A 144,179-nucleotide genomic window follows, 5' to 3' on the forward strand; every position below is an offset into this window, starting at 1 on the left:
TTATACAGATAGCGGTGTAGATATCTCCATCTTAATACAGATGGCGGTGTAGATATTTATATGTTCATTCAGATGGCGGTGCAGATATTTCCAAGTTCATACAGATGGCGGTGTAGATATTTCCATGTTCATACAGATAGCGGTGTAGTTATTTCCATGTGTAAAGAGATAGCTGTGTAGATATTTCCATGTATATACAGATAGCTGTGTAGACATTTCCATTTACATGCAGATAGCGGTGTATATATTTCCATGTTCAAACAGTTAGCGGTGCAGATATTTCCATGTTTATAAAGATAGCAGTGTAGATAATTCCATGTTTATACAGATAGCGGTGAAGGTGTATGCATGTTTACACAGATAGCGGTGTATATATTTCCATGTTCATCCAGATGGCTGTGTAGATATATCCTTGTTCATACAGATGGCGGTGAGGGTATTTCCATGTTCATACAGATAGCGGTGTATGTATTTCCGTGTTCATACAGATAGCGGTGTAGACATTTTCATGTTCATCCAGATGGCTGTGTAGATATTTCCATGTTCATACAGATAGCGGTGTAGATATTTCCATGTTCATACAGATAGCGGTGTAGATATTTCCATGTTCATCCAGATGGCTGTGTAGGTATATCGATGTTCATACAGATGGCAGTGAAGATATTTCCATGTTTATACAGATAGCGGTGTAGAGATTTCCATGTTCCTACAGATAACCGTGTAGATATTGCCATGTTCATACCGATAGCGGTGCTGATACTTCCATGTTTATACAGGTAGCTGTGTACTTATTTCTGTGTTTATACAGATAGCGGTGTAGATATTTCCATGTATATACAGATAGCGGTGTAGATATTTCCATGTTTATACAGATAGCGGTGTAGATATCTCCTTCTTCATACAGATGGCGGTGTAGATATTTATATGTTCGTACAGATAGCGGTGCAGATATGTCCATGTTCATACAGATGGCGGTGTAGATATTTCCATGTTTATAGAGATAGCGGTGTAGTTATTTCCATGTGTAAAGAGATAGGTGTGTAGATATTTCCATGTATATGCAGATAGCTGTGTAGATATTTCCATTTTCATGCAGATAGCGGTGTAGATATTTCCATGTTCAAACAGATAGCGGTGTAGATATTTCCATGTTCATCCAGATGGCTGTGTAGATATATCCATGTTCATACAGATGGCAGTGAAGATATTTCCATGTTCATACAGATAGCGGTGTAGATATTTCCATGTTCATACAGATAGCGGTGCTGATATTTCCTTGTTCATCCAGATGGCTGTGTAGATATTTCCATGTTCATAGAGATGGCGGTGAAGATATTTCCATGTTCATACAGATATCGGTGTAGATATTTCCATGTTCATACAGATAGCGGTGTAGATATTTCCATGTTCATACAGATAGCGGTGCTGATATTTCCATGTTTATACAGGTAGCGGTGTAGGTATTTCCATGTTTATACAGATAGCAGTGTAGATATTTCCATGTTTATATAGGTAGCGGTGTAGATATTTCCATGTTTATACAAATAGCGGTGTAGATATCTTCATCTTAATACAGATGGCGGTGTAGATATTTATATGTTCATACAGATGTCGGTGCAGATATTTCCATGTTCATACTCATGGCGGTGTAGATATTTCCATGTTTATAGAGATAGCGGTGTACTTAATTCTATGTGTAAAGAGATAGCTTTGTAGATATTTAAGTGTATGTGCAGACAGCTGTGTAGATATTTCCATTTTCATGCAGATAGCGGTGTAGATATTTCCATTTTCAAACAGATAGCGGTGTAGATATTTCCATGTTCATACAGATAGCGGTGTAGATATTTCCATGTTTATACAGATAGCGGTGAAGATGTATGCATGTTTACACAGATAGCGGTGTAGATATTTCCAAGTTCATACAGAAAACGGTGTAGATATTTCCATGTTTATACAGATAGCGGTGAAGATGTATGCATGTTTACACAGATAGCGGTGTAGATAATTCCATGTTCATCCAGATGGCTGTGTAGATATTTCCACGTTCATCCAGATGGCTGTGTAGATATATCCATGTTCATACAGACGGCGGTGAAGATATTTCCATGTTCAGGCAGATGGCGCTGTAGATATTTCCATGTTCATACCGATAGCGGTGCTGATATTTCCATGTTCATACAGGTAACTGTGTAGATATTTCCATGTTTATACAGATAGTGTTGGAGATATTTCCTTGTTTATACACATAGCGGTGTAGATATTTCCATGTTTATACTGATAGCGGTGTAGATATCTGCATCTTAATACAGGTGTCGGTGTAGATATTTATATGTTCATACAGATGGCGGTGCAGATATTTCCATGTTCATACAGATGGCGGTGTAGATATTACCATGTTTTTAGAGATAGCCGTGTAGTTATTTCCATGTGTAAAGAGATAGCTGTATAGATATTTCCATGTATATGCAGATAGCTGTGTAGATATTTCCATTTTCATGCAGATAGCGGTGTAGATATTTCCATGCTCAAACAGATAGCGGTGTAGATATTTCCATGTTCATACAGATAGCGGTGTAGATATTTCCATGTTCATACAGATAGCGGTGTAGATATTTCCATGTTCATACAGATAGCGGTGTATGTATTTCCATGTTCATACAGAGAGCGGTGTAGATATTTCCATTTTCATGCAGATAGCGGTTTAGATATTTCCGTGTTCAGTTAGCGCTGTAGATATTTCCATGTTCATAAAGATAGCGGTGTAGATATTTCCATGTTTATACAGATAGCGGTGAAGATGTATGCATGTTTACACAGATAGCGGTGTAGATATTTCCATGTTCATCCAGATGGCTGTGTAGATATATCCATGTTCATACAGATGGCGGTGAAGATATTTCCATGTTCATACAGATAGCGGTGTAGATATTTCCATGTTCATACAGATAGCGGTGTGGATATTTCCATGTTTATACAGATAGCGGTGAAGATGTATGCATGTTTACACAGATAGCGGTGTAGATATTTCCATGTTCATACAGATAGCGGTGTTGATATTTCCATGTTCATCCAGACGGCTGTGTAGACATATCCATTTTCATACAGATGGCGGTGAAGATATTTCCATGCTTATACAGAAGCTGTGTAGATATATCCATGTTGATACAGATGGCGGTGAAGATTTTTCCATGTTCATACAGATGGCGGTGTAGATATTTCCATGTGTAAAGAGATAGCTGTGTAGATATTTCCATGTATATGCAGATAGCTGTGTACACATTTCCATTTTCATGCAGATAGCGGTGAATATATTTCCCTGTTCAAACAGTTAGCGGTGTAGATATTTCCATGTTCATAAAGATAGCAGTGTAGATATTTCAATGTTCATACAGATAGCAGTGTAGTTATTTCCATGTGTAAAGGGATAGCTGTGTAGATATTTCCATGTATATGCAGATAGCTGTGTAGACGTTTCCATTTACATGCAGATAGCGGTGTATATATTTCCCTGTTCAAACAGTTAGCGGTGCAGATATTTCCATGTTCATAAAGATAGCAGTGTAGATAATTCCATGTTTATACAGATAGCGGTGAAGATGTATGCATGTTTACACAGATAACGGTGTATATATTTCCATGTTCATCCAGATGGCTGAGTAGATATATTCATGTTCATACAGATAGCGGTGTAGATATTTCCATGTTCATACAGATAGCGGTGCAGATATTTCCATGTTCATCCAGATGGCTGTGTAGATATATCCAAGTTCATACAGATGGCGGTGAAGATATTTCCATGTTCATACAGATAGCGGTGTAGATATTTCCATGTTCATACAGACAGCGGTGTAGATATTTCCATGTTCATACAGATAGCGGTGTATGTATTTCCATGTTCATACAGATAGCAGTGTAGATATTTCCATGTTCATCCAGATGGCTGTGTAGACATATCCATGTTCATACAGATAGAGGTGTAGATATTTCCATGTTCATCCAGATGGCTGTGTAGCTATTTCCATGTTCATACAGATAGTGGTGCAGATATTTCCATGTTCATACAGATAGCGGTGTAGATATTTCCATGTTCATAGAGATCGCCGTGTAGATATTGCCATGTTCATACCGATAGCGGTGCTGATACTTCCATGTTTATACAGGTAGCGGTGTACATATTTCCGTGTTTATACAGGTAGCGGTGTAGATATTTCCATGTTCATACAGATAGCGGTGTAGATATTTCCATGTTTATACAGATAGCGGTGTAGATATCTCCTTCTTAATACAGATGGCGGTGTAGATATTTATATGTTCATACAGATGGCGGTGCAGATATTTCCATGTTCATACAGATGGTGGTGTAGATATTTCCATATTTATAGAGATAGCGGTGTAGTTATTTCCATGTGCAAAGAGATAGCTGTGTAGATATTTCCATGTATATACAGAAAGCTGTGTAGATAATTCCATTTCCATGCAGATAGCGGTGTAGATATTTCCATGTTCAAACAGATAGCGGTGTAGATATTTCCATGTTCATACAGATAGCGGTGTGGATATTTCCATGTTTATACAGATAGCGGTGAAGATGTATGCATGTTTACACAGATAACGGTGTAGATATTTCCATGTTCATACAGATAGCGGTGTAGATATTTCCATGTTCATCCAGACGGCTGTGAAGACATATCCATGTTCATACAGATGGCGGTGAAGATATTTCCATGCTTATACAGAAGCTGTGTAGATATATCCATGTTGATACAGATGGCGGTGAAGATTTTTCCATGTTCATACAGAGGGCGGTATAGATATTTCCATGTCCATACAGATAGCGGTGCTGATATTTCCATGTTTATACAGGTAGCAGTGTCGATATTTCCATGTTTATACAGATAGCGGTGTAGATATTTCCATGTTTATACACATAGCGGTGTAGATATTTCCATGTTTATACAGATAGGGGTGTAGGTATCTCCATCTTAATACAGATTTCGGTGTAGAGATTTATATGTTCATACAGATGGCGGTGCAGATATTTCCATGTTCATACAGATGGCGGTGAAGATATTTCCATGTTCATACAGATGGCGGTGTAGATACTTCCATGTTCATACTGATAGCGGTGCTGATATTTCCATGTTTATACAGGTAGCGGTGTAGATATTTCCATGTTTATACAGATAGCGGTGTAGATATTTCCATGATTATACACATAGCGGTGTAGATATTTCCATGTTTATACACATAGCAGTGTAGATATCTCCATCTTAATACAGATGGCGGTGTAGACATTTATATGTTCATTCAGATGGCGGTGCAGATATTTCCATGTTGATACAGATGGCGGTGTAGATATTTCCATGTTCATACAGATAGCGGTGTAGTAATTTCCATGTGTAAAGAGATAGCTGTGTAGATATTTCCATGTATATGCAGATAGCTGTGTAGACATTTCCATTTTCATGCAGATAGCGGTGTATATATTTCCCTGTTCAAACAGTTAGCGGTGTAGATATTGCCATGTTCATAAAGATAGCAGTGTAGATATTTCCTTGTTTATACAGATAGCGGTGAAGATGTATGCATGTTTACACAGATATTGGAGTAGAAATTTCCATGTTCATCCAGATGGCTGTGTAGATATATCCATGTTCATACAGATAGCGGTGTAGATATTTCCATGTTCATACAGATAGCGGTGCAGATATTTCCATGTTCATCCAGATGGCTGTGTAGATATATGCATGTTCATACAGATGGCGGTGAAGATATTTCCATGTTCATACAGATAGCGGTGTAGATATTTCCATGTTCATAAAGATAGCGGTGTAGATATTTCCATGTTCATACAGATAGCGGTGTATATATTTCCATGTTCATACAGATAGCGGTGTAGATATTTCCATGTTCATCCAGATGGCTGTGTAGATATATCCATGTTCATACAGATAGCGCTGAAGATATTTCCATGTTCATCCAGAAGGCTGTGTAGCTATCTCCATGTTCATACAGATGGCGGTGTAGTTTTTCCATGTTCATAGGGATGGCGGTGTAGATATTTCCACATTTATAGAGATAGCGGTGTAGTTATTTCCATGTTCCTGGAGATAGCGGTGTAGATATTTCCATGTATATACAGATAGCTTTGTACATATTTCCATGTTCAGACAGATAGCGGTGTCGATATTTCCAAGTTCATACGGATGGCGGTGTAGCTATTTCCTTGTTCATGCAGATGGCGTTGTAGATATTTCCATGTTTATAGAGATAGCGGTGAAGATGTATGCATGTTTACACAGATAGCGGTGTAGATATTTCCAAGTTCATACAGAAAACGGTGTAGATATTTCCATGTTTATACAGATAGCGGTGAAGATGTATGCATGTTTACACAGATAGCGGTGTAGATAATTCCATGTTCATCCAGATGGCTGTGTAGATATTTCCACGTTCATCCAGATGGCTGTGTAGATATATCCATGTTCATACAGACGGCGGTGAAGATATTTCCATGTTCAGGCAGATGGCGCTGTAGATATTTCCATGTTCATACCGATAGCGGTGCTGATATTTCCATGTTCATACAGGTAACTGTGTAGATATTTCCATGTTTATACAGATAGTGTTGGAGATATTTCCATGTTTATACACATAGCGGTGTAGATATTTCCATGTTTATACTGATAGCGGTGTAGATATCTGCATCTTAATACAGGTGTCGGTGTAGATATTTATATGTTCATACAGATGGCGGTGCAGATATTTCCATGTTCATACAGATGGCGGTGTAGATATTACCATGTTTTTAGAGATAGCCGTGTAGTTATTTCCATGTGTAAAGAGATAGCTGTATAGATATTTCCATGTATATGCAGATAGCTGTGTAGATATTTCCATTTTCATGCAGATAGCGGTGTAGATATTTCCATGCTCAAACAGATAGCGGTGTAGATATTTCCATGTTCATACAGATAGCGGTGTAGATATTTCCATGTTCATACAGATAGCGGTGTAGATATTTCCATGTTCATACAGATAGCGGTGTATGTATTTCCATGTTCATACAGAGAGCGGTGTAGATATTTCCATTTTCATGCAGATAGCGGTTTAGATATTTCCGTGTTCAGTTAGCGCTGTAGATATTTCCATGTTCATAAAGATAGCGGTGTAGATATTTCCATGTTTATACAGATAGCGGTGAAGATGTATGCATGTTTACACAGATAGCGGTGTAGATATTTCCATGTTCATCCAGATGGCTGTGTAGATATATCCATGTTCATACAGATGGCGGTGAAGATATTTCCATGTTCATACAGATAGCGGTGTAGATATTTCCATGTTCATACAGATAGCGGTGTGGATATTTCCATGTTTATACAGATAGCGGTGAAGATGTATGCATGTTTACACAGATAGCGGTGTAGATATTTCCATGTTCATACAGATAGCGGTGTTGATATTTCCATGTTCATCCAGACGGCTGTGTAGACATATCCATTTTCATACAGATGGCGGTGAAGATATTTCCATGCTTATACAGAAGCTGTGTAGATATATCCATGTTGATACAGATGGCGGTGAAGATTTTTCCATGTTCATACAGATGGCGGTGTAGATATTTCCATGTGTAAAGAGATAGCTGTGTAGATATTTCCATGTATATGCAGATAGCTGTGTACACATTTCCATTTTCATGCAGATAGCGGTGAATATATTTCCCTGTTCAAACAGTTAGCGGTGTAGATATTTCCATGTTCATAAAGATAGCAGTGTAGATATTTCAATGTTCATACAGATAGCAGTGTAGTTATTTCCATGTGTAAAGGGATAGCTGTGTAGATATTTCCATGTATATGCAGATAGCTGTGTAGACGTTTCCATTTACATGCAGATAGCGGTGTATATATTTCCCTGTTCAAACAGTTAGCGGTGCAGATATTTCCATGTTCATAAAGATAGCAGTGTAGATAATTCCATGTTTATACAGATAGCGGTGAAGATGTATGCATGTTTACACAGATAACGGTGTATATATTTCCATGTTCATCCAGATGGCTGAGTAGATATATTCATGTTCATACAGATAGCGGTGTAGATATTTCCATGTTCATACAGATAGCGGTGCAGATATTTCCATGTTCATCCAGATGGCTGTGTAGATATATCCAAGTTCATACAGATGGCGGTGAAGATATTTCCATGTTCATACAGATAGCGGTGTAGATATTTCCATGTTCATACAGACAGCGGTGTAGATATTTCCATGTTCATACAGATAGCGGTGTATGTATTTCCATGTTCATACAGATAGCAGTGTAGATATTTCCATGTTCATCCAGATGGCTGTGTAGACATATCCATGTTCATACAGATAGAGGTGTAGATATTTCCATGTTCATCCAGATGGCTGTGTAGCTATTTCCATGTTCATACAGATAGTGGTGCAGATATTTCCATGTTCATACAGATAGCGGTGTAGATATTTCCATGTTCATAGAGATCGCCGTGTAGATATTGCCATGTTCATACCGATAGCGGTGCTGATACTTCCATGTTTATACAGGTAGCGGTGTACATATTTCCGTGTTTATACAGGTAGCGGTGTAGATATTTCCATGTTCATACAGATAGCGGTGTAGATATTTCCATGTTTATACAGATAGCGGTGTAGATATCTCCTTCTTAATACAGATGGCGGTGTAGATATTTATATGTTCATACAGATGGCGGTGCAGATATTTCCATGTTCATACAGATGGTGGTGTAGATATTTCCATATTTATAGAGATAGCGGTGTAGTTATTTCCATGTGCAAAGAGATAGCTGTGTAGATATTTCCATGTATATACAGAAAGCTGTGTAGATAATTCCATTTCCATGCAGATAGCGGTGTAGATATTTCCCTGTTCAAACAGATAGCGGTGTAGATATTTCCATGTTCATACAGATAGCGGTGTGGATATTTCCATGTTTATACAGATAGCGGTGAAGATGTATGCATGTTTACACAGATAACGGTGTAGATATTTCCATGTTCATACAGATAGCGGTGTAGATATTTCCATGTTCATCCAGACGGCTGTGAAGACATATCCATGTTCGTACAGATGGCGGTGAAGATATTTCCATGCTTATACAGAAGCTGTGTAGATATATCCATGTTGATACAGATGGCGGTGAAGATTTTTCCATGTTCATACAGATGGCGGTATAGATATTTCCATGTCCATACAGATAGCGGTGCTGATATTTCCATGTTTATACAGGTAGCAGTGTCGATATTTCCATGTTTATACAGATAGCGGTGTAGATATTTCCATGTTTATACACATAGCGGTGTAGATATTTCCATGTTTATACAGATAGCGGTGTAGGTATCTCCATCTTAATACAGATTTCGGTGTAGAGATTTATATGTTCATACAGATGGCGGTGCAGATATTTCCATTTTCATACAGATGGCGGTGAAGATATTTCCATGTTCATACAGATGGCGGTGTAGATACTTCCATGTTCATACTGATAGCGGTGCTGATATTTCCATGTTTATACAGGTAGCGGTGTAGATATTTCCATGTTTATACAGATAGCGGTGTAGATATTTCCATGATTATACACATAGCGGTGTAGATATTTCCATGTTTATACACATAGCAGTGTAGATATCTCCATCTTAATACAGATGGCGGTGTAGACATTTATATGTTCATTCAGATGGCGGTGCAGATATTTCCATGTTGATACAGATGGCGGTGTAGATATTTCCATGTTCATACAGATAGCGGTGTAGTAATTTCCATGTGTAAAGAGATAGCTGTGTAGATATTTCCATGTATATGCAGATAGCTGTGTAGACATTTCCATTTTCATGCAGATAGCGGTGTATATATTTCCCTGTTCAAACAGTTAGCGGTGTAGATATTGCCATGTTCATAAAGATAGCAGTGTAGATATTTCCTTGTTTATACAGATAGCGGTGAAGATGTATGCATGTTTACACAGATATTGGAGTAGATATTTCCATGTTCATCCAGATGGCTGTGTAGATATATCCATGTTCATACAGATAGCGGTGTAGATATTTCCATGTTCATACAGATAGCGGTGCAGATATTTCCATGTTCATCCAGATGGCTGTGTAGATATATGCATGTTCATACAGATGGCGGTGAAGATATTTCCATGTTCATACAGATAGCGGTGTAGATATTTCCATGTTCATAAAGATAGCGGTGTAGATATTTCCATGTTCATACAGATAGCGGTGTATATATTTCCATGTTCATACAGATAGCGGTGTAGATATTTCCATGTTCATCCAGATGGCTGTGTAGATATATCCATGTTCATACAGATAGCGCTGAAGATATTTCCATGTTCATCCAGAAGGCTGTGTAGCTATCTCCATGTTCATACAGATGGCGGTGTAGTTTTTCCATGTTCATAGGGATGGCGGTGTAGATATTTCCACATTTATAGAGATAGCGGTGTAGTTATTTCCATGTTCCTGGAGATAGCGGTGTAGATATTTCCATGTATATACAGATAGCTTTGTACATATTTCCATGTTCAGACAGATAGCGGTGTCGATATTTCCAAGTTCATACGGATGGCGGTGTAGCTATTTCCTTGTTCATGCAGATGGCGTTGTAGATATTTCCATGTTTATAGAGATAGTGCTGTAGATATTTCCATGTTTATAGAGATAGCGTTGTAGATATTTCCATGTTTATACTGACAGCGGTATAGCTATTTCGATGTTTCTACAGATGGTGGTGTAGATATTTCCAAGTTTATAGAGATAGCCCTATAGACATTTCCATGTTTACCCAGATAGCATTGTAAATATTTACATGTTTATAGAGATTGCGGTGTAGTTATTTCCATGTTTATACAGATAGCGGTGTAGATATCTCCATCTTAATACGGATGGCGGTGTAGATATTTATATGTTCATACAGATGGCGGTGCAGATATTTCCATGTTCATACAGATGGCGGTGTAGATATTTCCATGTTCATACAGATAGAGGTGTAGATATTGCCATGCTTATACAGATTGCGGTGAATATGTATGCATGTTTACACAGATAGCGGTGAAGATATTTCCATGTTCATGGAGATAGCGGTAAAGATATTTCCATGTTCATCCAGATGGCTGTGTAGATATATCCATGTTCATACAGATAGCGGTGTAGATATTTCCATGTTCATCCAGATGGCTGTGTAGATATATCCATGTTCATACAGATGGCGGTGAAGATATTTCCATGTTCATACAGATAGCGGTGTAGATATTTCCACGTTCATACAGATAGCGGTGTAGTTATTTCCATGTTCATACAGATAGCAGTGTATGTATTTCCATGTTCATACAGATAGCGGTGTAGATATTTCCATGTTCATCCAAATGGATGTGTAGATATATCCATGTTCATACAGATAGCGGTGTAGATATTTCCATGTTCATCCAGATGGCTGTGTAGATATATCCATGTTCATACAGATAGCGGTGTAGATATTTCCATGTTCATCCAGATGGCTGTGTAGACATTTCCATGTTCATACAGATAGTGGTGTAGATATTTCCATGTTCATACAGATAGCGGTGTAGATATTTCCATGTTCATACAGATAGCCGTGTAGATATTGCCATGTTCATACCGATAGCGGTGCTGATACTTCCATGTTTATACAGGTAGCGGTGTACATATTTCCGTGTTTATACAGGTAGCGGTGTAGATATTTCCATGTTCATACAGATAGCTGTGTAGATATTTCCATTTTCATGCAGATAGCGGTGTAGATATTTCCATGTTCAAACAGATAGCGGTGTAGATATTTCCATGTTCATACAGATAGCGGTGTGGATATTTTCATGTTTATACAGATAGCGGTGAAGATGTATGCATGTTTACACAGATAGCGGTGTAGATATTTCCATGTTCATACAGATAGCGGTGTAGATATTTCCATGTTCATCCAGACGGCTGTGTAGACATATCCATGTTCATACAGATGGCGGTGAAGATATTTTCATGTTCATACAGATGGCTGTGTAGATATATCCATGTTCATACAGATGGCGGTGAAGATTTTTCCATGTTCACACAGATGGCGGTGTAGATATTTCCATGTTCATACAGATAGCGGTGCTGATATTTCCATGTTTATAAAGGTAGCAGTGTAGATATTTCCATGTTTATACAGATAGCGGTGTAGATATTTCCATGTTTATACACATAGCGGTGTAGATATTTCCATGTTTATACAGATAGCGGTGTAGATATCTCCATCTTAATACAGATGGCGGTGTAGATATTTATATGTTCATACAGATGGCGGTGCAGACATTTCCATGTTCAAACAGATGGCGGTGAAGATATTTCCATGTTCATACAGATGGCGGTGTAGATACTTCCATGTTCATACTGATAGCGGTGCTGATATTTCCAGGTTTATACAGGTAGCGGTGTAGATATTTCCATGTTTATACAGATAGCGGTGTAGATATTTCCATGTTTATACACATAGCGGTGTAGATATTTCCATGTTTATACAGATAGCAGTGTAGATATCTCCATCTTAATACAGATGGCGGTGTAGATATTTATATGTTCATTCAGATGGCGGTGCAGATATTTCCATGTTCATACAGATGGCGGTGTAGATATTTCCATGTTCATACAGATAGCGGTGTAGTTATTTCCATGTGTAAAGAGATAGCTGTGTAGATATTTCCATGTATATGCAGAAAGCTGTGTAGACATTTCCATTTTCATGCAGATAGCGGTGTATATATTTCCCTGTTCAAACAGTTAGCGGTGTCGATATTTCCATGTTCATAAAGATAGCAGTGTAGATATTTCCATGTTTAGACAGATAGGGGTGAAGATGTATGCATGTTTACACAGATAGCGGTGTAGATATTTCCATGTTCATCCATATGGCTCTGTAGATATATCCATGTTCATACAGATAGCGGTGTAGATATTTCCATGTTCATACAGATAGCGGTGCAGATATTTCCATGTTCATCCAGATGGCTGTGTAGATATATCCATGTTCATACAGATGGCGGTGAAGATATTTCCATGTTCATACAGATAGCGGTGTAGATATTTCCATGTTCATACAGATAACGGTGTAGATATTTCCGTGTTCATACAGATAGCGGTGTAGATATTTCCATGTTCATACAGATGGCTGTGTAGATATATCCATGTTCATACAGATAGCGGTGTAGATATTTCCATGTTCATCCAGATGGCTGTGTAGCTATTTCCATGTTCATACAGATAGCCGTGTAGATATTGCCATGTTCATACCGATAACGGTGCTGATACTTCCATGTTAATACAGGTAGCGGTGTACATATTTCCGTGTTTATACAGCTAGCGGTGTAGATATTTCCATGTTCATACAGATTGCGGTGTAGATATTTCCATGTTTATACAGATAGCGGTGTAGATATCTCCTTCTTAATACAGATAGCGGTGTAGATATTTATATGTTCATACAGATGGCGGTGCAGATATTTCCATGTTCATACAGATGGTGGTGTAGATATTTCCATGTTCATACAGATAGCAGTGTGGATATTTCCATGTTTATACAGATAGCGGTGAAGATGTATGCATGTTTACACAGATAGCGGAGTAGATATTTCCATGTTCATAGAGATAGCGGTGTAGATATTTCCATGTTCATCCAGACGGCTGTGTAGACATATCCATGTTCATACAGATGGCTGTGAAGATATTTCCATTTTCATACAGATGGCTGTGTAGATATATCCATGTTCATACAGATGGCGGTGAAGATTTTTCCATGTTCATACAGCTGGCGGTGTAGATATTTCAATGTTCATACAGATAGCAGTGCTGATATTTCCATGTTTATACAGGTAGCAGTGTAGATATTTCCATGTTTATACAGATAGCGGTGTAGATATTTCCATGTTTATACACATAGCGGTGTAGATATTTCCATGTTTATACTGATAGCGGTGTAGATATCTCCATCTTAATACAGATGGCGGTGTAGATATTTATATGTTCATACAGATGGCGCTGCAGATATTTTCATGTTCATACAGATGGCGGTGAAGATATTTCCACGTTCATACAGATGGCGGTGTAGATATTACCATGTTTATAGAGATAGCGGTGTAGTTATTTCCATGTGTAAAGAGATAGCTGTGTAGATATTTCCATGTATATGCAGATAGCTGTGTAGATATTTCCATTCTCATGCAGATAGCGGTGTAGATATTTCCATGTTCAAACAGAGAGCAGTGTAGATATTTCCATGTTTATAATGATAGCGGTGAAGATGTATGCATGTTTGCACAGATAGCGGTGTAGATATTTCCATGTTCATACAGATAGCGGTGTAGATATTTCCATGTTCATCCAGATGGCTGTGTAGATATATCCATGTTCATACAGTTGGCAGTGAGGATATTTCCATGTTCATACAGGTATCAGCGTAGATATTTCCATGTTCATACAGATAGCGGTGTAGATATTTCCATGTCTATACAGGTAGTGGTGTAGGTATTTCCATGTTTATACAGATAGCGGTGTAGATATTTCCATGTTTATACAGATAGCGGTGTAGACATCTTCATCTTAATACAGATGGCGGTGTAGATATTTATATGTTCATACAGATGGCGGTGCAGATATTTCCATGTTCATACAGATGGCCGTGTAGATATTTCCATGTTTATAGAGATAGCGGTGTAGTTATTTCCATGTGTAAAGAGATAGCTGTGTAGATATTTCCATGTATGTGCAGATAGCTGTGTAGATATTTCCATTTTCATGCAGATAGCGGTGTAGATATTTCCATTTTCAAACAGATAGCGGTGTAGATATTTCCATATTCATACAGATAGCGGTGTAGTTATTTCCATGTTTATACAGATAGCGGTGAAGATGTATGCATGTTTGCACAGATAGCGGTGTAGATATTTCCATGTTCATACAGAAAAAGGTGTAGATATTTCCATGTTTATACAGATAGCGGTGAAGATGTATGCATGTTTACACAGATAGCGGTGTAGATAATTCCATGTTCATCCACATGGCTGTGTAGATATATCCATGTTCATACAGATAGTGGTGTAGATATTTCCATGTTCATACAGATAGCGGTGCGGATATTTCCTTGTTCATCCAGATGGCTGTGTAGATATATCCTTGTTCATACAGATGGCGGTGAGGGTATTTCCATGTTCATACAGATAGCGGTGTATGTATTTCCGTGTTCATACAGATAGCGGTGTAGACATTTTCATGTTCATCCAGATGGCTGTGTAGATATTTCCATGTTCATTCAGATAGCGGTGTAGATATTTCCATGTTCATACAGATAGCGGTGTAGATATTTCCATGTTCATCCAGATGGCTGTGTAGGTATATCGATGTTCATACAGATGGCGGTGAAGATATTTCCATGTTTATACAGATAGCGGTGTAGATATTTCCATGTTCATACAGATAACCGTGTAGATATTGCCATGTTCATACCGATAGCGGTGCTGATACTTCCATGTTTATACAGGTACCTGTGTACTTATTTCCGTGTTTATACAGATAGCGGTGTAGATATTTCCATGTATATACAGATAGCGGTGTAGGTATTTCCATGTTTATACAGATAGCGGTGTAGATATCTCCTTCTTCATACAGATGGCGGTGTAGATATTTATATGTTCATACAGATAGCGGTGCAGATATGTCCATGTTCATACAGATGGAGGTGTAGATATTTCCATGTTTATAGAGATAGCGGTGTAGTTATTTCCATGTGTAAAGAGATAGGTGTGTAGATATTTCTATGTATATGCAGATAGCTGTGTAGATATTTCCATGTTCAAACAGATAGCGGTGTAGATATTTCCATGTTCATCCAGATGGCTGTGTAGATATATCCATGTTCATACAGATGGCAGTGAAGATATTTCCATGTTCATACAGATAGCGGTGTAGATATTTCCATGTTCATACAGATTGCGGTGCTGATATTTCCTTGTTCATCCAGATGGCTGTGTAGATATTTCCATGTTCATAGAGATGGCAGTGAAGATATTTCCATGTTCATAGAGATATCGGTGTAGATATTTCCATGTTCATACAGATAGCGGTGTAGATATTTCCATGTTCATACAGATAGCGGTGCTGATATTTCCATGTTTATACAGGTAGCGGTGTAGGTATTTCCATGTTTATACAGATAGCGGTGTAGATATTTCCATGTTTATACAGGTAGCGGTGTAGATATTTCCATGTTTATACAAATAGCGGTGTAGATATCTTCATCTTAATACAGATGGCGGTGTAGATATTTATATGTTCATACAGATGTCGGTGCAGATATTTCCATGTTCATACTGATGGCGGTGTAGATATTTCCATGTTTATAGACATAGCGGTGTACTTATTTCCATGTGTAAAGAGATAGCTTTGTAGATATTTCCGTGTATGTGCAGACAGCTGTGTAGATATTTCCATATTCATGCAGATAGCGGTGTAGATATTTCCATTTTCAAACAGATAGCGGTGTAGATATTTCCATGTTCATACAGATAGCGGTGTAGATATTTCCATGTTTATACAGAGAGCGGTGAAGATGTATGCATGTTTACACAGATAGCGGTGTAGATATTTCCATGTTCATACAGAAAACGGTGTAGATATTTCCATGTTTATACAGATAGCGGTGAAGATGTATGCATGTTTACACAGATAGCGGTGTAGATAATTCCATGTTCATCCAGATGGCTGTGTAGATATTTCCACGTTCATCCAGATGGCTGTGTAGTTATATCCATGTTCATACAGATGGCGGTGAAGATATTTCCATGTTCATGCAGATGGCGGTGTAGATATTTCCATGTTCATACCGATAGCGGTGCTGATATTTCCATGTTCATACAGGCAACTGTGTAGATATTTCAATGTTTATACAGATAGTGTTGGAGATATTTCCATGTTTATACACATAGCGGTGTTGATATTTCCATGTTTATACTGATAGCGGTGTAGATATCTCCATCTTAATACAGGTGGCGGTGTAGATATTTATATGTTCATACAGATGGCGGTGCAGATATTTCCATGTTCATACAGATGGCGGTGTAGATATTACCATGTTTATAGAGATAGCGGTGTAGTTATTTCCATGTGTAAAGAGATAGCTGTATAGATATTTCCATGTATATGCAGATAGCTGTGTAGATATTTCCATTTTCATGCAGATAGCGGTGTAGATATTTCCATGTTCAAACAGATAGCGGTGTTGATATTTCCATGTTCATACAGATAGCGGTGTAGATATTTCCATGTTCATACAGATAGCGGTGTAGATATTTCCATGTTCATACAGATAGCGGTGTATGTATTTCCATGTTCATACAGAGAGCGGTGTAGATATTTCCATTTTCATGCAGATAGCGGTGTAGATATTTCCGTGTTCAAACAGTTAGCGCTGTAGATATTTCCATGTTCATAAAGATAGCGGTGTAGATATTTCCATCTTTATACAGATAGCGGTGAAGATGTATGCATGTTTACACAGATAGCGGTGTAGATATTTCCATGTTCATCCAGATGGCTGTGTAGATATATCCATGTTCATACAGATAGCGGTGCATGTATTTCCATGTTCATACAGATAGTGGTGTAGATATTTCCGTGTTCTTCCAGATGTCTGTGTAGATATTTCCAAGTTCATACAGATAGCGGTGTAGATATTTCCATGTTCATCCAGATGGCTGTGTAGCTATTTCCATGTTCATACAGATATTGGTGTAGCTATTTCCATGTTCATACAGATAGTGGTGTAGCTATTTCCATGTTCATACAGATAGCGGTGAAGACATTTCCATATTCATCCAGATGGCTGTGTAGATATTTCCATGTTCATACAGATAGCGGTGTAGATATTTCCATGTTCATACAGATAGCGGTGTAGATATTTCCATGTTCATACAGATAGCCGTGTTGATATTGCCATGTTCATACCGATAGCGGTGCTGATACTTCCATGTTTATACAGGTAGCGGTGTACATATTTCCGTGTTTATACAGATAGCGGTGTAGATATTTCCATGTTTATACACATAGCGGTGTAGATATTTCCATGTTTATACTGATAGCGGTGTAGTTATATCCATCTTAATACAGATGGCGGTGTAGATATTTATATGTTCATACAGGTGGCGGTGCAGTTATTTCCATGTTCATACAGATGGCGGTGTAGATATTACCATGTTTATAGAGATAGCGGTGTAGTTATTTCCATGTGTAAAGAGATAGCTGTATAGATATTTCCATGTATATTCAAATAGCTTTGTAGATATTTCCATTTTCATGCAGATAGCTGTATAGATATTTCCATGTTGAAACAGTTAGCGGTGTAGATATTTCCATGTTCATAAAGATAGCGGTGTAGATATTTCCATGTTTATACAGATAGCGGTGAAGATGTATGCATGTTGACACAGATAGCGGTGTAGATATTTCCATGTTGATCCAAATGGCTGTGTAGATATATCCATGTTCATACAGATGGCGGTGAAGATATTTCCATGTTCATACAGATAGCGGTGTAGATATTTCCATGTTCATACAGATAGCGGTGTAGATATTTCCATGTTCATACACACAGCGGTGTATGTATCTCCATGTTCATACAGATAGTGGTGTAGATATTTCCATGTTTATACAGGTAGCGGTGTAGATATTTCCATGTTCATACAGATAGCGGTGTAGATATTTCCATGATCATAAAGATAGCGGTGTAGATATTTCCATGTTCATACAGATAGCGGTGTAGATATTTCCATGTTCATACAGACAGCGGTGTATGTATCTCCATGTTCATACAGATAGTGGTGTAGATATTTCCATGTTTATACAGGTAGCGGTGTAGATATTTCCATGTTCATACAGATAGCGGTGTAGATATTTCCATGTTCATAAAGATAGCGGTGCAGATATTTCCATGTTCATCCAGATAGCGGTGAAGATATTTCCATGTTCATCCAGATGGCTGTGTAGATATATCCATGTTCATAAAGATGGCGGTGAAGATATTTCCATGTTCATACAGATAGCGGTGTAGATATTTCCATGTTCATAGAGATAGCGGTGTAGATATTTCCATGTTCATAGAGATAGCGGTGTATGTATTTCCATGTTCATACAGATAGCGGTGTAGACATTTCCATATTCATCCAGATGGCTGTGTAGATATTTCCATGTTCATACAGATAGCAGTGTAGATATTTCCATGTTCATACAGATAGCGGTGTAGATATTTCCATGTTCATACAGATAGCCGTGTTGATATTGCCATGTTCATACCGATAGCGGTGCTGATACTTCCATGTTTATACAGGTAGCCGTGTACATATTTCCGTGTTTATACAGATAGCGGTGTAGATATTTCCATGTTCATACAGATGGCGGTGTAGATATTTCCATGTTTATAGAGATGGCGGTGTAGTTATTTCCATGTGTAAAGAGATAGCTGTGTAGATATTTCCATGTATATGCAGATAGCTGTGTAGATATTTCCGTTTTCATGCAGATAGCGGTGTAGATATTTCCATGTTCACACAGATAGCCGTGTATATATTGCCATGTTCATACCGATAGCGGTGCTGATACTTCCATGTTTATACAGGTAGCGGTGTACATATTTCCGTGTTTATACAGATAGCGGTGTAGATATTTACATGTTCATACAGATGGCGGTGTAGATATTTCCATGTTTATAGAGATAGCGGTGTAGTTATTTCCATGTGTAAAGAGATAGCTGTGTAGATATTTCCATGTATATGCAGATAGCTGTGTAGATATTTCCATTTTCATGCAGATAGCGGTGTAGATATTTCCATGTTCAAACAAATAGCGGTATAGATATTTCCATGTTCGTACAGATAGCGGTGTAGATTTTCCATGTTTATACTGATAGCGGTGAAGATGTATGCATGTTTACACAGATAGCGGTGTAGATATTTCCATGTTCATACAGATAGCGGTGTAGATATTTCCATGTTTATCCAGATGGCTTTGTAGACATATCCATGTTCATACAGATGGCGGTGAAGATATTTCCATGTTCATACAGATAGCGGTGTAGATATTTCCATGTTCATACAGATAGCGGTGTAGATATTTCCATGTTCATACAGAAAACGGTGTAGATATTTCCATTTTTATACAGATAGCGGTGAAGATGTATGCATGTTTACACAGATAGCGGTGTAGATAATTCCATGTTCATCCAGATGGCTGTGTAGATATTTCCACGTTCATCCAGATGGCTGTGTAGATATATCCATGTTCATACAGATGGCGGTGAAGATATTTCCATGTTCATGCAGATGGCGGTGTAGATATTTCCATGTTCATACCGATAGCGGTGCTGATATTTCCATGTTCATACAGGTAACTGTGTAGATATTTCCATGTTTATACAGATAGTGATGTAGATATTTCCATGTTTATACACATAGCGGTGTAGATATTTCCATGTTTATACTGATAGCGGTGTAGATATCTCCATCTTAATACAGGTGGCGGTGTAGATATTTATATGTTCATACAGATGGCGGTGCAGATATTTCCATGTTCATACAGATGGCGGTGTAGATATTACCATGTTTATAGAGATAGCGGTGTAGTTATTTCCATGTGTAAAGAGATAGCTGTATAGATATTTCCATGTATATGCAGATAGCTGTGTAGATATTTCCATTTTCATGCAGATAGTGGTGTAGATATTTCCATGTTCAAACAGATAGCGGTGTAGATATTTCCATGTTCATACAGATAGCGGTGTAGATATTTCCATGTTCATACAGATAGCGGGTGTAGATATTTCCATGTTCATGCAGATAGCGGTTTATGTATTTCCATGTTCATACAGAGAGCGGTGAAGATGTATGCATGTTTACACAGATAGTGGTGTAGATATTTCCATGTTCATCCAGATGGCTGTGTAGATATATCCATGTTCATACAGATGGCGGTGAAGATATTTCCATGTTCATACAGATAGCGGTGTAGATATTTCCATGTTCATACAGATAGCGGTGTAGATATTTCCATGTTCATACAGACAGCGTTGTACGTATCTCCATGTTCATACAGATAGCGGTGTAGATATTTCCATGTTCATCCAGATGGCTGTGTTGATATTTCCATGTTCATACAGATAGCGGTGTAGATATTTCCGTGTTCATACATATAGTGGTGCAGATATTTCCATGTTCATCCAGATAGCGGTGCAGATATTTCCATGTTCATCCAGATGGCTGTGTAGATATATCCAAGTTCATACAGATGGCAGTGAAGATATTTCCATGTACATACAGATGGCGGTGTAGATATTTCCATGTTTATACAGATAGCGGTGTAGATATTTCCATGTTCATACAGATAGCGGTGTTTGTATTTCCATGTTCATACAGATAGCCGTGTAGATATTGCCATGTTCATACCGATAGCGGTGCTGATACTTCCAAGTTTATACAGGTAGCGGTGTACATATTTCCATGTTTATACAGATAGCGGTGTAGATATTTCCATGTTCATACAGATGGCGGTGTAGATATTTCCATGTTTATAGAGATAGCGGTGTAGTTATTTCCATGTGTAAAGAGATAGCTGTGTAGATATTTCCATGTATATGCAGATAGCTGTGTAGATATTTCCATTTTCATGCAGATAGCGTTGTAGATATTTCCATGTTCATAGAGATAGCGGTGTATGTATTTCCATGTTCATACAGATAGCGGTGAAGACATTTCCATATTCATCCAGATGGCTGTGTAGATATTTCCATGTTCATACAGATAGCGGTGTAGATATTTCCATGTTCATACAGATAGCGGTGTAGATATTTCCATGTTCATACAGATAGCCGTGTTGATATTGCCATGTTCATACCGATAGCGGTGCTGATACTTCCATGTTTATACAGGTAGCGGTGTACATATTTCCGTGTTTATACAGATAGCGGTGTAGATATTTCCATGTTTATACACATAGCGGTGTAGATATTTCCATGTTTATACTGATAGCGGTGTAGTTATATCCATCTTAATACAGATGGCGGTGTAGATATTTATATGTTCATACAGGTGGCGGTGCAGTTATTTCCATGTTCATACAGATGGCGGTGTAGATATTACCATGTTTATAGAGATAGCGGTGTAGTTATTTCCATGTGTAAAGAGATAGCTGTATAGATATTTCCATGTATATGCAAATAGCTGTGTAGATATTTCCATTTTCATGCAGATAGCTGTATAGATATTTCCATGTTGAAACAGTTAGCGGTGTAGATATTTCCATGTTCATAAAGATAGCGGTGTAGATATTTCCATGTTTATACAGATAGCGGTGAAGATGTATGCATGTTGACACAGATAGCGGTGTAGATATTTCCATGTTGATCCAGATGGCTGTGTAGATATATCCATGTTCATACAGATGGCGGTGAAGATATTTCCATGTTCATACAGATAGCGGTGTAGATATTTCCATGTTCATACAGATAGCGGTGTAGATATTTCCATGTTCATACAGACAGCGGTGTATGTATCTCCATATTCATACAGATAGTGGTGTAGATATTTCCATGTTTATACAGGTAGCGGTGTAGATATTTCCATGTTCATACAGATAGCGGTGTAGATATTTCCATGTTCATAAAGATAGCGGTGTAGATATTTCCATGTTCATACAGATAGCGGTGTAGATATTTCCATGTTCATACAGACAGCGGTGTATATCTCCATGTTCATACAGATAGTGGTGTAGATATTTCCATGTTTATACAGGTAGCGGTGTAGATATTTCCATGTTCATACAGATAGCGGTGTAGATATTTCCATGTTCATAAAGATAGCGGTGCAGATATTTCCATGTTCATCCAGATAGCGGTGAAGATATTTCCATGTTCATCCAGATGGCTGTGTAGATATATCCATGTTCATAAAGATGGCGGTGAAGATATTTCCATATTCATACAGATAGCGGTTTAGATATTTCCATGTTCATACAGATAGCGGTGTATATATTTCCATGTTCAAAGAGATAGCGGTGTATGTATTTCCATGTTCATACAGATAGCGGTGTAGACATTTCCATATTCATCCAAATGGCTGTGTAGATATTTCCATGTTCATACAGATAGCAGTGTAGATATTTCCATGTTCATACAGATAGCGGTGTAGATATTTCCATGTTCATACAGATAGCCGTGTTGATATTGCCATGTTCATACCGATAGCGGTGCTGATACTTCCATGTTTATACAGGTAGCGGTGTACATATTTCCGTGTTTATACAGATAGCAGTGTAGATATTTACATGTTCATACATATGGCGGTGTAGATATTTCCATGTTTATAGAGATAGCGGTGTAGTTATTTCCATGTGTAAAGAGATAGCTGTGTAGATATTTCCATGTATATGCAGATAGCTGTGTAGATATTTCCATTTTCATGCAGATAGCGGTGTAGATATTTCCATGTTCAAACAAATAGCGGTATAGATATTTCCATGTTCGTACAGATAGCGGTGTAGATTTTCCATGTTTATACTGATAGCGGTGAAGATGTATGCATGTTTACACAGATAGCGGTGTAGATATTTCCATGTTCATACAGATAGCGGTGTAGATATTTCCATGTTCATCCAGATGGCTTTGTAGACATATCCATGTTCATACAGATGGCGGTGAAGATATTTCCATGTTCATACAGATAGCGGTGTAGATATTTCCATGTTCATACAGATAGCGGTGTAGATATTTCCATGTTCATACAGAAAACGGTGTAGATATTTCCATGTTTATACAGATAGCGGTGAAGATGTATGCATGTTTACACAGATAGCGGTGTAGATAATTCCATGTTCATCCAGATGGCTTTGTAGATATTTCCACGTTCATCCAGATGGCTGTGTAGATATATCCATGTTCATACAGATGGCGGTGAAGATATTTCCATGTTCATGCAGATGGCGGTGTAGATATTTCCATGTTCATACCGATAGCGGTGCTGATATTTCCATGTTCATACAGGTAACTGTGTAGATATTTCCATGTTTATACAGATAGTGATGTAGATATTTCCATGTTTATACACATAGCGGTGTAGATATTTCCATGTTTATACTGATAGCGGTGTAGATATCTCCATCTTAATACAGGTGGCGGTGTAGATATTTATATGTTCATACAGATGGCGGTGCAGATATTTCCATGTTCATACAGATGGCGGTGTAGATATTACCATGTTTATAGAGATAGCGGTGTAGTTATTTCCATGTGTAAAGAGATAGCTGTATAGATATTTCCATGTATATGCAGATAGCTGTGTAGATATTTCCATTTTCATGCAGATAGTGGTGTAGATATTTCCATGTTCAAACAGATAGCGGTGTAGATATTTCCATGTTCATACAGATAGCGGTGTAGATATTTCCATGTTCATACAGATAGCGGTGTAGATATTTCCATGTTCATGCAGATAGCGGTTTATGTATTTCCATGTTCATACAGAGAGCGGTGAAGATGTATGCATGTTTACACAGATAGTGGTGTAGATATTTCCATGTTCATCCAGATGGCTGTGTAGATATATCCATGTTCATACAGATGGCGGTGAAGATATTTCCATGTTCATACAGATAGCGGTGTAGATATTTCCATGTTCATACAGATAGCGGTGTAGATATTTCCATGTTCATACAGACAGCGGTGTACGTATCTCCATGTTCATACAGATAGCGGTGTAGATATTTCCGTGTTCATACATATAGTGGTGCAGATATTTCCATGTTCATCCAGATAGCGGTGCAGATATTTCCATGTTCATCCAGATGGCTGTGTAGATATATCCAAGTTCATACAGATGGCAGTGAACATATTTCCATGTACATACAGATGGCGGTGTAGATATTTCCATGTTCATACAGATAGCGGTGTAGATATTTCCATGTTCATACAGATAGCGGTGTTTGTATTTCCATGTTCATACAGATAGCCGTGTAGATATTGCCATGTTCATACCGATAGCGGTGCTGATACTTCCAAGTTTATACAGGTAGCGGTGTACATATTTCCGTGTTTATACAGATAGCGGTGTAGATATTTCCATGTTCATACAGATGGCGGTGTAGATATTTCCATGTTTATAGAGATAGCGGTGTAGTTATTTCCATGTGTAAAGAGATAGCTGTGTAGATATTTCCATGTATATGCAGATAGCTGTGTAGATATTTCCATTTTCATGCAGATAGCGGTGTAGATATTTCCATGTTCATAGAGATAGCGGTGTATGTATTTCCATGTTCATACAGATAGCGGTGAAGACATTTCCATATTCATCCAGATGGCTGTGTAGATATTTCCATGTTCATACAGATAGCGGTGTAGATATTTCCATGTTCATACAGATAGCGGTGTAGATATTTCCATGTTCATACAGATAGCCGTGTTGATATTGCCATGTTCATACCGATAGCGGTGCTGATACTTCCATGTTTATACAGGTAGCGGTGTACATATTTCCGTGTTTATACAGATAGCGGTGTAGATATTTCCATGTTTATACACATAGCGGTGTAGATATTTCCATGTTTATACTGATAGCGGTGTAGTTATATCCATCTTAATACAGATGGCGGTGTAGATATTTATATGTTCATACAGGTGGCGGTGCAGTTATTTCCATGTTCATACAGATGGCGGTGTAGATATTACCATGTTTATAGAGATAGCGGTGTAGTTATTTCCATGTGTAAAGAGATAGCTGTATAGATATTTCCATGTATATGCAAATAGCTGTGTAGATATTTCCATTTTCATGCAGATAGCTGTATAGATATTTCCATGTTGAAACAGTTAGCGGTGTAGATATTTCCATGTTCATAAAGATAGCGGTGTAGATATTTCCATGTTTATACAGATAGCGGTGAAGATGTATGCATGTTGACACAGATAGCGGTGTAGATATTTCCATGTTGATCCAGATGGCTGTGTAGATATATCCATGTTCATACAGATGGCGGTGAAGATATTTCCATGTTCATACAGATAGCGGTGTAGATATTTCCATGTTCATACAGATAGCGGTGTAGATATTTCCATGTTCAAACAGACAGCGGTGTATGTATCTCCATGTTCATACAGATAGTGGTGTAGATATTTCCATGTTTATACAGGTAGCGGTGTAGATATTTCCATGTTCATACAGATAGCGGTGTAGATATTTCCATGTTCATAAAGATAGCGGTGTAGATATTTCCATGTTCATACAGATAGCGGTGTAGATATTTCCATGTTCATACAGACAGCGGTGTATGTATCTCCATGTTCATACAGATAGTGGTGTAGATATTTCCATGTTTATACAGGTAGCGGTGTAGATATTTCCATGTTCATACAGATAGCGGTGTAGATATTTCCATGTTCATAAAGATAACGGTGCAGATATTTCCATGTTCATCCAGATAGCGGTGAAGATATTTCCATGTTCATAAAGATGGCGGTGAAGATATTTCCATGTTCATACAGATAGCAGTGTAGATATTTCCATGTTTATAAAGATAGCGGTGAAGATGTATGCATGTTTACACAGATAGTGGTGTAGATATTTCCATGTTCATACAGATAGCGGTGTAGATATTTCCATGTTCATACAGATGGCTTTGTAGACATATCCATGTTCATACAGATGGCGGTGAAGATATTTCCATGTTCATACAGATAGCGGTGTAGATATTTCCATGTTCATACAGATGGCTGTGTAGCTATTTCCATGTTCATACAGATAGTGATGTCGATATTTCCATGTTCATACAGATAGCGGTGTAGATATTTCCATGTTCCTACAGATTGCGGTGCTGATATTTCCATGTTTATACAGGTAGCGGTGTAGATATTTCCATGATTATACAGATAGCAGTGTAGATATTTCGGTGTTTATACAGATAGCGGTGTAGATATTTCCATGTTTATACAGATAGCGGTGTAGATATCTCCATCTTAATACAGATGGTGGTGTAGATATTTATATGTTCATACAGATGGCGGTGCAGATATTTCCATGTTCATACAGATTGCGGTGTAGATATTACCATGTTTATAGAGATAGCGGTGTAGTTATTTCCTTGTGTAAAGAGATAGCTTTATAGATATTTCCCTGTATATGCAGATAGCTGTGTAGATATTTCCATTTTCATGCAGATAGCGGTGTAGTTATTTCCATGTTCAAACAGATAGCGGTGTAGATATTTCCATGTTCATCCATATAGCGGTGTAGATATTCCATGTTCATCCAGATGGCTGTGTAGCTATTTCCATGTTCATACAGATAGTGGTGTAGATGTTTCCATATTCATACAGATAGCGGTGTAGATATTTCCATGTTCATACAGATTGCGGTGCTGATATTTCCATATTTATACAGGTAGCAGTGTAGATATTTCCATGTTTATACAGATAGCGGTGTAGGTATTTCCATGTTCATACAGATAGCGGTGTAGATATTTCCATGTTTATACAGATAGCGGTGTACATATCTCCATCTTAATACAGATGGTGGTGTAGTTATTTATATGTTCATACAGATGGCGGTGCAGATATTTCCATGTTCATACAGATGGCGGTGTAGATATTTCCATGTTTATAGAGATAGCGGTGTACTTATTTCCATGTGTAAAGAGATAGCTGTATAGATATTTCCATGTATATGCAGATAGCTGTGTAGATATTTCCATTTTCATGCAGATAGCGTTGTAGATATTTCCATGTTCAAACAGATAGCGGTGTAGATATTTCCATGTTCATACAGATGGCAGTGTAGATATTTCCATGTTTATAAAGATAGCGGTGAAGATGTATGCATGTTTACACTTATAGCGGTGTAGATATTTCCATGTTCATGCAGATAGCGGTTTAGATATTTCCATGTTCATCCAGATGGCTTTGTAGACATATCCATGTTCATGCAGATGGCGGTGAAGATATTTCCATGTTCATACAGATAGCGGTGTAGATATTTCCATGTTCATACAGATAGCGGTGTAGACATTTCCATGTTCATACAGATGGCTGTGTAGATATATCCATGCTCATACAGATGGCGGTGAAGATATTTCCATGTTCATACAGATGGCGGTGTAGATATTTCCATGTTCATACCGTTAGCGGTGCCGATATTTCCATGTTCATACAGGTAGCTGTGTAGATATTTCCATGCTCATACATATAGCGGTGTAGATATTTCCATGTTTATACAGATAGCGGTGCTGATATTTCCATGTTTATGCAGATAGCGGTGTAGATATCTCCATCTTAATACAGATGGCGGTGTAGATATTTATATGTTCATACAGATGGCGGTGCAGATATTTCCATGTTCATACAGATGACGGTGTAGATATTTCCATGTTCATACAGATAGCGGTGTAGTTATTTCCATGTGTAAAGAGATAGCTGTGTAGATATTTCCATGTATATGCAGATAGCTGTGTAGATATTTCCATTTTCATGCTTATAGTGGTGTACATATTTCCCTGTTCAAACAGTTAGTGGTGTAGATATTTCCATGTTCATAGAGATAGCGGTGTAGATATTTCCATGTTTATACAGACAGCGGTGAAGATGTATGCATGTTTACACAGATAGCGGTGTAGATATTTCCATGTTCATCCAGATGGCTGTGTAGATATATCCATGTTCATACAGATAGCGGTGTAGATATTTCCATGTTCATACAGATAGCGGTGCAGATATTTCCATGTTCATCCAGATGGCTGTGTAGATATATCCATGTTCATACAGATGGCGGTGAATATATTTCCATGTTCATACAGATAGCGGTGTAGATATTTCCATGCTCATACATATAGCGGTTTAGATATTTCCATGTTCATACAGATAGCGGTGTATGTATTTCCATGTTCATACAGATAGCGGTGTAGATATTTCCATTTTCATGCAGATAGCGGTGTACATATTTCCCTGTTCAAACAGTTAGCGGTGTAGATATTTCCATGTTCATAAAGACAGCGGTGTATATATTTCCATGTTTATACAGATAGCGGTGAAGATGTATGCATGTTTACACAGATTGCGGTGTAGATATTTCCATGTATATACAGATAGCGGTGTAGGTATTTCCATGTTTATACAGATAGCGGTGTAGATATCTCCTTCTTCATACAGATGGCGGTGTAGATATTTATATGTTCATACAGATAGCGGTGCAGATATGTCCATGTTCATACAGATGGCGGTGTAGATATTTCCATGTTTATAGAGATAGCAGTGTAGTTATTTCCATGTGTAAAGAGATAGCTGTGTAGATATTTCCATGTATATGCAGATAGCTGTGTAGATATTTCCATTTTCATGCAGATAGCGGTGTAGATATTTCCATGTTCAAACAGATAGCGGTGTAGATATTTCCATGTTCATCCAGATGGCTGTGTAGATATATCCGTTTTCATACAGATTGCGGTGAAGATATTTCCATGTTCATACAGATAGCGGTTTAGATATTTCCATGTTCATACAGATAGCGGTGCTGATATTTCCTTGTTCATCCAGATGGCTGTGTAGATATTTCCATGTTCATAGAGATGGCGGTGAAGATATCTCCATGTTCATACAGATATCGGTGTAGATATTTCGATGTTCATACAGATAGCGGTGTAGATATTTCCATGTTCATAGAGATAGCGGTGCTGATATTTCCATGTTTATACAGGTAGCGGTGTAGGTATTTCCATGTTTATACAGATAGCGGTGTAGATATTTCCATGTTTATACAGGTAGCGATGTAGATATTTCCATGCTTATACATATAGCGGTGTAGATATCTTCATCTTAATTCAGATGGCGGTGTAGATATTTATATGTTCATACAGATGACGGTGCAGATATTTCCATGTTCATACTGATGGCGGTGTAGATATTTCCATGTTTATAGAGATAGCGGTGTACTTATTTCCATGTGTAAAGAGATATCTTTGTAGATATTTCCATGTATGTGCAGATAGCTGTGTAGATATTTCCATTTTCATGCAGATAGCTGTGTAGATATTTCCATTTTCAAACAGATAGCGGTGTAGATATTTCCATGTTCATACAGATAGCGGTGTAGATATTTCCATGTTTATACAGATAGCGGTGAAGATATATGCATGTTTACCCAGATAGCGGTTTAGATATTTCCATGTTCATACAGAAAACGGTGTAGATATTTCCATGTTTATACAGATAGCGGTGAAGATGTATGCATGTTTACACAGATAGCGGTGTAGATAATTCCATGTTCATCCAGATGGCTGTGTAGATATTTCCACGTTCATCCAGATGGCTGTGTAGATATATCCATGTTCATACAGATGGTGGTGAAGATATTTCCATGTTCATACAGATAGCGGTGTAGATATTTCCATGTTTTTACAGGTAGCGGTGTACATATTTCCATATTTATACAGATAGCGGTGTAGATATTTCCATGTTTATACAGAAAGCGGTGTAGATATTTCCATGTTTATACAGATAGTGGTGTAGATATTTCCATGTTTATACAGATAGCAGTGCAGATATTTCTGTGTTTATACAGATAGCCGTGTAGATATTTCCATCATCATTCAGCTGGCGGTGTAGATATTTCCAAGCTGATACAGATGGCGGTGTAGATATTTCCAAGTTTATAGAGATGGCGTACAGATATTTCCATGTTCTCACCGACGGCGCTGTGAATATTTCCATATTTATAGAGATGACGGTGTAGATATTTCCATGTTTATACACTTATCGCTGTAGATATTTCCATGTTTATTCAGATAGCAGTGTTGATATTTCCATGTTTATACAAATAGCGGTGTAGATATTTCCATGTTTATAGAGATAGTGGTGTAGATATTTCCATGTTTATAGAGATAGTGGTGTAGATATTTCCATGATTATAGAGATTGCGGTGTAGTTATTTCCATGTTTATAGAGATAGCAGTGTAGAAATTTCCGTGTTTCACAGAAAGCAGTGTAGATATTTCCATGTTTATACAGATAGCGGTGTAGATATTTCCATGTTTATACAGATGGCAGTGTAGATATTTCCATGTTTATAGAGATTGCGGTGTAGATATTTCCTTGTTTATACAGATAGCAGTGTAAATATTTCGATGTTTATAGAGATAGGTTTGTAGGTATTTCCATGTTCATACAGATAGCGGTGTAGATATTTCCATGTTCATACAGATGTCGGTGTAGATATTTCCATGTTCACACAGATGTCTGTGTAGTTATTTCCATGTTCATACAGATGACGTTGTTGATATTTCCATGTTCATACCGAGGGCGGTGTAGATATTTCCATGTTTATAGAGATGGCGGTGTAGGTATTTCCAAGTTTATACAGATGGCAGTGTAGATATTTCCATGTTCATACAGATAGCATTGTAGATATTTCCATGTTTATGGAGATATCGGTGTAGATATTTGCATGTTTATACAGATAGCGGTGTAGATATTTCCATGATTACACAGATAGCGGTGTAGATATTTCCATGTTTATATAGATAGCGGTGTAGATATTTACTTGTTTATACAGATAGCGGTGAAGATATTTCCATGTTTATACAGACAGCGGTGTAGATATTTCCATGTTTATACAGAGAGCATTGTAGATATTTCCATGTTTATAGAGTTAGCGGTGTAGATATTTCCCTGTTTTACAGATAGCAGAGTAGATATTTCCATGTTTATACAGATAGCAGTGTAGACATTTCCATGTTTATACCGATAACGGTGTAGATATTTCTGTGTTTATACATATAACGGTGTAGATATTTCCATGATCATACAGATGGCGGTGTGGATATTTCCATTTTGATACAGACTGGGTGTAGATATTTTCATGTTTATACAGATGACGGTGTAGATATTTACATGTTTATAGACATGGCGGTGTAGATATTTCCATGTTTTTACACATAGCAGTGGCGATATTTCCATGTTTATGGAGATATCGGTGTAGGTATTTCCATGTTTATAGAGAGATCATTGTAGATATTTCCATGTTTATACAGATAGCGGTGTAGATATTTCCCTGTTTTACAGATAGCAGTGTAGATATTTCCATGTTTATAGAGATAGCGGTGTAGATATTTCCATGTACATACAGATAGCGGTATAGATATTCCCATGTTTATTCAGATGGCAATGTAGATATTTACATGTTTATAGGGATGGCGGTGTAGATATTTCCTTGTATTGACAGATAGCTGTGTAGATATTTCCATTTTTATACAGATAGCGCTGAAGATATTTCCATGATTATACAGATAGTGGTGTAGATATTTCCATGTTTATACAGATAGCGGTGTAGATATTTCCATGTTTATACAGATAGCGGTGTAGATATTTCCATGTTTATACAGATAGCGGTGTAGATATTTCCATGTTTATGGAGATGGCATTATAGTTATTTACTTGTTTATACAGATGGTGGTGTCGATATTTCCATGTTCATACAGATAGCGGTGTAGATATTTCCATATTTATACACATGGCGGTGTAGATATTTCCATGTGCATACAGATGCCGGTTTAGATATTTCAATGTTTATAGAGATGACGGTGTAGATATTTCCATGTTTATACAGATGGCGGTGTAGATATTTCCATGTTTGTACCCATAGCGGTGTAGATATTTCCATGTTTATACACATAGCGGTATAGATATTTCTATGTTTACAGAGATATTGGTGTAGATATTTCCATGTTTATAGAGATAGTCGTGTAGATATTTCCATGTTTATAGAGATAGCGGTGTCGATAATTCCCTGTTTCACAGACAGCAGTGTAGATATTGCCATGTTTATTCAGATAGCGGTGTAGATATATCCATGTTTATAGAGATAGCGGTGTAATTATTTCCATGTTTATAGAGATTGCGGTGGAGATATTTCCATGTTTATAGAGATGGCGGTGTAGATATTTCCATGTTTATACAGATGGCGGTGTAGGTATTTCCATGTTTATACAGATAGCGGTGTAGGTATTTCCATGCTTATACAGATAGCGGTGTAGATATTTCCATGTTTATAGAGATGGCGCTGTAGATATTTCCTTGTTTATACACATAGCAGTGTAGATATTTCCATGTTTAAAGAGATGGCGGTGTAGATTTTTCCATGTTTGTACAGGTAGCGGTGAAGATATTTCCATATTTATACAGGTAGCGGTACAGATATGTGAATTCATTAAACCTCTTTTTCTTTATAAATTACCCAGTCTTGGGTATGTCTTTATCAGCAGCTTGAAAATTGACTAATACTCTCACTGTCCATGAATGATACTCTGTTAGCCCATTTGCATTGTTATAAAGAAATACCTGAGGCTGGGTTATTTATAAAGAAATGCGGTTTATTTGGCTCCTTGTTGTGAAGGCTGTACATGAAGCATAGTACTGGCACCTGCTTCCAGGGAGGGCATCAGGAACCTTCCAATCATGGTGGAAGGTGAAGGGAAACCAGCATATCACATGGTGAGAGCGGAAGCAAGAGAGACAGGGAAGAGGTGTCAGTCTCTTTTAAACAACCAGATATCGCATGAACTCACAGGGTAAGAACTCATTCATTACCAAGAGGACAGCACCAAGCCATTCAGGAGGCATCTATCTCCAACATTGGGGATCACATTTTAACGTGAGATTTGAAGGGGACAAACATCCAAACTATGTCAGATACCAAAGCTGACAATGCTTAGGATCTTTAGCTGTTCCAGGTTCTGGGAAAAGGGAGAGAGTTAGCTTCCCTCGTCTATGCTGTGCTACTCCATATTATATTAGTAATTATTGTTCTCTAAAGGTTTTTGAAAGCAAATAAACAAATGCAAGGCAAAATATACGAAATGCAAGGCAAAACATACGAAATGCAAGGCAAATGCATTAAAAACTTTTGAGTGTTAATATATAGATTTTATTTTATCTTTTTAATTTCTTTTGCTTAACCAAATAGATTATGTAGTTTTGATTAACTGGCCATGAAATAGCTCTGCCTACATAGAATTTCCCATGAATAATTGGTTGTGGAGACTTTTATGTGTAACCCAAATCCTCCCTCAAAACTGAAGTTTGCCCAGCTATTGGGAGTGTTGGCAAATCATGCCTCTCAGCTGATTCTCTCTAGAATTTATTCTCAGGAGATCTAATTAATAACTTGTCAAGCTGATGTCCATCCTTGGGGACAACTCGTATCTGAAGAATGGCCAGTGAAAGGTATTAAAACTCCATACTCCTGCCTCAATTTAGGGCAACTCTGAAGGGTCACCCCAGCTTCTCAGCTCCCCCTTGAGATTAGCTGAGGTATTTGTTGTGACTGCCTCACATCTCAACTCCCTTTGTCCAATTCAGCTTTTTAGCCACAGTTGTTGGCTCCTAGGATTTTACCCAGTTAAATGTTCTCTACACAAATCTCTATCTCAAATCTGCTTTACAGGGAATGTGGCCTCAGACAGGTTTTCATTAGGTTCTGGACGTAACTCTCATTAGTCATTGATATGATTCGGCTGTGTCTCCACCCGAATCTCACCTTGATTGTAATTATCCCCGCATGTCAAGGATGGAGTCAGGTGGAGATCATTGAATCATAGGGGCGTGTTCCCCCTACTGTTCTCCTGGTAGCGAATAAGTCTCACGAGATCTGATGCTTTTAAAATGGGAGTTTCCCTACACAAGCTTTCTTCTCTGCTACCATTTAAGATGTGCCTTTGCTTCTTTTTTGCCTTCTGCCGTGACTGTGAGGCCTCCCCAGCCATGTGGAATTGTGAGTTCATTAAACCTCTTTCCTTTCTAAATTACCCGGTCTTGGGTATGACTTTATTAGCAGCATGAGAACAAACTAGTGCAGTCTGTTCTATAAGCCCAAGTCGGATCACAGAGTCCCGCTTTCTGTTTTTTTTTTCTAGCCCATATTTCTACTAAAACTTGACTCATATAGACTTAAAACAAAATAATTAAGCATGGCTAGTAATTATTTAATATTTTATACGTGTCAGGTACTGTATTTTGTAACTTATCTTTTAATAATCTTTCCAAATCTCTAAAAGGAGAATTCTGCTCTTTTATAGAGAAAATAAGGATGGCTCAATCTTTTGATTTTTATTACAAGCTTTATTTTGTATAACATATAATAAACTAAAAATATTGAAAGTTTAGAAACCATCAGCACACAGTCGAGGTGATGGAAATATACTTCACCTCCAGTTTCCTGATGCCTCTTTATAATACATTTCTCTGGCCCCTCATTCCTGGCCCTTAAAAACCACCAAACTGCTTTCTGTCACTGGACAGTAATTTATACAGTCAAAAAATGTATATAAATAAAATTTTACACTATGCACTTTTTTGTCTGACATTTTATGTTTTTTTCTCTGCATGTTTTACCTCTAGAGTCTGCCTTGTTTCACTTAGTATAGTTATTTTGAGATTCATTCATGTTATAGTATGTATCCATAATTAATTCGGATAAAGCAAGTTAATTCATTAATGTATTGATTGATATTTAGACTGTTTCTAGTTTGGGCTATTATGAATACATGTGCTATGAACATTTGTGTTGATATCATTATATGAACACCTACTTTTATCTCTCTTGGGTAAATACCCAGGAGTGCAATGGCTGAGTCTTACGGCAGAAGTATGTTTAACTTTTTAAGGGACTCTTAAACTGTTTTTCAAAGGTTACACTTTTTTGTATTCCCATCAGCAGTGTATGAGAGTTTCAGCTTCTCCACATCCAAGCCAGTGCTTGGCTATTATCAGTCATGCTAATCTTAGCTATTTAAAAATAGATAGTGGCGTCTCATTTTGGTTTTAATTTGCATTGCCCTAAGCATTAATTATGTTGAGCATATGTGCTTATTTACCAAACAAATGTCTACTTTGAAATGTCTGTTCCAGTCTTTCACCCAAGTTTTAAATGGGGTTGTTTGTTTTTCATTATTAAATTTTGAGCTTTTAAAATATATTTTTGATGCAAGCCTTTCATCAGATATATGAATTGCAAATATTTTCTCCCAGCCTGCAGCTTGTCTTTTCAGTCTCTTAATAGATTCTTTTGAAGAGCAGATTCTTTTTTTTAAATTTGATGAGTTCTTCTTATCAATATATTATTATATAAATCATGCTGTGGGGTCATATCAAAGAAAGCTTTGCCTGACTCAAAGTCCCAAATGTTTTCACATCTTCCCTCTCCTCTCCTTTGGGAACTGAGATTACACGTAAATTCAGTTACTTGAAATTTACTGTCTACTATTGCTCTGTTCATGTTTTTTAAAAGTTTATTTTCTCTCTATATTTTATTTTGAGAGGTGTCTATCTTTTCTTCTTTAATGACTAACGTGCTATCAGCCTACCATGTAGCTGGGACTACAGCCGCATGCTACTATGCCCCGCTAATTTTTGTATTTTTAGTAGAGATGGGATTTCACCATATTGGTCAGGCTGGTCCTGAACTCCTGACTTCGTGATCCACCTGCCTCGGCCTCACAAAATGCTGAGATTACAGGCGTGAGCCACTGCGCCCAGCCTCCTTTAGTGTATCTTGCATGTCTCTATTTTAGAACATATAGAATACTGTTTCAATAAGCATTTGAATGTTCTTAACTGATAACTCTGGCACCTTGATTTACTCTGGATCAGTTCTGACTCAGTGATTTTTCTCCTTATTATGAGCCACGTTCTTCTGTCTTTTGTTGTTACTGTTGTGTCTCTGCTAAACTGTGTCTGGATGTCAGATATGGTGACTTTTATCTTATTGAGTGCTGGAAGTATATATAAATATTCTTGATCTTTGTATTGGTATGTATTTAAGTTTAGTTGGAAAGAGTTTGACTCTTTTTGGTCTTGCTTTAAAAATTCATTAGGTGGGATCAGACCAGTTCTCATTTTAGAGCTAATCACTCCCAACTAGTGAGGCAAGATCCTTCTGGGTATCCCTGGGAATCTTGAGGTGTTCCTGGTTTGGCTGATAAAATAAGCACTATTACTGGACCTTGGTGAGCATGTGTACTGTTACTTTTCATCTTATCTGGGTGTTGTTTCCCCAACCGTAGGTACTTTTCTCTAGGCCTGTCCTAACAATTACTTAGCTATGTACTTTAGGGGGACCCTTTGCAGAGCTCTGGAGTTCTCTTTCTGTGCAGCCCCTTCTTCTCGGAAACCTTGTCCTGAGAGCTCATGTCAACATGGTTTCTGTGGACTCTCAGCTCTGTCCCCTCAGCTCAGGGAGAACGATGGGCTCCTCTTGGGCTTTTCTCCTGGAGTAGTGGGCTGGAAAACTTTCTCCAGGCATAAATTAGGGCAGTTGATAGGCTCACCTTGTTTGAGACTGACTTTACAGGGTCTTGCAAACTTTTGTGGCATACATTTTGGCCATTTTTTTCGTTGTTTCAGGAGGGAGAGAAAGTCTAGTTCTTGTTACTCCATCATGGTCATTGCAGAAGTCAACCTAACTGATATTTATCAATACAGTCTGTTGCTACACATTGAACTTGCTTAAGATAATTTTTAGATGGCACAGAACTTTCTGTCCATTGAATGAGACTCTCTGCTTATTTTGCAAGTGCTCATTTGTATGGAGACATTTGTATGGAGAAACTTCAAAAAGTTTGTGGAAAAATGAAGTTAAAAGATAAACATTGAAAATGTGATCTTCGGTTTTCATCCCTAAAGAACTGATGGTCCTGGGAACTTAACAATGTCAATGCAGTCTCTTATACATTATTAACTTAAGAAAAATGGGTGCCCTTTCCACATTTGTTGAGATTGGGAAACAAAAAGAAGTCAGAAGGAGCCAAATCAGAGCTGTAAGGTGGATGCCTGACAATTTCCCATTGAGACTCTCACAAAATTGCCTTTGCTTGATGACAGGAATGAGCAGAAACATTGTGGTGTTAGAGGACTGTCTGCTAAAGCTTTCCCAGGTATTTTGCCCTAAAACTTTGGCTAACTTATTCAAAACACTCTCATGATATGCAGATATTATTGTTCTTTGACCTTCCACAAAGTCAACAAGCAAAATGCCTGGAATGTCCCCAAAAAACTGTTGCCGTGACCTTTGCTCTTGAGTGATCCCCTTTAGCTTTGACTGGACCACTTCCACCTTTGGTAGCCATTGCTTTGATTGTGTTTTGCCCTCAGGATCATACTGGGAAAGCCATGTTTTATCTTCTGTTACAATTCTTCAAAGAAATCCTTCAGGATCTTGACCCTGGTTCTTTAAAATTTCCATTGAGAGCTCTCCTCTTGTCTGCAGCTGATCTGAGCACAACACTTTTGGCACCCATGCAGTGGAAAGTTGGTTCAACTTTAATTTTTTAGTCAGAACTGTGTAAGCTGAACCAATTAAGATGTCTACGATGTTGGCTATTGTTTGTGCTGTTGATTATCAGTCCTCTTCAATTAGGGCACAAACAAGATTAATTTTTTTCCTTGCAAATTGATATGGATGATCTGTCCCTGTGGACTTCATCTTCCACATCATCTCGTTTCTTCTTTAAAAAAGCTGTCCGCTTGTGAACTACTGATTTCTTTGGTGCATTGTCCCCTCAAGCTTCTTGTAAAGCATCAGTGATTTCACCATTCTTTCACTCAAGCTTCATCATAATCTAATGTTTGTTCTTGCTTCAATTTTAGCAGAATTTACATTGCTCTGCTAGGGGCTCTTTTCAAACTAATGTCTACTCCTTCTTACTGTCTCAAACTAGATCCTGTTCAAACATGCTATAATAAATTAGTATGAGTTTATTTTGCTGCCAAAATTGAAACCTTTGCATAGTTTTTTTCATAATATACATTTTCCATGAACTTTTTAAGGCCTCTCATGTATCCACAGGTAGAGTGCCTTACCTATTCTGACTTCAGTCAATTATTCAAGACCTTTCCTTGTCAGTGATACATTAGAAAGGTAGAGTATTGAAAAATAAGAGTAGCTTCTGCTGATTAAGAAATACTATATCTTTTTCTACTTCTTTCTTTTTTTTTTTTTTTTCTTTTTTTTTTTTTTTTTGAGACAGCATCTTTCTCTGTCACCCAGGCTGGAGTGCAGTGGTGTGATCTCAGCTCACTGCAACCTCTGCCTCCCAGGGTCAAGTGATTCTCCTGCCTCAGCCTCCCGAGTAGCTGGGACTATAGGTGCCTGCCACCACACCCAGCTAATTTTTGTATTTTTAGTGGAGACAAGGTTTTACCATATTGGCCAGGCTGGTCTTGAACTCCTGACCTTGTGATCTGCCTGATTCGGCCTCCCAAAGCGCTGGGATTACAGTCATGAGCCACCGTACCTAGCTTTCTACTTCTTTCTTATTATTTTCCTCCTCTCTCATTCCTATATTCTCTCCTTTCTCCTACTTTCCTCCCCACTCCCTGTTTCCTTCCTTTCATCTTTCCTATTTTCAGGACTTAATATTTCTTGAACCTCCGATGTTATCATAGTATGTTATTTGTTTAATTTTCACATAACAATAATAGTTTAAATACAAATAATATTTATTTTCATCCCCATGTTATCAGTATAACAGTAAAGATGTGGAGAGGCCAGCTGGGCATGGTGGCTCAAGCCTGTAATCCCAGCACATTGGGAGGCCGAGGTGGGTGGATCACGAGGTCAGGAGATCGAGACCATCCTGGCTAACATGGTGAAACCCCATCTCTACTAAAAAATAGAAAAAATTAGCTGGGCGTGGTGGCACGTGCCTGTAGTCCCAGCTACTCGGGAGGCTGAGGCAGGAGAATAGTGTGAACCCGGGAGGCAGAACTTGCAGTGAGCCAAGATCACGCCACTGCACTCCACCCTGGGTGACAGAGCGAGACTCTGTCTCAAAAAATAAATAAATAAATAAACGAAAATAAAATTAAAAAAATGATGTGGAGAGGCCAAACCAATGGCTCTTATATCCACGTTCTTTCTTCTAAATGATTTCACCTTAGTTTTGGTCTGCATCTCTAACCATAGCTAGTTGCAGCAGGACTTCTATCTGGCCTTGCTGCTCTCATTTTTGGACCTCCTCACTGAAATCAAATTGATCTTTCTAAAATGCAAACCTGGTCTTAGTATTTTATTACTTAAAACCCATTGGTGGCTTTCCATGATTTATGGAATAAAGTCAAAATTCCTGTTTTTGCCCATGTTTCTGTGTGCCTCTCATCCCTACATTTACTGATTCCTGTGTGCCATAAATTGCCAGTTGTCCAGAGTTCATTCTCTTTTTGTACTTGGGAGGACTTCTGCATCCTGCAACTTTTCCCCTGAAACGTGCTTGGAAAATACCTACTCATTTTTTTCAGATTCAGGTTAGCTTTTTACTTCAGTTTCTTTTCCTGAAGCTTATACTGACTGCTCCATATGGCTTTGGGGATTAGCTACTCATTCCTTTGTGCCCTTTGTAGATACACATTTATCATGGAGTCTTTTTTTTTTTTTTTTTTTTTGAGACAGAGTCTCACTCTGTCACCAGGCTGGAGTGCAGTGGTGTGATCTCAGCTCACTGCAACCTTTACCTTCCAGGTTCAACTGATTCTCTTGCCTCAGCCTCCCAAGTAACTACAGGCATGCACCACCGTGCCCAGCTAATTTTTGTATTTTTAGTAGAGACGGGGTTTCACTATGTTGGCCAGGATGGTCTCGATCTCTTGACCTCGTGATCTGCCCACGTTGGCCTCCCAAAGTGCTGGGATTACAGGCATGAACCACCGCTCCCAATCAGTCATGCAGTCTTTATACTTACTTGTTTACTTGCCTGTGAGCTCACTGAATGCAGGGACTATTTCCTTGTTGCTCTAGCACCTACACCAGTACCTGGTATCCAGAAGCTGTATGCTAAATGTTTGTTCAGTGGCTGTTTGACTGAATGATTGTACTCCTAATTAGTAGATAGAAAGCCATGAACTTCCCAGTTCATCATTCTTTGTGCTCAATTCTGGTTTCTTTATTGTGTTCAAAAGAGTTCCTTAGTGACATAAAACTATGGAGCTAGTATGTCAGCTCATTTAAGCAATGATTGGTTTATGTATATAAGAGACTTCAATAATTATATATTTTTATTTCAGTTTCAATAAATGATCAATTGATTAATTTTCTCTGTTTTGGCTTATTGTTCACATTTAATATCAAATAAAAGTGTTTTACTTAAAATTATTCATGCCAATTATGACAGTTAGGTGAATATTACTTTGATTTACATTCCAGTAGTAGTTTTGGTTGAACCCTGAATATGCTAAGACGTCCCTTTTCTTTTTTCTTATGAACAGGCTACTGTGTTTACATATATTATTAAAATCTTCTTTGAAAATACGAAGAATGTTACATTTCTTATATTTAGTTCTCTGTGCTTCAGAATTCCTGTGATACTTGCACTTAAGTCCTTCTGAGCAGTTGATGTTGATATTTATGTGGTTAATTTCATGAAACGTGGTGGTTTTCATTTCTATCATTAATTTATACAGGAGATAGACTGTTTTCCAGGTGTAAGCTCAGTCATATAATTAGAAAATTTATAAGCAGAAAGGAGTTATTTGGTCTAACCCATTTATTCTACAGATAGAGAAATTAGAGTCCAGAAACTCTGTCTTCTTTAAAGTCTTACAGGTATTTAAGAAAAAAGAATAGACTTGAGGTTTCTGTGCTCTGAACCCAGTGATCTTGACACTGTAACGATCTTCATCCATATTATTCACAGAAGTAAATATAATCACATATTAAATAAGAAACAAAAATACTAAGGAGATATTATACTGAAAAATGAAATAATATTATCTTAATTATTTTGATCAGATTCAATCTATAGCAGCTTGAAGGCTAATAATTCCAATGATTCTCTGAATAAACCATTTTTCTAATAAGATTACAGGTTTTAGTAATCTAATTATTTTGACTGATGCAAATGTTACCCCGCCAGTCTGAAAAATGTGTTTATTTATATGTCATAAAGAATAATTTATTCCAAAAAGGCTAATTTTCAAAATATATGTATCTTCTGAAACTGTATCTATTTTTTCCCCACGTTTTCTAAATATATTTTAGAGGGCATTTGTAGATTTTCATGGTGCTGAAAAATTAAGGTATAATGGTCTCATGAAGGAGAATAATGTCATTTAGACATTGTAATTTTGGAGGATCACAATACTTTTTGGAATGTGGTTGTTGCAGCATTGGTCATTTATACTAATTATATAATAACATACTATACTAATGCAATAATATACCATATGAAATTATTCAGTGGTAAATTTGTCTTAAATCCTCTAGAATACTGCAAAGAAATAGTTTATATAAGAAAGAGTACCATAGCAGATGTGAACACAATATTTCCTATTTTTTTCTTCTTTTTTATTTTTTTGAAGACAAGTTCTCACTCTGTTGCCCAGACTGGAGTTCAGTGCCATGTTCATAGTTCACTGCAACCTCAAACTCCCAAGCTCAAGTGATCCTCTTGATTCAGCCTCTGAAGTAGCTGTGCCTATAGGTGTGCACCACCACACCGGCTAAGTTTTAAAATTTTTTATAGATATGTTGCCCAAGTTGGTCTCAAATTCTTGAGCTCAAGAGATCTTCTCACCTTGGCCTCCCAGAGTGTTGGGATTACAGGCATGAGCCACCATACTCAGCCAATATTTCTTTTGTAAAAGACATTTTCTAACATACTTCTCATTTTAACTAACATAATATTCAAAGTGTAGATCTGAGAAAGAGATAGTGCCTGCAGATCTGGGATCCTACATGCTAATATTATGGGATGCATTCAGATTTGATCAGCAGATATTCCATTTATTCTAGAACACCACCAGCAGAAGAATGTAATTACGTCTATCACTAAAACTTTGTGTCAATACAGACTACTGTATTTGTTATCATAGATGGTCCTTGGATGGCAGCCTTCAGCAATTTTAAACCTAGACAGGTGATGTACTTTTTCTTCTTGGATAATTTTCATGGATTTATCTAATTTGGTTGTAACTAATGTGTTTAATATGGCTTGCTTGTTTTTTAAAAAGTTGTTCAGTATCCTTAGAACTCAGTGCTGATTTCTTTTTCTAGCAGGCCTTTTATATAGGACATCTCACTTTCTCCTGGCTCTCTACTACTAGCATGAGGTCTCTGAAAAATCAAGACAGCAAAATAATTTGTTATAGAACAGCCTATGTAGAGGGACAGGGGAGGAGTCATATTCCAAGAGGGAAAGACCTTTGAGCCAGGCTCAATTTGTAGAGGCTGTTGAATGAAAATGAGAGAGAGAGAATGCACACTTTATTGCACTATTAAAGCAAAATTCTGACAATAACTTCTAAAAATGATTCCACTCTTATACACTGAGAATATGACAGACCTTCCAAAAGTATAATTTCTTATATGAACGTCCAGGTATATAAGGAAAAATAACTATTTCATACCAATATCTCCAGCCGCCTTTATTGTTGGTTCACCACATAGGTTTTTATCAGAATCGCAGAACATTAATTTTTTAAAGTAGCTACCATTACAACTAGCTTGAGAAGAACTTTCTTTTTAATAATTCGACCCAGATGCATTCTAGATACTCCAGTGTTACGAATCGATGGCTTCATGAGGAGCCGCTGTTGACTCATGCTATCTCTGGACACACTGACAGGAAACGTTTTCTTACACCTGTTTTCCTCCTGCTTTTCCTTGGTAGGACTTAGTGCCTTGGCATAGTTCAGTATCAATGGCAGTCATAGAGAAGTGTTACAGAAACCCAGCTTATTCCAACTTGTGAATTATTTGGCACCCAGGAACCAGGTCTTACAATCTTCAACCCACTTTTTCCTAACATGGCCCCTTTTCTGAAATGTTTATTTATATATGATGTAGGCCTGGGGAAAGGACATGGACTTTCAAAGAAAATATTCTCCAATAGATCTCTCAACTCCAGAGAACCTTCTGACTAAATCTGAAAGAATTCCACTGTGCTCTGATAACATCCTTTAATAATGAAGGAAAAGATATTTTTCCCCCAGGAGGATTTTGTAGTGAAAGAGATGGCATAATTTTCTTAAAAAATGTTGTTTATAATCTCATTTGTTTTTTCATTTGTGGGGTGTGTCTTAAATCCTAAATGGTACATCCTTTTTAAAATACTTCTAGTAATAAAATGTTTCTGAAGTTATGTTGTAAGTATCATTGGACTATGTTTAATAATGTTAAGTTGATCCCACTTCCCCTGAAATTATATACATAAATGCTGAAAGTATAAATTTACATATACAACTTCATGGAACATTTTTCTTCCAAGTGTGCATTTGCTAGAATTTGCATTGAAAGGTTTTGGAAGGAGCCTGTTGGTATGAATCCTGTGTGAGCAACACTCAGATTTGTTGCATACTGAACAGCATGCTAAATCTCACTTCACAATCTTAGATTTCTCATCTACCATCTTGAGCTGAATTTAAAATGTAACTGCAGTTTATTATGTCACCTGTTCGTCAAACACTGATGCAAAGCTTAGTTTTCAGTGTGAAGAACCCATGACTAGAGAAGGGAAGAAGAAAGGGTCAAGCAGACCTCATTAAAGAGTGTATGGGCAAGAAAACACATCAGATGTCTTGATAGGTTTTTTAAAGTCCTGTTAGACTTGTCATGATTTCCAAAACACTAAATGCCATCTAGTATTTTGGACCCTCCAAAATTACAGTAGAATATTATTATGGGTCATCTTAATTGGAAATATACAGGGAAATCCTGATGATTAATGTAGACTAGTGATAGCTCTCACACATTTATATAACCTATGTTGAAAAGAAAGAAGAAAGTCAGGAAGGAAAGAAGGAAAAAGAGCGGAGAGAGAGGAACAAGAAAACACGTGGATTTGTGGAAATGAAAATTTTTAAATTACTAATTTGCAAGAATGGGTAAGAAAAATACCGAGTATGAACATAAATGCTTTCAATTCCGTTTGTCTCTTAATCCTTCTCAGTCCGTGGCCAGTTTTGAAACTTGGTGTAACTTCCTTCCTTTATTCCTCCCTCCCTTGCTCCCTCCATCCCTTCTTGCCAGCCTCCTTCCCTTCCTCTCTCCTTGAGTTTCCTTCTTCTTTCTTGTTCCCTCCCTCCCTCCCTCTCTCTTTTTTCCCCTTAGTTTCCCCAGAAGCACATATACCAGCCATTTGAATGCTTTCTGCTCATAGATACTGCCAAGCCCCCTCACCCAGACTGCTGACTAGATTTGGTAGAATGGAGTGAGAAACATAGACTTTGTGTCTGTGGCGGCCACCTCTGATGTTGCAGACTTTTGCCGTGATTATGCACTCCAGCCGAGGGACGCTAGAGAGGTTGAAATTTCAACTGTGGGATTTGCCATTTTGGAATTTGCAGAAATGTACTGGATATGCTAACAGCAGCCTGGCTAGCCTCCACTTCACAAGGAAGTATTTAAATATACACGTGTAATATGAAGAAAATTGCATTAGATCATAAGGGATGAATTATTTTGTAAATGACTATACCATCAAATACCATACCTGATATCAATCATCTTCATCAGACAGTATCTGTGTATGTAAGTAGATAAACAAAAAAGCAGGAGTTTATTTCTCTCTAATGTATCCTCGACTCTCTAGCAGTGACCTCTGAAATGTCTCTTCTGATCCAGACTTGTTTGAATCATGTGCAACATTTTAGATTTGTCTTTTCTCTGCAAGTTTTTTTTCATTAAGTACCATAACATATTGAACCAAATAGTTTTGCTTGCTTTCTATTGATGACACATGATTTTGGCTTTTATCTTCAGTGGAAAATCAATGTGTCACACGGAGTTCACTAAGAAAAAGGTATGGGGCCTCTTTGTAATTCTTTGTCAGATGATTGCTTTATCTTGATTTATGCCTTCAAACTTTTTCCCATTCAGCAGAAAATATTGTGTCGCTATCTGTGAGAGCAAAGCGATCTATACCAATTTATGCTCTAAGTGTAGCCTCCTTCCAGAACTGCTTATGGAACATATCAACTCACTATAGATTAGGGACATAATGGATTCTTCTTTCTTAAAAGTGGCAGATTGACAATTTTAGTTCATATACAAGCTTTTATATTAACATTAAAACAATATTTCTATGTAAAGTAAAATATTGTAGTTGATTATTATTTGAGGGCCTCCCAGAATTTCAAGGTCTGAAAATAAATTCAGTGTTCCTGGTGGTAACAAAATTGCCCCTACTTCCTTGTATCAGGACTGCCATTTGGAACTGCTGGGGAAGCTCTTTTCAGAAATTATTTTCAAAACAGCATTGTTGCCTTTTGCCAAACTGAAATCTGGTTGTAAACTTTTGAAAACTAGTTCCTTGGAATGGAATTCAAGTTGTCTTCTAAGCAATTTTTTTTAACTCAAACATACATTCTATCTTGCTTTATTATGTCGCTATTTGTGTAGGAAACATATTTCTATTTTTACCATTTTCAATTTATTTACATTTACATTTACATTTGTGTGTATATATATATACACACATACATACACTTTAAGTTCTGGGATACATTTGCAGAACTTGCAGTTTTGTGAAATAGGTATACATGTGCTGTCGTGGTTTGCTGCACCCATCAACTCGTCATCTACATTAAGTATTTCTCCTAATGCTATCCCTCCTCTTTCCTTCCTACCCACTGACAGGCCCCAGTGTGTGATGTTCCCCTCCCTGTGTCTATGTGTTCTCATTGTTCAACTCCCACTTATGAGTGAGAACATGTGGTGTTTGGTTTTCTGTTCTTGTGATAGTTTGCTGAGAATGATGGTTTCCAGCTTCATCCATGTCCCTGCAAAAGACATTAATCCATCCTTTTTTATAGCTGCATGGTATTCCATGGTGTATATGTGCCACATATTCTTTATCCAGTCTATCATTGATGGGCATTTGGGTTGGTTCCTAGTCTTTGCTCTTGTGAATAGTGCTGCAATAAACATATGTGTGAATGTGTCTTTATAGTAGAATGATTTATAATCCTTTGGATGTGTACCTAGTAATGAGACTGTTAGGTCAAATGATATTTCTAGTTCTGGATCCTTGAGGAATTGCTACACTGTCTTCCACAATGGTTGAACTAATTTACACTCCCACCAACAGTGTAAAAGCATTCCTATTTCTCCACATCCTCTCTAGCACCTGTTGTTTCCTGACTTTTTAATGATTGCCATTCTAACTGGCGCGAGATGGTATCTCATTGGACCAGGGGTGATGAGCTTTTTTTTTTTTTTTCTTCGAGACAGCCTCACTCTGTCACCCAGGGTGGAGTGCAGTGGCACAATTTCGGCTCACTGCAACCTCCACCTAATGGGTTCAAGCAATTCTCCTGTCTTAGCCTCTTGAGTAGCTGGGATTACAGATATATACCACCACGCCTGGCTAAAGTTTTTTTGTGTGTTTTTGGTAGAGACAGAGTTTCACCATAGTGGCCAGGCAAGTCTCAAACTCCTGACCTTGTGATCCACTCGCCTTGGCCTCCCAAAGTGATGGGATTACAGGCGTGAGCCACCACGCCCAGCCTATGATGAGCTTTTTCTCATGTGTTTATTGGCCGCATAAATGTCTTCTTTTGAGAAGTGTCTGTTCATATCCTTTTCCCACTTTTTGATGGGGTTGTTTTTTTCTTGTAAATTTGTTTAAGTTCCTTGTAGATTCTGGATATTAGCCCTTTGTTAGATGGATAGATTGCAAAAATTTTCTCCCACTCTGTAGGTTGTGTGTTCACTCCGATGATAGTGTCTTTTGCTGTGCAGAAGCTATCTTTAGTTTAATTAGATCCCATTTCTCAATTTTGGCTTTTGTTGCCACTGCTTTTGGTGTTTTAGTCGTGAAGTCTTTGCCTATGCCTATATTCTGAATGGTATTGGCTAGGTTGTCTTCTAGAGTTTTTATGGTTTTAGATCTTATGTTTAAGTCTTTAATCCATCTTGAGTTAATTATTTTATAAGGTGTAAGGAAGGGGTCCACTTTCAGCTTTCTTCATTTGGCTAGCCAGTTTTCCCATCACCATTTATTAAATAGTCAATCTTTCCCCATTGTTTGTTTTCGTCAGGTGTGTCAGAGATATGTTGTATATTTCATGGTACAATGCCTTCTGTCAATGGGGAAAAATAACAAGCATATATGGGATGAATGAAGTCTGCTATGGTTAAGGTTGAGAATATTTACTGATCCTTGAGTTCAGTCTCCAGGAATGTTGGAAATAGAGAATGGAGATAATGGAGATAAAGAAAAGTTCTGAAAATGACACTTCCCATAGTGTCAAAATTGTGATCTATTGCAGAATTCTGTGATACATCAAAATCTCTGTTTATACTGAGGTTTGTTATTGTGTATGAGCATATCTTTATCAGGTGTAGGCTATTTCTATACTTTCATGTCTTTAAATCAATGTTTCTATTCACATATGTATATGTGCAAATAGAAGCATGTTAATATTATATATATATTTTCTGTCATTACCATGATTGCTATGATTATCATTAGCATGTATTATTAGTGTGACCGAAGTATCATCAGTATCAGTTTCTTTCTCACTGCAGTGCTCCTGTAATGCTTCATTTCTACAGAGCCAACCTACACCCACCGTTTCCCTGACTATAACTTTACCTAAAGTATAAGCCCTTATAAAGCCATGAAAGCCTACCAAGAATTGTCAAAGAAGCTAGGCAGCAGCCAGGCTCTGCCTTAGGAAAAGATTTTACTTTTTATTATCATGTGCAGTACTTAACTACTTGTTTTGACCTCTAAGATTTTGCTCTCCTATATTTCTATCCCCTGGCTTTCTGATATTTCATGTGATTATATTTGAAATTTTAACCTTGCTTTTCTTTTTGGAATCTCTGATATCTCTGCTGCCACAGGTAATGACAGGTTCCTCTCTAACTGTTGGTGTTATCCCTGGTCAGATTATTACTGATGACAGAAGTAGATGTTTTACGTGGATTCTCTCGATATCAGAAACAAATACAGATATCACAACTCAAAAATGACAGACTGATAACCATTATGAACTTAGATGCAACATTCTTAATACAATATTAGCAAATTGAGTCTAGGAATATTTAAAAATGATAATGTGTTTTAACCAAGTGGGGTTTATCTCAAGTTGGTTTCAACAACTGAAAATCTACCATGCTGACAGAAAAAAGAAAAATCACGTGACACTCTCAATAGATGCAAAAAAGGAATTTACAAAATGTAACACATTTTTTAAATTAAAAACTCCCAGCAAACTGAGGATAGAAAAGTACATTTTCAAACTGATTATGTGTTTACAAAAAATCTATAGCAAACATCTTACTTAAAATGGTGAAAGCCTTAATACTTTCTACATAAGATTATGAAAAATGCAATGATGTCCTCTCTCCCTAGTTCTTTAAAGTATTGCATTCAATATTAAATAAGTGGAAATATATACCAAGTTCATTGATAAATATTTAATACTTATGAGATGATAATTCTCCTGAAATTGATCTCTAGATTCAGTGGAATTCCCATGAAACCTTATAGGTCCTTTTGGATAAATTACAAAACTGATTCTAAAACAGGGAGAAAGAAAGAAGGGAAGGAAGGAGGAATGGACAGAAAGAAGAAAGAAATAAAGAGAAAAGAAAAGAAAATAAGAAATAAGTGACACCCAAGTTGGGAAGAAAGAAAAATACTATTCTCACGTGATGTAAACATATACACAGAAAATCCTTAGGCATCTGCAGAAGTGTGCTAGAGGTATGAAGTGAATTTAACAAAGTTGTAGGATGAAAGATCAATAAATAAAATCAATTGTGTTTCTATACACAATCAACACCAATTAGAAAATAAAATTATGTAAGCAATTTAACTTATAATAGCCTCAAAAATAATAAAATAATTCAGAATAAATTTAATAAAAGGTATGCTGATCCAAAATTTCTAAATCACTAATACGAGAGATTGAATAGGTAGAAATATGTATCAAGTTCATTGGTAAATATACATGTCATACTTATTAGATGATAATTCTTCTGAAACTGATCTCCAGATTTGGCACAATCCCAGTCAAACCTATAGGCCTTTTTGGAGAAATTACAAAGCTGATTCTAATTTTTTTTTTTAAATGCAGAAGTCCTAGAATAGCCAGAGCATGTTTTAGAAAGAAGAATAAAGTTGGAAAACTTTCCAAATTTCAAGACATATTGTAAAGCTACACTAAACAGTACAGTAAACTTACTGGCATGAAGAAGACATATATATCAGTGAAACAGAATAAATAATTTAGAAATATATCCTGCCTTACATGGCCAAAGTTGCCAAAATATTTCCATAAGGAAATCAATGTCTTTATAAAGATGGTACTATTAAAATTGGATATTAAATGGAGAATATGAACTTCAGAATTACCTCACACCATATCCTCAAATTAACTCAACATGTATTTTATACATAATGTAAATATAAAAAGTATAAAGCTTACTGAATAGGAAAAATTTTTAATAATCTTACTATAGCTAAAAATTTTTTAGATAAGAAAAGGATGGATGAAAATGGAAAAAAATAGTAAGTTGGACTTCATGAAATTAAGACTTTTGCAACTTAAAACATAGCATCAAAAAATGAAAAGGCAAACCACAGATTGGGACAGAATAATTTTAAATATGTCTGATAAAGAACTTTCATCTAGAATGTACACATAACTAAAAAACTAAATAACAAAACACAAATAACTCATTTAACAAAATATTTTGACCTAAATGGGCCAAATATTTGTACAGATATTTTAATTTAAAAAGAGATGGTGTCCAATACACAAATGAAAAGATACTTAACATTACCCGTCATCAGGGAAATTCAAGTTAAAACCACATTGAGGTACCACTGTACACCCACTGGAGTGGCTGACACGAGCAGAACTGACCATACCACATGATGTGAAGAATTGCTATTCACACCTGGCTAGTGGGACTTCAAAATGGTACAGACATTTTGGAAAGCAGTTTGGCAGTTTCTTTTAATGTTAAACTTAGTACTGTTCATATAGCCAAATAATTCCACTGCGACTCAAAATAAATAAAAACATATCCGTACCAAGCCTCATCCTTGAAGTTCATAGCAGATGTGTCCATCAACTTGTAAATGGATAAACCAGTTGTAGATGGAGTACCACTCAACAATAAAAAGGAGCAAACTGATACAACAGCAATATAAATGAATATCAAAAGCATTATGCTCAGTGAAAGAAGCTAGACATGAAAGACACCAATGTATCATTCCACTAATAGGATACTCTAGAAAATGCAAACTGTAGAAACAGAAGCAGATTAGTGGTTGCCTGTGTTCAGGAATGGAGAAAAGATCAAATGCAAAACAGCAAAAGAAAACGTTTTGTGATGATGCAGATTTTCTGTATCTTGATCATGATTGTGGTCAAATGATGATATTCATCTGCCATAACCCATTAAATTGCACATTGAAAAGGGTGAATTTTACTGTGTGTACATTATACTTAAATGGAGCTGTAAATATGTTTGGAACTTATCTGTGAACATTAGTTGCAGAGCAGGAGTTACTTTTATAGAGTGGAAATCTGCTGAGTGCCAACTTGAGAAGGGTTGAAAAAAATTAGAACCTTCTTCCAACACATTTCAGTTAGAACACTCTTAGGATGTCGTTACAGCTGCGCTCTATATTGGTGTCTCTGATGAAATCACATGTCTGACGATCTCAGCATGCCTTTAATCAACAGAATATACACGTGTTTTCTTTTATTACTATAAAGGATATACCAAACAACTTTTTCAAGACTTTACTTCAAAAAGGCACGTAGTTTTGCAACATTTTTGGTAAGTCTTTAATTATTTCAAAATGAAAAATTGAAAATAAAATGCAATTATTTACTCAGGCCCCCCAAAAAAAGGTCTGTACGGGGAATGCATGTGGTGTGTGTGTGTGTGTGTGTGTGTAAGTGTGTGATTTGAAGAATTGAAAAAATTTTAGTGGGGTTTTGTAGCATCACTTTGATAGCATCCTGTAATTTTGTATTGTGTTTGAAATAAAAATAAAGTGAATACACTGATAAAAGAATTTGAAAAGAATTTGCATTATTGCCTAAATTATGTGTGGTTTCCACAGTGGCATGAATCGAGCATCTTTAACCTACATAACAATATATCAGAAGTATTAGGTAAAAAATAAGTAAACTAGTATAACAAAGTTAAATATTTCTAAAGTAAAATTATAGCTTTATTTTTTTTCCTGAAATGTTTTGAGGAGATATTTACACCCAAAGATATTATCACTGATCAATGAAACTTTTTAAGAATTTGCTTGTGTCCCACCAATATTTGATTACATAGTGCTTCTGTGAGTTCCATTTCATTAATTTAGCTTTGACAGGAGAGAAGGCAATGGCTCTGCAGCCTCTCTCGGTGTGGCATGATCCTGGTTCCGCTGGCTGATCTCTATTAGAACCATGGCCTTAATCATGCCTTTCATGCTTCTAACTTGATTTGCATTTGTTGTGTGATCCAAATTTATTCTCTCGTTTAGTCGCTTCCACCCATAGAAAAGCAGGTCTTTTTCATTTCTCCTTCACCATTGCCCCCATTTTTTCTTTTTGTCCTCCCATGATGAAAAACAAGACAGAAAACAAACTATAACAACAACAGACACCTTTTGTCTGTGGTCACCAATGCGTTGTAGCACTAAACTTTGTTAAAAATCTCTAGATCTGACCTCTATATCTGCTGTTCCCAGAGTTTTTCAATGTGTTCTCTAGACTGCTGTGACCCACTGACAGAAAGTCTAGCTATATTTAATTGAAAGTTATTACTGTCTGATATGGTTTGGCTGTGTCCCCACTGAAATCTCATCTTGCACTGTAGCTCCCATAATTCACATGTTGTGGGAGGGACCCAGTGAGAGGTAAGTGGATCATGGGGGCAGTTTTCCCCACACTGTTCTAGTGGTAGTGAATAAGTCTCATGAGATCTGATGGTTTTATAAGGGGAAACCCCTTTCGCCTTTCACTTGGTTCTCATTTGCTGTTTGCCTGCTGCCATGTAAGATGCGCCTTTCGCCTTCTGCCATAACTGTGAGGCCTCCTCAGCCATGTGGAACTGTGAATTCATTAAACCTCTTTTTCTTTATAAATGACCCAGTCTTGGGTATGTCTTTATCAGCAGCATGAAAATTGACTAATACACTCACTGTCCATGAATGATACTCTGTTAGCCCATTTGCATTGTTATAAAGAAATACCTGAGGCTGGGTAATTTATAAAGAAATGCGGTTTATTTGGCTCCTTGTTGTGAAGGCTGTACATGAAGCATAGTACTGGCACCTGCTTCCAGGGAGGGCCTCAGGAACCTTCCAATCATGGTGGAAGGTGAAGGGAAACCAGCATATCACATGGTGAGAGCGGAAGCAAGAGAGACAGGGAAGAGGTGTCAGTCTCTTTTAAACAACCAGATATCGCATGAACTCACAGGGTAAGAACTCATTCATTACCAAGAGGACAGCACCAAGCCATTCAGGAGGCATCTATCTCCAACATTGGGGATCACATTTTAACGTGAGATTTGAAGGGGACAAACATCCAAACTATGTCAGATACCAAAGCTGACAATGCTTAGGATCTTTAGCTGTTCCAGGTTCTGGGAAAAGGGAGAGAGTTAGCTTCCCTCGTCTATGCTGTGCTACTCCATATTATATTAGTAATTATTGTTCTCTAAAGGTTCTTAAAAGCAAATAAACAAATGCAAGGCAAAACATATAAAAGGCAAGGCAAAACATACGAAATGCAAGGCAAATGCATTAAAAAACTTTTGAGTGTTAATACATAGATTTTATTTTATCTTTTTAATTTCTTTTGCTTAACCAAATAGATTATGTAGTTTTGATTAACTGGCCATGAAATAGCTCTGCCTACATAGAATTTCCCATGAATAATTGGTTGTGGAGACTTTTGTGTGTGACCCAAATCCTCCCTCAAAACTGAAGTTTGCCCAGCTATTGGGAGTGTTGGCAAATCATGCCTCTCAGCTGATTCTCTCTAGAATTTATTCTCAGGAGATCTAATTAATAACTTGTCAAGCTGATGTCCATCCTTGGGGACAACTCTTATCTGAAGAATGGCCAGTGAAAGGTATTAAAACTCCATACTCCTGCCTCAATTTAGGGCAACTCTGAAGGGTCGCCCCAGCTTCTCAGCTCCCCCTTGAGATTAGCTGAGGTATTTGTTGTGACTGCCTCACATCTCAACTCCCTTTATCCAATTCAGCTTTTTCGCCACAGTTGTTGGTTCCTAGGATTTTACCCAGTTAAATGTTCTCTACACAAATCTCTATCTCAAATCTGCTTTACAGGGAATGTGGCCTCAGACAGGTTTTCATTAGGTTCTGGACGTAACTCTCATTAGTCATTGATATGATTCGGCTGTGTCTCCATCCGAATCTCACCTTGATTGTAATTATCCCCGCATGTCAAGGATGGAGTCAGGTGGAGATCATTGAATCATAGGGGCGGGTTCCCCCTACTGTTCTCCTGGTAGCGAATAAGTCTCACGAGATCTGATGCTTTTAAAATGGGAGCTTCCCTACACAAGCTTTCTTCTCTGCTACCATTTAAGATGTGCCTTTGCTTCTTTTTTGCCTTCTGCCGTGACTGTGAGGCCTCCCCAGCCATGTGGAATTGTGAGTTCCTTAAACCTCTTTCCTTTCTAAATTACCCGGTCTTGGGTATGACTTTATTAGCAGCATGAGAACAAACTAGTGCAGTCTGTTCTATAAGCCCAAGTCGGATCACAGAGTCCCGCTTTCTGTTTTTTTTTTTCTAGCCCATATTTCTACTAAAACTTGACTCATATAGACTTAAAACAAAATAATTAAGCATGGCTAGTATTTATTTATTATTTTATACGTGTCAGGTACTGTATTTTGTAACTTATCTTTTAATAATCTTTCCAAATCTCTAAAAGGAGAACTCTGCTCTTTTATAGAGAAAATAAGGATGGCTCTGAAAATGTTAGCATTAGGGGAAGTAGGGTGAGGGACATAGGGGGCACTTTGTGTTATTTGTGCATTTTGCTATCAATCTAAAATCAGGTCAAAATAAAAATTAAAAAAATGGGTAGTAGAAGCAGGTTGTTAAGATTTTCAGTGTGACTCTAGAATTTTTTTGTTTGTTGTTTGTTTTGGAGTGTAGTGGTAAGATCTCTGCTCACTGCAACCTCCACTTCCCAGGCTCAAGCAATTCTCCTGCCTCAGTCTCCCAAGTAGCTGGGATTATAGGTGCCCGCCACCACACCCAGCTAAGTTTTCTATTTTTTTTTTTTAGTAGAGATGGGGTTTCAGCATGTTGGCCAGTCCAGTCTCCTACTCCTGACTTCAAGTCATCCGCCCGCCTCAGCCTCCCGAAGTGCTGGGATTATAGGCATGAGCTCCCACTCCTGGCCCAAAGTTCATATTTTAACTACTAACCTAAATTATTTTAAAAACAAAAGCCTCCTTGGACTCAAACCAGGTCAGAGTGACATGATCATGTGCCTGTTTTGTGCAGGGTGAAGTGAGATTATTATCTAGGAAATAGCTGAAATGTCTTGTTGTGGGCATACATATTTCATATAAATTCTAAGCTTCATATTAGCACTTAGATTATAATTATCTAAAGAATAGAGCACAATTTCATATAATTTTCAGTGTATCAGGTGAATCAAAAGTGTACATACAAGCATGCAGATGAATTTCAGTGAATATAGTGGTGACAATGCTCAACAGAATATATGTCCCCCACCCAACCCTGCTTCTTGCTCTTTCACTGTCCTAAAGATAGAACAAAATGGTTCAGGCATCCAGCTTGTCCCCTCCACACTTCACACTTTTACTTAATAGCAGCTTATCTTTAACACTTTGTCATCTTTAAGATGTTGCTAATTCTTTCTGGTAGATCCCAGGACTGAGGATGAGGAAGAATGATTTTATTTAAATAAAGTTGCTTAATAAAAAACAATTTTTTTAGTTTTAAAATATTTTCATTATTTTATAAAATTTTTGTGGGTACATAGGAGGTTTATATATTTGTGGGGTACATGAGATGTTTTGATACAGGCATGCAGTGTGAAATAATCACGTCATGAGGAATGGGCTTTCCATCCCCTCAAGCATTTATCCTCTGAGTTAAAAACTATTCAATTGGCTGGGCACGGTGGCTCACGCCTGTAGTCCCAGCTCTTTGGGAGGCCGAGGTTGGCGGATCGCCTGAGGTCAGGAGTTTGAGACCAGCCTGGCCAACATGATGAAACCCCATCTCTACTAAAAATACAAAAATTAGCCGGGTGTGGTGGCGAGTGCCTGTCATCCCAGCTACTCGGGAGGCTGAGACAGGAGAATCATTTGAACCTGGGAGGTGGAGGTTACAGTGAGCCGAGATCATGCCATTGTACTCCAGCCTGAGTGACAAGAGTGAAACTCCATGTCAAAAACAAACAAAAATCAATTACATTCTTTAAGTTATTAAAATTAAACATTGTAAATGATTTTTTTTCCCAAAGCTTTTTCAAAGAAAAAAAAGTAGAAACAAAGACACTTTCTACTGATTTCCAATATGGTGACTCTGTATTTCTAGCATGTGTTAAGGTGAAAAATTGATTTTATGTTTAATACAAAACATAGCATAATGTAATGAAAAGCAAGATTGTAATGATAAAGGAAAATAACACTAGTGCTAATTTTTTTCAATTTGAAGCATTGGATTAAAATGAATTAGGTTATATTCCAACATGTTTATATTGAATTTCTTTTTTCTCCAATTGGTTTCTTTTTATTAATGGGTGAGTGTTGCATTTGTATAAGGTTTCCCTATTATATTCAATTGTTTTGAGATGCTTTTAATTTGAAGTTTTTATGTTTTCTTTTTGATGTATACATGTTATGCTTTTATGCTGAATTTGATAATTGGTGCTGTATATGCAAAGCAAATGTAATTTCCCAGCTTTTATTTTTTAAAGCCCTGGGAAGCAACATAATAAAGTAGAAATAGTATCAAGACAGGAGTTAGAATACCTGGATTCTAAAATTTAAATTAAATTAGGATCTAGTGACATTATAGGTGTTCCTTGATCTTCTGATGACCTGATTCCTCAAAAGAAAAATAAAATAATCTATAAATTGTTTCTAATTCTAAAACTCTATAAATCCTATTTTTAAAATTATAATTAGTTGAACTCTATAAGGTCACAAAAATCCCTATTAAGAAACTAAAATAAAATTTTATCATATCTTAAAAATACTCTGATCTTTTTTTATATGCTGACATGAATTCTAATTATTTTTGAGCCCCTAAAAAACATTTAAGATCACAGTTTATGTTTTGTTATTGACTTTCAGATAATTAACATTTTACTGATAGATATGAACAAATCTACTCTAACAGAGATAGTCATTAGTTTATTTCTCTCTTTTCAGTATCAATAAAAAGTATCGATTTACCAATAACAATGAATTAATTGCCTGAAATAAATGAAACGTAAGCAGCAAAAGTGAACTTTTTAGTATAACTCTTCTTGTAAACATTGACTTGGTTCAAAGGGAGCTTATCTTTAAAAAAAAAAAGCGCTAATTCATGTCTATTGGTATAGATATAATCTTTTTTTCCTTGAAAATAGATCCTACTATACTCCAGACACTATGCCACTAGGTGCAGATATTAACACAAATAGCAGGTGATCATTGTCCTCATGGAGTTTATTTTAAAGAGAACAAAGTGAGACAAAGGCACACAAGCAAAGAACTACAATACAAAGGGGATGGCATCTGACTCAGCATGGAGGTGTCACGGAAGGTGTTGTTTTGCTTAGGTTTTGAAGTGTGGGTAGGAGATGGCCCATGTTGAGAGTGGGAACTGGGAATTAAAAAGATGAGGAGGTCTCTGCAAATCTACATGGATGGGAAGTAGCATGCTGATGTGGGAAACAACTAAAAAGTTCCAGAATGCATGGTTTATAAAGCGTGAGTCAGAGAGGGCTAGACCAGTAGCCAGATCAAGGATATCTCAGATGTTATAGTCATGAATTAGTGCATTGACCTGCAGGCCATGGGAGTCACTGAAGGTTTCAGTCAGGTAAGTGAGCTGATCAGAACAGTCCTTTAGATAGGCCGCTCTTTTGGCTGTAATGGGGACACGTTTGAAGTAGGGCTATAGCTAAAAATATACAGACACTTCCTCTTGTCTACAGCCCTGCTGGCATCTGTTGTATTTTGACTTTTTAATAATAGCCATTCCAACCGGTATGAAATGGTATCTCATTGTGTTTTGATTTGCATTTTTCTGATGATTAGTGATTCTAAGCATTTTTTTTTTCGTGTATTTGTTGGCCATTTGTATGTGTTCTTTTGAGAAGTGTTTGTTCATGTCCTTTGCCCATTTTTTAATTGGGTTATTTTTTTTTCTAATTGATTTAAGTTCCCTGTAGATTCTGGATACTAAAAAACAAACAAAAACCAGAAGTAAATAAATTCTCAGGACACACACACCCACACCCACACCCACAGAGAGAGAGAGAGAGAGAGAGAGAGCGCGCCTAGGTAAGAGGCCACCAACCACCAGGGTCTAAACTGGGAACACTTTCTAGTACAGAATGAATGGAAAGGATTCATGAAATATCTAGAAAGTAACGTTAATGAGATTTACATGTATGGAGTGAATGAGGAGAAACAGGGATCATTCAGGATTCTGGTGGGAATAACAGGGGGAGCCATTAGTTGAAATTTTGAAGTGGGAGAAGGAGAGGGAGTTTTAGGGAGAAAGATGAGTTGTTTTTTTAGGTATTTCAAACCCTTGAAGCTTCTATGGGACATCGAAGTGGAAATAACAGTCTGTGGGTTGGGACAATAAAGAAAGAAATTGGTTGAAGACTAGGGGAAGAGTATAGAGCAAAGAAATATTTAAGATAATAAACATATAGAGATAGCTGAAAATGTGGGACTGGATTACAAAGGAAGAATGATTTAGTTATGAAGCCCAAGGGCTGACAGGAATGGGTGACTAGTCGAGGAGTTCATATGCATCTGTTATTGTATGAATAAAAAAAATTATCTGTTCCTTCCTAAAGATATCTTCAACCTGTTTTTGGATACATATGGGCACTGCTTTTCACTCTCTTAGCCCCATTTCTTATTTTAGCCTCTGCTGTAGCGATCAGTTCTGCACAGGCTTTGACCCAGGCTTTGACTAGTTGGTGCAGGTGTGATATGACACTTACCTGGAATGGCCCACAGTTTGTGGCTGCTCTTACTTAAGCAGGTGGGATGCTCATGTAGGTGTAACCTAGCAGCTTGGTAGAGTTTATGCCCATGGGGCAACCTGTGACCACTCAAAAATAAAGCCCTTTCCTCCTCCCAGATTGAGGAGTCTTGCATTATGTAATAAAACTCCTTAGAAGGCCTATTAGGTTCCAATACAGCATTAGGCAACTTGATAAGGTATCCCATCATCAGCCTTCCTTTCTTCCCTCATTCCTCTGCCTCTCACTCTTTCTTCCTAAGTTAACTTCTTAGATAAAATGCCAACTTTCTATATTTTGTCTCACATCAGGGAAAATAATTGTATACCCCATTTCAAAAGCACATAAAAAGGTTACTGTATAGAAAATTTGTCTTTAAGAGATTAAGCTGTAATTTTCCAAATACTTTAAAATTTTATTTCAGATACGTTTTTCATTTTTATAAGCTTCATCTAAAAGCAGAGTTCACCTAAGAATATACCTAAGAGCATATTACATAGAATATATTTTATATTTCAGTAGTTTAGCTAGGATTCTTTCAAAATTGAGAGGATCTACAAATATTTCTAACACATTAGTTTTCAGTCTTAAGGCTGAGTCAAGAACAAAGCTCCTAAACTTTGCATTGGTGATTGAGAACATTTTAAAATTGTTATTTAATTCATTAATTTATTTTTAAAAAAATTTCACATTGTAATTATATAGATTTATAGGATACAATTTGATGTTTCAATGAATATGTATGTTGTCTAATGATCCAATAAGGATAGTTAGTGTATTAATTACCTCATGCATTCATCATTTCTTTTTAATAAGAAATTTCAAAATCCTTTCTTCTAGATACTTTGTAATATACAATACTTTACTTTTAACTATAGTCACCCTGTTTTGCAAAGAACACTACAACTTATTCTTCCTATATAATTGTGATTTCATAACTGTTAACCAATCTATCTCCATTTTGCCCTCCCCACTTCTTCCTCACTGTTTGGTAACCACTATTCTACTATACTTCTCTATTAACATTTTTTTTTTTAAGATTCCACATATGAGCGAGATCATGCGGTATTTGCTTTCTGTGTCTGGCTTATTTCACTTAACATTGTATCCTACAGGGTCATCCATGTTGTTGCAACTGGCAGAATTTCATTCTTTTTTTATGGCTGAATAGTATTTCATTGTGTGTGTGTCCATATATATATATATATATATAATTTTATGTATAATTATAATTACACATAAAATTATATATAATTATAATTAATTTTATACATAATTATAATTACACATAAAATTATATATAATTATAATTATAATTATATATAATTATATATAATAATAATATATATTATATGTAATATATAATATACATAACATACATAATGTATATTATATATAATATACATAAAGTATATTATATACATTATACATTATATATATTATAATATACATAATATGTATTATATATAAAATATACATAATATGTATTATATATAAAATATACATAATATATAATGTATATTATACATATAATGTATATTATATATTATTAATATATTAATATCAATATTAATTATTATTAATTATTATTAATTATTATTAATTATTAATTAATAATTATTATTTATTATTAATATTATTAATATTAATATATAATATATTAATATTAATAATATATTATACATAATATATTATATATAATATACATAATATGTATTATATATAATATACATAATATATATTATATATATATAATTCACTTGTTTGTTTTTATACACATAGGTTGATTCCATATCTGATTATTAGAAATAGTGCTACAGTAAACATAAGAGTGCAGATATTTTTCAAACACAATGATTTCATTTCCTATGGATATATACCCAGTAGTGGGATTGCTGGGTTATGTGATCGAATGATTGTTTTTTTTTTTATTTTTTATTTTTTAGCGAACTTCCATAAAGTTTTGCTTAATGGTTGTACTAGTTTACAACCCCATCAACAGTGCGTAAGTGTTCCGTTTTCTCCACTTCCTTGCCAACTCTTGTTATCTTTTACCTTTTTGCTAATAGCCATTCTAATGGGTGAACTGGTATCTCATTGCGGTTTTGATTTGCATTTCCCTGATGGTTAGTGATGTTGAACATGATTTTATTATATATTCGTCTTGACCCTTTCTATATTTTCTCTTGTGGCATTTCTTTTAGTTTATTTTGTCCTTTTTTTTTTTTTTTTTTGCGAAGGAGTCTTGCTCTGTTGCCCAAGCTGGAGTGCAGTGGTGCAATCGGGGCTCACGGCAACCTCCATCTCCCTGGTTCAAGCAATTCCCCTGCCTCAGCCTGCTGAGTAGCTGGGGTTACAGGCACACGCCATCATGTTTGGCTAAATTTTTGTATTTTTAGTAGAGAAATGATTTCACCATATTGGTCAGGCTGGTCTCAAACTCCTGACCTCAGGCAATCCGCCTGCCTCAGCCTCCCAGTTTTGCCCATTTTTAAATAAGTTATTTATGTTTTTGCTGTTGAGTTGTTTAAGTTTGTTATATAATCTGGGCATTAACTCCTTAGCAGATGTATAGTTTGCAAATGTTGTATCCCATTCTGTAAGTTGTTTTTTCACTCTGTTAAGTTTCCTTTGCTGTGCAAAAGCATTTTAGTTTGATGAAACCCCATTTATCTCTTTTTGCTTTTGTTGCCTGTGCTTTTGACGTCTCATTTAAAAAATCCTTGTAGAACCCAAAGTTATAGAGAATTTCCCACATGTTATCTTCTAGTAGTTTTTCATAGTTTTCAATCTTACCTTTAGGTCTTTAATCGCATTTGAGTTGATTTTTGTATAAGGTAAAAGATAGGGGTCTAATTTCATTATCCCACATGTAGATATCCAATCTTCTCAGTACCATTTAATGAAGAGACTGTCTTTACCCCTGTGTGTGCTCTTGACTCCTTTTTTGAAAATCAGTTGACTTTAGGTATGAGAATTTATTTCTGAGCTGTATATTCTCTTCCATTGGTCTATGTGTTTGCTTTATGGCAGTGCCATGCTGTTTTGCTTACTATGGCTTTGTAGTATATTTTGAAGTCAGGTAGTGTGGTGCCTCCAGCTTTGTTATTTTTGCACAGGATTGCTTTGGTTATTTGGGGTCTTTTCTGGTTTCATACAAATTTTAGGGTATTTTTTTCTATTTCTGTGAAGAATTTCATTGGTATTTTGATAGGGATTGCATTGAATCTGTAGGACATTTTGTTAGTATGGTCATTTCAATAGTATCAGTTCTTCCATTCCATGAGTATATAGTGTCCATTTTTTGTGGATCGTAAATTTTTCCATCAGTGTGTTATAGTTTTCATTGTAGAGATCTTTCACGACCTTGATTAAATTTATCTGCAGATTTCTTGGTAGCTATTGTAAATGGAATTCCTTTCTTGATGACTTTTTCAGATAGTTCACTATTAGTGTATAGAAACACCACTGAATTTTCTGTGTTGATTTTGTATACTACAACTTTACTGAATTTATTTATGATTTCTAGTAGTTTTTGGTCAAGTCTTTAGGGTTCTCACTCTATATAAGTATATATAGAAAGAACCCTAAAGAGAGAGAGATCATATATATCTATATGATCATATATATAGATGTATACATATGTATGTGAGATCACATTTTCTACAAACAGAAACAATCTGACTTCCTTCTTTCCAGTTTGGATCCCTCTTATTTATTTCTTTTGTCTAATTGCTCTGGCTCTGACCTCCAGTACTATGCTAAATAGAAGTGGTAGAAGTTGACATCCTTGTCTTCCTCCATATCATAGAGGAAAAGCATTTAACTATTCACCATAAATAGATGTTAGCTGTGGGTTTGTCACCTATGGCCTTTACTGCGTTGAGGTACACTCCTATACCTACTTTCTTGACAGTTTTTATCATAAAGGAATGTTGACTTTTGTCAAGTGTTCTTTTTGCATCTGTTGAAATGATCACATGGTTTTTGTTCTTCTTTCTATTGTGGTGGTGTATCATATTTACTGATTTGTGCATGTTAAGCCATCCTTTCATCCCTGGGATGAACCCCACTTGATTATAGTGAATACTCTTTTTAGTGTGCTGTCGAAGTCAGTTCACTTGTATCTTGTTGAGAATTTTTGTATCTATGTTCTTCAGGAATATTGGCCTGTTATTTTCATTTTGTGCGTGTCTTTGTCTGGTTTTAGAATCAGGATGTTGCGAGCCTCATAAGATGAGTATGGAAGTATTCCTTCCTCATTACTTTTGTGGAAAAGTTTGTGGAGAATTGGTAGTTATTCTTTAACTGTTTGGTAGAATTCAGCAGTGAAGACATCAGGTCCTGGGTGTTGGTTGTTGTTGTTGTTGTTTTGATGGAAGATGTTTTATTATTGATTCAATTTCCAAACTCATTATTGATGTGTTCAGATGTTATATTTCCTCACAATTTAATCTGGGTAGTTGTATGTGTGCAGAAATTTATTCATTTTATTCTACATTATCAAATTTGTTGGCATATAGTTATGAGTAATGTCTTACAATCCCTTCTATTTCTGTGGTGTATCAGTTGTAATGTCTCCTTTTTCATCTTTTATTTATTTGAATTTTCTCTCCTTTTGTCTTAGTTTAGCTAAAGGTTTGTCAGTTTTACCTTTACACTTTGTCTTATTTATCTTTTGAAATATTTTTTAGTGTCTGTTTCATTTATATCTGCTGTGAGCTTTATTATTTCCTTCCTTCTACCAATTTTGGGTTTAGTTTGTTTTTGATGTTCTAGTTACTTGAAGTGTATAATTTTGCTTTGTGATTTGAAAATCTTTCTTCTTTTTTGGTGTAGGCTTTTATTGCTATAAATTTCCCTCTTAGAACTGCTTTTGCTACGTTCCATAGGTTTGGGTATGTTGGATTTTCATTCTTACTTGTCTCAGTGACTTTTGAAATTTTCCTATTAATGTCTTAATGAGACCTCTTGATTTCTTGGGTGCGTGCTATTTAATTTCCATGTTTTTATAAAATTTCCAAGGGCTTTCCTGTTGTTGATTTCTGACTTTATATCCCTGTAATCAGAAAAGATACTTCATATGATATCTGTCTTCTTAAGTTTGTTAAGACTTATTATGTGTCATAATGTATGATTGGTCCTAGAGAATGTTTGGTGTACAGTTGAGAATAATTTGTATTCTGCAGCTGTTGGATGATGTATTAGTCTGTTTTCATACTGCTGATAAAGACATACCCGAGACTGGGTAATTTACAGAGAAAAAGAGGTTTAGTGGACTCATAGTTCCACGTGGCTGGGGAGGTCTCCCAATCATGATGGAAGGCGAAAGACACATCTTACATGGTAGCAAACAAAATAGAATTGAGAACCAAGTGAAAGGGTTCCCCCTTATAAAACCATCAGATCTTGTTAGACGTATTCACTACCACAAGAACAGTATGGGGGAACCGCCCCCATGATTCAATTATCTCCCACTGGTTCCCTCCCACAACATGTATGAATTATGGGAGCTATAATCAAGATGAGATTTGGGTGGGGATATACAGCCAAACCATATCAGGTGAGATCTTCTTTACCTGCTAGGTCCATTTGGTCTATGGTATAGTTTGAGTCTGTCATTTTTTGGTTGATTTTCTCTTCATAGAATCTGTCCATTTTTAAAGTGGAGTGTTGAAATTTCCTACTAATATTGTATTGCAGTCTATCTCTACCTTTAAATCTAATATTTGCTTTATATATCTGGTTGTTCTGGTGTTGGGTACATATATAGTTACACCTAAGTAATATATATGTTATGTCCTCGTATTGAATTGGGCCTTTTATCTTTTCATTATACAGTGACATTCTTTTTTTATATAGTTTTTTTATTTAAAGCCTTTTAAAATATGACATGACTGTGGCTACTCCTGCTTGCTTTTCATTTGTTTGCATAAAATATATTTTTCCATCTCTTCACTTTCAGTCTATTTGTCTTTAATAGTGAGGTAAGTATCATGTAGGCAGCATATAGGTGGGTTTTGCTATCTGAATCCATTCATCCACTTTATATCTTTTAAGTAGAGTTTAATCCACTTCTATTCAAGTTTATTATTGATAAATTAGGACTTCCTTCTACCATTTCATTAGTTGTTTTTTAGATTACTTGTTCACTTCTTCCTTTCTTATTGTTTATCCCTCTAGTTTGGTGGTTTTCTGTGGTGCTAAGCTTTGTTTCTTTTCCCTTTTTTGGTGTGTGTGTGTGTATCTGCTGTAATTTCTTTCTTTCTGGTTAGTGAAACTAACATACAGAGTCCTGTATTTGTAACAGACTATTTTACACTGATAACAACTTAACTTCTGTCACATAAAAATACTCTTGACTTCTCCCCCCCACACACATAATTTATATTTTTGTTACCTTACATTGCATCTTTATGAATGGTAGACTCCATGGAACATAGGATCTATGTCACAACTAAATCAATTATTTAATGGCAGCATTAAAGCAGCCCAAAGAATGTGAAAAACTGGTGTGGGTGTATTTAACTTTTTAAAAACTATGTTTCATAATGTTTTCATTAAAAAGTCTTTATCAGTTTGCTAATGCCTAATTTTTACAACCAGCCACCATAGATTTTACAGGATAAATATATTATTTCAGTGGTAATTGAAGCAGAATTTTTGTTGCTCTTCTTACCCTTAGAGATTGTGTATTATCCTCAGACGTAATTCTTTGATTTTTTTTCTTTTCATGTTGTTACACATAGTTACCAACAATCAACGTGAGAATAACCTTTGAATATTTTCAAGCATTAAGATTTGTTTATACAGCTGCACAATTAGACAACCAACACTCTTGGGTCTTTACCTCTCAGCATACACCTGATTATTAACTTAAAGGTATGATGGGAAAAGTATCAATTTTTGTTGGTCACCTAGATTTGGAAATATGTAATAACTATAAGCTTGGGTCTGCTTCTTCAGAAGCCTAGGAATTGGAGTGATGGTTCTCTGAAGAGGCTGGAAACAAAGTATGTGTTTCCAGAAGGCTTAATAGAATATGTTGAGACATAGGCCATTAACACAAAAGTGAAAGAAATGCAAAAAATGTATGAAAGTAAGGATTTGAGAAGGGAAATTTTATTTTTAAGTCTAAGATTCCTATGAATTATATGAAAATAAATGTCCTATCCTTAAAATTAGCCAAAGGAAGCACTTTACTTATCAATATGATATGACTTTTCATACTCTTATCTAAAGATATCCTAAACTAAGATCCAGTTTTCTAAGTAAAGACGTTTTAATCATGCTTTAAAGCATGTTAGATGATTCCTACCACATCACATCATGTTGTTTACATGTATGATTTAAACTGCATTTATTCTTCAACTCACTGGTTCCTTAGGCTTCTTATCTTTCCTTGCACGCTTAGATAATTTATGTTAAATTGATTTTTAGAAGTTTAGTTGCTGGGCGTAGTGGCTGTCGCCTGTAAACCCAGTACTTTGGGAATTCAAGGCAGGTGGATTGCTTGAGTCTTGGAGTTTGAGGCCTGCCTGGGAAAGATGACAAACCCCATTGGTACAAAAATAAAAATATTAGCTGGATATGGTGGCACATGCCTGTGGTCCCAGCTACTCCAAGGCTGAGGTGGGAGGATGGCTTGAGTCCGAGAGGCAGAGGTGTGAGCCAAGATCATGCCCTGCTCTTCAGCCTGGGCAACCAAGACAGACCCTGTTTCAAAAAAAAAAATCTAGTGAGATTTGATTTCTATTTCTATGTGATTCAAAACTAGGAGAGCTTCAAGGCTAATGACTATTAAAAAATGGCCATTGCTACTTGCATTTTCTATGAAGCCAGCATACACAGCAACGTGCAACCTAAAAACCAAGCTATTTAATAAGTAGCTTAGATTTCAGGTTTGATTGTCTTTGAGGTTTGACTATTGCAGAGATCAATTGCCAGAAAAAATATAGACTAATTCTGTATTTGGTCCTTTTATCATATGAAACATCCCATCGTTGGGTATAAATTAAGAGCAAATACGGATGTTTATACCGATAGCGGTGCAGATATTTCCATGTTTATACAGATAGCGGTGTAGATATTTCCATGTTCATACAGATAATGGTGTAGATATTTCCATGTTCATACAGATAGCGGTGTAGCTATTTCCATGTTCATACAGATAGCGGTGTAGATATTTCCATGTTCAACCAGATGGCTGTGTAGATATATCCATGTTCATACAGATGTCGGTGAAGATATTTCCATGCTCATACAGATAGCGGTGTAGATATTTTCATGTTCATACAGATAGTGGTGTAGATATTTCCATGTTCATACAGATAGAGGGGCCGATATTTCCATGTTCATACAGATAGCAGTGCTGATATTTCCATGTTTATACAGGTAGCGGTGTAGATATTTCCATGTTTATACAGATAGCGGTGTAGATATTTCCATGTTTATACAGATAGCGGTGTAGATATTTCCATGTTTATACAGATAGCGGTGCAGATTTCTCCATCTTAATACAGATGGCGGTGCAGATATTTATATGTTCATACAGATGGCCGTGCAGATATTTCCATGTTCATACAGATGGCGGTGTAGATATTTCCATGTTCATACAGATAGCGGTGTAGTTATTTCCATGTGTAAAGAGATAGCTGTGAAGATATTTCCATGTATATGCAGATAGCTGTGAAGATATTTCCATTTTAATGCAGATAGCGGTGTAGATATTTCCATGTTTATACAGATAGCGGTGAAGATGTATGCATGTTTACACAGATAGCGGTGTAGATATTTCCATCTTCATACAGATAGCGGTGTAGATATTTCCATGTTCATCCAGATGGCTGTGTAGATATATCCATGTTCATACTGACGGCGGTGAAGATATTTCCATGTTCATACAGATAGCGGTGTAGATCTTTCCATGTTCATACAGATAGCGGTGTAGATATTTCCATGTTCATACAGATAGAGGTGTAGCTATTTCCATGTTCATACAGATAGCGGTGTAGATATTTCCATGTTCATCCAGATGGCTGTGAAGATATATCCATGTTCATACAGGTGGCGGTGAAGATATTTCCATGTTCATACAGATAGTGGTGTAGATATTTCCATGTTCATACAGATAGCGGTGTAGATACCTCCATCTTAATACAGATGGTGGTGTAGATATTTGTATGTTAATACAGATGGCGTTGCAGATATTTCCATGTTCATACAGATGGCGGTATAGATATTTCCATGTTTATAGAGATAGCGGTGTAGTTATTTCCATGTGTAAAGAGATAGCTTTGTAGATATTTCCATGTACATGCAGATAGCTGTGTAGATATTTCCATTTTCATGCAGATAGCGGTGTAGATATTTCCATGTTCAAACAGATAGCGGTGTAGATATTTCCAGGTTCATACAGATAGCGCTGTAGATATTTCCATGTTTATACAGATAGCGGTGAAGATGTATGCAAGTTTACACAGATAGCGGTGTAGATAATTAGATGTTCATACAGATAGGGGTGTAGATATTTCCATGTTCATCCAGATGGCTGTGTAGATATATCCATGTTCATACAGATGGCGGTGAAGATATTTCCATGTTCATACAGATAGCGGTGTAGATATTTCCATGTTCATACAGATAGCGGTGTAGATATTTCCATGTTCATACAGATAGCGGTGTAGCTATTTCCATGTTCATACATATAGCGGTGTAGATATTTCCATGTTCATCCAAATGGCTGTGTAGATATATCCATGTTCATACAGATGGCGGTGAAGATATTTCCATGTTCATACAGATAGTGGTGTAGATATTTCCATGTTCATACAGATAGTGGTGTAGATATTTCCATGTTCATACAGATAGCGGTGTAGCTATTTCCATGTTCACACAGATAGCGGTGTAGATATTTCCATGTTCATCCAGATGGCTGTGTAGATATTTCCATGTTCATACAGATAGCGGTGCTTATATTTCCATGTTTATACAGGTAGCAGTGTAGATATTTCCATGTTTATACAGATAGCGCTGTAGATATTTCCATGTTTATACAGATAGCGGTGAAGATGTATGCATGTTTACACAGATAGCGGTGTAGATATTTCCATGTTCATACAGATAGCGGTGTAGATATTTCCATTTTCATCCAGATGGCTGTGTAGATATATCCATCTTCATACAGATGGCGGTGAAGATATTTCCATGTTCATACAGATAGCGGTGTAGATATTTCCATGTTCATACAGATAGCGGTGTAGATATTTCCATGTTCATACAGATAGCGGTGTAGCTATTTCCATGTTCATACAGATAGCGGTGTAGATATTTCCATGTTCAAACAGATAGCGGTGTAGATATTTCCATGTTCATACAGATAGCGGTGCTGATATTTCCATGTTTATACAGGTAGCGGTGTAGATATTTCCATGTTTATACAGATAGCGGTGTAGATATTTCCATGTTTATACAGATAGCAGTGTAGATATCTCCATCTTAATACAGATGGCAGTGTAGATATTTATATGTTCATACAAATGGCCGTGCAGATATTTCCATGTTCATACAGATGGCGGTGTAGATATTTCCATGTTCATACAGATAGCGGTGTAGTTATTTCCATGTGCAAAGAGATAGCTGTGTAGATATTTCCATGTATATGCAGATATCAGTGTAGATATTTCCATTTTCATGCAGATAGCGGTGTAGATATTTCCATGTTCAAACAGATAGCGGTGTAGATATTTCCATGTTCATACAGATAGCGCTGCAGATATTTCCATGTTTATACTGATAGCGGTGAAGATGTATGCAAGTTTACACAGATAGCGGTGTAGATATTTCCATGTTCATACAGATAGGGGTGTAGATATTTCCATGTTCATCCAGATGGCTGTGTAGATATATCCAAGTTCATACAGATGGCGGTGAAGATATTTCCATGTTCATACAGATATCGGTGTAGATATTTCCATGTTCATACGGATAGCGGTGTAGCTATTTCCATGTTCATACAGATAGCGGTGTAGCTATTTCCATGTTCATACATATAGCGGTGTAGATATTTCCATGTTCATCCAAATGGCTGTGTAGATATATCCATGTTCATACAGATGGCGGTGAAGATATTTCCATGTTCATACAGATAGCGGTGTAGATATTTCCATGTTCATACAGATAGTGGTGTAGATATTTCCATGTTCATACAGATAGCGGTGTAGCTATTTCCATGTTCATACAGATAGCGGTGTAGATATTTCCATGTTCATCCAGATGGCTGTGTAAATATTTCCATATTCATACAGATAGCGGTGCTGATATTTCCATGTTTATACAGGTAGCAGTGTAGATATTTCCATGTTTATACAGATAGCGCTGTAGATATTTCCATGTTTATACAGATAGCGGTGAAGATGTATGCATGTTTACCCAGATAGAGGTGTAGATATTTCCATGTTCATACAGATAGCGGTGTAGATATTTCCATGTTCATACAGATAGCGGTGTAGATATTTCCATGTTCATACAGATAGCGGTGTAGATATTTCCATGTTCATACAGATAGCGGTGCTGATATTTCAATGTTTATACAGGTAGCGGTGTAGATATTTCCATGTTTATACAGATAGTGGTGTAGATATTTCCATGTTTATACAGATAGCGGTGTAGATATTTCCATGTTTATACAGATAGCGGTGTAGATATCTTCATCTTAATACAGATGGCGGTGTAGATATTTATATGTTCATACAGATGGCGATGCAGATATTTCCATGTTCATACAGATGACGGTGTAAATATTTCCATGTTTATAGAGACAGCGGTGTAGTCATTTCCATGTATAAAGAAATAGCTTTGTAGATATTTCCATGTATATGCAGATAGCTGTTTAGATATATCCATTTTCATGCAGATAGCGGTGTAGATATTTCCATGTTCAAACAGATAGCTGTGTAGATATTACCATGTTCATACAGATAGCGGTGTAGATATTTCCATGTGTATACAGATAGCGGTGAAGATGTATGCATGTTTACACAGATAGCGGTGTAGATATTTCCATGTTCATGCAGATAGCGGTGTAGGTATTTCCATGTTCATCCAGATGGCTGTGTAGATATATCCATGTTCATACAGATGGCGGTGTAGATATTTCCATGTTCATACAGATAGCGGTGTAGATATTTCCATGTTCATACAGATAGCGGTGTAGATATTTCCATGTTCATACAGATAGCGGTGTAGCTATTTCCATGTTCATACAGATAGCGGTGTAGATATTTCCATGTTCAAACAGATAGCGGTGTAGATATTTCCATGTTCATACAGATAGCGGTGCTGATATTTCCATGTTTATACAGGTAGCGGTGTAGATATTTCCATGTTTATACAGATAGCGGTGTAGATATTTACATGTTTATACAGATAGCGGTGTAGATATCTCCATCTTAATACAGATGGCAGTGAAGATATTTATATGTTCATACAAATGGCCGTGCAGATATTTCCAGGTTCATGCAGATGGCGGTGTAGATATTTCCATGTTCATACAGATAGCGGTGTAGTTATTTCCATGTGCAAAGAGATAGCTGTGTAGATATTTCCATGTATATGCAGATAGCAGTGTAGATATTTCCATTTTCATGCAGATAGCGGTGTAGATATTTCCATGTTCAAACAGATAGCGGTGTAGATATTTCCATGTTCATACAGATAGCGCTGTAGATATTTCCATGTTTATACAGATAGCGGTGAAGATGTATGCAAGTTTACACAGATAGCGGTGTAGATATTTCCATGTTCATCCAGATGGCTGTGTAGATATATCCATGTTCATACAGATGGCGGTGAAGATATTTCCATGTTCATACAGATAGCGGTGTAGATATTTCCATGTTCATACAGATAGCGGTGTAGATATTTCCATGTTCATACAGATAGCGGTGAAGCTATTTCCATGTTCATACATATAGCGGTGTAGATATTTCCATGTTCATCCAAATGGCTGTGTAGATAAATCCATGTTCATACAGATGGCGGTGAAGATATTTCCATGTTCAGACAAATAGCGGTGTAGATATTTCCATGTTCATACAGATAGTGGTGTAGATATTTCCATGTTCATACAGATAGCGGTGTAGCTATTTCCATGTTCATCCAGATAGCGGTGTAGACATTTCCATGTTCATACTGATAGCGGTGTAGCTATTTCCATATTCATACTGATAGTGATGTAGATATTTCCTTGTTCATCCAGATGGCTGTGTAGATATTTCCATGTTCATACAGTTAGCGGTGCTGATATTTCCATGTTTATACAGGTAGCGGTGTAGATATTCCCATGTTTATACAGATAGCGGTGTAGATATTTCCATGTTTATACAGATAGAGGTGAAGATGTATGCATGTTTACACAGTTAGCGGTGCAGATCTTTCCATGTTCATACAGATATCGGTGTAGATATTTCCATGTTCATCCAGATGGCTGTGTAGATATATCCATGTTCATTCAGATGGCGGTGAAGATATTTCCATGTTCATACAGATAGCGGTGTAGATATTTCCATGTTCATACAGATAGCTGTGTAGATATTTCCATGTTCATACAGACAGCCGTGTAGATATTTCCATGTTCATACAGATAGTGGTGTAGATATTTCCATGTTCATACAGATAGCGGTGTAGCTATTTCCATGTTCTTACAGATAGCGGTGTAGATATTTCCATGTTCATAGAGATAGCGGTGCAGATATTTCCATGTTCATACAGATAGTGGTGCTGATATTTCCATGTTTATACAGGTAGCGGTGTAGATATTTCCATGTTTATACAGATAGCGGTGTAGATATTTCCATGTTTATACAGATAGCGGTGTAGATATTTTCATGTTTATACAGATAGCGGTGTAGGTATCTCCATCTTAATACAGATGGCGGTGTAGATATTTATATGTTCATACAGATGGCGGTGCAGATATTTCCATGTTCATACAGATGGCGGTGTAGATATTTCCATGTTTATAGAGACTGCGGTGTAGATATTTCCATGTGTAAAGAAATATCTTTGTAAATATTTCCATGTATATGCAGATAGCTGTGTAGATATTTCCATTTTCATGCAGATAGCGGTGTAGATATTTCCATGTTAAAACAGATAGCTGTGTAGATATTTCCATGTTCATACAGATAGCGGTGTAGATATTTTCATGTTTATACAGATAGCGGTGAAGATGTATGCATGTTAAAACAGATAGCGGTGTAGATATTTCCAAGTTCATACAGATAGCGGTGTAGATATTTCCATGTTCATCCAGATGGCTGTGTAGATATATCCATGTTCATACAGATGGCGGTGAAGATATTTCCATGTTCATGCAGACAGCGGTGTAGATTTTTCCATGTTCATACAGATAGCGGTGTAGACATTTCCATGTTCATACTGATAGCGGTGTAGCTATTTCCATGTTCATACAGATAGCGGTGTAGATATTTCCATGTTCATCCAGATGGCTGTGTAGATATGTCCATGTTCATACAGATGGCGGTGAAGATATTTCCATGTTTATACAGATGGCGGTGTAGATATTTCCATGTTCATACAGATGGCAGTGTAGATATTTCCATGTTCATACAGACAGCGGTGCTGTTATTTCCATGTTCATCCAGATGGCTATGTAGATATATCCATGTTCATACAGATGGCGGTGAAGATATTTCCATGTTCATACAGATATCGCTGTAGATATTTCCATGTTCATAGAGATAGCGGTGTAGATATTTCCATGTTCATACAGATAGCGGTGCTGATATTTCCATGTTTTTTCAGGTAGCGGTGTTGATATTTCCAAGGTTATACAGATAGCGGTGCAGATATTTCCATGTTTATACAGATAGCGGTGTAGATATTTTCATGTTTATACAGATAGCGGTTTAGATATCTGCATCTTAATACTGATGGCGGTGTAGATATTTATATGTCCATACAGATGGCGGTGCAGATATTTCCATACTCATTCAGATGGCGGTGTAGATATTTCCATGTTTATAGAGATTGCGGTGTAGATATTTCCATGTGTAAAGAAATAGCTTTGTAGATATTTCCATGTACATGCAGAGAGCTGTGTAGATATTTCCATTTTCATGCAGATAGCGGTGTAGATATTTCCATGTTCAAACAGATAGCTGTGTAGATATTTCCATGTTCATACAGATAGCGGTGTAGGTATTTCCATGTTTATACAGATAGCGGTGAAGATGTATGCATGTTAACACAGATAGCGGTGTAGATATTTCCATGTTCATACAGATAGCGGTGTAGATATTTCCATATTCATCCAGATGGCTGTGTAGATATATCCATGTTCATACAGATGGCGGTGAAGATATTTCCATTTTCATACAGATAGCGGTGTAGATATTTCCATGTTCATACAGATAGCGGTGTAGATATTTCCATGTTCATACAGATAGCGGTGTAGCTATTTCCATGTTCATACAGATAGCGGTGTAGATATTTCCATGTTCATCCAGATGGGTGGGTAGATAAATCCATGTTCATACAGATGGCGGTGAAGATATTTCCATGTTCATACAGATAGCGGTGTAGTTATTTCCATGTTTATACAGATATCGGTGTAGATGTTTCCATGTTCATACAGATAGCGGAGTAGATATCTCCATCTTAATACAGATGGCGGTGTAGATATTTATATGATCATACAGATGGCGGTGGAGATATTTCCATGTTCATACAGATGGCGGTGTAGATATTTCCATGTTATAGAGGTAGTGGTGTAGTTATTTCCATGTGTAAAGAGATAGCTGTATAGATATTTCCATGTATATGCAGATAGCTTTGTAGATATTTCCATTTTCATGCAGATAGCGGTGTAGATATTTCCATGATCAAACAGATAGCGGTGTAGATATTTCCATGTTCATACAGATAGCAGTGTAGATATTTCCATGTTTAAACAGATCGTGGTGAAGATGTATACATGTTTACCGAGATAGTGGTGTAGATATTTCCATGCTCATACAGATAGCGGTGTAGATATTTCCGTGTTCATCCAGATGGCTGTGTAGATATATCCATGTTCATACAGATGGCGGTGAAGATATTTCCATGTTCATACAGATAGCGGTGTAGATATTTCCATGTTCATACAGATAGCGGTGTAGATATTTCCATGTTCATACAGACAGCGGTGCTGATATTTCCATGTTTATACAGGTAGCGGTGTAGATATTTCCATGTTTATACAGATAGCGGTGAAGATGTATGCATGTTTACACAGATAGTGGTGTAGATATTTCCATGTTCATACAGATAGTGGTGTAGATATTTCCATGTTTATACAGATAGCGGTGAAGATATATGCATGTTTGCACAGATAGCGGTGTAGATATTTCCATTTTCATACAGATAGCGGTGTAGATATTTCCATGTTCATCCAGAAGGCTGTGTAGATATTTCCATGTTCATACAGATAGCGGTGCTGATAGTTCCATATTTATACAGGTAGCCGTGTAGATATTTCCATGTTTATACAGATAGCGGTGTAGATATTTCCATGTTTATACAGATAGCGGTGTAGATATTTCCATGTTTATACAGATTGTGGTGTAGATATCTCCATCTTAATACAGATGGCGGTGTAGATATTTATATGTTCATACAGATGGTGGTGCAGATATTTCCATGTTCATACAGATGGCGGTGTAGATATTTCCATGTTTATAGAGATAGCGGTGTAGTTATTTCCATGTGTAAAGAAATAGCTTTGTAGATATTTCCGTGTATATGCAGATAGCTGAGTAGATATTTCCATTTTCATGCAGATAGCGGTGTAGATATTTCCATGTTCAAACAGATAGCGGTGTAGATATTTCCATGTTCATTCAGGTAGCGGTGTAGATATTTCCATGTTCATCCAGATGGCTGTGTAGATATTTCCATGTTCATACAGATAGGGGGGCTGATATTTCCATGTTCATACAGATAGCGGTGCTGATATTTCCATGTTTATACAGGTAGCGGTGTAGATATTTCCAGGTTTATACAGATAGCGGTGTAGACATTTCCATGTTTATACAGATAGCGGTGTAGATATTTACATGTTTATACAGATAGCGGTGTAGATATCTCTATCTTAATACAGATGGCGGTGTAGATATTTGTATGTTCATACAGACGGCCATGCAGATATTTCCATGTTCATACAGATGGCGGTGTAGATATATCCATGATCATACAGATAGCGGTGTAGTTATTTCCATGTGTAAAGAGATAGCTGTGTAGATATTTCCATGTATATGCAGATAGCTGTGTAGATATTTCCATTTTCATGCAGATAGCGGTTTAGATATTTCCATGTTCAAACAGATAGCGGTATAGATATTTCCATGTTCATAAAGATAGCTTTGTAGATATATCCATGTTTATACAGATAGCGGCGAAGATGTATGCATGTTTACACAGATAGCGGTGTAGATATTTCCATGTTCATACAGATAGCGGTGTAGATATTTCCATGTTCATCCAGATGGCTGTGTAGATATATCCATGTTCATACAGATAGGGGTGTAGATATTTCCATTTTCATGCAGATAGTGCTGTAGATATTTCCATGTTCATACAGATAGCGGTGCAGCTATTTCCATGTTCATACAGATAGCGATGTAGATATTTCCATGTTCGTACAGATAGCGGTGTAGATATTTCCATGTTCATACAGATAGCGGTGCTGATATTTCCATGTTTATACAGGTAGCGGTGCAGATATTTCCATGTTTATACAGATAGTGGTGTAGATATTTCCATGTTTATAAAGATATCGGTGTAGATATTTCCAGGTTTATACAGATAGCGGTGTAGATAACTCCATCTTAATACAGATGGCGGTGTAGTTATTTATATGTTCATACAGATGGCGGTGCAGATATTTCCATGTTCATACAGATGGCGGTGTAGATATTTGCATGTTCTTACAGATGTCGGTATAGCTATTTCCATGTTCATGGAGATAGCGTTGTAGATATTTCCATGTTAATCCAGATGGCTGTGTAGAGATATCCATGTTCACACAGATGGCTGTGAAGATATTTCCATGTTCATACAGATAGCGGTGTAGATATTTCCATGTTCATACAGATAGTGGTGTAGATATTTCCATGTTCATACAGATAGCGGTGCTGATATTTCCATGTTTATACAGGTAGCGGTGTAGATATTTCCAGGTTTATACAGATAGCGGTGTAGACATTTCCATGTTTATACAGATAGCGGTGTAGATATTTCCATGTTTATACAGATAGCGGTGTAGATATCTCTATCTTAATACAGATGGCGGTGTAGATATTTATATGTTCATACAGACGGCCATGCAGATATTTCCATGTTCATACAGATGGCGGTGTAGATATATCCATGTTCATACAGATAGCGGTGTAGTTATTTCCATGTGTAAAGAGATAGCTGTGTAGATATTTCCATGTATATGCAGATAGCTGTGTAGATATTTCCATTTTCATGCAGATAGCGGTTTAGATATTTCCATGTTCAAACAGATAGCGGTGTAGGTATTTCCATGTTCATACAGATAGCTTTGTAGATATATCCATGTTTATACAGATAGCGGCGAAGATGTATGCATGTTTACACAGATACCGGTGTAGATATTTCCTTGTTTATACAGATAGCGGTGTAGATATTTCCATGTTCATCCAGATGGCTGTGTAGATATATCCATGTTCATACAGATAGCGGTGTAGATATTTCCATGTTCATACAGATAGTGCTGTAGATATTTCCATGTGCATACAGATAGCGGTGCAGCTATTTCCATGTTCATACAGATAGCGGTGTAGATATTTCCATGTTCGTACAGATAGCGGTGCAGATATTTCCATGTTCATACAGATAGCGGTGCTTATATTTCCATGTTTATACAGATAGCGGTGTAGATATTTCCATGTTTATACAGATAGCGGTGTAGATATTTCCATGTTTATAGAGATAGCGGTGTAGATATTTCCAAGTTTATACAGATAGCGGTGTAGATATCTCCATCTTAATACAGATTGCGGTGTAGATATGTATATGTTCATACAGATGGCGGTGCAGATATTTCCATGTTCATACAGATGGCGGTGTTGATATTTCCATGTTTATAGAGATAGTGGTGTAGTTATTTCCATGTGTAAAGAGATAGCTTTGTAGATATTTCCATGTATATGCAGATAGCTGTGTAGATATTTCCATTTTCATGCAGATAGTGGTGTAGATATTTCCATGTTCAAACAGATAGCGGTGTAGATATTTCCATGTTCATACAGATAGTGGTGTAGATATTTCCATGTTCATACAGATGGCGGTCTAGATATTTGCATGTTCATACAGATGGCGGTATAGCTATTTCCATGTTCATGGAGATAGCATTGTAGATATTTCCATGTTAATCCAGATGGCTGTGTAGAGATATCCATGTTCATACAGATGGCGGTGAAGATATTTCCATGTTCATACAGATAGTGGTGTAGATATTTCCATGTTCATACAGATAGAGGGGCTGATATTTCCATGTTCATACAGATAGCGGTGCTAATATTTCCATGTTTATATAGGTAGCGGTGTAGATATTTCCAAGTTTATACAGATAGCGGTGTAGACATTTTCATGTTTATACAGATACCGGTGTAGATATTTTCATGTTTATACAGATATCGGTGTAGATATCTCCATCTTAATACAGATGGCCGTTTAGATATTTATATGTTTATACAGATGGCCGTGCAGATATTTCCATGTTCATACAGATGGCGGTGTAGATGTTTCCATGTTCATCCATATGGCTGTGTAGATATATACATGTTCATACAGATGGCGGTGAAGATATTTCCATGTTCATACAGATAGCGGTGTAGATATTTCCATGTTCATACGGATACCGGTGTAGATATTTCCATGTTCATACAGATAGTGGTGTAGTTATTTCCATGTTCATACAGATGGCGGTGTAGATATTTCCATGTTCATACAGATAGCCGTGTAGTTATTTCCATGTGTGAAGTGATAGCTGTGTAGATATTTCCATGTATATGCAGATAGCTGTGAAGATATTTCCATTTTCATGCAGACAGCGGTTTAGGTATTTCCATGTTCATACAGATAGCGGTGTAGATATTTCCATGTTCAAACAGATAGCGGTGTAGATATTTCCATGTTCATACAGATAGCGGTGCTTATATTTCCATGTTTATACAGGTAGCGGTGTAGATATTTCCATGTTTATACAGATAGCGGTGTAGATATTTCCATGTTCATACAGATAGCGGTGTAGATATTTCCATGTTCATACGGATGGCGGTGTAGATATTTCCATGTGCAAAGAGATAGCTGTGTAGATATTTCCATGTATATGCAGAAAGCTGTGTAGATATTTCCATTTTCATGCAGATAGCCGTTTAGATATTTCCATGTTCAAACAGATAGCGGTGTAGATATTTCCATGTTCATACAGATAGTGGTGTAGATATTTCCATATTTATACAGATAGCGGTGAAGATGTATGCATGTTTACACAGAAAGTGGTGTAGATATTTCCATGTTCATACAGATAGCGGTGCTGATATTTCCATGTTTATACAGGTAGCGGTGTAGATATTTCCAGGTTTATACAGATAGCGGTGTAGATATCTCTATCTTAATACAGATGGCAGTGTAGATATTTATATGTTCATACAGACGGCCATGCAGATATTTCCATGTTCATACAGATGGCGGTGTAGTTATTTCCATGTGTAAAGAGATAGCTGTGTTGATATTTCCATGTATATGCAGATAGCTGTGTAGATATTTCCATTTTCATGCAGATAGCGGTGTAGATATTTCCATGTTCATCCAGATGGCTGTGTAGATATATCCATGTTCATACAGATAGGGGTGTAGATATTTCCATTTTCATGCAGATAGTGCTGTAGATATTTCCATGTTCATACAGATAGCGGTGCAGCTATTTCCGTGTTCATACAGGTAGCGATGTAGATATTTCCATGTTCGTACAGATAGCGGTTTAGATATTTCCATGTTCATACAGATAGCGGTGCTGATATTTCCATGTTTATACAGGTAGCGGTGCAGATATTTCCATGTTTATACAGATAGCGGTGTAGATATTTCCATGCTTATAAAGATAGCGGTGTAGATATTTCCAGGTTTATACAGATAGCGGTGTAGATATCTCCATCTTAATACAGATGGCGGTGTAGTTATTTATATGTTCATACAGATGGCGGTGCAGATATTTCCATGTTTATACAGATGGCTGTGTAGATATTTGCATGTTCAAACAGATGGCGGTATAGCTATTTCCATGTTCATGGAGATAGCGTTGCAGATATTTCCATGTTAATCTAGACGGCTGTGTAGAGATATCCATGTTCATACAGATGGCGGTGAAGATATTTCCATGTTCTTACAGATAGCGGTGTAGATATTTCCATGTTCATACAGATAGTGGTGTAGATATTTCCATGTTCATACAGATAGGGGGGCTGATATTTCCATGTTCATACAGATAGCGGTGCTGATATTTCCATGTTTATACAGGTAGCGGTGTAGATATTTCCAGGTTTATACAGATAGCGGTGTAGACATTTCCATGTTTATACAGATAGCGGTGTAGATATTTCCATGTTTATACAGATAGCGGTGTAGATATCTCTATCTTAATACAGATGGCGGTGTAGATATTTATATGTTCATACAGACGGCCATGCAGATATTTCCATGTTCATACAGATGGCGGTGTAGTTATATCCATGTTCAAACAGATAGCGGTGTAGTTATTTCCATGTGTAAAGAGATAGCTGTGTAGATATTTCCATGTATATGCAGTTAGCTGTGTAGTTATTTCCATTTTCATGCAGATAGCGGTTTAGATATTTCCATCTTCAATCAGATAGCGGTGTAGATATTTCCATGTTCATACAGAAAGCTTTGTAGATATATCCATGTTTATACAGATAGCGGCGAAGATGTATGCATGTTTACACAGATAGCGGTGTAGATATTTCCATGTTTATTTAGATAGCGGTGTAGATATTTCCATGTTCATCCAGATGACTGTGTAGATATATCCATGTTCATACAGATAGCGGTGTAGATATTTCCATGTTCATACAGATAGCGCTGTAGATATTTCCATGTTCATACAGATAGCGGTGCAGCTATTTCCATGTTCATACAGATAGCGGTGTAGATAATTCCATGTTCATACAGATAGCGGTGTAGATATTTCCATGTTCATACAGATAGCGGTGCTTATATTTCCATGTTTATACAGATAGCGGTGTAGATATTTCCATGTTTATACAGATAGCGGTGTAGATATTTCCATGTTTATGGAGATAGCGGTGTAGATATTTCCAAGTTTATACAGATAGCGGTGAAGATATCTCCATCTTAATACAGATTGCGGTGTAGATATTTATATGTTCATACAGATGGCGGTGCAGATATTTCCATGTTCATGCAGATGGCGGTGTTGATATTTCCATGTTTATAGAGATAGTGGTGTAGTTATTTCCATGTGAAAAGAGATAGCTTTGTAGATATTTCCATGTATATTCAGATAGCTGTGTAGATATTTCCATTTTCATGCAGATAGCGGTGTAGATATTTCCATGTTCAAACAGATAGTGGTGTAGATATTTCCATGTTCATACAGATAGCGGTGTAGCTATTTCCATGTTCATACAGAAAGCGGTGTAGATAGTTCCATGTTCATCCAGATGGCTGAGTAGATATATCCATGTTCATACAGATGGCGGTGAAGATATTTCCATGTTCATACAGATAGCGGTGTAGATATTTCCATGTTCATACAGATAGTGGTGTAGATATTTCCATGTTCATACAGATAGAGGGGCTGATATTTCCATGTTCATACAGATAGCGGTGCTGATATTTCCATGTTTATACAGGTAGCGGTGTAGATATTTCCAAGTTTATACAGATAGCGGTGTAGACATTTCCATGTTTATACAGATACCGGTGTAGATATTTTCATGTTTATACAGATAGCGGTGTAGATATCTCCATCTTAATACAGATGGCCGTTTAGATATTTATATGTTCATACAGATGGCCGTGCAGATATTTCCATGTTCATACAGATGGCGGTGTAGATATTTCCATGTTCATCCATATGGCTGTGTAGATATATCCATGTTCATAGAGATGGCGGTGAAGATATTTCCATGTTCATACAGATAGCGGTGTAGATATGTCCAAGTTCATACGGATACCGGTGTAGATATTTCCATGTTCATACAGATAGTGGTGTAGTTATTTCCATGTTCATACAGATGGCGGTGTAGATATTTCCATGTTCATACAGATAGCCGTGTAGATATTTCCATGTGTGAAGAGATAGCTGTGAAGATATTTCCATGTATATGCAGATAGCTGCGAAGATATTTCCATTTTCATGCAGACAGCGGTGTAGCTTTTTCCATGTTCATACAGATAGCGTTGTAGATATTTCCATGTTCAAACAGATAGCGGTGTAGATATTTCCATGTTCATACTGATAGCGGTGCTTATATTTCCATGTTTATACAGGTAGCGGTGTAGATATTTCCATGTTTATACAGATAGCGGTGTAGATATTTCCATGTTTATACAGATAGCGGTGTAGATATTTCCATGTTCATCCAGATGGCTGTGTAGATATATCCTTGTTCCTACAGACGGCGGTGAAGATAATTCCATGTTCATACAGTTAGCGGTGTAGATATTTCCATGTTCATACAGATAGTGGTGTAGATATTTCCATGTTCATACAGATAGAGGGGCTGATATTTCCATGTTCATGCAGATAGCGGTGCTGATATTTCCATGTTTATACAGGTAGCGGAGTAGATATTTCCATGTTTATACAGATAGCTGTGTAGATATTTCCATGTTTATACACACAGCTGTGTAGATATCTCCATCTTAATACAGATGGCAGTGTAGATATTTATATGTTCATACAGATGGCCGTGCAGATATTTCCATGTTCATACAGATGGCGGTGTAGATATTTCCATGTTCATACAGATAGCGGTGTAGTTATTTCCATGTGCAAAGAGATAGCTATGTAGATATTTCCATGTGTATGCAGATAGCTGTGTAGATATTTCCATTTTCATGCAGATAGCGGTTTAGAGATTTCCATCTTCAAACAGATAGCGGTGTAGATATTTCCATGTTCATACAGATAGCAGTGTAGATATTTCCATGTTTATACATATAGCGGTGAAGATGTATGCATGTTTACACAGATAGCGGTGTAGATATTTCCATGTTCATACAGATAGCGGTGTAGATATTTCCATATTCATCCAGATGGCTGTGTTGATATATCCATGTTCATACAGATAGCGGTGTAGATATTTCCATGTTCATACAGATAGCGGTGTAGATATTTCCATGTTCATACAGATAGCGGTGTATCTATTTCTATGTTCATACAGATAGCGGTGTAGATATTTCCATGTTCGTACAGATAGCGGTGTAGATATTTCCATGTTCATACAGATAGCGGTGCTGATATTTCCATGTTTATAAAGTCAGCGGTGTGGATATTTCCATGTTTATACAGATAGCGGTGTGGATATTTCCATGTTTATGCAGATAGCGGTGTAGATATTTCCAGGTTTATACAGATAGCGGTGTAGATATCTCCATCTTAATACGGATGGCGGTGTAGATATTTATATGTTCACACCGATGGCGGTGCAGATATTTCCATGTTCATACAGATGGCGGTGTAGCTATTTCCATGTTCATACAGATAGCGGTGTAGCTATGTCCATGTTCATGAAGATAGCGGTGTAGATATTTCCATGTTCATCCATATGGCTGTGTAGATATATCCATGTTCATACAGATGGCGGTGAAGATATTTCCATGTTCATACAGATAGCGGTGTAGATATTTCCATGTTCATACAGATAGCGGTGTAGATATTTCCATGTTCATCCAGATGGCTGTGTAGATATATCCATGTTCATACAGATGGCGATGAAGATATTTCCATGTACATACAGATAGCGGTGTAGATATTTCCATGTTCATACAGATAGCTGTGTAGATATTTCCATGTTCATACAGATAGTGGTGTAGATATTTCCATGTTCATACAGATGGCGGTGTAGATATTTATATGTTCATACAGACGGCGGTGCAGATATTTCCATGTTCATACAGATGTCAGTGTAGATATTTCCATGTTTTTAGAGATAGTGGTGTAGTTATTTCCATGTGTAAAGAGATAGCTTTGTAGATATTTCCATGTATATGCAGATAGCTGTGTAGATATTTCCATTTTCATGCAGATAGCGGTGTAGATATTTCCATGTTCAAACAGATTGCGGTGTAGATATTTCCATGTTCATACAGATATTGGTGTAGATATTTCCATGTTCAAACAGATAGCGGTGTAGCTATTTCCATGTTCATACAGATAGCGGTGTAGATATTTCCATGTTCACCCAGATGGCTGTGTAGATATCTCCATCTTAATACAGATGGCGGTGAAGATATTTCCATGTTCATACAGACAGCGGTGTATATATTTCCATGTTCATACAGATAGTGGTGTAGATATTTCCATGTTCATACAGATAGAGGGGGTGATATTTCCATTTTCATACAGATAGCGGTGCTGATATTTCCATGTTTATACAGGTAGCGGTGTAGATATTTCCAAGTTTATACAGATAGCGGTGTAGACATTTCCATGTTTATACAGATAGTGGTGTAGATATTTCCATGTTTATACAGATAGTGGTGTAGATATCTCCATCTTAATACAGATGGCGGTGTAGATATTTATATGTTCATACAGAAGGCCGTGCAGATATTTCCATGTTCATACAGATGGCGGTGTAGATATATCCATGCTCATACCGATATCGGTGTAGTTATTTCCATGTGTAAAGAGATAGCTGTGTAGATATTTCCATGTATATGCAGATAGCGGTTTAGATATTTCCATGTCCAAACAGATAGCGGTGTAGATATATCCATGTTTATACAGATAGCGGTGAAGATGTATGCATGTTTACACAGATAGCGGTGTAGATATTTCCATGTTCATACAGATAGCGGTGTAGATATTTCCATGTTCATCCAGATGGCTGTGTAGATGTATCCATGTTCATACAGATAGGGGTGTAGATATTTCCATGTTCATACAGATAGTGCTGTAGATATTTCCATGTTCATACAGATAGCGGTGCAGCTATTTCCATGTTCATACAGATAGCGCTGTAGATATTTCCATGTTCGTACAGATAGCGCTGTTGATATTTCCATGTTCATACAGATAGCGGTGCTGATATTTCCATGTTTATACAGGTAGCGATGCAGATATTTCCATGTTTATACAGATAACGGTGTAGATATTTCCGTGTTTATACAGATAGCGGTGTAGATATTTCCAGGTTTATACAGATAGCGGTGTAGATGTCTCCATCTTAATACAGATGGCGGTCTAGTTATTTATATGTTCATACAGATGGCGGTGCAGATATTTCCATGTTCATACAGATGGCGGTGTAGATATTTGCATGTTCATACAGATGGCGGTATAGCTATTTCCATGTTCATGGAGATAGCGTTGTAGATATTTCCATGTTAATCCAGATGGCTGTGTAGAGATATCCATGTTCATACAGATGGCGGTGAAGATATTTCCATGTTCATACAGATAGCGGTGTAGATATTTCCATGTTCATACAGATAGTGGTGTAGACATTTCCATGTTCATACAGATAGTGGGGCTGATATTTCCATGTTCATACAGATAGCGGTGCTGATATTTCCATGCTTATACAGGTAGCGATGTAGATATTTCCAGGTTTATACAGATAGCGGTGTAGACATTTCCATGTTTATACAGATAGCGGTTTAGATATTTCCATGTTTATACAGATAGCGGTTTAGATATCTCTATCTTAATACAGATGGCGGTGTAGATATTTATATGTTCATACAGATGGCCATGCAGATATTTCCATGTTCATACAGATGGCGGTGTAGATATATCCATGTTCATACAGATAGCGGTGTAGTTATTTCCATGTGTAAAGAGATAGCTGTGTAGATATTTCCATGTATATGCAGATAGCTTTGTAGATATTTCCATTTTCATGCAGATAGCGGTTTAGATATTTCCATGTTCAAACAGATAGCGGTGTAGATATTTCCATGTTCATACAGAAAGCTTTGTAGATATATCCATGTTTATACAGATAGCGGCGAAGATGTATGCATGTTTACACAGATAGCGGTGTAGATATTTCCATGTTTATTCAGATAGCGGTGTAGATATTTCCATGTTCATCCAGATGGCTGTGTAGATATATCCATGTTCATACAGATAGAGGGGCTGATATTTCCATGTTCATACAGATAGCGGTGCTGATATTTCCATGTTTATGCAGGTAGCGGTGTAGATATTTCCAAGTTTATACATATAGCGGTGTAGACATTTCCATGTTTATACAGATACCGGTGTAGATATTTTCATGTTTATACAGATAGCGGTGTAGATATCTCCATCTTTATACAGATGGCGGTTTAGATATTTATATGTTCATACAGATGGCCGTGCAGGTATTTCCATGTTCATACAGATGGCTGTGTAGATATTTCCATGTTCATCCATATGGCTGTGTAGATATATCCATGTTCATACAGATGGCGGTGAAGATATTTCCATGTTTATACAGATAGCGGTGTAGATATTTCCATGTTCATACAGATAGCGGTGTAGATATTTCCATGTTCATACAGATAGTGGTGTAGATATTTCCATGTTTATACAGATGGCGGTGTAGATATTTCCATGTTCATACAGATAGCCGTGTAGTTATTTCCATGTGTGAAGAGATAGCTGTGTAGATATTTCCATGTATATGCAGATAGCTGTGAAGATATTTCCATTTTCATGCAGATTGCGGTTTATATATTTCCATGTTCAAACAGATAGCGGTGTAGATATTTCCATGTTCATACAGATAGCGGTGTAGATATTTCCATGTTTATACAGATAGCGGTGAAGATGTATGCATGTTTACACAGATAGCGGTGTAGATATTTCCATGTTCATACAGATAGCGGTGTAGATATTTCCATGTTCATCCAGATGGCTGTGTAGATATATCCATGTTCATACAGATAGCGGTGTAGATATTTCCATGTTCATTCAGATAGCGGTGTAGTTATTTCCATGTGTAAAGAGATATCTGTGTAGATATTTCCATGTATATGCAGATAGCTGTGTAGATATTTCCATTTTCAGGCAGATAGCGATTTAGATATTTCCATGTTCAAACAGATAGCGGTGTAGATATTTCCATGTTCATACAGATAACGGTGTAGATATTTCCATGTTCATACAGATAGTGGTGTAGATATTTCCATGTTCATACAGATGGCGGTGTAGATATTTCCATGTTCATACAGAGAGCGATGTAGTTATTTCCATGTGCAAAGAGATAGCTGTGTAGATATTTCCATTTTCATGCAGATAGCGGTTTAGATAATTCCATGTTCAAACAGATAGCGGTGTAGACATATCCATGTTTATACAGATAGCGGTGAACATGTATGCATGTTTACACAGATAGCAGTGTAGATATTTCCATGTTCATACAGATAGCAGTGTAGCTATTTCCATGTTCATACAGATAGCGGTGTAGATATTTCCATGTTCGTACAGATAGCGGTGTAGATATTTCCATGTTCAAACAGATAGCGGTGCTGATATTTCCATGTTTATACAGGTAGCGATGCAGATATTTCCATGTTTATACAGATAGCGGTGTAGATATTTCCATGTTTATACAGATAGCGGTGTAGATGTTTCCAGGTTTATACAGATAGCGGTGTAGATATCTCCAACTTAATACAGGTGGCGGTGTAGTTATTTATATGTTCATACAGATGGCGGTGCAGATATTTCCATGTTCATACAGATGGCGGTGTGGATATTTGCATGTTCATACAGATGGCGGTGTAGCTGTTTCCATGTTCATGGAGATAGCGGTGTAGATATTTCCATGTTCATCCAGATGGCTGTGTGGAGATATCCATGTTCATGCAGATGGCGGTGAAGATATTTCCATGTTCATACAGAGAGTGGTGTAGATATTTCCATGTTCATACAGATAGTGGTGTAGATATTTCCATGTTCATACAGATAGGGGGGCTGATATTTCCATCTTCATACAGATAGCGGTGCTGATATTTCCATGTTTATACAGGTAGCGGTGTAGCTATTTCCAAGTTTATACAGATAGCGGTGTAGATATCTCCATCTTAATACAGATGGCGGTGTAGATATTTATATGTTCATACAGATGGCGGTGCAGACATTTCCATGTTCATACAGATGGCGGTGTAGATATTTCCATGTTTATAGAGATAGTGGTTTAGTTTTTTCCATGTGTAAAGAGATAGCTTTGTAGATATTTCCATGTATATGTAGATAGCTGTGTAGATATTTCCATTTTCATGCAGATAGCGGTGTAGATATTTCCATGTTCAAACAGATAGCGGTGTAGGTATTTCCATGTTCATACAGATAGTGGTGTAGATATTTCCATGTTCATACAGATAGCGGTGTAGCTATATCCATGTTCATACAGATAGCGGGGTAGATATTTCCATGTTCATCCAGATGGCTGTGTTGATATCTCCATCTTAATACAGATGGCGGTGAAGATATTTCCATGTTCATACAGATAGCGGTGTAGATATTTCCATGTTCATACAGATAGTGGTGTAGATATTTCCATGTTCATACAGATAGAGGGGTTGATATTCCCATGTTCATACAGATAGCGGTGCTGATATTTTCATGTTTATACAGGTAGCGGTGTAGATATTTCCAAGTTTATACAGGTAGCGGTGTAGACATTTCCATGTTTATACAGATAGCGGTGTAGATATTTCTATGTTTATACAGATAGTGGTGTAGATATTTCCATCTTTATACAGATGGCGGTGTAGATATTTATATGTTCATACAGAAGGCCGTGCAGATATTTCCATGTTCATACAGATGGCGGTGTAGATATTTCCATGTTCATACCGATAGCGGTGCAGTTATTTCCATGTGTAAAGAGATAGCTGTGTAGATATTTCCATGTATATGCAGATAGCTGTGTAGATATTTCCATTTTCATGCAGATAGCGGTTTAGATATTTCCATGTTCAAACAGATAGCGGTGTAGACATATACATGTTTATACAGATAGCGGTGAACATGTATGCATGTTTACACAGATAGCGGTGTAGATATTTCCATGTTCATACAGATAGCGGTGTAGATATTTCCATGTTCATTCAGATGGCTGTGTAGATATATCCATGTTCATACAGATAGGGGTGTAGATATTTCCATGTTCATACAGATAGTGCTGTAGATATTTCCATGTTCATACAGATAGCGGTGCAGCTATTTCCATGTTCATACAGATAGCGGTGTAGATATTTCCATGTTCGTACAGATAGCGGTGTTGATATTTCCATGTTCATACAGATAGCGGTGCTGATATTTCCATGTTTATACAGGTAGCGGTGCACATATTTCCATGTTTATACAGATAGCGGTGTAGATATTTCCATGTTTATAAAGATAGCGGTGTAGATATTTCCAGCTTTATACAGATAGCGGTGTATATATCTCCATCTTAATACAGATGGAGGTGTAGTTATTTATATGTTCATACAGATGGCGGTGCAGATATTTCCATGTTCATACAGATGGCGGTGTAGATATTTGCATGTTCATACAGATGGCGGTATAGCTATTTCCATGTTCTTGGAGATAGCATTGTAGATATTTCCATGTTAATCCAGATGGCTGTGTAGATATATCCATGTTCATACAGATGGCGGTGAAGATATTTCCATGTTCATACAGATAGCGGTGTAGATATTTCCATGTTCATACAGATACTGGTGTAGATATTTCCATGTTCATACAGATAGAGGGGCTGATATTTCCATGTTCATACAGATAGCGGTGCTGATATTTCCATGTTTATACAGGGAGCGCTGTAGATATTTCCAAGTTTATACAGATAGCGGTGTAGACATTTCCATGTTTATACAGATAACGGTGTAGATATTTTCATGTTTATACAGATAGCGGTGTAGATATCTCCATCTTAATACAGATGGCGGTTTAGATATTTATATGTTCATACAGATGGCCGTGCAGATATTTCCATGTTCATACAGATGGCGGTGTAGATATTTCCATGTTCATCCATATGGCTGTGTAGATATATCCATGTTCATACAGATGGCGGTGAAGATATTTCCATGTTCATACAGATAGCGGTGTAGATATTTCCATGTTCATACGGATACCGGTGTAGATATTTCCATGTTCATACAGATAGTGGTGTAGTTATTTCCATGTTCATACAGATGGCGGTGTAGATATTTCCATGTTCATACAGATAGCCGTGAAGTTATTTCCATGTGTAAAGAGATAGCTGTGTACATATTTCCATGTATATGCAGATTGCTATGAAGATATTTCCATTTTCATGCAGACAGCGGTGTACCTATTTCCATGTTCATACAGATAGCGGTGTAGATATTTCCATGTTCAAACAGATAGCGGTGTTGATATTTCCATGTTCATACAGATATCTTTGTAGATATATCCATGTTTATACAGATAGCGGCGAAGATGTATGCATGTTTACACAGATAGCGGTGTAGATATTTCCATGTTTATACAGATAGCGGTGTTGCTATTTCCATGTTCATCCAGATGGCTGTGTAGATATATCCATGTTCATAGAGATAGCGGTGTAGATATTTCCATGTTCATACAGATAGTGCTGTAGATATTTCCATGTTCATACAGATAGCGGTGCAGCTATTTCCATGTTCATACAGATAGCGGTGTAGATATTTCCATGTTCGTACAGATAGCGTTGTAGATATTTCCATGTTCATACAGATAGCGGTGGTTATATTTCCATGTTTATACAGATAGCGGTGTAGATATTTCCATGTTTATACAGATAGCGGTGTTGATATTTCCATGTTTATAGAGATAGTGGTGTAGATATTTCCAAGTTTATACAGATAGCGGTGTAGATATCTCCATCTTAATACAGATTGCGGTGTAGATATTTATATGTTCATACAGATGGCGGTGCAGATATTTCCATGTTCATACAGATGGCGGTGTTGATATTTCCATATTTATAGAGATACTGGTGTAGTTATTTCCATGTGTAAAGAGATAGCTTTGTAGATATTTCCAAGTATATGCAGATAGCTGTGTAGATATTTCCATTTTCATGCAGATAGCGGTGTAGATATTTCCATGTTCAAACAGATAGCGGTGTAGATATTTCCATGTTCATACAGATAGTGGTGTAGATATTTCCATGTTCATACAGATGGCGGTGTAGATATTTGCATGTTCATACAGATGGCGGTATAGCTATTTCCATGTTCATGGAGATAGCGTTGTAGATATTTCCATGTTAATCCAGATGGCTGTGTAGAGATATCCATGTTCATACAGATGGCATTGAAGATATTTAAATGTTCATACAGATAGCGGTGTAGATATTTCCATGTTCATACAGGTAGTAGTGTAGATATTTCCATGTTCATACAGATTGGGGGGCTGATATTTCCATGTCCATACAGATAGCGGTGCTGATATTTCCATGTTTATACAGGTAGCGGTGTAGATATTTCCAGGTTTATACAGATAGCGGTGTAGACATTTCCATGTTTATACAGATAGCGGTGTAGATATTTCCATGTTTATACAGATAGCGGTGTAGATATCTCTATCTTAATACAGATGGCGGTGTAGATATTTATATGTTCATACAGACGGTCATGCAGATATTTCCATGTTCATACAGATGGCGGTGTAGATATATCCATGTTCATACAGATAGCGGTGTAGTTATTTCCATGTGTAAAGAGATAGCTGTGTAGATATTTCCATGTATATGCAGATAGCTGTGTAGATATTTCCATTTTCATGCAGACAGCGGTTTTGATATTTCCATGTTCAAACAGATAGCGGTGTAGATATTTCCATGTTCATACAGATAGCTTTGTAGATATATCCATGTTTATACAGATAGCGGCGAAGATGTATGCATGTTTACACAGATAGCGGTGTAGATATTTCCATGTTTCTACAGATAGCGGTGTAGATATTTCCATGTTCATCCAGATGGCTGTGTAGATATATCCATGTTCATACAGATAGGGGTGTAGATATTTCCATGTTCAAACAGATAGAGGTGTAGATATTTCCATGTATATGCAGATAGCTGTGTAGATATTTCCATTTTCATGCCGATAGCGGTGTAGATATTTCCATGTTCAAACAGATAGCGGTGTAGATATTTCCATGTTCTTACAGATATTGGTGTAGATATTTCCATGTTCATACAGATAGCGGTGTAGCTATTTCCATGTTCATACAGATAGCGGTGTAGATATTTCCATGTTCATCCAGATGGCTTTGTAGATATCTCCATCTTAATACAGATGGCGGTGAAGTTATTTCCATGTTCATACAGATAGCGGTGTATATATTTCCATGTTCATACAGATAGTGGTGTAGATATTTCCATGTTCATACAGATAGAGGGGGTGATATTTCCATGTTCATACAGATAGCGGTGCTGATATTTCCATGTTTCTACAGGTAGCGGTGTAGATATTTCCAAGTTTATACAGATAGCGGTGAAGACATTTCCATGTTTATACAGATAGCGGTGTAGATATTTCCATGTTTATACAGATAGCGGTGTAGATATCTCCATCTTAATACTGATGGCGGTGTAGATATTTATATGTTCATACAGAAGGCCGTGCAGACATTTCCATATTCATACAGATGGCGGTGTAGATATTTCCATGTTCATACCGATAGCGGTGTAGTTATTTCCATGTGTAAAGAGATAGCTGTGTAGATATTTCCATGTGTATGCAGATAGCTGTGTAGATATTTCCATTTTCATGCAGATAGCAGTTTAGATATTTCCATGTTCAAACAGATAGCGGTGTAGATATATCCATGTTTATACAGATAGCGTTGAAGATGTATGCATGTTTACACAGATAGCGGTGTAGATATTTCCATTTTCATACAGATAGCGGTGTAGATATTTCCATGTTCATCCAGATGGCTGTGTAGATATATCCATGTTCATACAGATAGGGGTGTAGATATTTCCATGTTCATACAGATAGTGCTGTAGATATTTCCATGTTCATACAGATAGCGGTGTAGATATTTCCATGTTCGTACAGATAGCGGTGTTGATATTTCCATGTTCATACAGATAGCGGTGCTGATATTTCCATGTTTATACAGGTAGCGGTGCAGATATTTCCATGTTTATACAGATAACGGTGTAGATATTTCCATGTTTATACAGATAGCGGTGTAGATATTTCCAGGTTTATAAAGATAGCGGTGTAGATGTCTCCATGTTAATACAGACGGCGGTGTAGTTATTTATATGTTCATACAGATGGCGGTGCAGATATTTCCATGTTCATGCAGATGGCGGTGTAGATATTTGCATGTTCATACAGATGGCGGTATAGCTATTTCCATGTTCATGGAGATAGCGTTGTAGATATTTCCATGTTAATCCAGATGGCTGTGTAGAGATATCCATGTTCATACAGATGGCGGTGAAGATATTTCCATGTTCATACAGATAGCGGTGTAGATATTTCCATTTTCATACAGATAGTGGTGTAGACATTTCCATGTTCATACAGATAGTGGGGCTGATATTTCCATGTTCATACAGATAGCGGTGCTGATATTTCCATGTTTATACAGGTAGCGGTGTAGATATTTCCAGGTTTATACAGATAGCGGTGTAGACATTTCCATGTTTATACAGATAGCGGTGTAGATATTTCCATGTTTATACAGATAGCGGTGTAGATATCTCTATCTTAATACAGATGGCGGTGTAGATATTTATATGTTCATACAGATGGCCATGCAGATATTTAGATGTTCATACAGATGGCGGTGTAGATATATCCATGTTCATACAGATAGCGGTGTAGTTATTTCCATGTGTAAAGAGATAGCTGTGTAGATATTTCCATGTATATGCAGATAGCTGTGTAGATATTTCCATTTTCATGCAGATAGCGGTTTAGATATTTCCATGTTCAAACAAATAGCGGTGTAGATATTTCCATGTTCATACAGAAAGCTTTGTAGATATATCCATGTTTATACAGATAGCGGCGAAGATGTATGAATGTTTACACAGATAGCGGTGTAGATATTTCCATGTTTATTCAGATAGCGGTGTAGATATTTCCATGTTCATCCAGATGGCTGTGTAGATATATCCATGTTCATACCGATAGCGGTGTAGATATTTCCATGTTCATACAGATCCTGCTGTAGACACTTCCATGTTCATACAGATAGCGGTGCAGCTATTTCCATGTTCATACAGATAGCGGTGTAGATATTTCCATGTTCGTACAGATAGCGGTGTAGATATTTCAATGTTCATACAGATAGCGGTGCTTATATTTCCATGTTTATACAGATAGCGGTGTAGATATTTCCATGTTTATATAGATAGCGGTGTAGATATTTCCATGTTTATAGAGATAGCGGTGTAGATATTTCCAAGTTTATACAGATAGTGGTGTAGATATCTCCATCTTAATACAGATGGCGGTGTAGATATTTATATGTTCATACAGATGTCGGTGCAGATATTTCCATGTTCATACAGATTGCGGTGTTGATATTTCCATGTTTATAGGGATAGTGGGTTAGTTATTTACATGTGTAAAGAGATAGCTTTGTAGATATTTCCATGTATATTCAGATAGCTGTGTAGATATTTCCATTTTCATGCAGATAGCGGTGTAGATATTACCATGTTCAAACAGATAGCGGTGTAGATATTTCCATGTTCATACAGATAGTGGTGTAGATATTTCCGTGTTCATACAGATAGCGGTGTAGCTATTTCCATGTTCATACAGAAAGCGGTGTAGATATTTCCATGTTCATCCAGATGGCTGTGTAGATACATCCATGTTCATACAGATGGCGGTGAAGATATTTCCATGTTCATACAGATAGCGGTGTAGATATTTCCATGTTCATACAGATAGTGGTGTAGATATTTCCATGTATATACAGATAGAGGGGCTGATATTTCCATGTTCATACAGATAGCGGTGCTGATATTTCCATGTTTATACAGGTAGCGGTGTAGATATTTCCAAGTTTATACAGATAGCGGTGTAGACATTTCAATGTTTATACAGATAGCGTTGTAGATATTTTCATGTTTATACAGATAGCGGTGTAGATATCTCCATCTTAATACAGATGGCGGTTTAGATATTTATATGTTCATACAGACGGCCGTGCAGATATTTCCATGTTCATACAGATGGCGGTGTAGATATTTCCTAGTTCATCCATATGGCTGTGTAGATATATCCATGTTCATACAGATGGCGGTGAAGATATTTCCATGTTCATACAGATAGCGGTGTAGATATTTCCATGTTCATACGGATACCGGTGTAGCTATTTCCATGTTCATACAGATAGTGGTGTAGTTATTTCCATGTTCATACAGATGGCGGTGCAGATATTTCCATGTTCATACAGATAGCCGTGTAGTTATTTCCATGTGTGAAGAGATAGCTGTGTAGATATTTCCATGTATATGCAGATAGCTGTGAAGATATTTCCATTTTCATGCAGACAGCGGTGTAGCTATTTCCATTTTCATACAGATAGCGGTGTAGATATTTCCATGTTCATCCAGATGGCTGTGTAGAGATATCCATGTTCATACAGATGGCGGTGAAGATATTTCCATGTTCATAAAAATAGCGGTGTAGATATTTCCATGTTCATACAGATAGCGGTGCAGCTATTTCCATGTTCATATAGATAGCGGTGTAGATATTTCCATGTTCGTACAGATAGCGGTGTAGATATTTCCATCTTCATACAGATAGCGGTGCTTATAATTCCATGTTTATACAGATAGCGGTGTAGATATTTCCATGTTTATACAGATAGCGCTGTAGATATTTCCATGTTTATAGAGATAGCGGTGTAGATATTTCCAAGTTTATACAGATAGCGGTGTAGGTATCTCCATCTTAATACAGATGGCTTTGTAGATATTTATATGTTCATACTGATGGCGGTGCAGATATTTCCATGTTCATACAGATGGCGGTGTTGATATTTCCATGTTTATAGAGATAGTGGTGTAGTTATTTCCATGTGTAAAGGGATAGCTTTGTAGATATTTCCATGTATATGCAGATAGCTGCGTAGATATTTCCATTTTCATGCAGATAGCGGTGAAGATATTTCCATGTTCAAACAGATAGCGGTGTAGCTATTTCCATGTTCATACAGATAGCGGTGTAGATATTTCCATGTTCATCCAGATGACTTTGTAGATATATCCATGTTCATACAGATGGCGGTGAAGATATTTCCATGTTTATACAGATAGCGGTGTAGATATTTCCATGTTCATACTTATAGTGGTGTAGATATTTCCATGTTCATACAGTTAGAGGGGCTGATATTTCCATGTTCATACAGATAGCGGTGCTGATATTTCCATGTTTATGCAGGTAGCGGTGTAGATATTTCCAAGTTTATACAGATAGCGGTGTAGACATTTCCATGTTTATACAGATACCGGTGTAGATATTTTCATGTTTATACAGATAGCGGTGTAGATATCTCCATCTTAATACAGATTGCGGTGTCGATATTTATATGTTCATACAGATGGCGGTGCAGATATTTCCATGTTCATACAGATGGCGGTGTTGATATTTCCATGTTTATAGAGATAGTGGTGTAGTTATTTCCATGTGTAAAGAGATAGCTTTGTAGATATTTCCCTGTATATGCAGATAGCTGTGTAGATATTTCCATTTTCATGCAGATAGCGGTGTAGATATTTCCATGTTCAAACAGATAGCGGTGTAGATATTTCCATGTTCATACAGATAGTGGTGTAGATATTTCCATGTTCATACAGATGGCGGTGTAGACATTTGCATGTTCATACAGATGGCGGTATAGCTATTTCCATGTTCATGGAGATAGCGTTGTAGATATTTCCATGTTAATCCAGATGGCTGTGTAGAGATATCCATGTTCATACAGATGGCGGTGAAGATATTTCCATGTTCATACAGATAGCGGTGTAGATATTTCCATGTTCATACAGATAGTGGTGTAGATATTTCCATGTTCATACAGATAGGGGGGCTGATATTTCCATGTTCATACAGATAGCGGTGCTGATATTTCCATGTTTATACAGGTAGCGGTGTTGATATTTCCAGGTTTATACAGATAGCGGTGTAGACATTTCCATGTTTATACAGATAGCGGTGTAGATATTTCTATGTTTAAACAGATAGCGGTGTAGATATCTCTATCTTAATACAGATGTCGGTGTGGATATTTATATGTTCATACAGACGGCCATGCAGATATTTCCATGTTCATACAGATGGCGGTGTAGATATATCCATGTTCATACAGATAGCGGTGTAGTTATTTCCATGTGTAAAGAGATAGCTGTGTAGATATTCCCATGTATATGCAGATAGCTGTGTAGATATTTGCATTTTCATGCAGATAGCGGTTTAGATATTTCCATGTTCAAACAGGTAGCGGTGTAGATATTTCCATGTTCATACAGATAGCTTTGTAGATATATCCATGTTTATACAGATAGCGGCGAAGATGTATGCATGTTTACACAGATAGCGGTGTAGATATTTCCATGTTTATACAGATAGCGGTGTAGATATTTCCATGTTCATCCAGATAGCTGTGTAGATATATCCATGTTCATACAGATAGCGGTGTAGATATTTCCATGTTCATACAGATATTGCTGTAGATATTTCCATGTTCATACAGATAGCGGTGTAGATATTTCCATGTTTATACAGATAGTAGTGTAGATATTTCCATGTTCATACAGATTGGGGGGCTGATATTTCCATGTCCATACAGATAGCGGTGCTGATATGTCCATGTTTATACAGGTAGCGGTGTAGATATTTCCAGGTTTATACAGATAGCGGTGTAGACATTTCCATGTTTATACAGATAGCGGTGTAGATATTTCCATGTTTATGCAGATAGCGGTGTAGATATCTCTATCTTAATACAGATGGCGGTGTAGATATTTATATGTTCATACAGACGGTCATGCAGATATTTCCATGTTCATACAGATGGCGGTGTAGATATATCCATGTTCATACAGATAGCGGTGTAGTTATTTCCATGTGTAAAGAGATAGCTGTGTAGATATTTCCATGTATATGCAGATAGCTGTGTAGATATTTCCATTTTCATGCAGACAGCGGTTTTGATATTTCCATGTTCAAACAGATAGCGGTGTAGATATTTCCATGTTCATACAGATAGCTTTGTAGATATATCCATGTTTATACAGATAGCGGCGAAGATGTATGCATGTTTACACAGATAGCGGTGTAGATATTTCCATGTTTATACAGATAGCGGTGTAGATATTTCCATGTTCATCCAGATGGCTGTGTAGATATATCCATGTTCATACAGATATGGGTGTAGATATTTCCATGTTCAAACAGATAGAGGTGTAGATATTTCCATGTTCAAACAGATAGAGGTGTAGATATTTCCATGTTCATACAGATAGCGGTGTAGATATTTCCATGTTCATACAGATAGCGGTGTATATATTTCCATGTTCATACAGATAGCGGTGTAGATATTTCCATGTTCATACAGATAGCGGTGTAGATATTTCCATGTTTATCCAGATGGCTGTGTAGATATATCCATGTTCATACAGATAGGGGTGTAGATATTTCCATTTTCATGCAGATAGTGCTGAAGATATTTCCATGTTCATACAGATAGCGGTGCAGCTATTTCCGTGTTCATACAGATAGCGATGTAGATATTTCCATGTTCGTACAGATAGCGGTGTAGATATTTCCATGTTCATACAGATAGCGGTGCTGATATTTCCATGTTTATACAGGTAGCGGTGCAGATATTTCCATGTTTATACAGATTGCGGTGTAGATATTTCCAGGTTTATACAGATAGCGGTGTAGATATCTCCATCTTAATACAGATGGCGGTGTAGTTATTTATATGTTCATACAGATGGCGGTGCAGATATTTCCATGTTCATACAGATGGCGGTGTAGATATTTGCATGTTCATACAGATGGCGGTATAGCTATTTCCATGTTCATGGAGATAGCGTTGTAGATATTTCCATGTTAATCCAGATGGATGTGTAGAGGTATCCATGTTCATACAGATGGCGGTGAAGATATTTCCATGTTCATACAGATAGCGGTGTAGATATTTCCATGTTCATACAGATAGCGGTGTAGATATTTCCATGTTCATACAGATAGGGGGGCTGATATTTCCATGTTCATACAGATAGCGGTGCTGATATTTCCATGTTTATACAGGTAGCGGTGTAGATATTTCCAGGTTTATAAAGATAGCGGTGTTGACATTTCCATGTTTATACAGATAGCGGTGTAGATATTTCCATGTTTATACAGATAGCGGTGTAGATATCTCTATCTTAATACAGGTGGCGGTGTAGATATATATATGTTCATACAGACGGCCATGCAGATATTTCCAGGTTCATACAGATGGCGGTGTAGATATATCCATGTTCATACAGATAGCGGTGTAGTTATTTCCATGTGTAAAGAGATAGCTGTGTAGATATTTCCATGTATATGCAGATAGCTGTGTAGATATTTCCGTTTTCATGCAGAAAGCGGTTTAGATATTTCCATGTTCAAACAGATAGCGGTATAGATATTTCCATGTTCATACAGAAAGCTTTGTAGATATATCCATGTTTATACAGATAGCGGCGAAGATGTATGCATGTTTACACAGATAGCGGTGTAGATATTTCCATGTTCATACAGATAGCGGTGTAGATATTTCCATGTTCATCCAGATGGCTGTGTAGATATATCCATGTTCATACAGATAGGGGTGTAGATATTTCCATTTTCCTGCAGATAGTGCTGTAGATATTTCCATGTTCATACAGATAGCGGTGCAGCTATTTCCATGTTCGTACAGATAGCGATGTAGATATTTCCATGTTCGTACAGATAGCGGTGTAGATATTTCCATGTTCATACAGATAGCGGTGCTGATATTTCCATGTTTATACAGGTAGCGGTGCAGATATTTCCATGTTTATACAGATAGCGGTGTAATTATTTCCATGTCTATAAAGATAGCGGTGTAGATATTTCCAGGTTTATACAGATAGCGGTGTAGATATCTCCATCTTAATACAGATGGCGGTGTAGTTATTTATATGTTCATACAGATGGCGATGCAGATATTTCCATGTTCATACAGATGGCGGTGTAGATATTTGCATGTTCATACAGATGGCGGTATAGCTATTTCCATGTTCATGGAGATAGCGTTGTAGATATTTCCATGTTAATCCAGATGGATGTGTAGAGATATCCATGTTCATACAGATGGCGGTGAAGATATTTCCATGTTCATACAGATAGCGGTGTAGATATTTCCATGTTCATACAGATAGCGGTGTAGATATTTCCATGTTCATACAGATAGGGGGGCTGATACTTCCATGTTCATACAAATAGCGGTGCTGATATTTCCATATTTATACAGGTAGCGGTGTAGATATTTCCAGGTTTATACAGATAGCGGTGTAGACATTTCCAAGTTTATACAGATAGCGGTGTAGATATTTCCATGTTTATACAGATAGTGGTTTAGATATCTCTATCTTAATACAGATGGCGGTGTAGATATTTATATGTTCATACAGACGGCCATGCAGATATTTCCATGTTCATACAGATGGCGGTGTAGATATTTCCATGTGTAAAGAGATAGCTGTGTAGATATTTCCATGTATATGCAGATAGCTGTGTAGATATTTCCATTTTCATGCAGATAGCGGTTTAGATATTTCCATGTTCAAACAGATAGCGGTGTAGATATTTCCATGTTCATACAGATAGCTTTGTAGATATATCCATGTTTATACAGATAACGGCGAAGATGTATGCATGTTTACACAGATACCGGTGTAGATATTTATATGTTCATAGAGATGGCGGTGCAGATATTTCCATGTTCTTACAGATGGCGGTGTTGATATTTCCATGTTTATAGAGATAGTGGTGTAGTTATTTCCATGTGTAAAGAGATAGCTTTGTAGATATTTCCATGTATATGCAGATAGCTGTGTAGATATTTCCATTTTCATGCAGATAGCGGTGTAGATATTTCCATGTTCAAACAGATAGCGGTGTAGATATTTCCATGTTCATACAGATAGCGGTGCTGATATTTCCATGTTTATACAGGTAGCGGTGTAGATATTTCCAGGTTTATACAGATAGCGGTGTAGACATTTCCATGTTTATACAGATAGTGGTGTAGATATTTCCATGTTTATAGAGATAGTTGTGTAGTTATTTCCATGTGTAAAGAGATAGCTTTGTAGATATTTCCATGTATATGCAGGTAGCGGTGTAGATATTTCCATGTTCATACAGATAGCGGTGTAGATATTTCCATGTTCATCCTGATGGCTGTGTAGATATATCCATGTTCATACAGATAGCGGTGTAGATATTTCCATGTTTATAAAGATAGCGGTGTAGATATTTCCAGGTTTATACAGATAGCGGTGTAGATATCTCCATCTTAATACAGATGGCGGTGTAGTTATTTATATGTTCATACAGATGGCGGTGCAGATATTTCCATGTTCATACAGATGGCGGTGTAGGTATTTGCATGTTCATACAGATGGCGGTATAGCTATTTCCATGTTCATGGAGATAGCGTTGCAGATATTTCCATGTTAATCCAGATGGCTGTGTAGAGATATCCATGTTCATACAGATGGCGGTGAAGATATTTCCATGTTCATACAGATAGCGGTGTAGATATTTCCATGTTCATACAGATAGTGGTGTAGATATTTCCATGTTCATACAGATAGGGTGGCTGATATTTCCATGTTCATACAGATAGCGGTGCTGATATTTCCAAGTTTATACAGGTAGCGGTGTAGATATTTCCAGGTTTATACAGATAGCGGTGTAGACATTTCCATGTTTATACAGATAGCGGTGTAGATATTTCCATGTTTATACAGATAACGGTGTAGATATCTCTATCTTAATACAGATGGCGGTGTAGATATTTATATGTTCATACAGACGGCCATGCAGATATTTCCATGTTCATACAGATGGCGGTGTAGATATATCCATGTTCATACAGATAGCGGTGTAGTTATTTCCATGTGTAAAGAGTTAGCTGTGTAGAAATTTCCATGTATATGCAGATAGCTGTGTAGATATTTCCATTTTCATGCAGATAGCGGTTTAATTATTTCTATGTTCAAACAGATAGTGGTGTAGATATTTCCATGTTCATACAAAAAGCTTTGTAGATATATCCATGTTTATACAGATAGCGGCGAAGATGTATGCATGTTTACACAGATAGCGGTGTAGATATTTCCATGTTTATTCAGATAGCGGTGTAGATATTTCCATGTTCATCCAGATGGCTGTGTAGATATAAACATGTTCATACAGATAGCGGTGGAGATATTTCCATGTTCATACAGATAGTGCTGTAGATATTTCCATGTTCATACAGATAGCGGTGCAGCTATTTCCATGTTCATACAGTTAGCGGTGTAGATATTTCCATGTTCGTACAGATAGCGGTGTAGATATTTCCATGTTCATACAGATAGCGGTGCTTATATTTCCATGTTTATACAGATAGCGGTGTAGATATTTCCATGTTTATACAGATAGCGGTGTAGATATTTCCATGTTTATGGAGATAGCGGTGTAGATATTTCCAAGTTTATACAGATAGCGGTGTAGATATCTCCATCTTAATACAGATTGCGGTGTAGATATTTATATGTTCATACAGATGGCGGTGCAGATATTTCCATGTTCATACAGATGGCGGTGTTGATATTTCCATGTTTATAGAGATAGTGGTGTAGTTATTTCCATGTGTAAAGAGATAGCTTTGTAGATATTTCCATGTATATTCAGATAGCTGTGTAGATATTTCCATTTTCATGCAGATAGCGGTGTAGATATTTCCATGTTCAAACAGATAGCGGTGTAGATATTTCCATGTTCATATAGATAGTGGTGTAGATATTTCCATGTTCATACAGATAGCGGTGTAGCTATTTCCATGTTCATACAGAAAGCGGTGTAGATATTTCCATGTTCATCCAGATGGCTGTGTAGAGATATCCATGTTCATACAGATGGCGGTGAAGATATTTCCATGTTCATACAGATAGCGGTGTAGATATTTCCATGTTCATACAGATAGTGGTGTAGATATTTCCATGTTCATACAGATAGAGGGGCTGATATTTCCATGTTCATACAGATAGCGGTGCTGATATTTCCATGTTTATACAGGTAGCAGTGTAGATATTTCCATGTTTATACAGATAGCTGTGTAGATATTTCCATGTTTATACAGATAGCGGTGTAGATATCTCCATCTTAATACATATGGCAGTGTAGATATTTATACGTTCATACAGATGGCCGTGCAGATATTTCCATGTTCATACAGATGGCGGTGTAGATATTTCCATGTTCATACAGATAGCGGTGTAGTTATTTCCATGTGCAAAGAGATAGCTATGTAGATATTTCCATGTGTATGCAGATAGCTGTGTAGATATTTCCATTTTCATGCAGATAGCGGTTTAGAGATTTCCATGTTCAAACAGATAGCGGTGTAGATATTTCCATGTTCATACAGATAGCGGTGAAGATGTATGCATGTTTACACAGATAGCGGTGTAGATATTTCCATGTTCATACAGATAGCGGTGTAGATATTTCCATATTCATCCAGATGGCTGTGTAGATATATCCATGTTCATACAGATAGCGGCGTAGATATTTCCATGTTCATACAGATAGCGGTGTAGATATTTCCATGTTCATACAGATAGCGGTGTATATATTTCCATGTTCGTACAGATAGCGGTGTAGATATTTCCATGTTTGTACAGATAGCGGTGCTGATATTTCCATGTTTATACAGTCAGCGGTGTGGATATTTCCATGTTTATACAGATAGCGGTGTGGATATTTCCATGTTTATGCAGATAGCGGTGTAGTTATTTCCAGGTTTATACAGATAGCGGTGTAGATATCTCCATCTTAATACGGATGGCGGTGTAGATATTTATATGTTCATACCGATGGCGGTGCAGATATTTCCATGTTCATACAGATGGCGGTGTAGCTATTTCCATGTTCATACAGATAGCGGTGTAGCTATATCCATGTTCATGAAGATAGCGGTGTAGATATTTCCATATTCATCCATATTGCTGTGTAGATATATCCATGTTCATACTGATGGCGGTGAAGATATTTCCATGTTCATACAGATAGCGGTGTAGATATTTCCATGTTCATACAGATAGCGGTGTAGATATTTCCATGTTCATCCAGATGGCTGTGTAGATATATCCATGTTCATACAGATGGCGATGAAGATATTTCCATGTACAAACAGATAGCGGTGTAGATATTTCCATGTTCATACAGATAGCGGTGTAGATATTTCCATGTTCATACAGATAGTGGTGTAGATATTTCCATGTTCATACAGATGGCGGTGTAGATATTTATATGTTCATACAGACGGCGGTGCAGATATTTCCATGTTCATACAGATGTCAGTGTAGATATTTCCATGTTTTTAGAGATAGTGGTGTAGTTATTTCCATGTGTAAAGAGATAGCTTTGTAGATATTTCCATGTATATGCAGATAGCTGTGTAGATATTTCCATTTTCATGCAGATAGCGGTGTAGATATTTCCATGTTCAAACAGATAGCGGTGTAGATATTTCCATGTTCTTACAGATATTGGTGTAGATATTTCCATGTTCATACAGATAGCGGTGTAGCTATTTCCATGTTCATACAGATAGCGGTGTAGATATTTCCATGTTCATCCAGATGGCTGTGTAGATATCTCCATCTTAATACAGATGGCGGTGAAGTTATTTCCATGTTCATACAGATAGCGGTGTATATATTTCCATGTTCATACAGATAGTGGTGTAGATATTTCCATGTTCATACAGATAGAGGGGGTGATATTTCCATGTTCATACAGATAGCGGTGCTGATATTTCCATGTTTCTACAGGTAGCGGTGTAGATATTTCCAAGTTTATACAGATAGCGGTGAAGACATTTCCATGTTTATACAGATAGCGGTGTAGATATTTCCATGTTTATACAGATAGCGGTGTAGATATCTCCATCTCAATACTGATGGCGGTGTAGATATTTATATGTTCATACAGAAGGCCGTGCAGACATTTCCATATTCATACAGATTGCGGTGTAGATATTTCCATGTTCATACCGATAGCGGTGTAGTTATTTCCATGTGTAAAGAGATAGCTGTGTAGATATTTCCATGTGTATGCAGATAGCTGTGTAGATATTTCCATTTTCATGCAGATAGCTTTTTAGATATTTCCATGTTCAAACAGATAGCGGTGTAGATATATCCATGTTTATACAGATAGCGTTGAAGATGTATGCATGTTTACACAGATAGCGGTGTAGATATTTCCATTTTCATACAGATAGCGGTGTAGATATTTCCATGTTCATCCAGATGGCTGTGTAGATATAACCATGTTCATACAGATAGGGGTGTAGATATTTCCATGTTCATACAGATAGTGCTGTAGATATTTCCATGTTCATACAGATAGCGGTGTAGATATTTCCATGTTCGTACAGATAGCGGTGTTGATATTTCCATGTTCATACAGATAGCGGTGCTGATATTTCCATGTTTATACAGGTAGCGGTGCAGATATTTCCATGTTTATACAGATAACGGTGTAGATATTTCCATGTTTATACAGATAGCGGTGTAGATATTTCCAGGTTTATAAAGATAGCGGTGTAGATGTCTCCATGTTAATACAGACGGCGGTGTAGTTATTTATATGTTCATACAGATGGCGGTGCAGATATTTCCATGTTCATGCAGATGGCGGTGTAGATATTTGCATGTTCATACAGATGGCGGTATAGCTATTTCCATGTTCATGGAGATAGCGTTGTAGATATTTCCATGTTAATCCAGATGGCTGTGTAGAGATATCCATGTTCATACAGATGGCGGTGAAGATATTTCCATGTTCATACAGATAGCGGTGTAGATATTTCCATGTTCATACAGATAGTGGTGTAGACATTTCCATGTTCATACAGATAGTGGGGCTGATATTTCCATGTTCATACAGATAGCGGTGCTGATATTTCCATGTTTATACAGGTAGCGGTGTAGATATTTCCAGGTTTATACAGATAGCGGTGTAGACATTTCCATGTTTATACAGATAGCGGTGTAGATATTTCCATGTTTATACAGATAGCGGTGTAGATATCTCTATCTTAATACAGATGGCGGTGTAGATATTTATATGTTCATACAGATGGCCATGCAGATATTTAGATGTTCATACAGATGGCGGTGTAGATATATCCATGTTCATACAGATAGCGGTGTAGTTATTTCCATGTGTAAAGAGATAGCTGTGTAGATATTTCCATGTATATGCAGATAGCTGTGTAGATATTTCCATTTTCATGCAGATAGCGGTTTAGATATTTCCATGTCCAAACAAATAGCGGTGTAGATATTTCCATGTTCATACAGAAAGCTTTGTAGATATATCCATGTTTATACAGATAGCGGCGAAGATGTATGAATGTTTACACAGATAGCGGTGTAGATATTTCCATGTTTATTCAGATAGCGGTGTAGATATTTCCATGTTCATCCAGATGGCTGTGTAGATATATCCATGTTCATACCGATAGCGGTGTAGATATATCCATGTTCATACAGATCCTGCTGTAGACACTTCCATGTTCATACAGATAGCGGTGCAGCTATTTCCATGTTCATACAGATAGCGGTGTAGATATTTCCATGTTCGTACAGATAGCGGTGTAGATATTTCAATGTTCATACAGATAGCGGTGCTTATATTTCCATGTTTATACAGATAGCGGTGTAGATATTTCCATGTTTATATAGATAGCGGTGTAGATATTTCCATGTTTATAGAGATAGCGGTGTAGATATTTCCAAGTTTATACAGATAGTGGTGTAGATATCTCCATCTTAATACAGATGGCGGTGTAGATATTTATATGTTCATACAGATGTCGGTGCAGGTATTTCCATGTTCATACAGATTGCGGTGTTGATATTTCCATGTTTATAGGGATAGTGGGTTAGTTATTTACATGTGTAAAGAGATAGCTTTGTAGATATTTCCATGTATATTCAGATAGCTGTGTAGATATTTCCATTTTCATGCAGATAGCGGTGTAGATATTACCATGTTCAAACAGATAGCGGTGTAGATATTTCCATGTTCATACAGATAGTGGTGTAGATATTTCCATGTTCATACAGATAGCGGTGTAGCTATTTCCATGTTCATACAGAAAGCGGTGTAGATATTTCCATGTTCATCCAGATGGCTGTGTAGATACATCCATGTTCATACAGATGGCGGTGAAGATATTTCCATGTTCATACAGATAGCGGTGTAGATATTTCCATGTTCATACAGATAGTGGTGTAGATATTTCCATGTTCATACAGATAGAGGGGCTGATATTTCCATGTTCATACAGATAGCGGTGCTGATATTTCCATGTTTATACAGGTAGCGGTGTAGATATTTCCAAGTTTATACAGATAGCGGTGTAGACATTTCAATGTTTATACAGATAGCGTTGTAGATATTTTCATGTTTATACAGATAGCGGTGTAGATATCTCCATCTTAATACAGATGGCGGTTTAGATATTTATATGTTCATACAGACGGCCGTGCAGATATTTCCATGTTCATACAGATGGCGGTGTAGATATTTCCTAGTTCATCCATATGGCTGTGTAGATATATCCATGTTCATACAGATGGCGGTGAAGATATTTCCATGTTCATACAGATAGCGGTGTAGATATTTCCATGTTCATACGGATACCGGTGTAGCTATTTCCATGTTCATACAGATAGTGGTGTAGTTATTTCCATGTTCATACAGATGGCGGTGCAGATATTTCCATGTTCATACAGATAGCCGTGTAGTTATTTCCATGTGTGAAGAGATAGCTGTGTAGATATTTCCATGTATATGCAGATAGCTGTGAAGATATTTCCATTTTCATGCAGACAGCGGTGTAGCTATTTCCATTTTCATACAGATAGCGGTGTAGATATTTCCATGTTCATCCAGATGGCTGTGTAGAGATATCCATGTTCATACAGATGGCGGTGAAGATATTTCCATGTTCATAAAAATAGCGGTGTAGATATTTCCATGTTCATACAGATAGCGGTGCAGCTATTTCCATGTTCATATAGATAGCGGTGTAGATATTTCCATGTTCGTACAGATAGCGGTGTAGATATTTCCATCTTCATACAGATAGCGGTGCTTATATTTCCATGTTTATACAGATAGCGGTGTAGATATTTCCATGTTTATACAGATAGCGCTGTAGATATTTCCATGTTTATAGAGATAGCGGTGTAGATATTTCCAAGTTTATACAGATAGCGGTGTAGATATCTCCATCTTAATACAGATGGCTTTGTAGATATTTATATGTTCATACTGATGGCGGTGCAGATATTTCCATGTTCATACAGATGGCGGTGTTGATATTTCCATGTTTATAGAGATAGTGGTGTAGTTATTTCCATGTGTAAAGGGATAGCTTTGTAGATATTTCCATGTATATGCAGATAGCTGCGTAGATATTTCCATTTTCATGCAGATAGCGGTGAAGATATTTCCATGTTCAAACAGATAGCGGTGTAGCTATTTCCATGTTCATACAGATAGCGGTGTAGATATTTCCATGTTCATCCAGATGACTTTGTAGATATATCCATGTTCATACAGATGGCGGTGAAGATATTTCCATGTTCATACAGATAGCGGTGTAGATATTTCCATGTTCATACATATAGTGTGGTAGATATTTCCATGTTCATACAGTTAGAGGGGCTGATATTTCCATGTTCATACAGATAGCGGTGCTGATATTTCCATGTTTATGCAGGTAGCGGTGTAGATATTTCCAAGTTTATACAGATAGCGGTGTAGACATTTCCATGTTTATACAGATACCGGTGTAGATATTTTCATGTTTATACAGATAGCGGTGTAGATATCTCCATCTTAATGCAGATTGCGGTGTCGATATTTATATGTTCATACAGATGGCGGTGCAGATATTTCCATGTTCATACAGATGGCGGTGTTGATATTTCCATGTTTATAGAGATAGTGGTGTAGTTATTTCCATGTGTAAAGAGATAGCTTTGTAGATATTTCCCTGTATATGCAGATAGCTGTGTAGATATTTCCATTTTCATGCAGATAGCGGTGTAGATATTTCCATGTTCAAACAGATAGCGGTGTAGATATTTCCATGTTCATACAGATAGTGGTGTAGATATTTCCATGTTCATACAGATGGCGGTGTAGATATTTGCATGTTCATACAGATGGCGGTATAGCTATTTCCATGTTCATGGAGATAGCGTTGTAGATATTTCCATGTTAATCCAGATGGCTGTGTAGAGATATCCATGTTCATACAGATGGCGGTGAAGATATTTCCATGTTCATACAGATAGCGGTGTAGATATTTCCATGTTCATACAGATAGTGGTGTAGATATTTCCATGTTCATACAGATAGGGGGGCTGATATTTCCATGTTCATACAGATAGCGGTGCTGATATTTCCATGTTTATACAGGTAGCGGTGTAGATATTTCCAGGTTTATACAGATAGCGGTGTAGACATTTCCATGTTTATACAGATAGCGGTGTAGATAGTTCTATGTTTAAACAGATAGCGGTGTAGATATCTCTATCTTAATACAGATGTCGGTGTGGATATTTATATGTTCATACAGACGGCCATGCAGATATTTCCATGTTCATACAGATGGCGGTGTAGATATATCCATGTTCATACAGATAGCGGTGTAGTTATTTCCATGTGTAAAGAGATAGCTGTGTAGATATTCCCATGTATATGCAGATAGCTGTGTAGATATTTGCATTTTCATGCAGATAGCGGTTTAGATATTTCCATGTTCAAACAGGTAGCGGTGTAGATATTTCCATGTTCATACAGATAGCTTTGTAGATATATCCATGTTTATACAGATAGCGGCGAATATGTATGCATGTTTACACAGATAGCGGTGTAGATATTTCCATGTTTATACAGATAGCGGTGTAGATATTTCCATGTTCATCCAGGTAGCTGTGTAGATATATCCATGTTCATACAGATAGCGGTGTAGATATTTCCATGTTCATACAGATAGTGCTGTAGATATTTCCATGTTCATACAGATAGCGGTGCAGCTATTTCCATGTTCATACAGATAGCGGTGCACATATTTCCATGTTCGTGCAGATAGCGGTGTAGATATTTCCATGTTCATACAGATAGCGGTGCTTATATTTCCATGTTTATACAGATAGCGGTGTAGATATTTCCATGTTTATACAGATAGCGGTGTAGATATTTCCATGTTTATAGAGATAGCGGTGTAGATATTTCCAAGTTTATACAGATAGCGGTGTAGATATCACCATCTTAATACAGATTGTGGTGTAGATATTTATATGTTCATACAGATGGCGGTGCAGATATTTCCATGTTCATACAGATGGCGGTGTTGATATTTCCATGTTTATAGAGATAGTGGTGTAGTTATTTCCATGTGTAAAGAGATAGCTTTGTAGATATTTCCATGTATATGCAGATAGCGGTGTAGATATTTCCATGTTCATACAGATAGCGGTGTAGATATTTCCATGTTCATCCAGATGGCTGTGTAGATATATCTATGTTCATACAGATAGGGGTGTAGATATTTCCATTTTCATGCAGATAGTGCTGTAGATATTTCCATGTTCGTACAGATAGCAGTGTAGATATTTCCATGTTCATACAGATAGCGGTGCTGATATTTCCATGTTTATACAGGTAGCGGTGCACATATTTCCATGTTTATACAGATAGCGGTGTAGATATTTCCATGTTTATAAAGATAGCGGTATAGATATTTCCAGGTTTATACAGATAGCGGTGTAGATATCTCCATCTTAATACAGATGGCGGTTTAGTTATTTATATGTTCATACAGATGGCGGTGCAGATATTTCCATGTTCATACAGATGGCGGTGTAGATATTTGCATGTTCATACAGATGGCGGTATAGCTATTTCCATGTTCATGGAGATAGCGTTGCAGATATTTCCATGTTAATCCAGATGGCTGTGTAGAGATATCCATGTTCATACAGATGGCGGTGAAGATATTTCCATGTTCATACAGATAGCGGTGCAGATATTTCCATGTTCATACAGATAGTGGTGTAGATATTTCCATGTTCATACAGATAGCGGTGCTGATATTTCCATGTTTATACAGGTAGCGGTGTAGATATTTCCAGGTTTATACAGATAGCGGTGTAGACATTTCCATGTTTATACAGATAGCGGTGTAGATATTTCCATGTTTATACAGATAGCGGTGTAGATATCTCTATCTTAATACAGATGGCGGTGTAGACATTTATATGTTCATACAGACGGCCATGCAGATATTTCCATGTTCATACAGATGGCGGTGTAGATAGATCCATGTTCATACAGATAGCGGTGTAGTTATTTCCATGTGTAAAGAGATAGCTGTGTAGATATTCCCATGTATATGCAGATAGCTGTGTAGATATTTCCATTTTCATGCAGATAGCGGTTTAGATATTTCCATGTTCAAACAGATAGCGGTGTAGATATTTCCATGTTCATACAGATAGCTTTGTAGATATATCCATGTTTATACAGATAGCGGCGAAGATGTATGCATGTTTACACAGATAGCTGTGTAGATATTTCCATGTATATGCAGATAGCTGTGTAGATATTTCCATTTTCATGCAGATAGCGGTGTAGATATTTCTATGTTCAAACAGATAGCGGTGTAGATATTTCCATGTTCATACAGATAGTGGTGTAGATATTTCCATGATCATACAGATAACGGTGTAGCTATTTCCATGTTCATACAGAAAGCGGTGTAGATATTTCCATGTTCATCCAGATGGCTGTGTAGATATATCCATGTTCATACAGATGGCGGTGAAGATATTTCCATGTTCATACAGATAGCGGTGTAGATATTTCCATGTTCATACAGATAGTGGTGTAGATATTTCCATGTTCATACAGATAGAGGGGCTGATATTTCCATGTTCATACAGATAGCGGTGCTGATATTTCCATGTTTATACAGGTAGCAGTGTAGATATTTCCAAGTTTATACAGATAGCGGTTTAGACATTTCAATGTTTATACAGATAGCGTTGTAGATATTTTAATGTTTATACAGATAGCGGTGTAGATATCTCCATCTTAATACAGATGGCAGTGTAGATATTTATATGTTCATACAGATGGCGGTGCAGATATTTCCATGTTCAAACAGATGGCGGTGTAGATATTTCCATGTTCATACAGATAGCGGTGTAGATATTTCCATGTTCAAACAGATACCGGTGTAGATATTTCCATGTTCATACAGATAGCAGTGCTTATATTTCCATGTTTATATAGGTAGCGGTGTAGATATTTCCATGTTTATACAGATAGCGGTGTAGATATTTCCATGTTTATACAGATAGCGGTGTAGATATTTCCATGTTCATACAGATGGCGTTGTAGATATTTCCATGTTCATACAGATAGCAGTGTAGTTATTTCCATGTGCAAAGAGATAGCTATGTAGATATTTCCATGTGTATGCAGATAGCTGTGTAGATATTTCCATTTTCATGCAGATAGCGGTTTAGAGATTTCCATGTTCAAACAGATAGCGGTGTAGATATTTCCATGTTCATACAGATAGCGGTGTATATATTTCCATGTTCGTACAGATAGCGGTGTAGATATTTCCATGTTCATACAGATAGCGGTGCTGATATTTCCATGTTTATACAGTCAGCGGTGTGGATATTTCCATGTTTATACAGATAGCGGTGTGGATATTTCCATGTTTATGCAGCTAGCGGTGTAGATATTTCCAGGTTTATACAGATAGCGGTGTAGATATCTCCATCTTAATATGGATGGCGGTGTTGATATTTATATGTTCATACCGATGGCGGTGCAGATATTTCCATGTTCATACAGATGGCGGTGTAGCTATTTCCATGTTCATACAGATAGCGGTGTAGCTATATCCATGTTCATGAAGATAGCGGTGTAGATATTTCCATGTTCATCCATATTGCTGTGTAGATATATCCATGTTCATACAGATGGCTTTGAAGATATTTCCATGTTCATACAGATAGCGGTGTAGATATTTCCATGTTCATACAGATAGCGGTGTAGATATTTCCATGTTCATCCAGATGGCTGTGTAGATATATCCATGTTCATACAGATGGCGATGAAGATATTTCCATGTACATACAGATAGCGGTGTAGATATTTCCATGTTCATACAGATAGCGGTGTAGATATTTCCATGTTCATACAGATAGTGGTGTAGATATTTCCATGTTCATACAGATGGCGGTTTAGATATTTATATGTTCATACAGACGGCGGTGCAGATATTTCCATGTTCATACAGATGTCAGTGTAGATATTTCCATGTTTTTATAGATAGTGGTGTAGTTATTTCCATGTGTAAAGAGATAGCTTTGTAGATATTTCCATGTACATGCAGATAGCTGTGTAGATATTTCCATTTTCATGCAGATAGCGGTGTAGATATTTCCGTGTTCAAACAGATAGCGGTGTAGATATTTCCATGTTCTTACAGATATTGGTGTAGATATTTCCATGTTCATACAGATAGCGGTGTAGCTATTTCCATGTTCATACAGATAGCGGTGTAGATATTTCCATGTTCATCCAGATGGCTGTGTAGATATCTCCATCTTAATACAGATGGCGGTGAAGATATTTCCATGTTCATACAGATAGCGGTGTATATATTTCCATGTTCATACAGATAGTGGTGTAGATATTTCCATGTTCATACCGATAGAGGGGGTGATATTTCCATGTTCATACGGATACCGGTGTAGATATTTCCATGTTCATACAGATAGTGGTGTAGTTATTTCCATGTTCATACAGATGGCGGTGCAGATATTTCCATGTTCATACAGATAGCCGTGTAGTTATTTCCATGTGTGAAGAGATAGCTGTGTAGATATTTCCATGTATATGCAGATAGCTGTGAAGATATTTCCATTTTCATGCAGACAGCGGTGTAGCTATTTCCATGTTCATACAGATAGCGGTGTAGATATTTCCATGTTCATGCAGATGGCTGTGTAGAGATATCCATGTTCATACAGATGGCGGTGAAGATATTTCCATGTTCATACAGATAGCGGTGCAGATATTTCCATGTTCATACAGATAGTGCTGTAGATATTTCCATGTTCATACAGATAGCGGTGCAGCTATTTCCATGTTAATACAGATAGCGGTGTACATATTTCCATGTTCGTACAGATAGCGGTGTAGATATTTCCATGTTCCTACAGATAGCGGTGCTTATATTTCCATGTTTATACATATAGCGGTGTAGATATTTCCATGTTTATACAGATAGCGGTGTAGATATTTCCATGTTTATAGAGATAGCGGTGTAGATATTTCCAAGTTTATACAGATAGCGGTGTAGATATCTCCATCTTAATACAGATGGCTTTGTAGATATTTATATGTTCATACTGATGGCGGTGCAGATATTTCCATGTTCATACAGATAGTGGTGTAGATATTTCCATGTTCATACAGATAGAGGGGCTGATATTTCCATGTTCATACAGATAGCGGTGCTGATATTTCCATGTTTATGCAGGTAGCGGTGTAGATATTTCCAAGTTTATACAGATAGCGGTGCAGACATTTCCATGTTTATACAGATACCGGTGTAGATATTTTCATGTTTATACAGATAGCGGTGTAGATATCTCCATCTTAATACAGATTGCGGTGTAGATATTTATATGTTCATACAGATGGCGGTGCAGATATTTCCATGTTCATACAGATGGCGGTGTTGATATTTCCATGTTTATAGAGATAGTGGTGTAGTTATTTCCATGTGTAAAGAGATAGCTTTGTAGATATTTCCATGTATATTCAGATAGCTGTGTAGATATTTCCATGTTCGTACAGATAGCGGTGTAGATATTTCCATGTTCATACAGATAGCGGTGCTTATATTTCCATGTTTATACAGGTAGCGGTGTGGATATTTCCATGTTTATACAGATAGCGGTATAGATATTTCCATGTTTATACAGATAGCGGTGTAGATATTTCCAAGTTTATACAGATAGCGGTGTAGATATCTCCATCTTAATACAGATGGCGGTGTAGTTATTTATATGTTCATACAGACGGCGGTGCAGATATTTCCATGTTCATACAGATGGCGGTGTAGATATTTGCATGTTCATACAGATGGCGGTATAGCTATTTCCATGTTCATGGAGATAGCGTTGTAGATATTTCCATGTTAATCCAGATGGCTGTGTAGAGATATCCATGTTCATACAGATGGCGGTGAAGATATTTCCATGTTCATACAGATAGCGGTGCAGATATTTCCATGTTCATACAGATAGTGGTGTAGATATTTCCATGTTCATACAGATAGGGGGGCTGATATTTCCATGTTCATACAGATAGCGGTGCTGATATTTCCATGTTTATACAGGTAGCGGTGTAGATATTTCCAGGTTTATACAGATAGCGGTGTAGACATTTCCATGTTTATACAGATAGCGGTGTAGATATTTCCATGTTTAAACAGATAGCGGTGTAGATATCTCTATCTTAATACAGATGTCGGTGTAGATAATTATATGTTCATACAGACGGCCATGCAGATATTTCCATGTTCATACAGATGGCGGTGTAGATATATCCATGTTCATACAGATAGCGGTGTAGTTATTTCCATGTGTAAAGAGATAGCTGTGTAGATATTCCCATGTATATGCAGATAGCGGTGTAGATATTTGCATTTTCATGCAGATAGCGGTTTAGTTATTTCCATGTTCAAACAGATAGCGGTGTAGTTATTTCCATGTTCATACAGATAGCTTTGTAGATATATCCATGTTTATACAGATAGCGGCGAAGATGTATGCATGTTTACACAGATAGCGGTGTAGATATTTCCATATTTATACAGATAGCGGTGTAGATATTTCCATGTTCCTACAGATAGCGGTGCTTATATTTCCATGTTTATAGAGATAGCGGTGTAGATATTTCCATGTTTATACAGATAGCGGTGTAGATATTTCCATGTTTATAGAGATAGCGGTGTAGATATTTCCAAGTTTATACAGATAGCGGTGTAGATATCACCATCTTACTACAGATTGCGGTGTAGATATTTATATGTTCATACAGATGGCGGTGCAGATATTTCCATGTTCATACAGATGGCCGTGTTGATATTTCCATGTTTATAGAGATAGTGGTGTAGTTATTTCCATGTGTAAAGAGATAGCTTTCTAGATATTTCCATGTATATGCAGATAGCGGTGTAGATATTTCCATGTTCATACAGATAGCGGTGTAGATATTTCCATGTTCATCCAGATGGCTGTGTAGATATATCCATGTTCATACAGATAGGTGTGTAGATATTTCCATTTTCATGCAGATAGTGCTGTAGATATTTCCATGTTCATACAGATAGCGGTGCAGCTATTTCCGTGTTCATACAGATAGCGATGTAGATATTTCCATGTTCGTACAGATAGCGGTGTAGATATTTCCATGTTCATACAGATAGCGGTGCTGATATTTCCATGTTTATATAGGTAGCGGTGCACATATTTCCATGTTTATACAGATAGCGGTGTAGATATTTCCATGTTTATAAAGATAGCGGTATAGATATTTCCAGGTTTATACAGATAGCGGTGTAGATATCTCCATCTTAATACAGATGGCGGTTTAGTTATTTATATGTACATACAGATGGCGGTGCAGATATTTCCATGTTCATACAGATGGCGGTGTAGATATTTGCATGTTTATACAGATAGCGGTGTAGATATCTCTATCTTAATACAGATGGCGGTGTAGATATTTATATGTTCATACAGACGGCCATGCAGATATTTCCATGTTCATACAGATGGCGGTGTAGATATATCCATGTTCATACAGATAGCGGTGTAGTTATTTCCATGTGTAAAGAGATAGCTGTGTAGATATTCCAATGTATATGCAGATAGCTGTGTAGATATTTGCATTTTCATGCAGATAGCGGTTTAGATATTTCCATGTTCAAACAGATAGCGGTGTAGATATTTCCATGTTCATACAGATAGCTTTGTAGATATATCCATGTTTATACAGATAGCGGCGAAGATGTATGCATGTTTACACAGATAGCGGTGTAGATATTTCCATGTTTATACAGATAGCGGTGTAGATATTTCCATGTTCATCCAGATGGCTGTGTATATATATCCATGTTCATACAGATAGCGGTGTAGATATTTCCATGTTCATACAGATAGTGCTGTAGATATTTCCATGTTCATACAGATAGCGGTGCAGCTATTTCCATGTTCATACAGATAGCGGTGTACATATTTCCATGTTCGTACAGATAGCGGTGTAGATATTTCCATGTTCATACAGATAGCGGTGCTTATATTTCCATGTTTATACAGATAGCGGTGTAGATATTTCCATGTTTATACAGATAGCGGTGTAGATATTTCCATGTTTATAGAGATAGCGGTGTAGATATTTACAAGTTTATACAGATAGCTGTGTAGATATCACCATCTTAATACAGATTGCGGTGTAGATATTTATATGTTCATACAGATGGCGGTGCAGATATTTGCATGTTCATACAGATGGCGGTGTTGATATTTCCATGTTTATAGAGATAGTGGTGTAGTTATTTCCATGTGTAAAGAGATAGCTTTGTAGATATTTCCATGTATATGCAGATAGCGGTGTAGATATTTCCATGTTCATACAGATAGCAGTGTAGATATTTCCATGTTCATCCAGATGGCTGTGTAGATATATCCATGTTCATACAGATAGGTGTGTAGATATTTCCATTTTCATGCAGATAGTGCTGTAGATATTTCCTTCTTCATACAGATAGCGGTGCAGCTATTTCCGTGTTCATACAGATAGCGATGTAGATATTTCCTTGTTCGTACAGATAGCGGTGTAGATATTTCCATTTTCATACAGATAGCGGTGCTGATATTTCCATGTTTATACAGGTAGCGGTGCACATATTTCCATGTTTATACAGATAGCGGTGTAGATATTTCCATGTTTATAAAGATAGCGGTAGAGATATTTCCAGGTTTATACAGATAGCGGTGTAGATATCTCCATCTTAATACAGATGGCGGTTTAGTTATTTATTTGTTCACACAGATGGCGGTGCAGATATTTCCATGTTCATACAGATGGCGGTGTAGATATTTGCATGTTCATACAGATGGCGGTATAGCTATTTCCATGTTCATGGAGATAGCGTTGTAGATATTTCCATGTTAATCCAGATGGATGTGTAGAGGTATCCATGTTCATACAGATGGCGGTGAAGATATTTCCATGTTCATACAGATAGCGGTGTAGATATTTCCATGTTCATACAGATAGCGGTGTAGATATTTCCATGTTCATACAGATAGGGGGGCTGATATTTCCATGTTCATACAGATAGCGGTGCTGATATTTCCATGTTTATACAGGTAGCGGTGTAGATATTTCCAGGTTTATAAAGATAGCGGTGTTGACATTTCCATGTTTATACAGATAGCGGTGTAGATATTTCCATGTTTATACAGATAGCGGTGTAGATATCTCTATCTTAATACAGGTGGCGGTGTAGATATATATATGTTCATACAGACGGCCATGCAGATATTTCCAGGTTCATACAGATGGCGGTGTAGATATATCCATGTTCATACAGATAGCGGTGTAGTTATTTCCATGTGTAAAGAGATGGCTGTGTAGATATTTCCATGTATATGCAGATAGCTGTGTAGATATTTCCGTTTTCATGCAGAAAGCGGTTTAGATATTTCCATGTTCAAACAGATAGCGGTATAGATATTTCCATGTTCATACAGAAAGCTTTGTAGATATATCCATGTTTATACAGATAGCGGCGAAGATGTATGCATGTTTACACAGATAGCGGTGTAGATATTTCCATGTTCATACAGATAGCGGTGTAGATATTTCCATGTTCATCCAGATGGCTGTGTAGATATATCCATGTTCATACAGATACTGGTGTAGATATTTCCAATTTCCTGCAGATAGTGCTGTAGATATTTCCATGTTCATACAGATAGCGGTGCAGCTATTTCCATGTTCGTACAGATAGCGATGTAGATATTTCCATGTTCGTACAGATAGCGGTGTAGATATTTCCATGTTCATACAGATAGCGGTGCTGATATTTCCATGTTTATACAGGTAGCGGTGCAGATATTTCCATGTTTATACAGATAGCGGTGTAATTATTTCCATGTCTATAAAGATAGCGGTGTAGATATTTCCAGGTTTATACAGATAGCGGTGTAGATATCTCCATCTTAATACAGATGGCGGTGTAGTTATTTATATGTTCATACAGATGGCGGTGTAGATATTTGCATGTTCATACAGATGGCGGTATAGCTATTTCCATGTTCATGGAGATAGCGTTGTAGATATTTCCATGTTAATCCAGATGGATGTGTAGAGATATCCATGTTCATACAGATGGCGGTGAAGATATTTCCATGTTCATACAGATAGCGGTGTAGATATTTCCATGTTCATACAGATAGCGGTGTAGATATTTCCATGTTCATACAGATAGGGGGGCTGATACTTCCATGTTCATACAAATAGCGGTGCTGATATTTCCATATTTATACAGGTAGCGGTGTAGATATTTCCAGGTTTATACAGATAGCGGTGTAGACATTTCCAAGTTTATACAGATAGCGGTGTAGATATTTCCATGTTTATACAGATAGTGGTTTAGATATCTCTATCTTAATACAGATGGCGGTGTAGATATTTATATGTTCATACAGACGGCCATGCAGATATTTCCATGTTCATACAGATGGCGGTGTAGATATTTCCATGTGTAAAGAGATAGCTGTGTAGATATTTCCATGTATATGCAGATAGCTGTGTAGATATTTCCATTTTCATGCAGATAGCGGTTTAGATATTTCCATGTTCAAACAGATAGCGGTGTAGATATTTCCATGTTCATACAGATAGCTTTGTAGATATATCCATGTTTATACAGATAACGGCGAAGATGTATGCATGTTTACACAGATACCGGTGTAGATATTTATATGTTCATAGAGATGGCGGTGCAGATATTTCCATGTTCTTACAGATGGCGGTGTTGATATTTCCATGTTTATAGAGATAGTGGTGTAGTTATTTCCATGTGTAAAGAGATAGCTTTGTAGATATTTCCATGTATATGCAGATAGCTGTGTAGATATTTCCATTTTCATGCAGATAGCGGTGTAGATATTTCCATGTTCAAACAGATAGCGGTGTAGATATTTCCATGTTCATACAGATAGCGGTGCTGATATTTCCATGTTTATACAGGTAGCGGTGTAGATATTTCCAGGTTTATACAGATAGCGGTGTAGACATTTCCATGTTTATACAGATAGTGGTGTAGATATTTCCATGTTTATAGAGATAGTTGTGTAGTTATTTCCATGTGTAAAGAGATAGCTTTGTAGATATTTCCATGTATATGCAGGTAGCGGTGTAGATATTTCCATGTTCATACAGATAGCGGTGTAGATATTTCCATGTTCATCCTGATGGCTGTGTAGATATATCCATGTTCATACAGATAGCGGTGTAGATATTTCCATGTTTATAAAGATAGCGGTGTAGATATTTCCAGGTTTATACAGATAGCGGTGTAGATATCTCCATCTTAATACAGATGGCGGTGTAGTTATTTATATGTTCATACAGATGGCGGTGCAGATATTTCCATGTTCATACAGATGGCGGTGTAGGTATTTGCATGTTCATACAGATGGCGGTATAGCTATTTCCATGTTCATGGAGATAGCGTTGCAGATATTTCCATGTTAATCCAGATGGCTGTGTAGAGATATCCATGTTCATACAGATGGCGGTGAAGATATTTCCATGTTCATACAGATAGCGGTGTAGATATTTCCATGTTCATACAGATAGTGGTGTAGATATTTCCATGTTCATACAGATAGGGTGGCTGATATTTCCATGTTCATACAGATAGCGGTGCTGATATTTCCAAGTTTATACAGGTAGCGGTGTAGATATTTCCAGGTTTATACAGATAGCGGTGTAGACATTTCCATGTTTATACAGATAGCGGTGTAGATATTTCCATGTTTATACAGATAACGGTGTAGATATCTCTATCTTAATACAGATGGCGGTGTAGATATTTATATGTTCATACAGACGGCCATGCAGATATTTCCATGTTCATACAGATGGCGGTGTAGATATATCCATGTTCATACAGATAGCGGTGTAGTTATTTCCATGTGTAAAGAGATAGCTGTGTAGAAATTTCCATGTATATGCAGATAGCTGTGTAGATATTTCCATTTTCATGCAGATAGCGGTTTAATTATTTCTATGTTCAAACAGATAGTGGTGTAGATATTTCCATGTTCATACAAAAAGCTTTGTAGATATATCCATGTTTATACAGATAGCGGCGAAGATGTATGCATGTTTACACAGATAGCGGTGTAGATATTTCCATGTTTATTCAGATAGCGGTGTAGATATTTCCATGTTCATCCAGATGGCTGTGTAGATATAAACATGTTCATACAGATAGCGGTGTAGATATTTCCATGTTCATACAGATAGTGCTGTAGATATTTCCATGTTCATACAGATAGCGGTGCAGCTATTTCCATGTTCATACAGTTAGCGGTGTAGATATTTCCATGTTCGTACAGATAGCGGTGTAGATATTTCCATGTTCATACAGATAGCGGTGCTTATATTTCCATGTTTATACAGATAGCGGTGTAGATATTTCCATGTTTATACAGATAGCGGTGTAGATATTTCCATGTTTATGGAGATAGCGGTGTAGATATTTCCAAGTTTATACAGATAGCGGTGTAGATATCTCCATCTTAATACAGATTGCGGTGTAGATATTTATATGTTCATACAGATGGCGGTGCAGATATTTCCATGTTCATACAGATGGCGGTGTTGATATTTCCATGTTTATAGAGATAGTGGTGTAGTTATTTCCATGTGTAAAGAGATAGCTTTGTAGATATTTCCATGTATATTCAGATAGCTGTGTAGATATTTCCATTTTCATGCAGATAGCGGTGTAGATATTTCCATGTTCAAACAGATAGCGGTGTAGATATTTCCATGTTCATATAGATAGTGGTGTAGATATTTCCATGTTCATACAGATAGCGGTGTAGCTATTTCCATGTTCATACAGAAAGCGGTGTAGATATTTCCATGTTCATCCAGATGGCTGTGTAGAGATATCCATGTTCATACAGATGGCGGTGAAGATATTTCCATGTTCATACAGATAGCGGTGTAGATATTTCCATGTTCATACAGATAGTGGTGTAGATATTTCCATGTTCATACAGATAGAGGGGCTGATATTTCCATGTTCATACAGATAGCGGTGCTGATATTTCCATGTTTATACAGGTAGCGGTGTAGATATTTCCATGTTTATACAGATAGCTGTGTAGATATTTCCATGTTTATACAGATAGCGGTGTAGATATCTCCATCTTAATACATATGGCAGTGTAGATATTTATACGTTCATACAGATGGCCGTGCAGATATTTCCATGTTCATACAGATGGCGGTGTAGATATTTCCATGTTCATACAGATAGCGGTGTAGTTATTTCCATGTGCAAAGAGATAGCTATGTAGATATTTCCATGTGTATGCAGATAGCTGTGTAGATATTTCCATTTTCATGCAGATAGCGGTTTAGAGATTTCCATGTTCAAACAGATAGCGGTGTAGATATTTCCATGTTCATACAGATAGCGGTGAAGATGTATGCATGTTTACACAGATAGCGGTGTAGATATTTCCATGTTCATACAGATAGCGGTGTAGATATTTCCATATTCATCCAGATGGCTGTGTAGATATATCCATGTTCATACAGATAGCGGCGTAGATATTTCCATGTTCATACAGATAGCGGTGTAGATATTTCCATGTTCATACAGATAGCGGTGTATATATTTCCATGTTCGTACAGATAGCGGTGTAGATATTTCCATGTTTGTACAGATAGCGGTGCTGATATTTCCATGTTTATACAGTCAGCGGTGTGGATATTTCCATGTTTATACAGATAGCGGTGTGGATATTTCCATGTTTATGCAGATAGCGGTGTAGTTATTTCCAGGTTTATACAGATAGCGGTGTAGATATCTCCATCTTAATACGGATGGCGGTGTAGATATTTATATGTTCATACCGATGGCGGTGCAGATATTTCCATGTTCATACAGATGGCGGTGTAGCTATTTCCATGTTCATACAGATAGCGGTGTAGCTATATCCATGTTCATGAAGATAGCGGTGTAGATATTTCCATATTCATCCATATTGCTGTGTAGATATATCCATGTTCATACTGATGGCGGTGAAGATATTTCCATGTTCATACAGATAGCGGTGTAGATATTTCCATGTTCATACAGATAGCGGTGTAGATATTTCCATGTTCATCCAGATGGCTGTGTAGATATATCCATGTTCATACAGATGGCGATGAAGATATTTCCATGTACAAACAGATAGCGGTGTAGATATTTCCATGTTCATACAGATAGCGGTGTAGATATTTCCATGTTCATACAGATAGTGGTGTAGATATTTCCATGTTCATACAGATGGCGGTGTAGATATTTATATGTTCATACAGACGGCGGTGCAGATATTTCCATGTTCATACAGATGTCAGTGTAGATATTTCCATGTTTTTAGAGATAGTGGTGTAGTTATTTCCATGTGTAAAGAGATAGCTTTGTAGATATTTCCATGTATATGCAGATAGCTGTGTAGATATTTCCATTTTCATGCAGATAGCGGTGTAGATATTTCCATGTTCAAACAGATAGCGGTGTAGATATTTCCATGTTCTTACAGATATTGGTGTAGATATTTCCATGTTCATACAGATAGCGGTGTAGCTATTTCCATGTTCATACAGATAGCGGTGTAGATATTTCCATGTTCATCCAGATGGCTGTGTAGATATCTCCATCTTAATACAGATGGCGGTGAAGTTATTTCCATGTTCATACAGATAGCGGTGTATATATTTCCATGTTCATACAGATAGTGGTGTAGATATTTCCATGTTCATACAGATAGAGGGGGTGATATTTCCATGTTCATACAGATAGCGGTGCTGATATTTCCATGTTTCTACAGGTAGCGGTGTAGATATTTCCAAGTTTATACAGATAGCGGTGAAGACATTTCCATGTTTATACAGATAGCGGTGTAGATATTTCCATGTTTATACAGATAGCGGTGTAGATATCTCCATCTCAATACTGATGGCGGTGTAGATATTTATATGTTCATACAGAAGGCCGTGCAGACATTTCCATATTCATACAGATTGCGGTGTAGATATTTCCATGTTCATACCGATAGCGGTGTATTTATTTCCATGTGTAAAGAGATAGCTGTGTAGATATTTCCATGTGTATGCAGATAGCTGTGTAGATATTTCCATTTTCATGCAGATAGCGGTTTAGATATTTCCATGTTCAAACAGATAGCGGTGTAGATATATCCATGTTTATACAGATAGCGTTGAAGATGTATGCATGTTTACACAGATAGCGGTGTAGATATTTCCATTTTCATACAGATAGCGGTGTAGATATTTCCATGTTCATCCAGATGGCTGTGTAGATATATCCATGTTCATACAGATAGGGGTGTAGATATTTCCATGTTCATACAGATAGTGCTGTAGATATTTCCATGTTCATACAGATAGCGGTGTAGATATTTCCATGTTCGTACAGATAGCGGTGTTGATATTTCCATGTTCATACAGATAGCGGTGCTGATATTTCCATGTTTATACAGGTAGCGGTGCAGATATTTCCATGTTTATACAGATAACGGTGTAGATATTTCCATGTATATACAGATAGCGGTGTAGATATTTCCAGGTTTATAAAGATAGCGGTGTAGATGTCTCCATGTTAATACAGATGGCGGTGTAGTTATTTATATGTTCATACAGATGGCGGTGCAGATATTTCCATGTTCATGCAGATGGCGGTGTAGATATTTGCATGTTCATACAGATGGCGGTATAGCTATTTCCATGTTCATGGAGATAGCGTTGTAGATATTTCCATGTTAATCCAGATGGCTGTGTAGAGATATCCATGTTCATACAGATGGCGGTGAAGATATTTCCATGTTCATACAGATAGCGGTGTAGATATTTCCATGTTCATACAGATAGTGGTGTAGACATTTCCATGTTCATACAGATAGTGGGGCTGATATTTCCATGTTCATACAGATAGCGGTGCTGATATTTCCATGTTTATACAGGTAGCGGTGTAGATATTTCCAGGTTTATACAGATAGCGGTGTAGACATTTCCATGTTTATACAGATAGCGGTGTAGATATTTCCATGTTTATACAGATAGCGGTGTAGATATCTCTATCTTAATACAGATGGCGGTGTAGATATTTATATGTTCATACAGATGGCCATGCAGATATTTAGATGTTCATACAGATGGCGGTGTAGATATATCCATGTTCATACAGATAGCGGTGTAGTTATTTCCATGTGTAAAGAGATAGCTGTGTAGATATTTCCATGTATATGCAGATAGCTGTGTAGATATTTCCATTTTCATGCAGATAGCGGTTTAGATATTTCCATGTCCAAACAAATAGCGGTGTAGATATTTCCATGTTCATACAGAAAGCTTTGTAGATATATCCATGTTTATACAGATAGCGGCGAAGATGTATGAATGTTTACACAGATAGCGGTGTAGATATTTCCATGTTTATTCAGATAGCGGTGTAGATATTTCCATGTTCATCCAGATGGCTGTGTAGATATATCCATGTTCATACCGATAGCGGTGTAGATATATCCATGTTCATACAGATCCTGCTGTAGACACTTCCATGTTCATACAGATAGCGGTGCAGCTATTTCCATGTTCATACAGATAGCGGTGTAGATATTTCCATGTTCGTACAGATAGCGGTGTAGATATTTCAATGTTCATACAGATAGCGGTGCTTATATTTCCATGTTTATACAGATAGCGGTGTAGATATTTCCATGTTTATATAGATAGCGGTGTAGATATTTCCATGTTTATAGAGATAGCGGTGTAGATATTTCCAAGTTTATACAGATAGTGGTGTAGATATCTCCATCTTAATACAGATGGCGGTGTAGATATTTATATGTTCATACAGATGTCGGTGCAGATATTTCCATGTTCATACAGATTGCGGTGTTGATATTTCCATGTTTATAGGGATAGTGGGTTAGTTATTTACATGTGTAAAGAGATAGCTTTGTAGATATTTCCATGTATATTCAGATAGCTGTGTAGATATTTCCATTTTCATGCAGATAGCGGTGTAGATATTACCATGTTCAAACAGATAGCGGTGTAGATATTTCCATGTTCATACAGATAGTGGTGTAGATATTTCCATGTTCATACAGATAGCGGTGTAGCTATTTCCATGTTCATACAGAAAGCGGTGTAGATATTTCCATGTTCATCCAGATGGCTGTGTAGATACATCCATGTTCATACAGATGGCGGTGAAGATATTTCCATGTTCATACAGATAGCGGTGTAGATATTTCCATGTTCATACAGATAGTGGTGTAGATATTTCCATGTTCATACAGATAGAGGGGCTGATATTTCCATGTTCATACAGATAGCGGTGCTGATATTTCCATGTTTATACAGGTAGCGGTGTAGATATTTCCAAGTTTATACAGATAGCGGTGTAGACATTTCAATGTTTATACAGATAGCGTTGTAGATATTTTCATGTTTATACAGATAGCGGTGTAGATATCTCCATCTTAATACAGATGGCGGTTTAGATATTTATATGTTCATACAGACGGCCGTGCAGATATTTCCATGTTCATACAGATGGCGGTGTAGATATTTCCTAGTTCATCCATATGGCTGTGTAGATATATCCATGTTCATACAGATGGCGGTGAAGATATTTCCATGTTCATACAGATAGCGGTGTAGATATTTCCATGTTCATACGGATACCGGTGTAGCTATTTCCATGTTCATACAGATAGTGGTGTAGTTATTTCCATGTTCATACAGATGGCGGTGCAGATATTTCCATGTTCATACAGATAGCCGTGTAGTTATTTCCATGTGTGAAGAGATAGCTGTGTAGATATTTCCATGTATATGCAGATAGCTGTGAAGATATTTCCATTTTCATGCAGACAGCGGTGTAGCTATTTCCATTTTCATACAGATAGCGGTGTAGATATTTCCATGTTCATCCAGATGGCTGTGTAGAGATATCCATGTTCATACAGATGGCGGTGAAGATATTTCCATGTTCATAAAAATAGCGGTGTAGATATTTCCATGTTCATACAGATAGCGGTGCAGCTATTTCCATGTTCATATAGATAGCGGTGTAGATATTTCCATGTTCGTACAGATAGCGGTGTAGATATTTCCATCTTCATACAGATAGCGGTGCTTATATTTCCATGTTTATACAGATAGCGGTGTAGATATTTCCATGTTTATACAGATAGCGCTGTAGATATTTCCATGTTTATAGAGATAGCGGTGTAGATATTTCCAAGTTTATACAGATAGCGGTGTAGATATCTCCATCTTAATACAGATGGCTTTGTAGATATTTATATGTTCATACTGATGGCGGTGCAGATATTTCCATGTTCATACAGATGGCGGTGTTGATATTTCCATGTTTATAGAGATAGTGGTGTAGTTATTTCCATGTGTAAAGGGATAGCTTTGTAGATATTTCCATGTATATGCAGATAGCTGCGTAGATATTTCCATTTTCATGCAGATAGCGGTGAAGATATTTCCATGTTCAAACAGATAGCGGTGTAGCTATTTCCATGTTCATACAGATAGCGGTGTAGATATTTCCATGTTCATCCAGATGACTTTGTAGATATATCCATGTTCATACAGATGGCGGTGAAGATATTTCCATGTTCATACAGATAGCGGTGTAGATATTTCCATGTTCATACATATAGTGTGGTAGATATTTCCATGTTCATACAGTTAGAGGGGCTGATATTTCCATGTTCATACAGATAGCGGTGCTGATATTTCCATGTTTATGCAGGTAGCGGTGTAGATATTTCCAAGTTTATACAGATAGCGGTGTAGACATTTCCATGTTTATACAGATACCGGTGTAGATATTTTCATGTTTATACAGATAGCGGTGTAGATATCTCCATCTTAATACAGATTGCGGTGTCGATATTTATATGTTCATACAGATGGCGGTGCAGATATTTCCATGTTCATACAGATGGCGGTGTTGATATTTCCATGTTTATAGAGATAGTGGTGTAGTTATTTCCATGTGTAAAGAGATAGCTTTGTAGATATTTCCCTGTATATGCAGATAGCTGTGTAGATATTTCCATTTTCATGCAGATAGCGGTGTAGATATTTCCATGTTCAAACAGATAGCGGTGTAGATATTTCCATGTTCATACAGATAGTGGTGTAGATATTTCCATGTTCATATAGATGGCGGTGTAGATATTTGCATGTTCATACAGATGGCGGTATAGCTATTTCCATGTTCATGGAGATAGCGTTGTAGATATTTCCATGTTAATCCAGATGGCTGTGTAGAGATATCCATGTTCATACAGATGGCGGTGAAGATATTTCCATGTTCATACAGATAGCGGTGTAGATATTTCCATGTTCATACAGATAGTGGTGTAGATATTTCCATGTTCATACAGATAGGGGGGCTGATATTTCCATGTTCATACAGATAGCGGTGCTGATATTTCCATGTTTATACAGGTAGCGGTGTAGATATTTCCAGGTTTATACAGATAGCGGTGTAGACATTTCCATGTTTATACAGATAGCGGTGTAGATAGTTCTATGTTTAAACAGATAGCGGTGTAGATATCTCTATCTTAATACAGATGTCGGTGTGGATATTTATATGTTCATACAGACGGCCATGCAGATATTTCCATGTTCATACAGATGGCGGTGTAGATATATCCATGTTCATACAGATAGCGGTGTAGTTATTTCCATGTGTAAAGAGATAGCTGTGTAGATATTCCCATGTATATGCAGATAGCTGTGTAGATATTTGCATTTTCATGCAGATAGCGGTTTAGATATTTCCATGTTCAAACAGGTAGCGGTGTAGATATTTCCATGTTCATACAGATAGCTTTGTAGATATATCCATGTTTATACAGATAGCGGCGAAGATGTATGCATGTTTACACAGATAGCGGTGTAGATATTTCCATGTTTATACAGATAGCGGTGTAGATATTTCCATGTTCATCCAGGTAGCTGTGTAGATATATCCATGTTCATACAGATAGCGGTGTAGATATTTCCATGTTCATACAGATAGTGCTGTAGATATTTCCATGTTCATACAGATAGCGGTGCAGCTATTTCCATGTTCATACAGATAGCGGTGCACATATTTCCATGTTCGTGCAGATAGCGGTGTAGATATTTCCATGTTCATACAGATAGCGGTGCTTATATTTCCATGTTTATACAGATAGCGGTGTAGATATTTCCATGTTTATACAGATAGCGGTGTAGATATTTCCATGTTTATAGAGATAGCGGTGTAGATATTTCCAAGTTTATACAGATAGCGGTGTAGATATCACCATCTTAATACAGATTGTGGTGTAGATATTTATATGTTCATACAGATGGCGGTGCAGATATTTCCATGTTCATACAGATGGCGGTGTTGATATTTCCATGTTTATAGAGATAGTGGTGTAGTTATTTCCATGTGTAAAGAGATAGCTTTGTAGATATTTCCATGTATATGCAGATAGCGGTGTAGATATTTCCATGTTCATACAGATAGCGGTGTAGATATTTCCATGTTCATCCAGATGGCTGTGTAGATATATCTATGTTCATACAGATAGGGGTGTAGATATTTCCATTTTCATGCAGATAGTGCTGTAGATATTTCCATGTTCGTACAGATAGCAGTGTAGATATTTCCATGTTCATACAGATAGCGGTGCTGATATTTCCATGTTTATACAGGTAGCGGTGCACATATTTCCATGTTTATACAGATAGCGGTGTAGATATTTCCATGTTTATAAAGATAGCGGTATAGATATTTCCAGGTTTATACAGATAGCGGTGTAGATATCTCCATCTTAATACAGATGGCGGTTTAGTTATTTATATGTTCATACAGATGGCGGTGCAGATATTTCCATGTTCATACAGATGGCGGTGTAGATATTTGCATGTTCATACAGATGGCGGTATAGCTATTTCCATGTTCATGGAGATAGCGTTGCAGATATTTCCATGTTAATCCAGATGGCTGTGTAGAGATATCCATGTTCATACAGATGGCGGTGAAGATATTTCCATGTTCATACAGATAGCGGTGCAGATATTTCCATGTTCATACAGATAGTGGTGTAGATATTTCCATGTTCATACAGATAGCGGTGCTGATATTTCCATGTTTATACAGGTAGCGGTGTAGATATTTCCAGGTTTATACAGATAGCGGTGTAGACATTTCCATGTTTATACAGATAGCGGTGTAGATATTTCCATGTTTATACAGATAGCGGTGTAGATATCTCTATCTTAATACAGATGGCGGTGTAGACATTTATATGTTCATACAGACGGCCATGCAGATATTTCCATGTTCATACAGATGGCGGTGTAGATAGATCCATGTTCATACAGATAGCGGTGTAGTTATTTCCATGTGTAAAGAGATAGCTGTGTAGATATTCCCATGTATATGCAGATAGCTGTGTAGATATTTCCATTTTCATGCAGATAGCGGTTTAGATATTTCCATGTTCAAACAGATAGCGGTGTAGATATTTCCATGTTCATACAGATAGCTTTGTAGATATATCCATGTTTATACAGATAGCGGCGAAGATGTATGCATGTTTACACAGATAGCTGTGTAGATATTTCCATGTATATGCAGATAGCTGTGTAGATATTTCCATTTTCATGCAGATAGCGGTGTAGATATTTCTATGTTCAAACAGATAGCGGTGTAGATATTTCCATGTTCATACAGATAGTGGTGTAGATATTTCCATGATCATACAGATAACGGTGTAGCTATTTCCATGTTCATACAGAAAGCGGTGTAGATATTTCCATGTTCATCCAGATGGCTGTGTAGATATATCCATGTTCATACAGATGGCGGTGAAGATATTTCCATGTTCATACAGATAGCGGTGTAGATATTTCCATGTTCATACAGATAGTGGTGTAGATATTTCCATGTTCATACAGATAGAGGGGCTGATATTTCCATGTTCATACAGATAGCGGTGCTGATATTTCCATGTTTATACAGGTAGCAGTGTAGATATTTCCAAGTTTATACAGATAGCGGTTTAGACATTTCAATGTTTATACAGATAGCGTTGTAGATATTTTAATGTTTATACAGATAGCGGTGTAGATATCTCCATCTTAATACAGATGGCAGTGTAGATATTTATATGTTCATACAGATGGCGGTGCAGATATTTCCATGTTCAAACAGATGGCGGTGTAGATATTTCCATGTTCATACAGATAGCGGTGTAGATATTTCCATGTTCAAACAGATACCGGTGTAGATATTTCCATGTTCATACAGATAGCAGTGCTTATATTTCCATGTTTATATAGGTAGCGGTGTAGATATTTCCATGTTTATACAGATAGCGGTGTAGATATTTCCATGTTTATACAGATAGCGGTGTAGATATTTCCATGTTCATACAGATGGCGTTGTAGATATTTCCATGTTCATACAGATAGCAGTGTAGTTATTTCCATGTGCAAAGAGATAGCTATGTAGATATTTCCATGTGTATGCAGATAGCTGTGTAGATATTTCCATTTTCATGCAGATAGCGGTTTAGAGATTTCCATGTTCAAACAGATAGCGGTGTAGATATTTCCATGTTCATACAGATAGCGGTGTATATATTTCCATGTTCGTACAGATAGCGGTGTAGATATTTCCATGTTCATACAGATAGCGGTGCTGATATTTCCATGTTTATACAGTCAGCGGTGTGGATATTTCCATGTTTATACAGATAGCGGTGTGGATATTTCCATGTTTATGCAGATAGCGGTGTAGATATTTCCAGGTTTATACAGATAGCGGTGTAGATATCTCCATCTTAATATGGATGGCGGTGTTGATATTTATATGTTCATACCGATGGCGGTGCAGATATTTCCATGTTCATACAGATGGCGGTGTAGCTATTTCCATGTTCATACAGATAGCGGTGTAGCTATATCCATGTTCATGAAGATAGCGGTGTAGATATTTCCATGTTCATCCATATTGCTGTGTAGATATATCCATGTTCATACAGATGGCTTTGAAGATATTTCCATGTTCATACAGATAGCGGTGTAGATATTTCCATGTTCATACAGATAGCGGTGTAGATATTTCCATGTTCATCCAGATGGCTGTGTAGATATATCCATGTTCATACAGATGGCGATGAAGATATTTCCATGTACATACAGATAGCGGTGTAGATATTTCCATGTTCATACAGATAGCGGTGTAGATATTTCCATGTTCATAAAGATAGTGGTGTAGATATTTCCATGTTCATACAGATGGCGGTTTAGATATTTATATGTTCATACAGACGGCGGTGCAGATATTTCCATGTTCATACAGATGTCAGTGTAGATATTTCCATGTTTTTATAGATAGTGGTGTAGTTATTTCCATGTGTAAAGAGATAGCTTTGTAGATATTTCCATGTACATGCAGATAGCTGTGTAGATATTTCCATTTTCATGCAGATAGCGGTGTAGATATTTCCGTGTTCAAACAGATAGCGGTGTAGATATTTCCATGTTCTTACAGATATTGGTGTAGATATTTCCATGTTCATACAGATAGCGGTGTAGCTATTTCCATGTTCATACAGATAGCGGTGTAGATATTTCCATGTTCATCCAGATGGCTGTGTAGATATCTCCATCTTAATACAGATGGCGGTGAAGATATTTCCATGTTCATACAGATAGCGGTGTATATATTTCCATGTTCATACAGATAGTGGTGTAGATATTTCCATGTTCATACCGATAGAGGGGGTGATATTTCCATGTTCATACGGATACCGGTGTAGATATTTCCATGTTCATACAGATAGTGGTGTAGTTATTTCCATGTTCATACAGATGGCGGTGCAGACATTTCCATGTTCATACAGATAGCCGTGTAGTTATTTCCATGTGTGAAGAGATAGCTGTGTAGATATTTCCATGTATATGCAGATAGCTGTGAAGATATTTCCATTTTCATGCAGACAGCGGTGTAGCTATTTCCATGTTCATACAGATAGCGGTGTAGATATTTCCATGTTCATGCAGATGGCTGTGTAGAGATATCCATGTTCATACAGATGGCGGTGAAGATATTTCCATGTTCATACAGATAGCGGTGCAGATATTTCCATGTTCATACAGATAGTGCTGTAGATATTTCCATGTTCATACAGATAGCGGTGCAGCTATTTCCATGTTAATACAGATAGCGGTGTACATATTTCCATGTTCGTACAGATAGCGGTGTAGATATTTCCATGTTCCTACAGATAGCGGTGCTTATATTTCCATGTTTATACATATAGCGGTGTAGATATTTCCATGTTTATACAGATAGCGGTGTAGATATTTCCATGTTTATAGAGATAGCGGTGTAGATATTTCCAAGTTTATACAGATAGCGGTGTAGATATCTCCATCTTAATACAGATGGCTTTGTAGATATTTATATGTTCATACTGATGGCGGTGCAGATATTTCCATGTTCATACAGATAGTGGTGTAGATATTTCCATGTTCATACAGATAGAGGGGCTGATATTTCCATGTTCATACAGATAGCGGTGCTGATATTTCCATGTTTATGCAGGTAGCGGTGTAGATATTTCCAAGTTTATACAGATAGCGGTGCAGACATTTCCATGTTTATACAGATACCGGTGTAGATATTTTCATGTTTATACAGATAGCGGTGTAGATATCTCCATCTTAATACAGATTGCGGTGTAGATATTTATATGTTCATACAGATGGCGGTGCAGATATTTCCATGTTCATACAGATGGCGGTGTTGATATTTCCATGTTTATAGAGATAGTGGTGTAGTTATTTCCATGTGTAAAGAGATAGCTTTGTAGATATTTCCATGTATATTCAGATAGCTGTGTAGATATTTCCATGTTCGTACAGATAGCGGTGTAGATATTTCCATGTTCATACAGATAGCGGTGCTTATATTTCCATGTTTATACAGGTAGCGGTGTGGATATTTCCATGTTTATACAGATAGCGGTATAGATATTTCCATGTTTATACAGATAGCGGTGTAGATATTTCCAAGTTTATACAGATAGCGGTGTAGATATCTCCATCTTAATACAGATGGCGGTGTAGTTATTTATATGTTCATACAGACGGCGGTGCAGATATTTCCATGTTCATACAGATGGCGGTGTAGATATTTGCATGTTCATACAGATGGCGGTATAGCTATTTCCATGTTCATGGAGATAGCGTTGTAGATATTTCCATGTTAATCCAGATGGCTGTGTAGAGATATCCATGTTCATACAGATGGCGGTGAAGATATTTCCATGTTCATACAGATAGCGGTGCAGATATTTCCATGTTCATACAGATAGTGGTGTAGATATTTCCATGTTCATACAGATAGGGGGGCTGATATTTCCATGTTCATACAGATAGCGGTGCTGATATTTCCATGTTTATACAGGTAGCGGTGTAGATATTTCCAGGTTTATACAGATAGCGGTGTAGACATTTCCATGTTTATACAGATAGCGGTGTAGATATTTCCATGTTTAAACAGATAGCGGTGTAGATATCTCTATCTTAATACAGATGTCGGTGTAGATAATTATATGTTCATACAGACGGCCATGCAGATATTTCCATGTTCATACAGATGGCGGTGTAGATATATCCATGTTCATACAGATAGCGGTGTAGTTATTTCCATGTGTAAAGAGATAGCTGTGTAGATATTCCCATGTATATGCAGATAGCGGTGTAGATATTTGCATTTTCATGCAGATAGCGGTTTAGTTATTTCCATGTTCAAACAGATAGCGGTGTAGTTATTTCCATGTTCATACAGATAGCTTTGTAGATATATCCATGTTTATACAGATAGCGGCGAAGATGTATGCATGTTTACACAGATAGCGGTGTAGATATTTCCATATTTATACAGATAGCGGTGTAGATATTTCCATGTTCCTACAGATAGCGGTGCTTATATTTCCATGTTTATAGAGATAGCGGTGTAGATATTTCCATGTTTATACAGATAGCGGTGTAGATATTTCCATGTTTATAGAGATAGCGGTGTAGATATTTCCAAGTTTTTACAGATAGCGGTGTAGATATCACCATCTTACTACAGATTGCGGTGTAGATATTTATATGTTCCTACAGATGGCGGTGCAGATATTTCCATGTTCATACAGATGGCCGTGTTGATATTTCCATGTTTATAGAGATAGTGGTGTAGTTATTTCCATGTGTAAAGAGATAGCTTTCTAGATATTTCCATGTATATGCAGATAGCGGTGTAGATATTTCCATGTTCATACAGATAGCAGTGTAGATATTTCCATGTTCATCCAGATGGCTGTGTAGATATATCCATGTTCATACAGATAGGTGTGTAGATATTTCCATTTTCATGCAGATAGTGGTGTAGATATTTCCTTCTTCATACAGATAGCGGTGCAGCTATTTCCGTGTTCATACAGATAGCGATGTAGATATTTCCTTGTTCGTACAGATAGCGGTGTAGATATTTCCATTTTCATACAGATAGCGGTGCTGATATTTCCATGTTTATACAGGTAGCGGTGCACATATTTCCATGTTTATACAGATAGCGGTGTAGATATTTCCATGTTTATAAAGATAGCGGTAGAGATATTTCCAGGTTTATACAGATAGCGGTGTAGATATCTCCATCTTAATACAGATGGCGGTTTAGTTATTTATTTGTTCACACAGATGGCGGTGCAGATATTTCCATGTTCATACAGATGGCGGTGTAGATATTTGCATGTTCATACAGATGGCGGTATAGCTATTTCCATGTTCATGGAGATAGCGCTGCAGATATTTCCATGTTAATCCAGATGGCTGTGTAGAGATATCCATGTTCATACAGATGGCGGTGAAGATATTTCCATGTTCATACAGATAGCGGTGTAGATATTTCCATGTTCATACAGATAGTGGTGTAGATATTTCCATGTTCATACAGATAGCGGTGCTGATATTTCCATGTTTATACAGGTAGCGGTGTAGATATTTCCATGTTTATACAGATAGCGGTGTAGACATTTCCATGTTTATACAGATAGCGGTGTAGATATTTCCATGTTTATACAGATAGCGGTGTAGATATCTCTATCTTAATACAGATGGCGGTGTAGATATTTATATGTTCATACAGACGGCCATGCAGATATTTCCATGTTCATACAGATGGCGGTGTAGATATATCCATGTTCATACAGATAGCGGTGTAGTTATTTCCATGTGTAAAGAGATAGCTGTGTAGATATGTCCATGTATATGCAGATAGCTGTGTAGATATTTCCATTTTCATGCAGATAGCGGTTTAGATATTTCCATGTTCAAACAGATAGTGGTGTAGATATTTCCATGTTCATACAGAAAGCTTTGTAGATATATCCATGTTTATACAGATAGCGGCGAAGATGTATGCATGTTTACACAGATAGCTGTGTAGATATTTCTATGTTTATTCAGATAGCGGTGTAGATATTTCCATGTTCATCCAGATGGCTGTGTAGATATATCCATGTTCATACAGATAGCGGTGTAGATATTTCCATGTTCATACAGATAGTGCTGTAGATATTTCCATGTTCATACAGATAGTGGTGCAGCTATTTCCATGTTCATACAGTTAGCGGTGTAGATATTTCCATGTTCGTACTGATAGCGGTGTAGATATTTCCATGTTCATACAGATAGCGGTGCTTATATTTCCATGTTTATACAGATAGCGGTGTAGATATTTCTATGTTTATACAGATAGCGGTGTAGATATTTCCCCGTTTATGGAGATAGCGGTGTAGATATTTCCAAGTTTATACAGATAGCGGTGTAGATATCTCCATCTTAACACAGATTGCGGTGTAGATATTTATATGTTCATACAGATGGCGGTGCAGATATTTCCATGTTCATACAGATGGCGGTGTTGATATTTCCATGTTTATAGAGATAGTGGTGTAGTTATTTCCATGTGTAAAGAGATAGCTTTGTAGATATTTCCATGTATATTCAGATAGCTGTGTAGATATTTCCATTTTCATGCAGATAGCGGTGTAGATATTTCCATGTTCAAACAGATAGCGGTGTAGATATTTCCATGTTCATACAGATAGGGATGTAGATATTTCCATGTTCATACAGATAGCGGTGTAGCTATTTCCATGTTCATACAGAAAGCGGTGTAGATATTTCCATGTTCATCCAGATGGCTGTGTAGATATATCCATGTTCATACAGATGGCGGTGAAGATATTTCCATGTTCATACAGATAGCGGTGTAGATATTTCCATGTTCATACAGATAGTGGTGTAGATATTTCCATGTTCATACAGATAGAGGGGCTGATATTTCCATGTTCATACAGATAGCGGTGCTGTTATTTCCATGTTTATACAGGTAGCGGTGGAGATATTTCCAGGTTTATACAGATAGCGGTGTAGACATTTCCATGTTTATACATATAGCGGTGTAGATATTTTCATGTTTATACAGATAGCGGTGTAGATATCTCCATCTTAATACAGATGGCGGTTTAGATATTTATATGTTCATACAGATGGCCGTGCAGATATTTCCATGTTCATACAGATGGCGGTGTAGATATTTCCATGTTCATCCATATGGCTGTGTAGATATATCCATGTTCATACAGATGGCGGTGAAGATATTTCCATGTTCATACTGATAGCGGTGTAGATATTTCCATGTTCATACGGATACCGGTGTAGATATTTCCATGTTCATACAGATATTGGTGTAGTTATTTCCATGTTCATACAGATGGCGGTGTAGATATTTCCATGTTCATACAGATAGCCGTGTAGTTATTTCCATGTGTGAAGAGATAGCTGTGTAGATATTTCCATGTATATGCAGATAGTTGTGAAGATATTTCCATTTTCATGCAGACAGCGGTGTAGCTATTTCCATGTTTATACAGATAGCGGTGTAGATATCTCCATCTTAATACGGATGGCGGTGTAGATATTTATATGTTCATACCGATGGCGGTGCAGATATTTCCATGTTCATACAGATGGCGGTGTAGCTATTTCCATGTTCATACAGATAGCGGTGTAGCTTTATCCATGTTCATGAAGATAGTGGTGTAGATATTTCCATGTTCATCCAGATGGCTGCATAGATATATCCATGTTCATACAGATGGCGGTGAAGATATTTCCATGTTCATACAGATAGCGGTGTAGATATTTCCATGTTCATCCAGATGGCTGTGTAGATATATCCATGTTCATACAGATGGCGATGAAGATATTTCCATGTACATACAGATAGCGGTGTAGATATTTCCATGTTCATACAGATAGCGGTGTAGATATTTCCATGTTCATACAGAGAGTGGTGTAGATATTTCCATGTTCATACAGATGGCGGTGTAGATATTTATATGTTCATACAGACGGCGGTGCAGATATTTCCATGTTCATACAGATGTCAGTGTAGGTATTTCCATGTTTTTAGAGATAGTGGTGTAGTTATTTCCATGTGTAAAGAGATAGCTTTGTAGATATTTCCATGTATATGCAGATAGCTGTGTAGATATTTCCATTTTCATGCAGATAGCGGTGTAGATATTTCCATGTTCAAACAGATAGCGGTGTAGATATTTCCATGTTCATACAGATATTGGTGTAGATATTTCCATGTTCATACAGATAGCGGTGTAGCTCTTTCCATGTTCATACAGATAGCGGTGTAGATATTTCCATGTTCATCCAGATGGCTGTGTAGATATCTCCATCTTAATACAGATGGCGGTGAAGATATTTCCATGTTCATACAGATAGCGGTGTATATATTTCCATGTTCATACAGATAGTGGTGTAGATATTTCCATGTTCATACAGATAGAGGGGGTGATATTTCCATGTTCATACAGATAGCGGTGCTGATATTTCCATGTTTATACAGGTAGCGGTGTAGATATTTCCAAGTTTATACAGATAGCGGTGTAGACATTTCCATGTTTATACAGATAGCGGTGTAGATATTTCCATGTTTATACAGATAGCGGTGTAGATATCTCCATCTTAATACAGATGGCAGTGTAGATATTTATATGTTCATACAGAAGGCCGTGCAGATATTTCCATGTTCATACAGATGGCGGTGTAGATATTTCCATGTTCATACCGGTAGCTGTGTAGTTATTTCCATGTGTAAAGAGATAGCTGTGTAGATATTTCCATGTATATGCAGATAGCTGTGTAGATATTTCCATTTTCATGCAGAGAGCGGTTTAGATATTTCCATGTTCAAACAGATAGCGGTGTAGATATATCCATGTTTATACAGAGAGCGGTGAAGATGTATGCATGTTTACACAGATAGCGGGGTAGATATTTCCATGTTCATACAGATAGCGGTGTAGATATTTCCATGTTCATCCAGATGGCTGTGTAGATATATCCATGTTCATACAGATAGGGGTGTAGATATTTCCATGTTCATACAGATAGTGCTGTAGATATTTCCATGTTCATACAGATAGCGGTGCAGCTATTTCCATGTTCATACAGATAGCGGTGCAGCTATTTCCATGTTCATACAGATAGCGGTGTAGATATTTCCATGTTCATACAGATAGCGGTGCTGATATTTCCATGTTTATACAGGTAGCGGTGCAGATATTTCCATGTTTATACAGATAACGGTGTAGATATTTCCATGTTTATACAGATAGCGGTGTAGATATTTCCAGGTTTATACAGATAGCGGTGTAGTTGTCTCCATCTTAATACAGATGGCGGTGTAGTTATTTATATGTTCATACAGATGGCGGTGCAGATATTTCCATGTTCATACAGATGGCGGTGTAGATATTTGCATGTTCATACAGATGGCGGTATAGCTATTTCCATGTTCATGGAGATAGCGTTGTAGATATTTCCATGTTAATCCAGATGGCTGTGTAGAGATATCCATGTTCATACAGATGGCGGTGAAGATATTTCCATGTTCCTACAGATAGCGGTGTAGATATTTCCATGTTCATACAGATAGTGGTGTAGACATTTCCATGTTCATACAGATAGCGGTGCTGATATTTCCAAGTTTATACAGGTAGCGGTGTAGATATTTCCAGGTTTATACAGATAGCGGTGTAGACATTTCCATGTTTATACAGATAGCGGTGTAGATATTTCCATGTTTATACAGATAGCGGTGTAGATATCTCTATCTTAATACAGATGGCGGTGTAGATATTTATATGTTCATACAGACGGCCATGCAGATATTTCCATGTTCATACAGATGGCGGTGTAGATATATCCATGTACATACAGATAGCGGTGTAGTTATTTCCATGTGTAAAGAGATAGCTGTGTAGATATTTCCATGTATATGCAGATTGCTGTGTAGATATTTACATTTTCATGCAGATAGCGGTTTAGATATTTCTATGTTCAAACAGATAGTGGTGTAGATATTTCCATGTTCATACAGAAAGCTTTGTAGATATATCCATGTTTATACAGATAGCGGCAAAGATGTATGCATGTTTACACAGATAGCGGTGTAGATATTTCCATGGTTATTCAGATAGCGGTGTAGATATTTCCATGTTCATCCAGATGGCTGTGTAGATATATCCATGTTCATACAGATAGCGGTGTAGATATTTCCATGTTCATACAGATAGTGCTGTAGATATTTCCATGTTCATACAGATAGCGGTGCAGCTATTTCCAAGTTCATACAGTTAGCGGTGTAGATATTTCCATGTTCAAACAGATAGCGGTGTAGATATTTCCATGTTCATACAGATAGTGGTGTAGATATTTCCATGTTCATACAGATGGCGGTGTAGATATTTGCATGTTCATACAGATGGCGGTATAGCTATTTCCATGTTCATGGAGATAGCGTTGTAGATATTTCCATGTTAATCCAGATGGCTGTGTACAGATATCCATGTTAATACAGATGGCGGTGAAGATATTTCCATGTTCATACAGATAGCGGTGCAGATATTTCCATGTTCATACAGATAGTGGTGTAGATATTTCCATGTTCATACAGATAGCGGTGCAGCTATTTCCATGTTCATACAGATAGCTGTGAACATATTTCCATGTTCGTACAGATAGCGGTGTAGATATTTCCATGTTCATACAGATAGCGGTGCTTATATTTCCATGTTTATACAGATAGTGGTGTAGATATTTCCATGTTTATACAGATAGCGGTGTAGATATTTCCATGTTTATAGAGATAGCGGTGTAGATATTTCCAAGTTTATACAGATAGCCGTGTAGATATCACCATCTTAATACAGATTGCGGTGTAGATATTTATATGTTCATACAGATGGCGGTGCAGATATTTCCATGTTCATACAGATGGCGGTGTTGATATTTCCATGTTTATAGAGATAGTGGTGTAGTTATTTCCATGTGTAAAGAGATAGCTTTGTAGATATTTCCATGTATATTCAGATAGCTGTGTAGATATTTCCATTTTCATGCAGATAGCGGTGTAGATATTTCCATGTTCAAACGGATAGCGGTGTAGATATTTCCATGTTCATACGGATACCGGTGCAGATATTTCCATGTTCATACAGATAGCGGTGTAGTTATTTCCATGTTCATACAGATGGCGGTATAGATATTTCCATGTTCATACAGATAGCCGTGTAGTTATTTCCATCTGTGAAGACATAGCTGTGTAGATATTTCCATGTATATGCAGATATCTGTGAAGATATTTCCATTTTCATGCAGACAGCGGTGTAGCTATTTCCATGTTCATACAGAAAGCGGTGTAGATATTTCCATGTTCATCCAGATGGCTGTGTAGAGATATCCATGTTCATACAGATGGCGGTGAAGATATTTCCATGTTCATACAGATAGCGGTGTAGATATTTCCATGTTCATTCGGATAGTGCTGTAGATATTTCCATGTTCATACAGATAGCGGTGCAGCTATTTCCATGTTCATACAGATAGCGGTGTAGATATTTCCATTTTCGTACAGATAGCGGTGTTGATATTTCCATGTTCATACAGATACCGGTGCTTATATTTCCATGTTTATACAGATAGCGGTGTATATATTTCCATGTTTATACAGATAGCAGTGTAGATATTTCCATGTTTATAGAGATAGCGGTGTAGATATTTCCAAGTTTATACAGATAGCGGTGTAGATATCTCCATCTTAATACAGAAGGCTTTGTAGATATTTATATGTTCTTACTGATGGCGGTGCAGATATTTCCATGTTTATACAGATGGCGGTGTTGATATTTCCATGTTTATAGAGATAGTGGTGTAGTTATTTCCATGTGTAAAGAGATAGCTTTGTAGATATTTCCATGTATATGCAGATAGCTGTGTAGATATTTCCATTTTCATACAGATAGCGGTGAAGATATTTCCATGTTCAAACAGATAGCGGTGTAGCTATTTCCATGTTCATACAGATAGTGGTGTAGATATTTCCATGTTCATCCAGATGGCTGTGTAGATATATCCATGTTCATACAGGTGGCGGTGAAGATATTTCCATGTTCATACAGATAGCGGTGTAGATATTTCCATGTTCATACAGATAGTGGTGTAGATATTTCCATGTTCATACAGATAGAGGGGCTGATATTTCCATGTTCATACAGATAGCGCTGCTTATATTTCCATGTTTAT

This window comes from Gorilla gorilla, chromosome 20 (assembly GCF_029281585.2).
Source record: "Gorilla gorilla gorilla isolate KB3781 chromosome 20, NHGRI_mGorGor1-v2.1_pri, whole genome shotgun sequence".
Taxonomy (NCBI): domain Eukaryota; kingdom Metazoa; phylum Chordata; class Mammalia; order Primates; family Hominidae; genus Gorilla; species Gorilla gorilla.